Source organism: Erpetoichthys calabaricus, chromosome 11 (genome assembly GCF_900747795.2).
Source record: "Erpetoichthys calabaricus chromosome 11, fErpCal1.3, whole genome shotgun sequence".
In the NCBI taxonomy this organism is placed as follows: domain Eukaryota; kingdom Metazoa; phylum Chordata; class Cladistia; order Polypteriformes; family Polypteridae; genus Erpetoichthys; species Erpetoichthys calabaricus.
The window spans coordinates 124,497,781-124,619,676 of NC_041404.2; the positions used below are offsets into that span (position 1 = coordinate 124,497,781).

General features: G+C 40.1%; 2 protein-coding genes across 3 annotated transcripts; both read left to right on the plus strand.

The window, feature by feature from the left end:
* The first annotated feature begins 67,519 nt into the window (after window positions 1–67,519).
* On the plus strand, window positions 67,520–107,546 carry LOC114660870 (uncharacterized). Of its 2 annotated transcripts, XM_028813841.2 has the most exons (11): window positions 67,520–67,677; window positions 68,030–68,120; window positions 73,194–73,292; window positions 83,237–83,292; window positions 89,568–90,090; window positions 93,239–93,292; window positions 93,492–93,570; window positions 96,932–97,040; window positions 100,700–100,848; window positions 106,478–106,633; window positions 107,223–107,546. In XM_028813841.2, exons 1-10 carry the CDS (start codon window positions 67,614–67,616, stop codon window positions 106,622–106,624), a joined length of 1,371 nt encoding a protein of 456 aa, XP_028669674.1. In that variant the 5' UTR covers window positions 67,520–67,613; the 3' UTR covers window positions 106,625–106,633; window positions 107,223–107,546. The 2 variants fall into 2 exon arrangements, with proteins under 2 accessions (XP_028669674.1, XP_051789988.1); XM_051934028.1 differs by having other exon boundaries at window positions 67,521–67,677; window positions 106,478–107,546.
* An 11,295-nt stretch (window positions 107,547–118,841) lies between these two features.
* On the plus strand, window positions 118,842–119,189 carry LOC114661379 (transmembrane protein 100). Its single transcript, XM_028814587.1, has one exon. The coding sequence runs from the start codon at window positions 118,842–118,844 to the stop codon at window positions 119,187–119,189; it is 348 nt and encodes a 115-aa protein (XP_028670420.1).
* The last annotated feature ends 2,707 nt before the right edge of the window (window positions 119,190–121,896 follow it).

Here is a 121,896-nt window from a genome sequence, read left to right on the forward strand (position 1 = left end):
CTCTTGTACAGTTCAACAGTTTAGTATGAGAATGAATTTTAAGTTTCTGGGTATGTATGACATTGGATATTTAAATGAAGTGAGAATTTCACATGTAGGAATTATGGGTAGCCAATGGAATTTTTTTACTGAAATGTTTATTTTCTTTATTTAGGTCTATACTGAATTAAGGATGTCAGCTTACACTTCATCAGCTGCAAGTTTACTGGCTCTTTTAAATGAAATACAGTTCAGGGCATTTGCAATATTTCTGTGAGCTTCAAGCACAACACTATGTTAATAGTTGAAATATCAAATTCCCCCTTGTGCTTTAAAAGGAATGTGATAATAAAATTATTATTAAAAGGAATAGGAGAGATCTTAACACCTGGGCCTTTTTAAAATGAGACGGAAATTATTCAACAGCTAGCATTTTAAATCATGGTTGGGAATGCCAGTGTGGAAGAAAAAAAATTAATCTCTTGGGAAAAGAGTGATATACAGCATAGCAGATTTAGGAAATAATAAATATTCATTGACACTTAACAAGATCTCAGTATGGATACCTTGGTGTGTCATTAAAGCCGATATTGATTTGGACATGACATGATTTAAAAAGAAAAGATTGGTATATCAAGCGTATTTAGTTGACAGTAATGTAGAGCTGCATTATAAGGACTTCACACAGATCTATACACACAGAGCAACAGATCCACATAACAACTGAATGGCTTCAGCTTTTTAACTTTAAAGGATGGGAAAAGCATTTGCAGTCATCTTTAGCATGTTAGCTTTTGTATCAGAAAATGACATAATGTTTGAGAAGATTGCAAACTAAACTGACTCCTTTGGCCTTGGAGTCTGGGAAATCATCTAATAGAGAAAATTTGATTTTAGAAATACAATGAAAGCTGAGTCACAGAGACCGAAAAAACCAGACATAACTGCTCTGACACAGTTCTGGGTTCAGATGACCTTTTTACTTTTAAAAAACACCACATACAGGCTTCTACCTCTTCCACTATCCAGAATACACAGTGCAATTCTTTTCTTTTCCTTCCCTTTTTTCTCTTCTCTTCCTCCACTCCTCCTAGGCAAGTTTTGTCCACCTCCTCTCCCGACCCCGACTCACTTGGATGAGTACTGCCAACACATCAGCACTGTAGTGAGGAAGCACTTCTGGATCAGCTGGTACCTCCATCCAACAAGGGAGCCTCCTTCCAAAATCACCCTCTAGAAGCCCCCAAGGACCCCACCAGGGCTGCCCTCCAGAACTACATCTCCCATGTAACCCTGCAGGTGTCCAAATGGGAGTCATTCCAGAGGGATGCTGTCTTGCAGTGTACCAGGGGCAGTCACCTCTGTCCATCCATTATATTCTCCTGACTGGAAAAAGGAACACCAACCATCATAACTGGGAGTCAAACTTATGAGGGCCTTCTGGCTGGCCTATCTATCTATCCTCCATTCCAGCCAGGATGCGAGTCAGTCCTTGCCTCCCATCCCTATATATTTCTATATACTAGCTACTTGTGGTCTTCAGGACAAAAAACAACCCGAGACATTTTGCTATATTTGTGATCTTGGAGAGGTGGGAGCTAACTCTTTAGAATTACCCGGTGCAGATGTGCTTGCTGGCCCACTGGCTTTCGTAATAAGACACTGGTTATACCATATCTTAGCCGTATCGCTGACATATGAGTCCTATTAATCTTTGTCTCAAGAAAATACCTCCAGATAGACAATGTTGTTAGTGAAAACTTCAAGCCTTGACCTCCGTTGCTGAGGTGTTTCACTTACATGTGGCTGAGCCGTAGCATTTGCTTCATTTCGATGTTGTGTCTCTTTGAGTCATTTGCGCAATGTTGTTGTTGGACGGCAGTGTTTGCTGCACACAGCTCTTTCGTAGTGAGAAGAAAGGTGCATGCAAGGGCCGAAAAAATGTAAAAGTGAATGCATGCGCCATTTAGTGGCTGTGGTTGAGTGTGAGCAGAGCAGACTGCTACATACACACACAGCTCTTTCTGTGTATATGGTCAGGTCTGAAATGAGATGTCACCTTCTGGGATCATCTCCCTTTTATACCAAGCGGACCAGAAGAAGCAGGGCTTCATTGGCTTTGTTGCCCTCAAGAGGCAGTTTCTCAAGGCTATGAGGGAAAAAGGACACAAGATGTTTAGTGACAGCGCCCTCTCTTGCCTCAGAATGGTACCACATACCTTAGGTGAGCCTGGAACTATATATATATATATATATATATATATAAAATATATATACATACACAGGTATATGTGTGTGTGAACTTGAACCTAAACACAGACAGACACAGACCCCAAATGACCCAAAACACACACATTTTATTCTACTTTTCTGCACAACACAATGAACAAGTGCACCACCAATAAAGCTGTTAGTTCCTCTTCTTCCTCTCTTCTGTCTCTTTTCTTCTGCCACCACCACCACTCCTCACTCGCAAGCTCTGTCTTCTTCCACCCATCTCTGGCTCCCTGAGTGAAGTGAGGCGGCCTCCTTTATACTGCATCCGGAAGTGCTCCCAATTAACATCCAGCAGTACTAATGGGTGTGGTCGAAGTGCTGCAGGCTAAGGTTCCGGAGCTGTCCAGGTGCCCCCTGGTGGTGGCCACGGACCCCCGCTGGGTTGAGCTTCTAAGCTCCAGTTCCATGGCTGCAAAGTAAACCAGGGGGGCTGCCCTCTTGTGTCCCGGGGCAAGTACTGCTCATGATATGGCCACTCCCCCGGTCTTCTCCTCAAAAGGGCATCCCAACTGGGAAAGATCCCCGGGCATACATCACTATATATATCTCCATCCATCCATTATCCAACCCGCTATATCCTAACTACAGGGTCATGGGGGTCTGCTGGAGCCAATCCCAGCCAACACAGGGCGCAAGGCAGGAAACAAACCCAGGGCAGGGCGCCAGCCCACCACAGGGCACACACACCCACACAACATGCAAACTCCACACAGGGAGGACCCGGGACGCAAACCCAGGTCTCCTTACTGCGAGGCAGCAGTGCTACCGCTGCCCCACCGTTTAGGGCGAAACACGTGTTGCGTACTCTTTGCATTATTTGACAGTAAAAACTATTTCAACCATTCTATGATCTGCTTCTCGCAACTGAAAGAGAGCACCATGACGGATGTTAGCCGACTTGCTGACCAACCACAAGCGTTACCTGGTAGGTAACCACCCATACAATCAGATTGTGATTCAGACTACGAATGCCGTGAATATACATTATATATATGTATATATATATATTCATATATATATATATATATATATATATATATATATATATACACACACACACACACTATGTATGCACTATGTATTTATTGTATATATGCAATATATTATTGAAATTTACATGGATCTGAAAGAGAACACAAAGGAATACAAGACAATCAAATGGTAGATAAACTGGCATGAAAGGAATTATGTACAGATCAGTACTTCCAATTATTACTGGGAATGAAGTTAGTAGTACTAGAGTGTTGTACCATGTTAGCCATTATGGATGTAATGAGAAGTCAAGCAAAATGACACCTTTTATTGGCTAACTAAAGAGATTACAATATGTAAGCTTTTGAGGCAACTCAGGCCCCTTTTTCAGGCCGGAGTTGCCTTAAAAGCTTGCAAAAAAAAGTGTCACTTTGTTGGGAATGAAGTTAAAATTGTTATTAAAGGATTAATTATGAGTGAGTGCTAATTAGTATAGAAATATAGCATCAGAGAAAGGCATTTATAACAACTGAACCCAACGCTTATGAATATGTTTAATGTCAATATAAGAAAATAAAGAAAAAGCAACAATGAATTTACTCAATAAAGAATTTCCCATTGGGATTAATAAAGTATCTATCTATCTATCTATCTATCTATCTATCTATCTATCTATCTATCTATCTATCTATCTATCTATCTATCTATAATGAAGAGATTTCAATGACGTCATTGCTGACCAAATCAATATTTGTATTTCACTGGCAAGTATAACAATGGGAATTGTCAGCACTTCAGAAAAAAAACTTTATAATATTTTATCTTTTATTGTGAAAAGATAAAGAAGCAACAACAATAATTTGATGAATGTAGTTAATAATTCGTTTTAGAAGTCCTAGTAGAATTATTAAGAAGATTGAAACATTTTATTGTGCTTCATGAAGTATTTAGGCGATTAAAGGACGTGTGACCAGCAGGTGGCAGCAGTACATCACTTGAAGTGACATCAGCCTGTGTCTCTGCAAGTTAATATTGCGCGCCCCATCCCTAACAAGACGGCCCGGACTTTATTTCTCTAGACCAGAGTTTGCCGTGTAAAGAGACTACAAGATCAAGGTTAACTGCCAATGTGCAAGATTTTAAAGCCGTGTTTATTAATAAAAATGTGATTCAGCTAGGAGTAGTGATGAAGAACAATGTGGATTGACACGACAGGTGCACCTACCGGAGACCCCGAGCTCAACTACAACAAACGTAGGTTAATAAAGGATATTTGACGAGTGGGGTCTTTGCCCTTTGACTTTGCACCACATCATTTTTTATGGACTGTTGGACAAGAGAACCGAAGCTTATCGTAGCGCATCGTTTGTTTCTCACAAACTCTTTAGGATGGACTGCGTGGTGAATGATGTCGCCTTTTTTTCCACTGTTAATGTTTTTCATTGTTACCTTTTATTACGATGTATTTGTTCAGTTCAATGTTCATTTGTCTTTGCAGTCATTTTGCCGAGGCAGATTCACGTTGTGGATAATATTGCAGGAAATACTTCAATTGCTGACACTGTCGTTTTGAACTGGCTTTAATATTCCTGCCTAACAGCTGGGTCACATTGTTGCCATTCTTAATCAAACAGAACAAGAAGTAATGACTTAATGGTAGTGTTGGATAAGGTGTCGCTCTGAAAACAATACGATACATGGTGCAGTGGAGCTTTTAGGGACTTTTAATGGTAAACTTCCACCCATCCATTTTCCAACCCGCTGAATCCGAACACAGGGTCACGGGGGTCTGCTGGAGCCAATCCCAGCCAACACAGGGCACAAGGCAGGGAACCAATCCTGGGCAGGGTGCCAACCCACCGCAGGAAACACACAAACACACCCACACACCAAGCACACACTAGGGCCAATTTAGAATCGCCAAATGGTAAACTTTATCACCATTATTTTAGTCGACAGGGAGAATTTAATAAACATAAATCCTTTATTTTTATTTGTTAAAATACAGATTCCATAAATAAAAGAGCACAATAAAAACATTTGTATAGAAAATGGAAAAGCCCTAACAATATAATAAAATCAATTTAAAAATTCGAAATAAGTAAAAAGTAAATAAAATGTAAGGTGCACATTGTAATGAAAATAACTACAAACTGCACATGGTAATATTAAAAAAATTAACTGCACAAAATAGAAAATAAAAAAGTTAACTACTGTAAAGGTATTACTGTAAGTTTCAAAATCGCTGTCTGTGGGCCTAAAACCTAAAGTGTAAATGATTTAGAGGTCAGAAACCTCAACATATAAAAGGCAGGCAGAGAGCGAGTTGAACTACATTTATTGCCGAGTTTATTCTTATCGAAGTGTTTTCAGCTGTGTCTCTGTCTTCAGTGTTTTCCTGGTTTACTGTGAGACCGTAGGCACAGCCAATCACTTCATTGCATATGAAATTTTCCGTTAAATTTTATAATTGATTGGTAGTACTAGGGTATTGCACCGTGTTAGCCATTATGAATGTAGAGAAAAGCCAAGCAAAATGACACCTTTTATTGGCTAACTAAAAAGATTACAATATGCAAGCTTTCGAGGCAACTCAGGCCCCTTCTTCAGGCAAGATGTAAGCCAATAAAAGGTGTCATTTTGCTTGGCTTTTCTCATAATTGATTGGATATTTGTTACTTTATTTTTCCTTCGGCTTCGAAGCGGTATGTCAAATCCCATTGGTTTACTGAATTTTAAATAAATAAATGGGGCGGTATTACCGTGTATGTGTAACCTGACTGATAGTAGCCATTAGACAGTTAACAGAACTTTAAGTTGCTTAATTGAATATTTTCGACGAACATACTCAATTAAGCATACTTAACTCATATTTGTGACATGGCAAAACAAACGAAACTACTAAGGATATTCAAAAGGCCTCGTTTAACTATATGGAATACATACAGTGCATCCGGAAAGTATTCACAGCGCATCACTTTTTCTACATTTTGTTATGTTACAGCCTTATTCCAAAATGGATTAAATTCATTTTTTTCCTCAGAATTCTACACACAACACCCCATAATGACAACATGAAAAAAGTTTACTTGAAATTTTTGCAAATTTATTAAAAATAAAAAAATTGAGAAAGCACATGTACATAAGTATTCACAGCCTTTGCCATGAAGCTCAAAACCAAGCATGAAGTCAAAGGAATTGTCTGTAGACCTCCGAGACAGGATTGTCTCGAGGCACAAATCTGGGGAAGGTTACAGAAAAATTTCTGCTGCTTTGAAGGTCCCAATGAGCACAGTGGCCTCCATCACCCGTAAGTGGACTACTAGGACTCTTCCTAGAGCTGGCCGGCCATCTAAACTGAGCGATCGGGGGAGAAGGGCCTTAGTCAGGGAGGTGACCAAGAACCCGTTGGTCACTCTGTTAGAGCTCCAGAGGTCCTCTGTGGAGAGAGGAGAACCTTCCAGAAGGACAACCATCTCTGCAGCAATCCACCAATCAGGCCTGTATGGTAGAGTGGCCAGACGGAAGCCACTCCTTAGTAAAAGGCACATGGCAGCCCACCTGGAGTTTGCCAAAAGTCACCTGAAGGACTCTCAGACCATGAGAAAGAAAATTCTCTGGTCTGATGAGACAAAGATTGAACTCTTTGGTGTGAATGCCAGGCGTCATGTTTGGAGGAAACCAGGCACCGCTCATCACCATGCCAATACCATCCCCACAGTGAAGCATGGTAGTGGCAGCATCATGCTGTGGGGATGTTTTTCAGCGGCAGGAACTGGGAGACTAGTCAGGATAAAGGGATAGATGACTGCAGCAATGTACAGAGACATCCTGGATGAAAACCTGCTCTAGAGCGCTCTTGACCTCAGACTGGGGTGACGGTTCTTCTTTCAGCAGGACAACGACCCTAAGCACACAGCCAAGATATCAAAGGAGTGGATTCAGGACAACTCTGTGAATGTCCTGAGTGGCCCAGCCAGAGCCCAGACTGGAATTCGATTGAACATCTCTGGAGAGATCTTAAAATGGCTGTGCACCGACGCTTCCCATCCAACCTGATGGAGCTTGAGAGGTGCTGCAAAGAGGAATGTGCGTAACTGGCCAAGGATAGAAGTGCCAAGCTTGTGGCATCATATTCAAAAAGACTTGTGGCTGTAATTGCTTCCAAAGGTGCATCGACAAAGTATTGAGCTTTGAATACTGAATAGCTTTGAATACATGAATACTTATGTACATGTGATTTCTCAGTTTTTTTATTTTTAATAAATTTGCAAAAACCTCAAGCAAACTTTTTTCACGTTGTCATTATTGGGTGTTGTGTGTAGAATTCTGAGGAAAAAAATGAATTTAATCAATTTTGGAATAAGGCTGTAACATAACAAAATGTAGAAAAAGTGATGCGCTGTGAATACTTTCCAGATGCACTGTATCTTGGATGCAGAACACACAGTGTTTGTCCAACAAATTGCAAGAAACTGGAAACGACAGCAAAAATTGTGATCTCTTTTGGAGGTGCTTGACAACTGCCCTGCAAACATTACCTGTAATGGTCCCACTTCCAATGACAACTTGTCGTGATGACAAGAGTTTTTTTTAATCAGTAAATCGGGTCAAGACGCGTTTGAGATCATCAATGTCATCAGTTTGTCTTAGCAACTTGACTATCTTATTCTTTGAACAGGATCTTGCTGAAAATCTAGATTGTGACGAAATCAGTTCGATTTGAGGCCCCGACGCCTACCTCTGCCATAAAACTTTAGAAGACAGGTATGGAATGCTTTGTGTCTGTGTCCATCGTGGCACAACAACGTTTGATTGCCTTGATAATTTCTGATCAACTTTTGCATGGCCCTAATTATTCAGTTATGTGAATGTAACACTGTATGTATAGATGTATTTTTTGGAAACGTGCCCTTATATATCACCGTAAAATCTATTCCTTGCTTCTCCCCTGCGTAAGACACTCACGTTCAAACTCTCATCACTGGCTAGATGATCGATTTCAGGCCATTGGTTTCTTCTCCTAGTCGGATGACATCTTTTATTCTATCTGTAATTTTTGTTCTATTGACAGATTCGATTAATTTTTCGCTCCGGATAAATTATTAGCTATCCTCCTTTGCTGCTGTAAAACACTCCGTCAGTTCGTTCTGAATGTGTGAGCCGCCGCTCCTCCCGATTCCTCAGTTCAGTTGTAACCCACTCTAATTAAGTAACCCAGGTTAATATGGCTGTAACTGAGCACTACAGATCGTCTACTACTTACCATTGTCCGCTTTTTACTACTAGACCTGTAAATTCTCTTCCTGATTTATGAAAACAGCGTTGATTAAATTTAACGTTACTAAAAAACGTAGCATTCATTACAGTCACTCTAGAGACTGGGGCCATCAGTTGCTGTTGTATTGTGTCGATGCTATGCTTCAAGTTTGGGTTGCCAAACATTTGTTAGTGCAGTGAGTACCAAGAGCGGCGTTTGGGGGTGTCAAGTGGGGCGACCGCTTTTGGGGTCCGCGTGTCCCGTTCGAGCGGATTTGTCAAGCTATATTCTCCAGTTATATTTTGATAAAGTCCGCGTGTTATCTTGCACAAAAATTAGCTTAATACTGTAATGAGAAAATCCGGTGTATGTTAGCATTACTTTTATTAAATTTGCGCGCAAGTTTATACGTCCGTTTGACGTAACTGGCCCCGCGTGAGGTTGGTCAGCCCTAGGCCCCGCACACCCCTTAAGGCCGCCTCTGGTGAGTACCTATGTAAATAGACACCGTCGGTGTGGTTCTCAGTTGGGGCTATATAGGCAATTGCCTGCCTTACCTGTCCTGCCGAAACACCTCTGACTCGAGAACCGGTGGTGGTTTTTACAAGACTACTTATTTATAGCCTGTAGATCTGAGTACCGAGTGGCGCCCGCTGACGACAAGCTCGCCAAGTTATTCCCGCTGTAACGTCCTTTAACCATGACTTCTTGTACCCACTTTACCCCAAGTATGCCCGGTTTTGGGGGTCGGGGTAACCGCCCACGCTTTTGAAGCTCCAATCGTCCTACTCTCTGTCTGCTTCTCCTTGCCATCCTTAGGAATGGTTCTTTTATGTTAATCTTCCGTCTTGGCTCCACCCCCTTCACTGAGGTGTGCCCAATCAGGTCTGTGAGATTGAGCTTCATCAATAAGCCGAAACTGAAGTAATTAACTTGTTCACACAGTTTATGCAGAGCTTCTCACCATCACAGAATCCACAATGAATTCTGCATTGAACTATAGGGTGCTTGAGGATAATGTGAGACCATCTGTCAGAAGATTAAAACACAACCAAAAGTGGACCTTGCAACATGACAATGAACCTAAATATACAAGTACATCTACCAATGAATGGCTTAAAAGAAAAAAATGGAGGGTTCTGCAATGGCAAAGTCAAAGCCTGGATCTGAATCCCACTGAGACGTGGTAAGGGAATTTAAAAAAGACTGTGCATGCAATACACTTGTAAAACATCATACAGCTGAAAGAATTCTACATGGAGGACTGCTAAAAACCTTCTTCCCAAAGGGGACAAAGCCAGGTGTTAGAGCCAAGAGTGTACTTATTTTTTCCACAGATGGAAATAATATACAGCATGTGTTCATTTTTCCAAAAATAAATAAAATCATTGTTTTTTTTCATTTACATTACCTTTATCTTATGATACTGTTTAAATACCAGCAAAACTTTTGTGATTTACAACAGTAAAAACCTTTATTTACCAAAGAACTAACGATTCTTCCTCAGGCAAAAGAAACAACCCATAAAACTGGTGATAATGAAGCCCACAAACAGGCCAAGAATCGGCTGAACAATGCAATAAGATATGCTAAATGTAAACACAAAAGTGAAGTGGAGCTTCGGCTTTCAACAAACAATAGCTCCTCTGTTACTAATTATAAAAAGGTATCTCCCAATGCTTACTCAGTTTCAGCGTCTGACAGAAGGTCGCTCACTCTGACTGCTGCATCGGTTCTGTTTCCACTTGTTCATGATTGTTTCATTTACGTAATGCCTTGTTACGGAGGTTCATTCAGAGCTACTAATCAATCTTTTGGATGTAGGAGTTCCAAGCAAGTGTTCAAAATTTATCACAGTTTGGTTTATTGACACAGTTTAATTTACATTGGATTTAAAATAGTAGAGTGCTTTTGAAAAAGTTTCCTCTTTGAGTGGCCCCCTTATTAGTCATATAAATCTATAAACACAGAGAGAGGGAGAGATGCCATTTCAGATTACAAAGTTTATTAAATTGTGCGTCTGAGATCATATAGGTTTTCTTATGTAATGTATAGTACCTTTATGTTGTCCAAATAATGTTTTTGTGGACCACTGACTTATTTATATGGTAATGGTATTCTGTTTAAGCCTCATTATTATAAAAAGAAATATTCAGTCCAAGCATACGTGGGCATCATTTGCAATTCATCATAAGGTGAAATTATAGGTGGGCGGAGGTGTGAATACACTGTAAAAGCATGACCTCGTACTGCAGAGCAAATTATGTTGCATTATCACATGGATTTAAAAACAGCAGGGGAAATGTACTGGCAACCTGAAACAAACTGAAATGAACCGGCATGCCTGCCTGCTTGCCTTTTTTTTTGTAGGTATGGGGCTTATGGCAGCACTGATTAGTGCTCTCCTGCTTAAAAGTCATCTAACCAGCCTGATGCCATTAAGTAATTATTGGAAACAGAGCAATTTACTAATAACAATATGGAAGTTAGAGAGAGTTTTTAGCATGATGAGTAACTAGATTTGGCACATTTTGCAACCCAGATGCTAACTGACTCGAAGGTTCTTTGCACATTCTAATTGCTTCTGTTCAGACTCATAGCTGAATAGCTATATTTCAAAGGACTGCCAGAAATATAGACGGTGTTTACAGCATGGTGGGTGCACTCATATCTGAAAAGGGATTATTTAAGCAGTGTGGCATAGCGGTTAAGGCTTTCGACTTCAAACCCTGAGGATGTGAGATTAAACCCTGCTGCGGACACTTTGTGACCATGAGCACGTCATTTCACCCACTGGTGATACAGATGTAAGGGGAAAAAAAGAAATGTAACCAGTTGTATCTCTCAGATGTTGAATGTGACCACAGATAAAGGCATCAGCCAATTAATAATTAATAATAATAAGTGAGGCTGTCCCAAATCTAAACTCTCCTACAGATTCTAGAAAATGCAAAAAGTGATGAGGGGCTGCCCCATTTAAACAAAGTCCAGTAGGTAAGTGGTCTGTCGACCTCTTGAACTGCCGCTCTAATTATTTAAATGGACATGCTAAAGCCACTCTGATACTTGTAGTTTGAGTAACAAATCTAAACTGCCCTTATGCTAGTGTGACTTTTTAAAGTACTGTGTCTCTGGAAAAAAATTCTGCAACATTGAGCAGGGAAAACTGGAATAGAGAAAGTACGAATAGACAGATGGTTGTCGAAATTCAAAAATGAAATCGTTATTTTGTATCCACTCATTGATTTCCCATACCTGTTTTAAAAATTTGGATTTGTGGGTAGCCGGAGTATTTGTCAATCATTCATTTAATTTTATACCCTATAGTTTGATGGCAGATCTTCCACTTGTGAATTTAATATTTTTCATTTTTTTTAACTTTCTTCATAACACCAAAAAGTAATTACAATTTAGTCATCTCTAATGAATACATGTACCCAGTCTGTGCACTGAAAAAGGGAAATGGCAAGTTGTTACATTTACAGAAGTGTATTAACTTTATATTACATGTGTTGTTTGTGTTCCACTTTTGAACATAACTCGATCATGTTTAATTTATTGAATCTTGTGAGATGTACAATATACTAATTTCAGTCATTTTAGGTAGAAGTCAAAATAGTTCTATTTAGTCCTCACCGGAAATTAATACGCACCAAGGGGATTCATCGGCAGCAGAAGTTGGATAACTTGGCGGTAAAGTCATGTGACTTTCAAAGAAGCAACAGGTTGTGGGTTTGAGTTACTGTCGTCGATTAAGAGCAAAAGGTTAGTGAAATAAAAGTTAAAAAAACACACACGCACACTTACACACGAGAAATATTCAGATATTCATTTAAAACACTTAACCACTCACACTAACATTACTCCATTTTGCATTTTTCCTTGTATTCTCTTTTAATGTTTTAACAAATGCTCACTAACTGCTGTCATAAGTCAGTAAATGTACTATTAAGTTGTCTAAATTTACTCGCTTAGTACAGGTACGTTTACATACTTGGAAAAAAAAAGTTCTGACTTTCGTTACGGGTCAACTACTTTCAGCATTGCTGTTCATTAGGTTTATCATAATATTGCTCAACCAGATAATTACTATTAATACAGATAAATAAATAATACATCTGAATACAATACAATGCAGATGCTGAATTTGCTCATTTGAAAATTAAAAGAAAAAAAAAAATTTGTGAAAGAAGTTGCCAAACAGCAATTTTTACACTTTGTATTTTACTAATATTTAACATTTATTCTATAATATATACAGTTACATAAATATAAATAAATGAATGTTATAATATAACACTCTATCCAAGGTGCATTTTGTGTTCATATTTAGGTATACATTGGTCATGGCATTCTGGCACAGCCAAAGAAGCAGTGTTCTTGTACAACTGTTGTACATTTCTGCTTTTGAATAATAATCTTTTGTATTTTTGTTTATTTGTATTGTTTTTACCATATAAAACTAGTTTTGGTATAAGCAAACCTGTTTATTTCTTATTAATAACTTTGAGCGCAAACTGTAAAATGATACTGGAACAAGTATAATTGACAACCTATAAAGGTTATAGCTAAGTAAGTCGGTGAGGTGCATTTTTTAAAAAGTTTATAAAACAATTGTTAAAATATTATGCTTTATTGACATGTTCATTTAACAAAATATAAGTAATTTAACAGAGAATGAAAAAGTTTCATTCATTTTATATACAAATATCACGTTGTTTCAGTCAGTCAGTCATTTTCCAACCTGCTGTATCCCAACACAGGGTCACGGGGGTCTGCTGGAGCAAATCCCTGCCAGCACAGGGCGCAAGGCAGGAACAAATCCCCAGGCAGGGCGCCAGCCCACCACAGGGCACACACACACACTAGGGACAATTTAGGATTGCCAGTGCACCTAACCTGCATGTCTTTGGACTGTGGGAGGAAACCGGAACACCCGGAGGAAACCCACGCAGACATGTAAAACCCATAGAACATCTTTGGAGACACGTAAAGGTGAAAGTTTACAGACCCATCTCATCCAATTTAACAGATCATGAGAGGATCTGCCAGGAAAAATGAGATAAACTACTCAAATCCAGGCATGCAAAGCTTGAAGAGACTTACCCAAGAAAACCTGAAACTATAATTGCTGCCAAACTGTTGATAAACTGAACATAAACTGTTGGTAAAGTTCAAGAGGGAAGACAAACCAAAATTGATCAAGCCTTATTATTTCCAGTGGGTGAAAGCCTCTTTATTTCCATCATTTATGTGATTACTCCATCACCTGCATTATCTCTATTTTAATGTTAATTTTGTAATTCATACCTCAATCCTATGAGCTTGTGGAATGTATTTCATAGGAACGTAAACATGGCCCCACTTCTGTCTAATTTGAGAGTCCAATCATTTATTGATCAATCCACTGGCTGTATGTGTGTGTTCCCTACACTGCATCCATGTTTTGGTTCCTCCTTTGCACTCTTTTAGGATCATTCCATTCTGCATTTTATACATATTAGAGTTGAGGGTTACACTAGCATAGCTTTAGGTGTGCTCTGCTGAGAAGGGAAAAGCTACAGCCAACCTCAGCAGCAGTTGCTTTCAGGCAGGAAACAACCCAGGAACAGCCATCAGGCCAGTTCAGGGCACAATCATGTACCCCTCATACTTGGTTACACCTAATTGGTACAATGGGACCATTTAGAGTTGCAAATTATTGAACTATATATTGCCTATAAAAAGTATTCACCCTTCTTGGAAGTTTTCACATTTTATCATTATACAGCTTTGAACCACAATGGCTTTAATTTGACCTATTTTACACTAATCAACTGAAAAAGACTCTTTAAGGTCAAAATAAAAACACACCACTGCAAAATGGTCTAAATTAATTACAAATATGAAACACAAAATAATTGATTACATAAGTATTCACTCAGTTTAGTATGACATTCCTAAATCATCACTGGTGCTGTCAAATGGTTTAGAAGTCACCTAATTAGTTTAATGGAAATTGCCTGTCTGTTGTCAAGTGGTGAAGGTCCAGCTTGTTGTCGGTTACTATGGTGGCTAACCTACATAATAGGCTAAAAGAGTCTTATTTCTGTTTATTAATGTGAAAAAAGCCAAATTAAATCCTCTGTGGTTCAATGATGTCTTCTTATATAATACGCTACCGTGGCTGTTCGTTTGTCTGTCCAGGATTTTAAATCACCTGTAGCTCGCAAACCATTTGACATATTGACCTGAAATTTGGTACACACATACTACGTGATGTATACTATCCGCTTTCGGGGTGATGATTGACCTCCAAGGTTATTCCTTTTTTTATTTTTATTTTATTTTGTTGTAGAATCAACTCTCGGCAGCAGCCAGCAGAGTGGCCGTGCAGCGCGTGCGTACAGGCGCTGTTCTCATCTCTACCACCTTCGTCATCACTTCCCCTGCCTCTTCATATCTTAAATCATTCTTGAGACAGATTGAAGACTTAAGTGAAAAATTAGGGAAAATGTACTAAGTAATTTCAACACAAATAGTGACTTAATCAGTTTTAACGCAAAAAAATGCTGATAAAAGAAGAGAAAAAGTGTGCTGCTAGGGTGGAGAAAAGAAGAGCTGCTCAGGAAGCAGCAAGCGCATCAACCTCTGAGCAAACGAATGCTAAATGTACAGAGAAAAAGGATGAAAAATATGAATGCTCAAGTCAAGTGTATACTTCACATTATCGTGCAGTGCGCTATTACTGGTATAATAATAAAGTGTGAAGACTTTCAAGGTGGATTAATTCTTTTTATAGACACTACTAGCTATATGCGCCCAACTACGTTGCGCGTGTTAAAGTTGTCTGTGAAGGGCTCCCTGTTTAAACGCGGCTGCCAGTCGTGAACTGGGCCCTTCGCCGCACAGCATTATGATTTTTTATAAGGGAAACAAAATTACAAAGCAAAACCCTTGGACATTGATTCGATAGGAACGGCCTACTCGGAATCACTGTCTGAATAGTAATTATGTGGTGGTGGAGGAGCATTTCTGCTTCTCTCCGTTCACTGTCCGTCTCGTTTTCACGACGCTGTCGTTTCCTCTCACGATCTCTTCTCAACCTTTCTCCAATCTCGCAGGTTGTTTTGTGGCAATCCAAAGAGTAAGGCAATATACACGGAGCAATGGTTATAAAAGGGGGACACATAGGTATCCAGCCTCTTTAAAGCATAAATAGGGATCACTTCACTGACATGTGAGCAAGCCAGGGTACAACTGTGAGACGCGCAGCACTCGCCGGCTACAACGTAACAATAATAATTTCCGGAACATGCTGTTACGTTGTCATTTATTTTACCCACTGTCTTTCTTTCATTCATATGTTATGTAGGCACGTACCTTTTATCTTCGGCAATCTCATTCTCTAACCAGGCCTCAGGAGCTAACCAGCGTAACACTGTCCACCACCCCTTTAGTTATTCCGGCACATTGTTGACATCCGTGAGTAACAATAACGTACTAAACTGGAAGGTGGTCTACGCATGTGTGGAATTCGCGGACAAACAAAGATCAAGATCCAAATGAAGATTATATATAAAGATTAGTTAATTTAAAGCACAACGATTTGTTTAGTTTGAATGTCTGTGTTTTGAGGTGTGACTGGAGTACTACAGTCTTCAGTAGTATAAGCCTGGAGGAGATTCTTAATGCAATGCCTATGTTTTAGCTGTCTCTCTACTGCCATCTAGTGCTGCTTCTTCTAATTCATTTGCGGACAAACAAATATCAAGATCCAAATGAAGATTATATATAGAGATACATACGATCGGATTTACTATGAAACTAATGAAGCTTAAACTTCAAGGCCCCTAATCCCTGAGGTGCACCAGAAGTGACTTTAGACTGCATTGCTTAAAAATATTGGATGTATACTGTATGAGAAAGGTTTTTTAAAAAATAATATTATTCATAATATAGTGCAATTCAATACAAAGTAATAGTTAAAATAAAAATTAAAAGGATATTAAAGTATCATGTAGATTAGCTGTAAACGAAAAAAAGTTCAAATTAAGAATGTTTCATTCTAAAGATATTTAATATTAAATAATTATAAAAATTTAAAACACTGTTAACATTTATAATAAAAATTCAATTTTTTATTAAAATAATTTATCCTAGGCTAGCCATAATCAAAAAATCAAAGCATATTTTGTTGGTTGCTAGTTATTCTAAAGAACATTTTGGTAACTTTTATTTACATGAATAATCTTATAAAACTTAATTTTCATCTTTACATAACTATAAGGCATAGTCATTTTTAATTCACACCAGTGATCTTGACATGAAAGATAATCCAGTACAGCAATTTTAAATAAAATCTAAGATTTTAAAAATCTGTGGTGATCTGTCATGGAACAACCCCATTGAAGAAGATAACAGTGGTTACCCTGACCTCGTTGCTGGTTACAAAGGGGGCCTCCCATAACAGTTCAAGCTTCAGATCCCTACAAAATGTAGATCCACCACTGCATACATTTGTTTCAAATTTGGAAGGACAAAACAAAACAATTCCCAGAGAAAACCCACAGAGACATTTGAAGCATATGCAGACTCCATACAGATTGTAACTGGGGCCAAGATCTAAACCCAGAATGGTAGAGCACTAAGGCTACAACACTAACCACCGTGCCTATATGCTGCTCTCTCTTTGCAGATGTTAAGAGAAAATAAAACATTCAGGCATGTGTTACCAGCAGGGAATCACTCAGGGTGACACTACCACTTTCTTTCTCTCTAGCTGTCTGAAATGGCAGGGGTGACACGTGAATCCAGGATGTTGGGCTTAAAATTTCTACTGTTAAGTTAAAGCAGAGTTCAGCCAGCTGCCTATCTGACTCTCAGCCTGCAACATGGATGTCTTGGGCAACATCTCCCTTTCTCTATCTCAGCTGTGTGTGCCACTGGATAAAGTGCAGGAAGTTTAAGTTTCCGTTCACTTCTTTCGTATTTAAACAACAAAGATGAGTTACCGGAAGAGGGATGGAGAATAAAAGTACAGAATGCCTGTTTAAATTCACCACTGATGGATGATGGAGTACAAGCTGCGGTGTGTGTTCTATTTCTAACAAAGTGACTAATGAAAGAGCTGAAGTGCAAACCACTGGAAGTTAAGGCCTCATACAGAGAGCTGCAAGAGATTTCCTGTCGCTGTTGTTAAAACTTATTTGTCTACAGTGTTCTTTGCCTATAATACCCCACTTCTCAGTGCTGCTCATTACCATTACATCGTGGATTGTATCTTACAGTTGTGTTATCTGCCTTTATAATAGGATGAGGTTTCTTTCCATATAGCATGTTCTTCTATCGCTTTCATTCCAGAATTAATGGATGAATATAAAAACAGAGGAAATCTCCAGAAACATTATGACACCTATGTGGAGAAGTTTTGAAATCTGCTTTTTTAGGTACAGAAGCTGGAGGATTGCCACTGGCTGGAAGAGCAGAGATTTACAATAAAGGTCCAAGTTGCTGTTTTCTCAAATATTGGTGCCTGTTGTTGAAGCCAGAGCTAAATTTGTCTATTTTTTTGATTTTATTGATTTTAATAAAATCAAATAAAATTCCATACAAATAAGTCAAGTTTTACAAAACTAGGGTCGAAACAAATCAACCCCCACCCATAAAAAGGAGAGCTAGGCCAGCAGAGTAAAACTTTAAGCTAGTAAAAATAAGTAAATACATAAATTAATAAATTAATAAATAGAGTTAAAAAAAGAGGGTGGAGAATCTACTTCCTCAATTAAAATGCTTATTCTAAAATGTTATTGATTAGATCCTTCCAGGTTTTGAAAAAGTTTTCCACAGATCTTCTAAATGAGAATTTGATTTTTTCCAATTACAAAGAGTATATAACTTCAGTTACCCACTGACTTAGAATAGGAGAGTTAGGATTTTTCCAGTTTAGCAAAATAAGTCTGCGTGCCAATAGTGTAGTAAAGGCAATCACAGTTTGTTTGTCCTTCTCCACTTTAAGCCCATCTGGGAGTCCACCAAACACAACTGTTAGTGGATTAGGAGGGATTGTGACTCCGAGGCTGTCTGAAAGGCATTTAAAGATTTTGGTCCAGAATGATGTTAATTTGGTGCAGGCCCAAAACATGTGACCCAGTGAGGCTAGGCCTTGATTGCAACATTCACAGGTTGGATCTTGTCCTGGAAACATATTGGACAATTTTAAACGAGACAGATGTGCTTGATATATAATTTGAAGTTGAATAATTGTTTGCTTTGCGCATATTGAGCTCGTGTGAATTCTGTGCATTGCAACTTTCCACTCCTTTTCTGAGATGTTGAGTGAGAGATCCTTTTCCCACTGTACTCATGGATCTTTGAAACGGAGGGACTGTGAAATGGTTTTATTTATTAGGGAGATGCTGTCTGAGTCCTCAAGATTGATCAATATTTTTTCCGGCATAGAGGGAGGTGGAAGGTGAGATAAATTGGGAAAGTTTTATTTAACAAAGTTTCTAATTTGAAGGTAGTGAAAGTAATGTGTTGCTGGAAAGTTAAATTTGGAGTGTAATTGTTCGTAGGATGCAAAGACATTGTCTATGTACAGATCTCTAAGTGATTTAATCCTGAATGTTTTCCAGACATTAAAAACTGCGTATGTTTAAGAGGGTGGAAAAAGGTGGTTCTCATGCAGAGGTGCCACAGATAAAAGCTTCTCTATCTTAAAATACTTCCTACATTGGTTTCATATTCTGAGTGAGTGAAGCACAATTGGGTTGTTAGTATATTGGCGAGGAGTTGTACTTATCTATAATAATAAAAGGCAAAGCCCTCACTGACTGACTGACTCACTCACTCACTCACTGACTGACTGACTCACTCATCACTAATTCTCCAACTTCCCGTGTAGGTGGAAGGCTGAAATTTGGCAGGCTCATTCCTTACAGCTTACTTACAAAAGTTAGGCAGGTTTCATTTCGAAATTCAAAGCGTAATGGTCATAACTGGAACATATTTTTTGTCCATACACTGTAATGGAGGAGGCGGAGTCACGTATCGCTTCATCACGCCTCCTACGTAATCACGTGAACTAAAAACAAGGAAGACATTTACAGCACGAGTCACACGCGGGAACGAAGGTAAATGACGTTAATTTTTGACTGTCTTTTAATACTGTGTAAGCATACATATTAACACATGTGCAATTAAACGTGTGCATTTACGGGGTGATTTCTCAGGCTTAAAAGCTCACCTTTTATCAAACGCGGGAACAAAGGTAACTGACGTTGTTCACTGTCTTTTAATACTGTGTAACCATACATATTAACACATGTCCAATTAAACGTGTGCATTTACGGGGTGATTTCTCAGGCTTAAAAGCTCGCCTTTTACTAAAAAGGTAAATGCAAAACTATTTTCAATCAGTTTATTGAAACGCTCCCGTTAAGGATTGCAATAACATATTCGCGAGATAAAAGAACGAAGTAGGGGGAAATGGAGGAAGAGCCGCAAACAGCGAAGAGCAAAAAATTAATTAAACAATTGAGAACGGAGCGAGTTAAGCATACAAGCATGTTCATAAGGGAAACAAAGCACGGTGTAAAACGTAACTTTAAATTAAGTTTATAGAAACGCTCCCGCTGCGGATTGCAATAACATATTCGCGAGATAAAAGTTTAATGAGAAGACACGAGGTATAAACGAACCACACGCCGTGGCGCAACGTTAGGGGGCAACAGTTTCAACCATTCTATGATCTGCTTCTCGCAACTGAAAGACGGCACATGGCGGATGTTAGCCGACTTGCTGACCGCAACGTTAGGGGCTTCAACTATGGCGCTGACGCCACATCTCAGTGCCAACACTTTGCAGACTCTACTTAAAAGACATGCCCTCCTCACTGGACAGTTAAAAACACCAATCAAAGTAACGATGACATCAAGTATTACCCAATCAAAAGTAGGAAAGGAGGCATCTTCATAAAATGCGTGTGGGATGATTTGCATGAGACGCTGCTTTAAAAAAAAAATGATAAAAAAAATACGGGATAAATCCCGTCCAGTATTGATTCAAAACGGGACGCGCAATTTCATTCTCAAACGCGGCACGATTCCGTATTTTAAAGGACGGGTGGCAACCCTACAGTGCCAGGTAACCACCCATACAATCAGATTGTGATTCAGACTAGGAATGCAATGAATGTAATTACCCCGATCTACATACAAGGCGAAAGTCTTGCAACATTCAAAGATGATGGTTTGGGATAAGTACACCATACAACATAAAAGAGCTTATGAAGCCTTGAACCGAAAAAAGCAAGATCTCAGAGATCGTAAAAAAAAAAAATAGGAGGTAATGTCGTTTTACTCGCTGTAGATTTTAGTCAAACATTACCAGTTATTCCACGAGGGAGACCAGCAGATGAACTCAACGCGTGTTTAAAATCCATGCTTCTCCCACGCTCGGTTATATGTCGCGTGTTCTCGGGTAGGTGCACCAAAAAATGTATACATTTAAGCATGTAATGGGCAAACAAAAAATGAGGTATACCCGAAGGCACTGCAGTAGTACTTAATGTAACTTTACTTCTTAAATGTTAATGTTTTACTGTTTAATAATTTATACGCTTCTTATATGTTGTTCAAATTCTTTTATCAAAATACCACTGACAGCGCAATGCACGATAACATGGAGTGAATACACCATACGCATCCGCCCACGGCTGCCCTGCTGTGCGCAGATAGGAGTTGATTCTACAATAAAATAAAATAAAGATAAAAAGAGTAAAACAATCATCACCCATAAAGCGTGTGTGTGTGTATATATGTGTATATATATATGTTGATATGTGGATGTGTATATGTATATATATATATATATATATATGTAGATATGTATATATATGTGTATATGTATATGTATATATATGTTTATATGTGTGTGTGTGTATTTTATATATATAAAACACAGCAACACTCATAACAATGACAACACAATTACATTGACAATCATGTTACGTTATTTTTAAAATGTTTCCTTTTTTTTTCATAACCTCTTTAACACACTACTTCTCCGCTGCGAAGCGCGGGTATTTTGCTAGTTGGGAATACAAAGCAAGGAATGTAAAGAAGTACTGCGGGATTTTATTTCTATTGCAGACCAAGCCTGTGTATGTTCATCTATTTGTGTCCATGTCCAGGTTTTTTAGCTTGTATATTTGCTGCCAAGTAATAAAATTGAAAGTTAGGAAGTGCCATGCCACCTTCTGCCTTAGGTCTTTGTAGGGTTGCCCTTTGGATGCATGGATGTTTTGAATTCCAAATAAATTAGGTTATGGTTGAATGTAATTTCTTAAAAAATGATTTATTAATGTATATGGTGTGGAAGCTAGGGGTCACTGTTGCCCCGTTGAACCCACCAAACAGATGTCCAGGACACACGTTAAAAGCACCAAGAAGATTCTTTAATAATGTTCTTCAATTAAGTGTACAAAGCACCACACACTCCACAATTCTCAAATAATAAAGCAATAATACAATAACCAATAACACAAATCATTCCTCCACTCCCAGCAGCTCCGTCACACTCCTTCCCAACTCCGGCTCCGTCTGCTGGTATTCCCAGAGTCCTTTTATAGTCCATGACCCGGAAGTATTTCTTCTCTGGCTCAAACGCCACATCCTCCTTCATCAAGTATCCCGGAAGTACTGCAGGCTTCCGTCCTCGTGACTCCGAAGTACTTCCGGGTTAGTGTAACAGGAATAGTCCCCAGGTTCTTGGTGAGCTCCCCCTGGCGGCACCCATGACATCCAACAGGGCTGAAGAAACGGACTCCATGTCCCATGTTGCCCTGAGGGAATCCGGGGAACCATTTCCGTCCAGGGGAGCTGCCATCTAGTGTCCCAGGGGATGTAGGGCCCTGAAAAGGCTGCTTTTCTTCTCTTTCTCTGTTGAGGGACGTCCTGGCCAGGCTGAAACGCTTGCCGTCCATCACAGTGGAAATGTTTTGAAATAATAAAAGAAGCTTAGGAAGGATGTTCATTTTGACAATATTAATTCTTCCAGCTAAAGTGAGATGAAGGGTAGACCATCTATGCAAGTCTTGCTTAATTTTTTTCCATATAGGCGGCAACATTTTGTTGATAAAGAGCTTTATGTTTATTTGTGATGTTTACACCTAAATGAGTCTACTTAACAGAGCAACTGAGTTAAGTTTTTTGTTTTTAAATTAAGCTAGGCACAAATGTTTTCATCCAGTTCCTTTAGACCAATACATGAAATGTTCCAGATTCCCAGCAAAACAAACTAGCAAGGCGTAGATGACTGAGTTGTCTTTCTTTTTCCAGTTCAAGAATAAAAGAATATAAGGGAAAATCAAAATGTAATTAACACCTTATATCAGGACCCACACCCAATGGATCCTACCTATTACACTGTCTGTATGTGGCACTTAGCCAGCATCTACTATGTGTTGCACAGTGTTCAAAAGGTTTAACAAGTTTTAGAAGTGGCAAAAAAAAAGCAATGGTTCTGCAGTACAGTCATTTGTACTCTCTGTGGACTGTGGCCATTGGAGGAGTTCCGGCTGAACACAAGAACAAGATGTTGATCATCCATATTACTAACTGAAGGTTGTAAACCGGATGGGCGCAGGGCTCATCGGATGTACTGAATCCCCAAAGGTCCATGCTGTGACAACGCGCGCGCCTACAACGCGCTTGCGAAAGGAGTCACGGCTCAAACCAACTGTGACAACGTGCGCGCCTACAACGCGCTTGCGAAAGGAGTCACAGCTCAAACCAAAGAAAACACAGAAACGAGACTACGACCTGTGAACTACACCTGAGGTAAAGCATGCACGCCAGGTTGTACAGCCGCCCGGACGCGACCGCCCACACCACCGCATATACCCTCCATGATATGTCTTCACACAGCGGCTTCCCACTGAGGCGCATATTGCGCTGTGGCGCTCGCCCCACAGTCAGACGCAGCGGCTTCCCAGAGTCAGTAGGTGGCCCCCAAACAACACAACCTGTTCAAGCAGTCGGTGTCAGCAAAGGCAACAGACTCATGTCTCCACAAAACGAAACCGCTTTAGTACAGATATGCGTATTGGATTAAATGACATTTCCCCAGACGCACCCACCCTCCATGATATGTCATCCATCCACATATTGAACGGAACAGAAACTGATTGCCATTCTAGGATTTCCGATTCGCTAGCGAATCGCAGGCTTACTTGTACAACAGAGAATACAGAGATTACCAGTACTATGAAAAAATGCATTATATAGTTATTTTTATAGGATATCAAATTCACAGTGGTTGTAATGTGTATGACAAGCCAAATTAACATTTAAAGATATCTCTAAATGAATTTCAGATATCTTAAAATCCAGTTTACTGTTTTAGATATCTGAAGCTCATTTTCAGATATCTCAAAATATGTTCCATCACATTTTAAGATATCCCATATCCCAAATATCTCAATTGGTCATGCATGTATTTTAAGATACCTAAAATGCGTTTTAAGATATCTTCAATTTACTTCTTGTAAAAGTTTCTATTGTCTCAATGGGGCTTCCTGTCTATTTTAAGATATCTTTAAATGTATAAGATTTTACTTAGTATCATGAGATCATACTAGCATTTCAGTTTTTATCGAGTCAAGTCAAGTCAAGTTGGGGAGCATGCACTGGTACAGTGCGTTGCCGCAACCACTACACGACGAAACAGCTTGGGATCCTGGTTGGCAACCCCCCAGGCAGACACATGGTCCAGTCCCACCCTCCGGAAATGACTCTCTATCTGTCGCAGCCAGATGTTACGTGGGTGACCCCTTTGCCTGGTCCAGCCACTCTGGTCCCCAACAATGAGGACCTTACAAGCTGGATCACCCTCGGGAAAACGTGCCACATGGCCGTAGTGCCGTAACTGATGCTCCCTCACAATGCAGGTAATGTGCCTCATTCAGGACTCCATGAGCAACTGCTCATTCGACACAAAGTCAAACCAACAGTACCCAAGGATTTTCCGGAGAGACACAGTACCAAAGGAGTCCATTCTTTGTCTCAGGTCACTGGATAGCGTCCATGTCTCGCAACCATATTGCAAGACAGGAAGCACCAGGACTCTAAAGAGTTGGACCTTCATCCTTTTGCATAGATATCGGGAGCGCCACACACCTCTTCCCAGCGACCTCATGACCTCCCATGCCCTCCCAATCTGTCTACTGACATCATAGGAAGAGTCACCAGAGACATGAATGTCACTGCCAATGCAAGTAAACCTCTCGACGAGGTCGACATTCTCTCCGCAAACAGACACACTGCTGATGGCTGTGCCCAAAAGGTCATTAAAGGCCTGGATCTTAGTTTTTATCTAGGACACTTGGAAGCCCAGACACTCAGACTTCTTGCTTAGTCTCTCGAGCGCCCCAATCAGAGCCTCCATTGATTCAGCGAAGATCACAGCATCGTCAGCAAAGTCAATATCTGTGAATCTTTCTTCACCAACAGATGCCCCACAGCCGCTGAACCCCATGACCTTGCTCAACACCCAGTCCATACAAGCATTGATCAGAGTAGGAGCATCAACACACCCCTGACAAACCCCAGGATCAACTGGGAAAACACAGAGGTTCTGCCTCCACTCTGCACAGCACTTACAGTACCAGTGTACAGGCCGGCCATGATATCCAGCAACCTCGAGGGGATCCCGGTGAACCTTCAGGATGTCCCACAGGGCAGCTTGATCAACTGAGTCGAACGCTTTGCAAAAATCGACAAAGGCTGCAAAGAAACTCTGCCATTATTCACAATTCGCAATATTAGAAATTTTTGTTTCTAATATAGTGTAGCCACAAGGAGGCAACACTGAGCCTCAAACCACGGACTCAATGTCACCCATCATGACTCTGGGCTCAAATAAAGGGTTTTTAATTGTTACCAACACTTTTCTAAATAGTCACCAGCCAAAACTGACAAAAGAATGTAACAATCAGTTCTCCATCATTCCTCCAAGTGAGTGTCACCTGCTGCCTCTCAACTCTGACTCCCTAAGGTGAAGCAGAGCGGTTCCTTTTATATCATACCCAGAAGTACTTCTGGTTTTAGGATATGGCCCATTGGAAGCACTTCCAGGACAGATGGAAGTTCCACAAAACCAAAACTGTAAACCCCTATGGCACCACCTGGCGGCACCCACAGAACCCAACAGGGCTGTACTCCGGTACTCCAGTTCTCAGCATGCCCTGTGGGTATCCAAATGGGTACTGAAGAACAGGGATGCTGCCATCAAGCATATTAGGGGAGAAAATATCCACCAGTTATCATCTCCCCTGGTCCTTCCAATGTACTCCGGCCAGGGTTGAACAGGGACCCTTACTCATACCAGCCCATGTGTGCCATCCATTACATTAGGCAATAATGAACAGAATCAGTTTTGATTTTATTTAAAGAAAATCAATACACACTGGGTTCTCCCTGTGTTGGAGTCTGCATGTTCTCCCCTAGTCTGTGTGGGTTTCCTCTGGGTGCTATGGTTTCCTCCCACAGTCCAAAGTCATGCAGATAAGGTGAACTGGCAATGCTAAACTGGACCTACTGTGTGTTTGCGGATTTTATGTGTTCAAACATGCGATGGACTGGCACCCTGTCCTGGGTTTGCTTCAGTCTTGTCAGCTGGTGTAACCAGAAGTAAAAAATAACAACTTGATAATTGTGATTTGTGTTTTTAACTAAAGAAAGCAGAAAAGAATCTTTCTAGGCAGCAGTAACAAATATAGCAGGGGCTGTAAATGGAGGTGGGGCTCGATGGCGAGCGCCTGGTGGCCGGGCTTGCACCCATGGGGCTCGGCCGGGCACAGCCCGAAGAGGCAACGTGGGTCCCCCTTCCCATGGGCTCACCACCTATGGGAGGGGCCAAGGAGGTCGGGTGCAGTGTGAGTGGGGTGGTGGCCGAGGGCGGGGACCTGGGCGGGTCCGATCCTCGGCTACAGAAGCTGGCTCTTGGGACGTGGAATGTCACCTCCCTGAAGGGGAAGGAGCCTGAGCTTGTGCGTGAGGTTGAGAGGTTCCAGCTAGATATAGTCGGGCTCACCTTGACGCACAGCTTGGACTCTGGAACCAATCTCCTTGAGAGGGGCTGGACTCTCTACCACTCTGGAGTTGCCCCCGGTGACAGGCGCAGAGCGGGTGTGGGTATACTTATTGCCCCCCGACTTGGAGCCTGTTCATTGGGGTTTACCCTGGTAGATGAGAGGGTAGCCTCCCTCCGCCTTCGGGTGGGGGGACGGGTCCTAACTGTTGTTTGTGCGTATGCGCCGAACAGCAGTTCGGAGTACCCACCCTTTTTGGAGTCCCTGGAGGGTGTGCTAGAGGGCATACCATCTGGGGACTCCCTCGTACTGCTGGGAGACTTCAATGCTCACGTGGGCAATGACAGTGAGACCTGGAAGGGCGTGATTGGGAGGAATGGCCCCCCCGATCTGAACCCGAGCGGTGTTTTGTTATTGGACTTCTGTGCTCGTCACGGATTGTCCATAACGAACACCATGTTCAAGCATAGGGGTGTTCATATGTGCACTTGGCACCAGGACACCCTAGGCCTCAGTTCGATGATCGACTTTGTGGTCGTGTTGTCGGACTTGCGGCCACATGTCTTGGACACTCGGGTGAAGAGAGGGGCGGAGCTGTCAACTGATCACCACCTGGTGGTGAGTTGGCTTCGATGGTGGGGGGAGGTTGCCGGTCAGGCCTGGTAGGCCCAAACGTGTTGTGAGGGTCTGCTGGGAACGTCTGGCAGAGCCCCCCTGTCAGAAGTAGCTTCAACTCCCACCTCCGGCAAAACTTTGACCATGTCTGAGGGAGGTGGGGGACATTGAGTCCGAATGGGCCATGTTCCGTGCCTCTATTGTTGAGGCGGCTGACCGGAGCTGTGGCCGTAAGGTGGTCGGTGCCTGTCGTGGCGGCAATCCCCGAACCCGTTGGTGGACACCGGCGGTGAGGGATGCCATCAAGCTGAAGAAGGAGTCCTACCGGTCCCTTTTGTCCTGTGGGACTCTAAAGGCAGCTAATAGGTACCGGCAGGCCAAGCGGAATGCAGCTTCGGTGGTTGCTGAGGCAAAAACTCGGTCATGGGAGGAGTTTGGGGAGGCCATGGAGAACGACTTTCAGACGGCTTTGAGGAGATTCTGGTCCACCGTCCGGCGTCTCAGGAGGGGGAAGCAGTGCAGTGTCAACACTGTATATGGTGGGGATGGTGCGCTGCTGACCTCGACTCGGGACGTTGTGGGTCGGTGGGGGGAGTACTTCGAAGACCTCCTCAATCCCAATAACATGCCTTCCAATGAGGAAGCAGAGCCTGGGGACTCGGAGGTGGGCTCCCCATCTCTGGGACTGAGGTCACCGAGGTGGTCAAAAAAACTCCTTGGTGGCAGGGCCCCGGGGGTGGATGAGATACGCCCGGAGTTCCTCAAGGCTCTGGATGTTGTAGGACTGTCTTGGTTGACACGCCTCTGCAACATCGCATGGTCATCAGGGACAGTGCCTCTGGATTGGCAGACCGGGGTGGTGGGTCCCCCTCTTTAAGAAGGGGGACCGGAGGCTGTGTTCCAACTACAGAGGGATCACACTCCTCAGCCTCCCTGGAAAAGTCTATTCGGGGGGTTCTGGAGAGGAGGGTCCGTCAGATAGTCGAACCGCGGATTCAGGAGGAACAGTGTGGTTTTCGTCCTGGTCGCAGAACAGTGGACCAGCTCTACACCCTTAGCAGAGTCCTGGAGGGTGCATGGGAGTTCGCCCAACCAGTCTACATGTGTTTTGTGGACTTGGAAAAGGCGTTCAACCGTGTTCCTCGGGGAATCCTGTGGGGGGGTGCTCCGGGAGTATGGAGTACCGGACCCCCTGATAAGGGCGGTTCGGTCCCTGTACAACCGGTGTCAGAGCTTGGTCCGCATTGCCGGGCAGTAAGTCGAACCTGTTTCCAGTGAGAGTTGGACTCCGCCAGGGCTGCCTTTTGTCATCGATTCTGTTCATAACTTTTATGGACAGAATTTCTAGGCGCAGCCAGGGTGTTGAGGGGGTCCGGTTTGGTGGACTCAGGATTGGGTCACTGCTTTTTTGCAGATGATGTTGTCCTGTTTGCTTCATCAGGCCGTGATCTTCAGCTCTCTCTGGATCGGTTCGCAGCTGAGTGTGAAGCGGCTGGAATGGGAATCAGCACCTCCAAATCCGAGACCATGGTCCTCAGCCGGAAAAGGGTTGGAGTGCCCTCTCAGGTTGGGGAGCGAGATCCTGCCTCAAGTGAAGGAGTTCAAGTATCTTGGGGTCTTGTTCATGAGTGAGGGAAGAATGGAGTGTGAGATCGACAGGCGGATCGGTGCGGCATCCGCAGTGATGCGGGCTCTGCATCGGTCTGTCGTGGTGAAAAAGGAGCTGAGCCGTAAGGCAAAGCTCTTCAATTTACCAGTGTTGATCTATGTTCCTACCCTCACCTATGGTCATGAGCTATGGGTAGTGACCGAAAGAACGAGATCGCGAATACAAGCGGCTGAAATGAGTTTCCTCCGCATGGTGTCTGGGCTCTCCCTTAAAGATAGGGTAGAGAAGCTCAGTCATCTGGGAGGGCTCAGAGTAGAGCCGCTGCTCCTCCGCATCGAGAGGAGTCAGATGAGGTGACTCGGGCATCTGATTAGGATGCCTCCTGGACGCCTCCTGGTGAGGTGTTCCGGGCACGCCCAACCGGGAGGAGGCCCCGGGGAAGACCCAGGACACGCTGGAGGGACTATGTCTCCCGACTGACCTGGGAACGCCTCGGGCTTCTCCCGGAAGAGCTAGAAGAAGTGGCCGGGGAGAGGGAAGTCCTGGGCATCTCTGCTCAAGCTGCTACCCCCGCGACCCCGACCTCAGATAAGCGGAAGAGAATGGATGGATGGATAGATGTAAATCGAGGTTAACGATTAAACCTCCCTCAATGAGTGGAGATAGGGAAAGAAGGTGCTATACTGGATTTTTGAGAGCCTAATCCATATGGAAATAGCTCACTTGGTAGTTCTCCATGCCTGGTATATTGATCACAAGTAGCTCACTGAATATGCTAAACTTGTGGGTATTTAAGGTTTGTCAGGAAGCCTCTAGCCAGAAGCCCACAGCACAGATGTGACGTCAACTGTTTGCCAAGAACAGTGTCTCCTGTGCTCTACTGAATGGAACTAAAATCGTCAAAGACCCCCACAGAAAGAACTGAACGACGATTGCACTGTTCCAATGGCTTTTCTTTGGCTGTTTTTGTGTGTATAAAAATTATACTGCAATGTGTATTCAGAACGAAATCTGCATTTCAGAGCAAGTTTAAATTTATCCTCTCTTTTGTACCAGATTTCTCTTTTCTTAATATTTCCACCATGCTTACTGAAGGGGTATACAGTATATACAGGTTCAAGCTATGAGCTGCAGTTCTATAAATGACACGTTCCCAGGAAGCATGCACCCCCTGCTAGGTGCAGGTGGGATAGAGCTCCAGCCCCCCCAACCGAATCCTCCCCCCCTTTTCTGCAACTCTAGTTTAGATTAAGCGGGTTAGAAAATGACATGATATACACTGGTTTATGAGCATTATCGGATTCCAGTCAGCACTGCATACCAGAGGTACAGTCATATTTTTAGGGACATTGTCAGTATGTGATCCATCTTAATTTTTTAGGTATTTTAAAAAAGGAGCATATTGTCAAGATTTGTTTACATCCCATTTTTTATATTAATGTGGTGAACTCTGTTTTATAAATATAAAAAAGAAAAACTGCTGGCCTATATAATTTGGTATTTATTAGGAAAAATTGCCAAGAGATTGCTTTCTATTATATGTCAAATGTATGCCGCCTGCCTCATCCCTCTTGCCTTTTCGTGCCTGTGATATTTTTAGCAAAGATATAAATAGGACTATGCAGTTAGCAATTTGCGCTTGTATTCTAGTGATATCCAGTTTGTTTATTCTGCTTTCGTGAAAGAGCATGATTTGAGATTACTTAAGAAAGTAACACAACATGCATGACATTTTATAAAAGGCAAAGGCAACGCCTTCATTTGTTTTTTTCAGCACCTCTGACTAATCCTCCTCAGCCTGCTGTTGTCTTTCTCTTACTGGGTTTAACAATGCCTCTAGCTCCCTGATCATTTCATTCGGAATTCTGTTCTCCCAAAATAATATGGCTGCTGATTTTTATTTTCTACATAGTTTTCCCAATTCCAGAAGCAATTTTTGGTTTTTATTTATGTTTAATTTGAGTCAAGCATTTGTTAGCATATTTTGTTATCCTAATTTCTTATTTTTCCTTAATAGGATTATTAATATTTTTTGCTTTGTGGCATGTCTTGTGATTGCATTTATTGATATGAATAATATGAATTGATTTTTGTCAATTACAAGATATACAGAAAAGGGAATTTACTAAAACCTTTTTGTACTGGCACAGCTTTGCAGTACAGTAGTTAATCTTGCTGTGCCCATGGTGCCAGTCTTCGGGGTATGGTTTCAATGCCAGGTTGCTGTCTTTATGGAATCTCCATGTTCTTGCTTTGTCTTTGGGTTTTCCTCTCACATCTCAAACATGTGTGTGTTGGGTGAACTTGTGATTCTAAATTGGTTATGTGTGAGTGGGCACTGGGATGAGCTGGTGTGTCATCCAGAATCAGTTGCTCTCCTAAACCTGATGCTGCCAATATAGGCTCTGGGCTCTTGCATTCTAGAGTGACCCTATTCTCCCCTTTATACTCCTTATCATGTAGACCTGACAAAAACATCCCCAAAAAAAGGGGAGCAAGGCCCTTAACCTTCATTGCTCCAGGGGCGCTGTACAATGGCTGACCCTGCGCTCTGACCCCAAGGTGTATGCGAAAACTAACAAATTCTAATACAAGAAATTGTATAAGGTGAAATAAAGAACAAAAAAAAAATGCTGCTATAGCCCTCAAAAAAGATTTTTTTTTTGTTCTTTATTTCACCTTATACAATTTCTTGTATTAGGAATTTCGTTAGTTTTCACATACACCTTGGGGTCAGAGCGCAGGGTCAGCCATTGTACAGCGCCCCTGGAGCAATTACAGGGTTAAGGGTCTTGCTCAAGGGCCCCAGCAGAGTAGGATCTCTTTTGGCAGTGACAAGGATTTGAACCTGCAACCTTCTGGATGCTAGCACAGATCCTTAGCCTCAGAGCCACCACTAGAATATCAGAATAGGCAGGAGAAAAGGCTACAGATTTATTCATCATGCATTATAGATAATATGCCCAAAATATAAGCAGAGTACAAATGTGTGGGTTAAAATAATACAACCTGATAATATGGAAAAATAAGCTAAGCATATATTTGACTTTTTGACCAGTAGGGAGGGCATTGCAGCACCCCAAAGACCAAACACAACCACACAATACAAGTCCAGGTTCAGATAAAACATGCTTATTACCTAAAATACCTTACGACAAGGTTCTTAAAAGTTGGTTCCTCACAAATTTTCTCTTCTCCTCTTTCTTTCTCTCTCTCTTATTTCATCCACTCCTCCCTGGCACGTGTTTTCCCAGCTCCTCTCCCGACTCGAACTTGCCTGGATGAGGTTGAGTGGCTTCCTTTATCTTAGACCTGGGAGTACTTCTGGTAGTAGGGCATAGCCTGATGGAAGCACTTCTGGTTTGAGTGGGAAGTCCCCGAAAGTAGTAATCACAAACCCTCACAGCACCTTTCTGGCGGCACCTCCAGAAACCAACAAGGCTGCCCCATGGGACTAAATTTCCCAGCATACTATGGGGATTTCCATACAGGTAGCGCACCCAAGGATGCTGTACCTAAAGTATCATTGGAACATGTAGCCTGACCAGTTGTCTCCCATTTTTTCTTCTGTCACACTGGTCTCCCTGCTGGCTATTGTTCTTCGATCTGACCCCTGCAGGAAAGCCAGCACGCCCAGTTCCAAACCGGCATCTTCCTGCCATCTTTCCTTTTGAGCTTCCAATGGGCTGACCTCCCAACCAGGTAAGGAACCTTGCCCCATCCTGAAGTAGGTACTTTTAAGATGAGCACTGGTTAATAATGATAATGATATGCACTGGAGATAATGGTTTAAGACTGAAAATTACACCAGAGGTATGTGAAACTTTAAATAAATTATTATATATACTTATATGCATTTTTTTATACTTATTACATATATTTTCATACTTATATGATATAACTAGACAAAGAGCCCGTTTCGACAACGTAAGATGAACGGGCCACGAGTGCAATAGTAGTAAGTGTAAGCACCACAAACCTGATATGGGTGTATTGAATGAATGCATAATTAGGCCAGGAGCTGTAGTCGAAATTGCCTTTCAGGCCTCTAGAGCTTTAAATCGAAGTCACCTTTCTCTTTGAATTTTTGCGGCCGTAAATCCGCCGCCTGCCGCGATGTCGGTCTCGTAAGGTTTTTCAGGCAGCTGCGCAGAAGGCGACTGCGCATTCGGCTTCTGACAGACGTGAGTGAGTGACTGACTGAGTAGACTGGCGAATTAATATATAAGATTTTATATGATTCTTTTGATGTACCTTTTGAGCACTTGTTATATTAAGCACTTATTAATTTTTTACCATAGAGTTAACATCCTAAAAATATAGGTAAATGATTAGCAATAAGGGGGCATGGTTGAAAAAAAGGACAGGAGACAAAGGAGGAAAATACCAAAAGGTTGTTGTCCATTAGCATAATAAATAATGGGCATGGATGGGCATAACCTAATCTAAAAGTGGACTTAACAGGAGGTTGCCAGACAAAAGCCATTAGCATAAACAGGAGTGTCCTAATTAGCTTATCTATGTTAAGTTTTGTATGAAGATGTCTCCATGCCCAGGAATCACAGCTTTCTCTGCAGACCAAGCATAGCTTTATCATTTAATGAAGTGTGACTGGGACTAGAAGGCTCTGGATTCTGCGTGATTTCCTGATTTGGGATTATATTCTGCGACAATAACAGCCTACCAAGGTGGCTGTTTGTCTTATTCATCCCTGGTCCACCTTTTTTCATTTTTTTCCTGATGTGGCCTGGCATTGCCCTTGGATGGAATGGAAAGCAGAACAGCCTATCTGAATAAGGCCACCATGAGAGATGGTCTCCTCAGGATGGAAAATGGCAGAGGACAATTTCTTTGTTACACTGGTTTAACATATAGCTTTCTTGATGTACCTAAGATGTCAATGGTGTATTACAGTGCAAGGGTACCCGTCCTGCTTTGTTCCAGTCATTTCTAGGCATGACTGAGCTCAGGTAGATTCAACCCCCATTCCAGCCCAGGCTTATATTTCTAAAAACCTTAACCCACCACAGGGTCATGAACACATCTCATCCCTTAACTCCAGGCTAACCTTGTTTCCAGCCTGTTAATGGCCTTACATCTTAGCCCACCTGTATTCCCCAGCTAGCTTCTGCTTTTTTAACCAGTCTTTTCCTAAGATTTTATCTATACAAGTTTATGACCTGTAGCAAGTACAACAGTCTTGATTCTTAAATCTTATAAATAAATAAATACTTTTTTGTCATAATATTAATTATCACCACCCTAATAAAAACAAATGCTAAGAATTACAAGGGGAAAAATATGTCTGTCCATCCATTATTCAAACCATTTTAACATCCAAGGACACAGGAGTTAGAGCCTATCTTGAAAGAAATGATCCCGTGATGCAGTGCCAAAACATCTCAAACATACACTCACTCATATGGGGAAACATTTCCAATTGTCAGTTGACCTTGCCACAAATGCCTTTATCGATGTGCGTTCGGTGAAAAACCAACATAAAATGGTGTGGTGGTGGTGTGGGGGGGGGGGGGGGGGTGTTTGGGGGGGTGGGCACAGACATGGGGTGAACACATGCAGATTCTACCTAGACAGTTATACTGGTATATGCAGCTCACAATAAATGTTTACACACCTTTATTAAAATATCATTTTTAACATAAAGTCTGTAAATGAACACAAATCACGTTGAATGTTTTTTACCTTAATAGGATCTTCTAGTCAGTAAAATGTAATTGAGAAACAATATTTAGGAAACAAAAAACAAAACTCTTCACAATAGCTGACAGCAGAACCTCATTGCATCAAAATCATACCATCTGTATTGCTAATCCTGTATTCTGTCAGATCTACACCAGACAACCAATCCATCTATTTACAAACCTGCCTATTTAGATTTATGGTCAGGCGAGACAACTGAATCTTAGCATTATCAGGCGTAAAGTAGGAACCAAATTAGATGGGGTATCACGCTGAGCAAATTTAGACATACTTGTTGATGACGCGGGCGTGAGCACCAATTCTTATTCTACTTCATTTTTTGCTCTTAATTAATGTTGTTTTGTTTCTGTGTCCATTCAGCATTTGAAAAAACTCTGCAGTATGTGATCTATTTTTGGAAGAAACCACTCAGATTTTGTCTTTTATGCCATATATCCGAACATTTTCTGTTACATACTTGTTGAATTTTCTCCTTTAATTGTATCAGATTGTGACACAGGGAGGAAGATGACTAATGAGAGGGGAGCAGCTTTCTTGACACCATTCCTCTCTTGTGTGTTTAGTTAGGTATGCTATGACTCAGATAATGAAACATTCAAACGAAATCGAAGCAAGCTAAATAAAACATCCATTTTAGGTGTGTATAACTCATGACTACTATAAAAATTTGTGTACAAAATGAGGAAATCTTGTCAGGGAGTTCTGGACCTGAGTGAAAGGCAGACACTTGGGAAATAACAGTAACCAGATGCCACAGCACATAAATGACAGAAAAGGTGAGCTGGCCTTAAAAGAACAAAATCCAGACAAGGAATCGACTTGGTCTGAGCCTAAGAAACAAGCTCACCCCCAGGTAGCCAAGCTCAGACGGGGCTCATGTTTTTAAAGTACAAAAACCACAGAAAAACAAAACAATCATCTTCAGGAGAGAGGATGACCGTAAACCACTGGGCTGTTAGACAAACATGAAGCAGTGTTCCTAAATTTCACTCATTTTGTTATATTTCAGCCTGAGTTACTCCCCTGGCTGGGGTTCAGATCTTTGTTTTATGTCATTTTTGTTCATTTTGAGTCATTTATTTATGTTAACTATTTGCTTTATTTTTGAAGTATATGTTATGTTCCTTGCGTTTTGTTGGAGGTTATACTGTATAAAGGTGGGGGCAACTCACAGTCCCTTGCAGTTTGGGAGTTGGTGAGTGTTGTGATTGCTTCTGTTCTCGTGTTTTGTGATTTAATGGCTTTTTGACCTTTTTTGCTCTGTTTTTGACCTCTCTTTGGATTTTACATTTGGACTTTATTTACCTTGGATTGCCTTTGCTGGCTACTCATTTTTGCCTTTTTGTGCTCCACAGAGCATATGTTATTACAGAGCATTTGTTAAAGAACAAATCTTTTATTTTCTGAAGATCCTATGTTTGCCATCATTACTAGCTGGGGTAGCCCTCTAGTGGGCATTTTTGGAAGGTTTTGGAACTTTGTGCTTGAGAATTCTCCAGTATTATGACAGACGTATCAAATAAAGAAACAGAAGAACAAAAAATTGGCAAGGAAGGGTAAAAGAAAGCACAAAGGAATAAAAAAGGATTTGCCTGAATAACTGACCCAAGACAAACAAGTCCAGTTCAAAAGGCAGAATAAAGGTTCAAGGTTTTCATTTAGTCATATTTACACAAGAAAATGTGAAATTTGCCTTCTCAGTTGTATCCTGTAGCATAAAAAAATAAAACACAAGACAAGTTAAAAATTTACACAGAAGTTCAAGATACAAGGAGAGTTCCAAGAGTCCATTCCTTTATTAGGAAAGAGATAACCCCAGCATTTGTTTTCCTCTGAAACCCTAGTGAAAAGTCAAGCAAAATGACACCTTTTATTGGCTAACTTTAATAGCCAATAAAAGGTGTCATTTTGCTTGACTTTTCACTACATTCATAATGGCTAACACGGTACAGCACCCTAGTACTCAGAAACCCTATTAATTTCCTACTTCTCCAAATAAGTGCCTCTGATCTCAAAGCACTTTTGCAATCTGTGCATCCATTTTTCAAAACAACCCAAAAATTGTCTTTTTTCAACTTTGCCAGCTTTTCATTCGAGCCTTGATCATGTCTTCTCAATTCTCATAGTACTTTCCTTACAGGTTGGCTTTGATTTTCAGGATGTGCCAGAACTCACAAGGGGTCACGTCAGGTAAGCAGGGTGGGGCATCCAAAAGTGTTGATCCCAGAGGTACCAATGAAGTGGATGGTCTTGGGGGTTTGATGCGCAGGAACATTGTTGTGGTGAAGGAACCAGTCACTCAGCTTGTACTTGGGATGACCTCTCTTGAGATTATAGAACACTTTTGCCAAACTTTTCTTTGTGTAGATGTCTAAAAATGGGCAAACTACTTCTGGGCAGGTCTTTGAGTTGGTGGTTGGTTGCCAGGATGAACTTCCAGCTTTTTTGAAGCTTTCTGCCACCAATAAACCACAATGAAAATGCAGTAGAACATTGTCTCCATGATGACCTACACACCTGAAAATTTCAGAAACTTTTTGTGGATATCTGAATAGGATTTCCTAAAGAAATCATGTGAACAAACTTTTGATACTCTCCCCTAGTATTTACATCATTTGAAAACAAATTATTTGTTAACTACTTGCAGCAGTGTGATAGTACATGTTTGCTTAAAATAGTTACACAGTGCCTATGAAAAACTCTACACTTCCGGAAGATTTTACTATCTCCGATGTTCCTTATTAAAAATACATATGGCACTGGAAGAAGAATAATTTCTGGAGTGATTTGTGTGGGACTTTAAAGCAACCAGTTTCCCTGATTCACTGCAGTTAAGTTCTGCTTGCAATGGGTGTCTGTCATTAGTTGGGATGACTTCCAGTTTTTTCAACATTACCCACTAACACACTTACCAAATCAGCTATGTGAGCCCTAATAACTATTGCTGCATGTTTGTTAATCTGCTGGAGCTTTCTCAATTTTGATTTGTGAGAACACTAAACCAGGCAATGAAGCTGAAAGTGATGACAGACATGATCACACTGCAATAAAAGGATAACATAGATGAGGTCCTTGTCTACTTAAAGCGTGGATTGCATTTACAGCAATGTTTCCGAAATTCTTAAGTGTCACGACCCATTTTGTCACAGACAATCAGCAGAGCGGGGAGAGGTGGTCCCACTTGGTGAATTGAGCAAGTCATAATGTGGAAGTAGAAATATATTGCACAGTAATGCTGATCGCTTAGGCAATCGGCCACAACCCACTTCGACTCACTACCATTACTAAGAAGAGCTGCTCACAACCCATGGACAGGAGCCCACAACCCATTTTAGGACCCAGTGGTTGAGAAACACTGATTTAGAGTAGGTGTTCTGTATTAAAATTCCAATTAAGATTATCATCTAAGATCGTCCCTAGGTATTTATATTTAGCCTCTAATTCATCCTCCTCTCCCAGAACAGTGATGGATGAAAATTAAGTCAAAAATAATCAGAAAGTAGAAATCTAAACAATACTTACAATAAAGAGTCTACTAATTGAGGTTTAATGACTCTTTCCCGAAACTCTGCCCTCAGCCAGAATAAATAGGATGAGGACAGTCCTCCATCAGTAACATAATGGTGGACCCACCTCTTGTCATACCACCTGCAATACACAAGAGCAATAACCAAGAAACATATACTGTATATATTGTGAAAAAGCGACCAGAGAGACAGATCAAGGGTTGGGGAACCATCCCCATATACTGCTGATGAACCAAATTGCTTGTTCTTTTTATACAGCACAGTTAGAGTGGGCATATACATTCGATCATGATGCTGGAAAGGCAGATGGATTTATGGCAGATGGACAGGAAATTGGTGCAAGGAGGAGATGACGTGAATGGGATGTGACAAAGATAATGTCATCAGAAGGCGACCGAGTTGAAGTCATCACGTGGGGATGGGTGGAATGCAGAAGTTCTTCCTAGGACGGGATCATGTTTTAGCAGAGACTTCATGTGTCGGGATTCATCTGGTCATTGGTCTTTCTGATAAAAAAAGGAGAGAAGCATTAGTACGCTGTCTTATATCCCCGTCCAGTAAGTTCTCGCGCTCTGTTGGTTCTTCTGGCTGTCCCCTAACCACGCATGTGTGACAATATATATATATATATATATTATATATATATATATATATATATATATATATATATATGATACATAAAAATTAAATCATATTTAGACAAAACAATATTAAATACAAAAGTTACAAAATCAACAAAAACAAATGTAAAATAATAATATGAAAACAACAGAAATCCATTAATTCAGAAACAATAGAAGAGAAGAATAAGAAGCACTTATCTAGAGACAGGGGGAGTCACTTTAGCCACCACCAATGTACAGCATCCACCTGTGATGATGTGATGGCAAACAAAAGAAAACAATACTTAAGCCAGGAATCAAACCCTGGCTGAAACGTAACACATGGAGGATGTGCCAGTTCATCGCAGGACATACTTACACACCAAACTTCACACTCATGCGTACAGAGACAGTCTAGACTCAAACTTTAACGTACCACCCGTGGACCAGGGAAAAACACACTTGTGAGAACTGCAGACCTCACACTGATAGCAACCAGTTCCGAGATTAATATTCTGTCTCCTAAAACACTAACACTTTGTTACTATGCTGTCCAAAAACCAGGAAAAGCTTATTTGAAGAAGTCCATTAAAAGAGTAAATTAAGTAGAGTGAAAATATGCAACCTTCGATGTCCAAGTTTGAGAACTTTTGCTCCAGGCCAGAAAATATAAGAAAAGCTGGGGGTTATAGTTAACTAATGTATAGTCAGCTGGGTTAATCCTTACTGCTCAGTGTTGCTTTGAGCAGGTCTCTTAACCCGCCATTTACTTATGTTATAGAACTAGGGAAATAACCAATGATTTGTCAGTCACTTTGGAGAAAAGCAATTGCCAAAAAAAGAAATAAAATTCAGTTTGACTCATGTGTATATCCAACAGTTATCAGTTTGAACTTGGCAATTAAACTAAGACCAGGATGTGGTGTTTTAAATCATTACCCTGGTGAATCTACAGTAAGACAATTACATTACACCCATAAAGTAAAGAAAATCTTGCTCTCAGATCTCTGCTTGCTTGTAAAGAAAGAGAAATAACAATGATGCTTGATCAGAGCCACAAGCTTATTATCTTAGCATGATGCCTATTCAGGATTTCAGTCATCTCTAAGTCATTACTTGGTGATTTTATAAAACCAGCTAAGTGTTAATTAGGCAGCTTTGTGAAGCAGCTGTGTTAAGTTGGCCTGCAGTTGGGTCACATTGTAGCAGCCGTGCCAACGCAGAGAGATGTGCGTGCTTGCAATGCTAATGCAGGAGGAAGCCGAGGTCTGGCCAATCGGTGACCTTTTCAGGTGGATTTCTGCAACGTCCTTGGATTCCTGTTCAAATTGTTCTCCTGAAACAGAATGCTATTTTAAAAGCAGAGCGGCTCATAAGACAAAAAGATGTCAGTCTCTGTCATTATCCTGCACTTCTCCCTGCTCAGGGCTGAAGTGTTTGTGTGGCAACTGATGAAAAAAAAAACCCCTAGGGAGTCCATTTCTACAGCGATGGATGAGGCGCATTCTCTTTACTGTCACCTGGATGGCTCTCATCCTCATAGATACCATTTAACACAATACTTGCTGCCAGAGTTGTATTTGGCATTTTATGTTTCACTGCTGGGGCTTATTTTAGACCAGTTAGTCCTAATGACCCAACTCTGCTTATAGCCAGTGCTGATTTTTTATATTAACAGATATCTATTAAATAGTAACAGTTTGGTAAATGTAGTGACAAATTAAACTGGTGATAAGGAACACTACAGTACTCATTTATTCTTTAGTTTCCACCCACTCACTCCCAAAATTTTTTGGATTGCAGTTTTTATCCACAAAATCATGCTAGTATGAGATCACACAACCCACATAATACTGAAAAGTCATTTACATCAGTGCTCTAAGATTCACAGAATGCTATTTATCTGAAGGCAACACTGGTAGTGGAGGGCTGCAGGCCTTTCATTCCTTTTCTTTCTGTTCGTGAGAAGTGCCTTTTAAGATGAAGGCTCATTTCATGCTTTTATTCTGCCAGGCTTCACATATATAAATATTCCTTGCAGTATATTTTACTTTTTTGTTGAATTCAATTAAAAAGCTGCAAACCCAGAGTGGATTATAATCCCAGCTGCAAGCTTATCTCTTTATAAATATTTTATTAACATAACCACTTTGTGCACATAGCTGCAAATGGTACAAAATTAGCTGCTTACTCACTGTTTGCCTTCATTTTTGAATTTCATTGTTAGGTAGTCAGTGATTAAGAGCAAAAGAATTAAGTACAAACTAAGACGAGTGTGCAGAAAAGCTTGAATTCCAGTCTGCTCACAATTTCTCTGTGTGTGTGCATTCTTTCTTTCATATTTTCCCCATGTTTGCATGGATTTTCCTCCTAAATTCTTAAAGACTCATGTGAGTTAGACTAGTAAGTGTGACTATTGGTGTAGTTTAGTGTTTCCCATCCTTTTCTTCTGTACTTTTGGTAACCAATATCATCCCAAGGCACACCACTATCTTACTAACCACAAACAAATTATATTTCACACTAGCCAACCCGCGGCGTACCATACGCCGCATAATCAGGCCGCTTTTTTAATGATTTTTAAGCACAGGGAGAAAATTAACATTTGAAAAATCGGTAATGTAATAAATCACCAAGAAAAGTAACATTTCATGTGCCCACCCCCAACTCGTCACCTGAGTCAGTTTCCTCTTTGCACAGTCCACATGCATGTGTGAGTCACGTAGACTTTTCATTGTTGTTTGCGGTTTTGGCTGCTTTTCTACATTTAATCCACCAAGTCACCCGACCAAGGTAGTACCAACAGGGGGATTGGGGCTTGGGGTGTGTGTACAATCACGCCGCTTTTTTAATGTTTTTTAAGCAGAGGGAAAAAAATTGCAAAATCCGTAACACTGCTTTCAGTAAGTACAATGCACACGCGTTTAATTTGTCAGCCACTTTTTGCCAGCCATCTTTTCTGGTTTGGGCTGCTTTTACAGTGTTACCGCTTGTGCATATTAAATCTTGAAATCCTTCGAGTAACTAATTAACTAACTAACACCTACCCACCCAGCTTGTGTAAAAAAATGCGCCCGTTCTTTCAATCATTTTGTTGCAGCCTATCAAAGACTTGCTGATCATGTTTTTTAGACTCAATATACATTGGCTTTTCACTCAGCGCGAGGGCACGCATTAATTTCGGATTATTACATCCAGCTAGTCTGCTAGACTAATCTGCTACACGGCTGCTTTTGAAAAACCGACTTATCCCGGATGAGTTTCACCGGCATTAATGATTAGGAATCTGGTTGGAACAAAACCCTGCATCCACAGGGTTCACCAGGACCGAGTTTGTGGAACACTGCTGAACACAGACGAAACCGCCTTAGGTGAGAAGTTGGGGTGGGCAAAGTGGTTGCAGCTATTGATTATTCAGTGTTGTTTGCCTGGGTGTCTGATCTGCTCGACTGGATCATAAATAAAAGGAAAACAATGTGAAGGCAATGTCACAGGTGATCCTGTGGTATAGCAGGTCCACAGCTCCCTTTCAAAAGGCCATTTGTAAATAAATAATCATCGCACTCACAGCGTAGCACGGGGCGTGGAAGTGTGGCTGAAACGATTTCCGGGTGCAGTCGTGCTGCGGGCATTTCTCCCCTGTGCAGTGTGCGAGCGAGTGAGGAGAGAGAAAGCCGGTACGTTAGAGTGAGCGAGAGCAGGCTTGAAGGCAATGTGTTCCTGTGGTATAGCAGGTCCATAGCTCCCCTTCAAAAGGCCATTTTTAATCAGGCGACTAACAGTAGTGGAGTCAGACACAGAGAAGGTCAGCTGTTGAGAGAGCGTCTCGACTTTGCAGGGCCTGCATTGGTGAAGCAGGTGAGACGCTAATGAAAAAGAGGCACAGGGCTTATTGGTTTTTAAAGACTGCTTCCTTCATTGTGTTTTAACCTCAGTTTTAAAGGATTGCGTGGCTCTCTCTCTCGTGCTGCCTGTTGTGTGCCTCTGTCTCTCTTGGCGCTGCCTGTGTGTGTGCGCGGCTCTCTCTCTCGCGCTGCCTGTGTGTGTGCCTCTGTCTCTCTCTGGCGCTGCCTGTGTGCGTGGCTCTCTCTCGCCGCGCGCTGCCTGTGTGTGTGCCTCTGTCTCTCTCTGGCGCTGCCTGTGTGTGAACCAAGGTTCCACTGAGGTTGACTAATGAAAAGTCATGTAGCTCAGAGCTGCAAGTGGACTGTGGCACAGACAAACAGAAGAATGACGACATATTTCTTGAGGCGTTGCGTCCGAGTTGGTGGGGCCGTGGGCTCTGCGAGCTTTTGTCGTATCCAATGGTCTAAGACTTGGTGGGCGTGGCTCCTTCCTGCTTGCGCCATTGGCGTCTTACTTGTTGGCAGTTTAGTGAATCCACGCCCCTTCCTTGGCGTTCTTTTCCATGGGTGGCTACTTGTCGGCGGCTTAGTGTGAATTATACATATAGATATGTGCTCACTTGCCCGAAGAGCAGGGTCAACTAGAGAAGTTGGTAAAAAAGGAGCTCTGAGAACAGGCACTCGCAGACATGATGACACTTAGTGAGCACTTTGGTGACGTCTCCAAGCTGCTTCATCCTTTGCCTGCCCCTCTCTGCCTCAGAGGCAACTGTATGCCCGCTATCCACAAGTGCTGTAAGGCTCGCTGTGACCACACACACAGGGCAATGAGCTCTAGCAGCCTGGATATTGTCAGAAGGTGCTCTAAGTGCTATGTCTGCAACATAGCAAACATGGAGCTGCTTTTATGCCAGCTTCTCCAGGTAGGACCTGTCCTCCTCAGACAGGTCACGACCCACCCAAGGAGGTTGCCCCTTTCAGATTCAGACCCAGGGTGCACTAAACTATTATTTCCATTGCATACCTGGGTAGCTCTCATAGTGCACCACTTCACCAAGGCACACTGGTTGAAAAACAGTGGTGTACGTGAATGTACTGTACTGTATTATACAGTGCAGCCAAAAATGTTTAGTCCCCGTGGACAATGATGTTTGCTGATGACATTGTGATCTGTTAGCGATAATAGGGGAGCAGGTTGAGGAGACCCTGGAGAGGTGGAGATATGCTCTAGAGAGGAGAGGAATGAAGGTCAGTAGGAACAAGACAGAATACATGGTGTGTAAATGAGAGGGAGGGTCAGTGGAATGGTGAAGATGCAAGGAGTAGAGTTGGCGAAGGTGGATGAGTTTAAAAACTTGGTATCAACAGTACAGAGGTAAAAGGGATTGTGGAAGAGAGGTGAAAAAGAGAGTGCAGGCAGGGTGGAGTGGATGGAGAGAGTGTCAGGAGTAATTTGTGACAGACGGGTATCAGCAAGAGTAAAAGGAAGGTCTACAGGACTGTAGTGAGACCAGCTATGTTATATGGGTTGGAGACGGTGGCACTGACCAGAAAGCAGGAGACAGAACTGGAGGTGGCAGAGGTTAAAGATGCTAAGATTTGCACTGGGTGTTACGAGGATGGACAGGATTAGAAATGAGTTCATTAGAGGGTCAAGCTCAGGTTGAATGGTTGGAGAGACAAAGTCAGAAAGGCGAGATTGCGTTGGTTTGGACATGTGCAGAGGAGAAATGCTGGGTATATTGGGAAAAGGATGTTAAGGATAGAGCTGGCAGGTAAGAGGAAAAAGAGGAAGGCCTCAGAGAAGGTTTATGGATGTGGTGAGAGAGGACATGCATGTGATAGGTGTAACAGAACAAGATGCAGAGGACAGAAAGATATGGAAGAAGATGATCCACTGTGGCAACCCATAACAGGAGCAGCCGAAAGAAGAAGAAGAAAAAATGGTCAAGAATGGAAGTGAAATTGAGGCTATTCAAGAACAAACTTTAAAAACTGTCTGAAAAGTTACAATTACTTGTGTGTTATGTAAAGAAACAAGAAGAACTTTTATGCAAAACATATTCTGGTAGTGCTTTCAAATTATGTATTTTATTGCCTTCATACAATTATTTTCAATCATACAATCATTGGAGTTTTCCAAAAGTCTCCGCTCAGTATTTGGTAGGCCCCTCTTTTGACAGCAATAACAGCATGCAGCCTCCTGGGCATGCTTTCAACAAGGGTGTTGCAAATGGCTAGGTCAAGGCTCTCCCATGTGTGCTGGAGCATGTCTTTCAAATTCTGTTTGTTGCTTGGTGCATCTGCTGGGCATTTCCTTTTCATCTCAGCCTTGAGCTGCTCAATATGATTGAGATCTAAACTTTGTGGGGACCACTCAAGCACGTTCACCTTTTTTTTTTTTGGTGAGGAAGGCTTTCACACACTTTGCAGTGTGCTTGGGTTGTTATCTTGCTGGAAAATGTAAGCGATGCCTAATTAGTTTGGCAGGCAGATGGGAATTCATGATGCCTTCAATAAAATGCAAATTGCTGACACTGGAAGCTGCTATGGAACCCCAAACCAACACATCCTACCACCATTGCTTGACAGCTGGATTTAGGCACTGGGAACTTTACTCCTTCGAGTTGTGCCACACTCTCTGTTGACCATCTGATCCAAACATGTTGAATTTGGATTCATCAGACCATAAAATTGATTTTCGGAAGCAGAAATGCTTGTCACCATGGTTCTTTGACAAAACTGAAATTGTTTGTTTGTTTTTACTTATAAATAGCTTCTTACGAGTAACACTTCCATGCAGCCCACCTTCATTCAGCCTAATTTTTATTGTTTTGTGTGCAAACCCTGAATCCAGTAGCCTGCTTGACTTGCTATCAAATTTGTGGAGCAGCCAACTTTTGATTTTTCATAGCAAGCTCTTTGATGTACCTGTCTGTCCTTGAATTGGTTTTTTCTCTTTATCCCTGTTTCCTCCAGATTAATGATTTCTCTTCTTGAATGATTTCAGATCTTCTTGAATTTCTGAATGATGTACTACCGGCTCTGCGGTTGGTTGGCACCCTGCCTGGGATTGGTTCCTGCCTTGTGCCCTGTGTTGGCTGGGATGATTGGGGCTCCAGGCAGACCCCCATGACCCTGTGTTCGGATTCAGCGGGTTGGAAAATGGATGAAAATGGATGGATGGATGTACTACCCGGTAGTGTGCCTCATATCAAGTCTGCTGGCAAATTTTTTCAAAGAGAAGACTTTGTCAATTTTTATGACTCTTCCCCTCATGCATTGGGTATTTCAGCAGTTTGGAAAACCCAACTAACCCTACAAATGCTTGTGTGAAGAATGACCACCAAGGGCTACTGGTAGATAGTAATGGTACCACAATTAACCTGCCTATTTGAACACCTGCTGTCATGTGTTGTGTTAAGTGATCATAGTTGTCACTGGAGCTCATCCCATTGTGGCTGATTCATCCAACTCTATGAAGGGCCAGGTGTACAATAATTGGCAATTATAAATAATAAATAAATAATAAATAAAGGCAATAAATTACATAATTTGAAAACACTTCCAGAATATGTTTTAAATAAAAGTTTTTCTTATTTCTTTACATAACACACAAATATTTGTAAACTTTTAGAAAGTTTTAAAAGTGTGCTCTTCAATAAATCTCAATTTTAATTCTATTTTTTGACCATTTTTTTTACGTTGTACAAATACTTTTTGGGCTACACTGTATATTATGTTGTTTAATTGTAGTTACATTGTTATGCATGTGATGAAAGTTTAATTTCTAGCAACTCTGTTTTTTGGTAATAAAGTTGAAGCTTTTATTTTAAACTAAAAAACAAAACAAATTTTTCAGTCAGTGTAAAATATATATTACAGTACATACTTCACAGTAGGTGAGTCTACAATGCTGCATTAACATCTGCATACAAGAGCAGCAGAAAGGCTATAAGTGAAGCAAGAGAAATAAAATCAAAACATATGTTATAATCTAAATATGTTTAAGGTCAGGTGGCAAGAGCTAAAGAGTACAAAAGCCCCAGTATGATGTGAAATTTGGGAAAAAGTGAACCAGAGGATTGGCAGAGTTAATCTGGTAAGGCTGAGCTTCCTGACCACCCAGGCCCTCTTAGTTAACCTATAATGTACCGGCACAATTACTTACTATGTGGTGGTAAATTGCTTTGTTCCAAGTTATACTCAGTGCCAACTCACAGCTGGATATTTCAAATATTAGAGCTCTTTTTCTAGAGATAGTGCAGCCCAAAGGTACTATATTTTATCCTAAGAATTAATAAGAAACCATCTGTCTTGGTGTGCCTTTTTGTGTATGGATTAGGAGAGTAAAATGGAAGGGAAACATGAAAGCTTTATAAGTCATGAAATGGATTTTAAAGTCACTTCTAAATCCAGCACCTAGACAGTGAATAGATTTAAGAACTGGAGTGATGTGATTAGCACTAACTGTTCTTTATGAAGTACCCCCTGCTGCTTTATTTTGTCGAGTCACTGTAAGGTGGAAAGAGACTTCAGTGTAAGTTGCTGGAAACTTAAGCTTTCCAATATTTATATTTTTCATAGTACAAGGGAGTGAATTAATTATGAAGATACCGTAATTTACTTCTCTGTCATTGCATTAATTTATTTGTTATGATCTAGTGCACCGTGAAGGACTGAAAGAAAGATTACTGGGAAGTAGGGTGGTGGTGTTGTGGCATGTCCTCAGTCCTATGCTCTGCTGGCCATAGCTGTACTTCTCCTGTGGCAGGCCTGAGTGAAACAGAAGAGTTTTACAAATGCCATGAACTAAGGAGAGGTAAATTCAGTTTTGAGTGGGCTAGTGAAGGACCTGGCGCTATATTTGCCCTGGCTCCTCAGTGTAACACCTTGACTTCTCAGCAGTCCTAACAAGAAATCCATAACCTGATTGGTAACTGGTCTGTCTACACACAGTGCTGTTGAAGATGGATGTCGTCATGAGGTCCTTAAATATAAGAAAATGGGTGGAGGCCTCCTAAAAGGAAACCATAAAAGGCAGAGTCATAACCTAATGAGCCTGCCCAAGAAGACTCACCCCAAATCCAACCAACCTCCAAACTGCTAGACTGTTGCCTACCAAACTAGTAGACCCCTAAACATCCCCGTGGCTGTTTTTTTTTTTTTTGCTGGCATCCTATTGCCAAAACTAAATCCTTGGATAAGTTACAAAAGAGTCAGGATTGAGCACAGAAGCAAGGGAAAGCAAGACAAAAAGTCAATCCTGAATAATAATAAAGGCCAGTAAAATGAAGATCTTAAGGGCCCTTGAGTTAAAACATTACAAAAGCCCATAATTTAAATGTGTAACTGACGCCATCAGATATGCATACTTTAGTTGAAACTGTCATAAAAATATACTGAGTGAATACATCTGAGATAAAGGAAAATGCGTCTACTGCTGAATAAAATAGGGAAGCATTCAGAGGGGTTACAGGAAGCAAACAAAGCATGGCGTTAATGATGGATTCTGCGTAGCAGATCACACTATCATTCATTTAAGAGCACCAACAAGTCAACTGCATTCATCTATACTAATAAAAGGCAAAGCCCTCACTGACTGACTGACTCACTGACTGACTGACTGACTGACTGACTGACTGACTGACTGACTCACTCACTCATCACTAATTCTCCAACTTCCCATGTAGGTAGAAGGCTGAAATTTGCAAGCTCATTCCTTACAGCTTACTTACAAAAGTAGGCAGGTTTCATTTCGAAATTGTACACGTAATGGTCATAACTGGAACCTGTTTAACTGACTCACTCATCACTAATTCTCCAACTTCCCGTGTAGGTAGAAGGCTGAAATTTGGCAAGGCTCATTCCTTACAGCTTACTTACAAAAGTTAGAGGCAGGTTTCATTTCGAAATTTCTACGCGTAATGGTCATAACTGAACCTGTTTTTTGTCCATATACTCAAATGGAGGAGGCGGAGTCACGTATTGCGTCATCACGTATTACGCCTCCTACGTAATCACGTGAACTGAAAAACGAGGAAGAAGATTTACAGCACAAGTCAAACCGCGGGAATGAAGGTAAATGAAGTTAAATTGTTGAGTGTCTTTTAATACTGTGTAATTGTTGAGTGTCTTTTAGTACTGTGTAAGCATACATATTAACACATGTGCAAATTAAACGTGTGCATTTACGGGGTTGATTTCTCAGGCTTAAAAAGCTCACCTTTTATTAAAAAGGTAAATGCAAACTCTTTTCATTCTGAAGGGCACAAACCACGTTAGATTTTAGCCGTTAAACGCGCAAAAATGTCAGAACACCAGATAAATAAGCGCAATATATTATCAGTTGTATTGTATGCTTACAATACATATAGAAATGTGTTAATCGTTAACTAATATTATGGGGATGGTGTTTTTCGACTCGCGCCTTGATTTAAACGATTGCATGTCTTGGTGGGTTGTGTAGCTTATTTGTCAATATCTTTACACCTCTTTTTAAGACTTAATTTAAAAGGTTTTCTTTTCTTCTAATTAAAATTTAAAAGCAATACTTCACCGCTGCGAAGCCCCTCTAGCGCTGACATCCAAGGTTCGATTGCCGTAAGCGAGTGCAGTGAGTGTGTACGCCTGATGAGCCAAGAATAAGGGGGAAAGACGTGTCGCGTACTCTTTGCATTATTTGACAGTAAACTATTTTCATCCATTGTATGATCTGCTTCTCACAACTGAAGGCACCGTGGTTGATGTTACCTGACTTGCTGGCCAACCATAAGCGTTACCTGGTAGGTAACTACCCACTCACTTCACTCCCTTACGGGAATCGAACCTCGGACGTCAGCGCTAGAGGCGAAGCCCCTAAAATTGCGCCATGGAGTGTGGTTCGTTTATTTTGACAGCATGTAGATCGGGGTAATTACATTCACGGCATTCGTAGTCTGATTCACAATCTGATTGTATGGGGTGGTTACCTACCAGGTAACGCTTATGGTTAGGCCAGCAAGTCAGCTCGAAGTGATCACTCGAGTGAAGGAAGCTTCACAAAAAAACAGATCCTTAACAAACTGTTATTGGTATATTTTCCCTCAATTTTAAAAGGTTTCTTTTCTTCTTAATAAAAATTTAAAAAGCAGTACTTCGCCGGTGCGAAGCGCGGGGATTTGAGCGACTGACGCATACAGACATATTCATGAGTGCAAGTACTTCAGAAAGAAAGCACCGTGTAAACCTAAACTTTAAATTAAGTTCATAGACCTACAAAAGGTTGCCATTGATTTGAGGCAAGATTGCTTTTCTCATGTACAACTATACGTTGCATTCTTAACAGTAAGCTTGCACAGCTTGGTCATATTACAACCTAAGTGCTGAACTGACAACGTCGTATACAAACAGAACTATAACAATTGTAATAAACAAACAAAAAAAAAAAGAGAAGAACCCTTGGATTTAATAAAAAGGCTCCTTCCTTGGCGAAGCAAGGAAAAAGGAAGACCTTATATGGTGTTCGTTTATAAAACAGCGGAAAAGCTGTGTTAAGGCTGCTTCACAAAAAACAGATCCTTAACAAATTGCTATTGGGATATTTTCCCTCAATTTAAAAAGCTTTTCTTCTTAATAAAAATTTAAAAGCAGTACTTCGCGGGGATTTAGATATAGATATATATATATATATATATATATATATATATATATATATATATATATATATATATATATATATATATATATATATATTTATGTATATATAGATATATATATATATATATATATATATAGATGTATATAGAGATATAGATATATATAGATATACATATATAGATATAGATATATATAGATATAGATATATATATATGTATGTATGTCTATATATATATATATATATAATATATATATGTAAGCTTATAAGTACTGCCTTACTTCTCTTTAAGAAAGGAAGATGTAATGATACTTGATTTAAACGATTCCATGTCTTGGTGGGTTTGCGTAGCTTATTGTCAATATCTTTACACCTGTTTTTAAGACTTATTGACTGAAAACGGGCTTTCACAAAAAAAAGTTAGGGCTTTGCTACAGGATACACCCTCCACAAGTTAAGCAAGTAAAAATAAAAGTGTATATTTCTGTTTTATTTAAACCTTTTAAGTTTGTATGCATAGCCCCATTTGGCTGTTTTAGTTTTTTTTTCTTTCTTCAGTAATATTAAATCTCCTTAAAGAAAAAGAACATATGCATTTTTACTTTTTTTGTATCTCTTTAGTAATATTTTAGTGTAAAAGGATAACCAGTATTTAAACCTTTTATGTTACTTTATAAAGTTATTTTACTCAATGTTGAAAAATTAATAAGAAAGCTACATATTTTGGCAGCTGTTGCTTTAATTTTCAATGAAATGATAAAAGCTCTCCAAGAGAAAACCTCAATGAAGAAGAAACAGTTTGCACTATCTAAAAAGGAGAAACCCTCATTTATAAAGGTTTGCTGCAGATGACTTGACTGAAAATAAATTAATACTTCCCATGTGTACAATACATATTTATCTATTTTACTTATGCCTTTATTCCAGCAACTTGCAACATCTGAGGTACAATTTGTTACATTACTTTTGTTTTTTGCAGCACAGGCAGGTGAAGTGACTTCCTCAGGGTCACACAGTGGTGTCAGTACCAGGATTTGAACTGACAAGCTCCGGGTTTGCTGAAATATTACTGAAGAAAGAAAAAAAGCGAAAACGGGCAAATAGGGCTATGCATACAAATGTCCATCCATCCATTATCCAACCTGCTATATCCTAAATACAGGAGCCAATAAGTAGATGTGTGTATATATATATATATATATATATATATATATATATATATATATATATATATATATATATATATATATATATATATATATATATATATATATATATATATATATATATATATATATATATATATATATATATATATATATATATAGGGCGGCACGGTGGCGCAGTGGGTAGCGCTGCTGCCCTCGCAGTTGGGAGATCTGGGGACCCGGGTTCGCTTCCCGGGTCCTCCCTGCGTGGAGTTTGCATGTTTCTCCCCGTGTCTGCGTGGGTTTCCTCCGGGCGCTCCGGTTTCCTCCCACAGTCCAAAGACATACAGGTTAGGTGGATTGGCGATTCTAAATTGGCCCTAGTGTGTGCTTGGTGTGTGGGTGTGTTTGTGTGTGTCCTGTGGTGGGGTTGGCACCCTGCCCAGGATTGGTTCCTGCCTTGTGCCCTGTGTTGGCTTGGGATTGGCTCCAGCAGACCCCCGTGACCCTGTGTTCGGATTCAGCGGGGTTGGAAAATGGATGGATGGATATATATATATATATATATATATATATATATATATATATATATATATATATATGTGAATGTATGTATGTATGTATATATGTATGTCTGTATTTATATGTATATATATATGTAGATATGTAAATTTGTATATGTATATATATATATGTATATGTGTATGTGTATATGTATATACAGTAATCCCTCCTCCATCGCGGGGGTTGCGTTCCAGAGCCACCCGCGAAATAAGAAAATCCGCGAAGTAGAAACCATATGTTTATATGGTTATTTTTATATTGTCATGCCTTGGGTCACAGATTTGCGCAGAAAACACAGGAGGTTGTAGAGAGACAGGAACGTTATTCAAACACTGCAAACAAACATTTGTCTCTTTTTCAAAAGTTTAAACTGTGCTCCTTGACAAGACAGAGATGATAGTTCCGTCTCACAATTAAAAGAATGCAAACATATCTTCCTCTTCAAAGGAGTGCGCGTCAGGAGCAAAGCCTGTCAGAAAGAGATAGGAAAGCAAACAAATTAATAGGGCTGTTTAGCTTTTAAGTATGCGAAGCACCGCGGCACAAAGTTGTTGAAGGCAGCAGCTCACACCCCCTCCATCAGGAGCAGAGAAAGAGAAGAGAGAGAGAGAGAGAGAGACAGAGTTTGTTTTTCAATCAAAAATCAATACGTGCCCCTTCGAGCTTTTAAGTATGCGAAGCACCGTGCAGCATGTCGCTTCAGGAAGCAGCTGCACAGAAGGTAGCAACGTGAAGATAATCTTTCAGCATTTTTAGATGAGCATCCGTATAGTCTAGGTGTGTGAACAGCCCCCTGCTCAATCCCCTACGTCAGGATCAGAGAAAGTCAGCGCAAGAGATAGAGAGAGAAAAGTAAGTTGGGTAGCTTCTCAGCCATCTGCCAATAGCGTCCCTTGTATGAAATCAACTGGGCAAACCAACTGAGGAAGCATGTACCAGAAATTAAAAAGACCCATTGTCCGCAGAAATCCGCGAACCAGCAAAAAATCCACGATATATATTTAAAATATGCTTACATATAAATACCGCGATGGAGTGAAGCCGCGAAAGGCGAAGTGCGATATAGCGAGGGATTACTGTATATGTATATGTAGATATGTGTATATGTAGATATGTATATATATATGTATATATGTTTATGTATATATATATATGTTTACATAACCTCTTTAACACACTTCTATCTATCTATCTATCTACTTCTCCGCTGCGAAGCGCGGGTATTTTGCTAGTTCACCAATAAAAGGTAAGAGGTTATTTTTCAGAAATGTCTAGGTTGAATCTTCTATCAATGATATTGGGGCTGGAGAGTTTAGAGATTGGGCTTATAAAAAGGATTGTTCAGTTACACCTGTGGAAGAAATAAATGGGAAATATATTAAAGAAAGAAATTTTGTCCTCAACTAGGACCTCTTTGAGTCAGAAACCAGGCAGGGGGAAGCATTTGACCGAAACCAGGCAGGGGGAAGCATTTGACCGTGTCATTAATTTCTCTTCATGAAGAGGGAGCACCCCATCACAACTGTCTGCACTTGACCAGAGGCTGCCACAGAATGGACACAGAGCAAAGACAGAGAGTCATATTTACAGACAACTGAGTTTGTATAGCACAGCTGAATTAATGCTTACACAACATCTCATTGGTTCATTAGCTTAAACAGCCAAATACATACCCAAAATAAAAGTCTCATTTCATACCATTCTTGTCCTTTCCAATACTTATTGAGTTCAACTCTTATTCTTTTATGGCGTTTCTGTGGATGTGACAACTGCCAAGTCTTACTGGGCACATGACAGTCAGACACTTTTTATAGTATCACCTAGAACTTTCTTGTTCCTTGATGTTCACTTGACCTTTATGTTGTTTCCTGATATACTTGCACAAGCTTAGACTATTTTTATTAACCCTTTATGATACTTCTAAAATAGATGCCATATCTTTAATGTAGAAAGCATTACCACCCTATAACCCTTAATGTGACCTCTTAATCTCATTTTTCTTCCACAAACCAGAAACCTAAAAAAATTAAATCTTCATGCTGTATCCTACTTGAATATGGTCACATTCACTGAGTCCCACCCTTCCATGTTCTTATGAGAATCACGGCTTTAAGACCTTTAAATTCAATTCTAAGTTAGTCCATCTCTGCCCATTAGCTTCTCCTTCTACACAATAGTCAATGTATACTCCTCGAAGGCCACACTTGCCTGTTTCTTACAATGGAAGCTTTGGATGACTGAGAAATACTATCTTCATGGAGGAAGAGAATAATGACAGCTTTATTACTTTCACTTTTAAGTAAAGCAGAAACTGCAAAATACTAAAACAGTCCTTTAATGTGCATTTGATTCATCCTTCTTCCTTTCATATTTAAACAAAGAGCCAAGGCTGAGCATGTGAAGATTATCTTTTATCATATTTTTTGATTAACTACAACATTGAGGGGCGTTCCTCACATAGTGGGAGCCATGAAATGAAGGACCACAGAAGATGAGGTGAAACACTGATGGTTCTTTTTACCTCTGAGTCTATGAAGCTCATGTACAAAGTAGGCATCGTTCAAAAATAGTGCATGGTAAATTTAAAAATATCCTATGTGCCATCTACTATTTCTGGAGCTCTTCTTTAGTTGGTTTATATTTATAGGTAGATAAGAACATTCATTTCTATAGCATATATTTGCACAGAGGATGTATTAAAGTGCTTTACAAGATGCCAAAACATAGGTTCAAGCAAAGAATATACATATACATATTAGATTTAGACCAGAATAATAAGGAATACATAATATACAAAAATAAAATATAGAGTCATTGCTGTCACTTATAGGGAATATGGTAGAGCTAAACATTGAAAAAATAATGCAGTTTATTGGTGTATCTGGAATATACCGTACACTTGCACAGCTGGTATTATTCCTGCCTCAAAGCCATTTGTGTGTATGTGTTCCATTTGTTCTCATTAATTTCCTCCAATAGTAAAAACATACATTCTAAGGTGGATTTACATCTTTATATAATTACATGATTGTACCCATTGTTAAATCATAATTATCCAGGACAAACCTATGGGCCAGAAAATGGAAACAAAGATTTCAGAAAATAGATGGCTGCTTCAGGGCATATGCAGTGTTTATTTTTTTAGAGGACAACATTGCTTATTTCATATGCACATGAGAATATGACAAAAATATTTTTGAAGCAACTGTGATTTCTGCATTATTTCAAAAGCAATAGCAAACACATTTTTTGCTATCTGGGTCAATTGTACTTTTCTAACTGCATTAAATTTGTTGATATCTTGGTAGAGATTTCCAATTATTTTTAAATAATTTTTTCCCCATGGGAAAAAAGGTTGATCTTTAATGACTCATGAGACTTAAGAGATTCTCATTTATGTTTCATTTAAGAATCAGTGTTGTCACAGATGTTTCTTCTAATTCCTTAGCACAAATAGCTTAAGACAAAAAGGAGACATGAGATACATCTGAGGAAAAAGGAGTCAAAATTGAGAATTTGGTTGGAAAACTTGTTAGATTTTGTGAGATCTCTTTCTAGTCTTGTTTTAATCTCATCAAGTCTTCAAAATGTTACTTATAATTGGATTAATGCCTTTATCCAAGGTGACTTACGACATCTGAGCTGTGACTGGTTGCATTTCTTTTGTTTTTCCAGTTGGAGTACAGGTAGTTGAAGTGCCTTGCTTGTCGGGGTCAGTAGCTGAATCTGAACCAGCAACCTCAGGGTTTCAAGTCCAAAATTTTCACCTCCATACCACACTGCCTACCTTTTCTTCTAGAATGAGTATGATCTAATTGCTGCACAGCAATATAAATTAAAGCAACTAATATTGTTCAGAAGCAAGGGCTACAGTTTTCTAATCATAGCCAAGTATTTTATTACAAAAAAACAATGTATATTTCACCATATACTACAGAGAACACAATGTGAATACTTTTAAATTGCAAAAAAAATAATAATAAATATAAGACACTGCTTGGAAAATCTAAATCCATTGTATGACTTTGCTGAGATCTCTACTGCAACTTGAGAGAATATCGGGGTATTTTTTTCTCAGGAGAAAAATCTGAGAAGCAAGAGGTAAAAGAAAATGTCTCCATTTAATTTCTTTCTGATTTCATTGTTGTCTATGAGAGACCAAAACGATATTAAGGAGATCTCTTTTTAAAATTTTCATTCCTATGGGTTCTTTTTTCCCCCTGCTGGTTTACAGTTGAAATTGACAATAGCCAACTCTGCCCAAGGCAGTTCTCTGTGTGGTTTCAAGCGAGTTTGCTTCTAGATTGCTTTCCTCCCTTCCACTTCCTGTTACTTCAGGGGGGAAATTGTGTGTGTGCGTGTATTGGGGGTGGTTGGGCTGCTGCTTCTCCTCTTGTTTGAGATATTTTTAGTTGTATATTCCATTTCTGACTCCCTTTTGCATTGTACTATTCTTAAAATGCACAAGTGTATGTACTATCTTCATGACAATGAAACTAGTCAGGCTCTAATCTCTTTCTCAAAACCTTTTGGAACTAATAGATCCTGACATCCCCATGCTATTTATTGAATCCCATAATTTGATTTTGGTAGAGTGAACTACCTAGGCCTACATGTTTAAAGTATTGTGTAACTTTGTTGTGTGTTTATTGGATACAAATCAAAAAACTTTTAGTTCTTTTCTGATTTTACAATTAGGCATGGAGTAAAATATTGAAAAAGATTCAGGTGATGAAAGCAAATCCGTATTCTGCTGTTTTGTAGAATTTGTTTTATCAATGAAAGAGAATCTTTTTGTATATGTTTGAATTACTCTATGTGTACATCTCTTTTAATCCGTATTCTGCTGTTTTGTAGAATTTGTTTTATCAATGAAAGAGAATCTTTTTGTATATGTTTGAATTACTCTATGTGTACATCTCTTTTAATCGCTCCTGCTTTAAATATAAAAATTGATGATTTTGCAAATAGAACTCCAGCTACCTTTACGCATCTATCATTCCCAATTTAGTGACAGATGTGGAAAAGGGAGAGTTTACTGAATAATGAAGAAGGCATAAAAAATAATAAACAATGTAATCTATGAAACATGATCTATTATAGATTACCAGTAATGGCGCACTGCACGATAACGGGCAGTGAATACACTTGAGTTGAGCATTCATAGTTTTCATCCTCTTTCTCTGTATGTTTAGCATTCATTTGCTCAGAGGTTGATGCGCTTGCTGCTTCCTGAGCAGCTCTTCTTTTCTCCACCCTAGCAGCCCGCTTCTTCTCTTCTTTCATCTGCATCTTTTCACGTTAAAACTAATTAAGTCAGTGTTTGTGTTGCAATTACTCAGTACGTTTTCTTTAAATTTTCACTTAAACTGGCACTTAAGTCTTCAATCTGCCCCAAGAATGATTTAAGATATGAAGAGGGAAGTGACAGCGATGGTGATAGGCATGAGAGATGGTCCCTGCCGAGACCTGAATCTACAATAAAATAAAATAAAAATAAAAAGAGAAATAACCTTGGAGGTCACCCCGAATGCGGATAGTAGACGTCACGTAGTATATGTGTACAAAATTTCAGGTCAATAGGTCAAACGGTTTGCGAGCTACAGGTGATTTAAAATCCTGGACAGACAAATGAACAGCCACGGTAGCGTATTATATATAAAGATACATCCATCCATCCAGTTTCCAACCTGCTGAATCCGAACACAGGGTCACGGGGGTCTACTGGAGCCAATCCCAGCCAGCACAGGGCGCAAGGCAGGAACCAATCCCGGGCAGGGCGCCAACCCACCACAGTATAAAGATACAAAGATGTTTAATTTTTATTGATCCCACTAACTATTGAATACTCTGAAAGGCACATGCATTCTGCTTAATCTGATTTCCACGTAAAGAATATGTATGCAAATTAAGACCTAACAATTTGAAACAAATATTGTGAAACAGAATGAGTTAAAAGTGGAAATCCAGTGCATTAAAGCTGTATGCAGTGATATTACTGTTTCAACATTTATTCCAGAAATTTTTCACTGAAATCAAGTTAAATCAAGTTAAATTAAAATCTTAATTTTTTGTAAAATCTCTCAGTATTGATGTACATATAGAACACCCCACCATTAGTCAGCTGAAGGTGAGCTTTAAAAATACTCAATATGAAGCTAGAAGTTGAAAATGCTGCATAAAACTGGTATATCGATCTGTTAATTGTTCTCTTTGCATTGTTTTACTTGTGGTGATGCCATCCTCTGTAGTTTATGAAATTATTTTTTAACAATTTTCTCACAGATTTCTAATATGTTATGAGAGTCCAAAGACATGTCAGTCAGATGAATATCTGTATCTCAGTTTGAGTGACTGTGGCTGTGTGCACGTGTGCATGCTTTAGTGGATTAGCATCCAGTCCAGTGATGGTTATGCAGATCAGCTACGTAAGGCTCTGCCATCCATTAATACTGTAATGGAAGGTGTGAAGAAGAGCCCATAACATGTCTTTGAAACACTATAATAACAGACATGTCTTACTTTTATTAATAGTAGGATGATTCAGATGAAAGTGACATGGATGTTGATGAAGACAACAAAGATGATAAAAATGCATGATTAAGAAGATGATAATGAATCTGTGAATGACCAGCTATCTAAATTGTCTTGCCCTGCCCAAGAGTCCCGCAGATCTGAATTGACAATGACTTCTAATTGTCTACTTTGCTTTCCAAAAATGAGATAAAGGATTTAAACATGATTTGTGCATGAAAATACATGTGAGATTCATTTTTTGCAATTTTATCATTCTGCTTGTAACTGATATTATGAGTGAAGGTTTTATGAAAAGACCATTTTTACTGATTGCATTATTTGATTTTCTTTTTCTAATGTAAGCATGTGTCTTTGTGACCTTCTAAATATTATGGGTAGGTATGAATGATAATATCTTTTTTCTGATGGACTGACATACTTCCTAAGACAAACTCCATGCCTTAGCTCAATGCTGCCAGGATAGGCTCAATCAAACCTCCTCCAATTGTCTGATGCTCTGCTGAACCTTTACCTAATCTCAGCATCTGGAATAGGCTGACGTATTTAGCAAACAAAAGTCTGCGGTGTTATCACCACATAGACTTTATGATTCTCATTTTCCTCTCATTCTCCTCTTGGAACACCTCTCCCATATTTTTCAGTCCATTGCAGACAATATTTTAATTGATGTTAAATTGGAAAAAATGTGGATTTAATCCCTATTACTAACCGAGAATGGTAAACCGGATGGCATGGACGCAGGTACACGGCGATGGGACCATGAGACGTACTGCGCAGACATAAACCACAAGCAAAGTCGTATCCACCACGCACGAAGGAGTCACAGCCCAAAAATGAAAGAGCTCAACTGACGTGAATGAGAAATGAAGCAACAACGCGCCCATAGCTAATGACTACCGACACAGCCACACAAAAAAGAGGATTCTGAGCTGCAGCCCAGATTCAAACGGAAGAGGCTACGGCGGCTCCACAGGTCCACAAAGATGGTATGGAGTGAAGGCGCAGGCGTCACTGCCATATTGTGAGTGGCACTACTACGGAAGGCGCAGGTGTCACCGCCATATTGTGAGTGGCACTAATGCGGAGTGCAGTTAGGAATAATGTGCTGCTTGGGATTGTACAAACCGCTGAACGCTTTACACCGAATTCAAACACAATACAGCTCAACGATACAAACACGAGCCCACCTGGATAAGATCAATGAACGCAGGCGTCTACAACGCGCATCTGAAACTGCGGAAGCAAAGCAGGCACGGGTTCAAAACGAACGAGCTCGACTGACGGATATACAAACACGAGCCCGTCTGGATAAAATCAATGAATGCAGGCGCCTACAACGCGCGTCTGAAATGCTGCAAGCAAAGCAGGCATGGCTCCAAGACGAACGAGCTTGACTAATGTATTTCAGGATACCCAACGCCGGGGGTAGGCGAGCGAAGCGAGCAGGGGGCGGAGCCCCCCTTTTTCCTTAATAATATACCTGGTCTATCACATCTCTGGTAATGGTCACCGAGCCAAACTAAGATAACTGGATTGGAAGACTCTGACAGCATTGCCACAGGTTCAACAATTTATTGGCTTTGTTAATCCATATTACTAAACGAGAATGGTAAACCGGATATGGACGCAGGGACCTGCCCGTGGACGCAAAAGACATAGTGCGCAAGTGCCACACAAAGCCCCCCCACCACCACCAGAATGAAACAGGAGAGACTACGCACGTGCGCAGGCGCCACACTAAACGAGAATGGTAAACCGGATATGGACGCAGGGACCTGCCCGGGGACGCAAAAGAGATAGTGCACAAGTGCCACACAAAGCCCCCCCCCCCCCAGAGTGAAACAGGAGAGACTACGCACGTGCGCAGGCGCCACACAATGCGCCCCCCCCCCCCGCACCAGAGCAAAACGGGAGAGACTACGAACCGTCAGAGTAGGAAACAAAGTAAAACGTCATAAAGAGGTTAAAGAACAGGGACAAACACATGCAGAGCAGGTTACAGAACAAAGCCCCCCTGCCCAGAGTAAAACGAAAAAGACTACGAACCGTCTGACATGCCGCAAGCAGGATAAAGCGAGGTCAGAAATAAAACACAGAGTAGGAAACAAAGTAAAACTTTATAAAGGGATTAAAGAACGGGAACGAACACATGGAGAGCGGGTTACAGATGATGAAAACTGGAATGCAACAGCTTCAAAAAAACCTAGGCACGAAACACATGCACACCGAGATACAGAATATAAAGGCAGAAACAACGACAGTTAAACATCCACACCACACAGCGGAGGCGGACCCGGAAGGTGCAGGCGCATACATCGTGCGTCGGAAGGCGCGGTAAAGTACAAAAGGCAAAGGCGCCTACACAGCATGGTAAAAAACCAACATAATACGGAAGGCGCAGGCGTCGCCGCCATATTGTGAGTGGCACTAATGCGTGGTGAAAGCGCAGGAGGAGACATAGTAAAACAAGAGGAGTCAACGCCCCGCCCCAGAGTGAAACGGGACACACTACGGAGTCCACAAAGGTTCATACATCAAACCCGAGATGGTACGGACACGCGTCTGAAACCGCGGAAGCAAAACTGTCTCGGCTCCAAAACCAAACAGCTCAAGAACTAACACAGCTTCGACACTGAGCCCGCGTGGACAGATCTAATGAACGTGGGCGCCTACAACGTGCGTCTGAAATGCCGCAGACCAGGCAGGCACTGCTCCAAAAAGAAAGAGCTCGACTAAACGAGATTCGAAGTGAAACGGGAAACACTACAGAGTCCGCAGTGCTCCACAATGCACCGCATAATAGTTTGGAAAGAGCTTCGTAGTAACAGTGGGGAGACCCAGAGTGACACGGGCGAACGCTCCGTATTAAACATACGTCATCCTCACACGTCCAAACTATACAGCATACGTGAATCACATTACAGTGATGCATTATTAACAGTACGATAAACATCACAGTATCGCAAACAAATGAAAATTATTAGTCGAAAAAGGGAAAATATATTCACCACGAACCAAGTGTCATTGAAACAAAAGCAGTATAAAGCGAGATCAGAAATGAAAGACAGAGTAGAAAGCAAAGTAAAACGTCATAAACAGGTTAAACGAGGGGGCCAAACACATGGACAGCAGGTTACAGATAATGAAGACCGGAATTCAAAAGCTTCAAAAACAAAAGCTCGACTAACCGAGATACAAACTGAAACGGGAAACACTACAGGGTCCGCAGTAGTCCACAATGCACCGCATGATAGTACGGACGGAGCTCCGTATTAACAGTGGGGGGCCCCAGAGTGACACGGGCGAACGCTCCATATTAAACATGTGTCATCCTCACACGTGGCTGCCCAGCGGGAGCGGGTTCAAGACGCCGGGGGTAGGCGAGCGAAGCGAGCAGGGGGCGGAGCCCCCTTGTTATTACTAAAGGGTTTATTAAGTATCTTAGTAATAGCAGATGTTTTCTTGGACTCCAGAAGCTCAAGATGCATTTGGGAATTTTACAAGACTGTTTGTTACTGACCCAGTTTAAAGACATGGTCATTGCACAAATCCATTTGAGCTGTGTGTAATTAAATCTAAATCAGAGTAGAGGCCAATCTATCTCAAAGATCTGTAGATACAGCAAACTGTGCCCCATTTATTTTTATCTTAATGTGATGCTGGCAATAGGGAATACAGCTGGAAGAAAATGGGTCTTGAAGGCAAAGTACCTTTTTGTAATTTATGCAGAACATAAAAATGTTACTTAAAACCAGCCAGACATATGAAGGCCCAATTTGCCAGATGGGCTGTCTTATTTAGTTACTTCAATTTTATAATTTTTTTCTGTGCTGGGATCAAGAAATGAAAACTGATGCTGGTTCTTGCCAGTACGAAGATACAGACATACCCTCAGAACAAGAATATATTTTTTCTGGGTAACAGTTTCTTGTTCCACAGATGTTTACTTTGCCCATTTTCTATAGAGGATCAAACAGCAAGAGAATGAAGCATCATGCATACTTCAGTCCCAGATGGGCTCAAAATATTGTTCCAGGGTGTTCTTCTACATTTACTACTATACTACATTGCTTGATTTTCTTTTTTATTATTCTTACTTTTTGTTTTCACTATTATGCTGTATCAGTCTATGACAAAAGCATTTTGTGGGATCTGCCTGGGAAAAACCTGAGAAAGTTCTTAGAGATTTCTAGTGTCACAAATTCGAGACAGAGTCATATAAAGGTTTGGGGCAGCCACCCGTATAATTTTGTTTCCTAGCTGCAAAGTTGCTTTCAAAATAATACAGCACTGATGTGCACAAAACCGAGTCCAAAGAGAACTGAGCGAATAGGGAAAAGGTGGAGGCTTTTAAAGGGGAAGACAGGAAGTGAAGTCAAAGGGGTCGGGCTCATGCAGGTCTTTTGCCATTGGTGCGAGCCCGGAAGTGATGTCAAGAGGACCAGGTGGAATCACCCGTGAATGGTCTGCAGACAAGGGAGAAAAAGAGTCAGTGCACTCTGCCACATCCCGGTATGTCTCGGAACTGTCCCTACTCAAGCCCTTTAGCTGCCTCCCATGTGCACGTGTGTGACACTAGTAAAAGAGGATGAAGCTTCCGGTGAAACACTGATAGGTTAATTGTATCAAACCAATATTATTGTAAAGTCATAAAAAGTGTTAAGATACTTTGGCATTTGAATTGTGGCCCACAGTAACATTCTCCCTCCAAACTTCTGCAATCTCCAACAGTACCTAGAGAATATGACAACCAGAGCATCAAGAGTGCCATGCGGGAGCTGGCACCCCTTTCTGGACACACAGTTTTTCCCTGATCTATGCTCAAAGCTGTGTATTTTACAACTGATATGTAGTAATTCTATTATGATGTTGAACTTGTTGCAATACAAATACATCATACAAGCACCATGCCCCGGCTATTACTGCCACTGCCTTAGCTCTAGAAGACATTGTCACTTTGTGTATGTGGGGTTTTCATGGTCTGCATGGATTTTTCTTCTAAATACTTGGTTTATTGCCTTATTCCAAAGACTTGCCAATTAAGTGGATTGCTGATTCTAAATTGTGACTGAGCTAACAGTGAGTGATTATGGGTGCAAATATGATAAACCGCTTGGTTTCTAATGGTTTTCTACCACTTCTGTCTACTCCTACACTCAAAGTTATATCCTGTGCCACTTTAAATCGATTGTGCATTAAAACATTGTGACCTGTAAGGGGTGCCAGTGAGCTCCCAACCCTCCAACACCAACACATGTGTAAGTTCAAACAGTAATTATTTTCACAAATACCTCACAGATGATACACAAATATTGCACAAGCACAATTCTCTGTCTCTTCTCCCTGTCCTTTTACTTCACCAGGCAAGCTTTGTCAACATCTACTTGACTCTGGCTTGCTTGGATGAGGTTGGGAGGCTTCTTTCATGCCGAAACCAGGAGTACATCCGGTGTGATACTACCACAAACAGAAGGTTACTTCCGTGTCAGGTGGAGGTTGCTTTATAGGGGAACAATTTGTCCCTGCAGCTCCCCCTGGGAGCACCAATGTAACACTACATGGCTGTGTTACTGGACTACACTTACCAGCCTAACCCACAGGAATCCATGCAGGCACCATAGTCCAGGAGGACTGCCACCTATTGTGTCAGGGGAGGAAACAGTCTGTACAATTGGTCTCCAACTGTCCTTCCATTAAACTGGCCTCCAGGCTGGATAGGGAACCTTGCACCATCCCTGCCGGAACACCAGCCCATGCCTGGTGACCATCACAACATTTAAACATCCATAACAGCAAGTACATAGTAGTCAATTTAATTTTTTATCAACAATATATATTACTGCAAAAGTCTTGTTTTTCACTGTCATTTTAATGACTTTAACATCCTTGTTTTACAGTTAATTTTCAATGTTTGTGATTTTCATTTCTAGCTGCTTCAGCCAACGAGCAGTTCTCAGAATAGTTCCCCTTAAGAGAGAGATGAGATGTCTGTATCTATTTCGCTCTTGAGATAATGTTGAGGAAATGAATGAGCTCCACACAGTTAATCAACTTCCAGATACAAGATCTCAAAAGGATATTCAACATGTTATTTAACTAATAAATATTTTTTTATTTGCACCAGAAAACTTCACAAAGACAAGATAATTTTAGCTATTTTAAGCAGAAGCAATTTTATTTATTATTTATTTATTTATAATGGAATGAAAATGCACATTTAAAATTATAATTTAATTTTATAATTAAATTCTAAACACTAGTACAGAGCTGCTTCCGACTTCTCAAAGTGTTCCTGAGCCCTCAGTTGCTCAGATCTACCAGTCTCTCAACTAGGATGAAGATGCCCACCTGTGAGTTGTATGCTGCCATCTGCTCATCTGGAAGTTTTCCAGTCTGCTGCCAGAGTCTCAATCTCTCTCTCTCATTTCAAGTGAGGTAATTAGATCCCTCTTATGTAAAGAACCCATATGTTACTTGACAGAAGCCTGGAGGCCTCCTGGCCTCTGATCAGTCATTTCCACAGTTTCTCGTTCTCTCTGGTTAGAGAGTCACCCTCTCAGCATAAGTTAGGGTGGCTGCCCTCTAGCATCTTGGAAGATGATTTGTCTGTTTCTTATCATCTGCTTCTATCTGCTCTGCCAAATCTTTTATTGCAGAAAATCACACATGGCAGGGTCTACTAAACCCCTAGTGGACCTCGTTCTCCAGACTGACATGCTCTGGTACCCTGTCACTGCCATAATCTGCTGTTCTTTTTTGTTTCAATATAGCTGCATATGGTATTTTCTACTGCCATTCTGGAGGTGCTCTTATACTGTATTGTATATGGCAGACTCTTGCCAATCAGGCATCCTGTCACACAGCATTAACATAATTTTTATAATCTGCATATTGTTTTTTTATTGCTTGTAATAGTCATTTTTATGAATTATGTAAAAACAAAGTACTGTATGTCACTGCAGTGCACTTACTAATGCCTGGAACTTCAGCTTATCTATTTGTGCTTCTTGAATCCACAGACTCAACCAACTGTGCACTGTATTTTCTCTATACCTTCAGTAATAGTGGAGAGACTAACACTGTCACTAGTATTTTATCAAACATAAAATATGGTTGTAGCGTATCTGAATAATTTGGTTTTAAACATGACTCTTGCCACTCTGTTGATAGTGTGCTAAAATATGATTTGACATTTATTAAGAATTGAAACCTAATTTATAAAATCCTATTCATCTGCCTGTCTGTTTTCCAATGTTCATATCAATTTAATGTGGTGCTAAGGTGTCACCCACTGCACAACTGCGAGTGCAGTAATTTGGGATCCTGAGGTGGATCCTCATATGGTGGGTGCAGCAACACATTGTATCAGTGCATGCTCCCAACCTCTCTCTCTTATCAATTTCAGACACATGAGGGCCGATGCCTATCTAATTTACAAAACTGAAACAAATAAACAACCCATAGGCATCGATCAATTATTTTTCTTCAGGTAAAAAGAAGTGAAATGTAAAATTCTGTGCGAAGTAGCCTTTAGCATGTTGAACACAAAATATGCCCTCATGTGCTATGGGAAAGAATGAAAATATGTGTTTTCCAGAGGGAAATTCCATGTGAACACCCTTTATAATTTTTTTTTTTAAATTATAAGTTTATCCATTAGAGCAATACATTACAGGTGTAATTAATAAAATGTGATCTATTGTAGAAACAGATTACAAGTAATAAACAGAAAATAACATTCAAATAATTGCATAATGTCAGGGGTATATTAAACTACTGTACAAAGCACAGAGACAAACTATCAGTACAAATAAACAAGTTTATATTTCAATAACAGTGTTTTGGTTGTCTTACTATTTTTTATAGGCTATGCAAATGAGTTGAAGTCATCAGTAAATAAACTGTAATTTGGAATTATGTTGCTAAATTTCATTTTGTGGATAAAGAATATTACAAGTAAAATGGAGAGATGTATTACATAGTTAACACTCTGTTACTTACTATATAACAAAATAGGCTATCAGCATTCTGTATACAGTATTTATTTTGATGTTCATTTTTTTCTCAAATATCCTTCATTAAAGGAAGAAAAATCTTTGGAATACAAGGTTACAAAAATATGTTCAATACATCAATTATTTTCACCACAAAAGCTGCATACATTAAATATATCTGGGATGAATTCAGAGATTAATCTGTTACATGAATAACACTTACGAATTATTTTTTATGACACTTCTTTCACTTTGTCAGAAAATATCTATAAGAAAGTGATAATTTTTCCAATGAACCCTGTATTTTGATGCCCACTAAAATTACACAGCAGGAGGGTTTTTGTAATAAGCAGATCTTTAATAAACTTGTTAAAATTTCTTTCTGCTGTGTCGATCCGATTGACGGCAATTGTTCCAATGTCTTTATGTATTAAATGACTGTTTTTGAAACATGTCTCTTTCATAAGGATGAAAATGCCATCACGTAATACACCCATGATTGTGGTATATTCCATTAAAGAAATTGTGAAGTTCTTTTGAAGAATTTGGAATATGTTAAAAACACCACTTTCATTTGCAAATTGACTTACCAATAAAATGTTATCCCTATACCAATTTTTGAACAATAAGCGTTTCCTTCTGAATATTATGTTTTTATTATTCCAAATTACTCAGCGGTTTGAGGAGACCCCATTTGAAGTGGTAGCTAACAGAGGGACAATTTGGAGAAACCATCGGACAGATGATCCGCTGTGGCAACCCCTAACGGGAGCAGCCGAAAGAAGAAGAAGAGAAGAAGAAGAGACACGCAAATTAGGCGTGTTGTGACTGAATGATGACCATTTACCTTAATCAAAAATATATAATAATATAAATAAATAAAATTCACTCAGAAATCACATTTGTATAGCCACATTTGGGGCGATAATTTCAAAACGCCGGCCAACATTTTATGTGTAACACAGCACGTAGTAACCTGAGACGTCAAAAGGGGTAACTCAGAGAATACCCAGACCACGTGCGCGTCTGCCTCCCAGCTGAACAAGTGGAGAAGAGGCTTCACAACTGGGCGTGGTTGGCGAATGCAACTGACAGTTTATGCCACCCATGAACACATTAGTCTTCTGGGCGGAATGCACGCTTTCGCCACAACTAAACCCTTCTCGCTTTCGCCGAAATGTGGGAGGGGAATATGTCAATTGTTTTCGAAAAACCCAATCAGCTGAGAGGGGCGTCTGTGTAAACTAACCCATTATGAAACTTGTCAGCTTTAGGGAAACAGTAGGTGGACAGTCGTTAGTTTGTGCCTCAATTTTAGGTTTGTATTTTTGCAGATATAGGCTCTTTTTGTAACAGTTTTGTTGAAAAATACACAGTTTCGAGAATCGTTATTCTATTACTGTTCCAGAATTAATAGTCTTTTTTACTTGCTGCTTGTTTTGATGGAGAGCGCTGGAAGGTCGAAGGTCTTTATTTGTAGCAACAGTATCTAGGGCCAAAGGTCCTGGCAGCTGTGAGAAAATAATTGCTGTTACTTTGTACGGTAGAATTGCATTTTACACTTTGTAACTACGACGTAACTAGTTTAAAGAATAATACTTGTATTTGTGGTTATTAATTCACTTTTCGATAACAATGTTTGTTGTACTGCTATCCTTTGTGGTGTACAGGACCTGGTGTGCGCCTTCTCTGTAAATTTGCGGCGGGAGATCAACGAGAAGCGCTTTCATTCTGTTCTTCCGCAATGCACCCCACTGATCGGTAAGTTGGACTGAATTTCCCAATAGCTTGATTGAGATCAATGTAACTAAAGTGCTGCTGTTAAAATGTCACTCGAAAGATCGTGTCGATTTCAGTGTCAGAATAGCGCGGTGTTTTTTTTTAGCTGCTTTCTAAATTTAATAGAATAAAATGCGGTTGGTAGGTGTAGTGTGTGTTTTTATGGGAAACCAAGCGGTGTTTTAATTTGACTAAGAGCGTCGTATGCTGTATGATCTTATGTTCACGCAGTTATACTCAAGTACATTCTTCTACGTTTCTGCTTTTTACACAAATACCCAATGACAATATATTTTATTTTCTGACGGATAACATTTTGAAGTTGCATAGCTGATCTTTGAAAAACACGTCACCAAATTTCGATTTTGGTATGGAATTTTGCAATTACAACGATGGCATATGCTTTCTCAACTCTGTTTTGTGCTGCAGTTACTTTGAAGAGACATCTTTATAACTGACTACATGCAAGCGGAGAAGCTAACGTAATTACAGATCAATAGCGCTTTGACGTTTGCTGTATAACAGTGACATGCACAGACATTTTTTAAAGGGAAGATAGAGCACTGAACGTAACTGATTTGTTACATGTTAACCTCGGACAAATTATAATGCCCACTTTTGTGTCTTTGTTTTTAATTTCATGGGTCGTTTGGGTTTAACTTCAGAGGGCATTGGAATATTCGCAGAATTGCAAAAACAATATTTATCAACAATCGCTTCTCAAAACTAGGAAACAAAAGGTAACTTTTTTTTGTCAGACAAATTGATATGGGTGAATCATACAGTATTTTTCATCCTGAAGACAAGTATGTAATTAGACTTTCCCTATCACACAAGGATTGTACATTTTCTGCTGTACTTGGCCTCAGGTCTGTAAGTGAAATAATCGCTTATCCATTTCAGAAATGTCCTGATGAAATCAGTTGCCATGCTTTTTGCTTTAGCATTCTGTCATTTCCAGGGAAGAAGTTTAGAAGACGTTTTTATTGCTGTCTGGTAACATTTTAAAAGTGAATTTAACTTTAAGAAATGCATACACCATAATAAGGGTTTATATACTAAATCTACAACCTTAAAAAAAAAAAAGTCACAACTCAAAAACTATGGGTGATGGAAATTCTGTGTACATTTCTTAAATTGGTATGAAAACGTACTTTTAACACTAGAATTCCTGAAGCTGACGAAAAACGTAATTCCGGGCCACCTTAAATTCCCTCGCACCTCTCCATCGTCTTTGTTTTGCAAATGTGTCGATCAGTACCGGCACCAGGCAGGTTGCTATCCCTTCCACCACCGACGCAGCTTCCATAGACACGGAACATACATGAAATGTATGTGTTCCAAATAGAGATAAATTATTTAACCTATGCAATTCAAGGCACCTCACACCCTGATAAACAGACTTGAGCTGGGAGAACTTTTGTGTACTACTGAAGGTACGTCGGTGGTAGTTGGGATAGCAACCTGCCTGCTGCTGATTTTGATCGACACATTTGCAGAACAAAAGATGCTGATGAGGAGGTGCGAGGGAATTTAAGGTGGCCCGTGATTCCGAGTTTCTTTGTAGGCTTCAGGGATTCTAGTGTTAAAACACCTTTAAGTTGTTCTTTGACAAAGTTTTATGTTCATTTATCAGAAAGGACATTACATCCACCATAATGCACATATAATTTTTGATATAACACATCTAAACACAAAAGAGTATTTAAAAAAAAAAAAAGCAGCAAGACTTGTCATCCTAGCTCATCAGTGTTTTTTTTTTTTTTTTAAACAACAATGTTCCTGTTGTGGGTGTGATATGCAGGAAGCCACTGGAACTGACCACCTGGTATTCTAAAACAATGAAGTACAATGTACAATTATTTTTTTATGGACTGTAGCTCTGTACTATGCTTACCAGTGTTGACCCAGTTGATTGTTGCTCACTTCATTGTTTTTTGGAAGCTTGCTATTCTTAAGTCACACTACAATGTTGATGATGTGGCCATCATACAGTATTTGAAAATAAAGAAAGATGAAGGTCACGGGAATGTTGATCTGCTCAGGTCCACAAAACATTTTAACAGTGCTCTTAGAAAACAGAAAATCAACAATTTTGTTAATGTGTGCTATTGCACAATAAGAGCAGCAACAAGCCATGGAATTAAAGGGGGGAGGGGGTGTTACTTAACAGCAAATATCAGTGCCTAATTAAGCAACTGCTTGGAGTGAAATTTGTTGGATTTTGAGGCCCTGACTTAGTTGGTCTTTTGTTGGCTCACTCACTTCTCACTTCATTTCTGTTTGGATGCCGTTTTAAGGAAACAAATGAGGCAATTCAGGAAAACGAATCTTAATAAAGCAAGTCATTTAAAATTAATTCAAAACAAGTTAATCAGCAACAAAAACAGGTCACTCATTAGGAATAAGGTTAGAATGAAAACCTGCAGCCACTACAGCCCTCCAGGAGCAGAGTTTGAGAACCGTGGAGTAATGGAATAACACTTTGAGCTACATCATTTTTATGAAAATGTGCTATATAAATAAATGTTGTTGTAGCAGCTCATACTGCTGCTGACTCATTGCTGAGGTTGTCCCTAACTGGTGGAATAGTTGGTGCCGTTATAATGTTAAGTGTTAAGATCTCTCGGTAACAAATAATAATAATATCCTTTTGCTTTCTAAGTGTTTGTTAGCATTTGTGTTTATTGCATGGAAAAAAACTTGTTTCAGCCGTTGCTGTTAATAGAAGTAATGTGGCAATTTGAAACAATGTTGTAAACAGTAAATTGACATCAAGCTCTTTGAATATTTTGAGCATTGCTTTGGTGGTATTCTTTGGGCAGGTGTATGCGGAATGAAATACTATCGGCTGTGACAGAAGATCTGACCTTATGAGCTTGAATGGTGTGGCCAGAACTGGTCCCTTTCTGTTCCTCTCCAAGCAAGCAGACATCTCTGGTTTTAAAATGCTTTCCTTGGTTGCTCTGTGCTGGCAGTAAATGATGTGTGATGTGAAAAACATTGTTTATAAATCTCAGCACTTTTTGAAAGTGAAGAGTAGCTAATAGCTGTAACAAGTCAGCAAGAAAAGGAAAGTGAATATCTGTAGCTTGTACAAACTAACCCCAACCAAATATTTAGTATAGTTTTTTTTTGTGGAATTAATATGAATAATTATTGTAGACCAAACTTTATTGCCCAATGTGATAGTATAGAGTAGACTACCAAGCTTTAACATGGCAGGTCACTCATCACTCATTTTTCTCTGGTTATTTCAACACTTGTGCTTGGATGTGATTGACTATGTCCTGTGGGGGCATGTGAGAGGAAAGCAGCAGGCTCAGGGGCTTGAATTACTAAAGCCACCTAATTGAGCATGTCACCGTCAAATAAACTGTCCCTCCTCTATCATTTTTAAATGAATGATCTGCAAATGGGCAGTAAATAGTTTTTACTTAAAGTTCATTTTTGTCCAGTTTAAAGTTGTCTCTTACAGAGTACAGCATTGTTTTATGTTAAATCTTAAAGCACTAACAAAATGTTGTTTAGTAACGTGTGATTGTTACTTGGCCCAGTCAGTTATATAATTATTGTGCTTCTTGACTATTGTTGCAAAAAAAGTTATTTTGAGCTTGAATTAGCTCTTACAAAAAATGCCAGATATGTGTCCCATTTCGTACCATTCCCTCTTTCTGCTTTGTTAAATACTGTTAAGCATTTATTTAGTTGATTGTTTTTTTTTCCCCTTTTTAAGTTTATTGTACTTTTTAAATATTGACCTTTATTTTGTCGGTGCATAAAATGAACTTTGTGGCATTGAGAAGGTGATTTTTTTTTAAAGAGGTAATCTTTAAGTGAAGAATTCTTCAAAAATATGTTGGTATAGTACACAAAGTGCAACAGTCGGTCTCCCAGTAGACTAGATCATTCTGAAAATTTCAAACCTGTCAAAACCTATCAAAGAAATCCATGTCTCTTTGACCAATTAAAAGAACGTTGTGGTTGTTATTGAGAAGGTAAAACCTGTTGCACTGTGCAAGAAACCTCCTTCTGAACACAGTTTCACAATAATAATACATGGCTTGTAAGTTGTAGATTGGGAAAAATTTTCAGTGTTTCCATCTGGCTCAACTCTTGATGACCTTTAGGTTCGAATCAGCATAGTCTTAGTCAATGTACGCACATCAAGGAGCAGTGCTGGTTTGAAAGAAAAATAATTTTTACTTGCTATTTTTTTTTTTTTCTTTCTTACTGAATTTTTTTTTTTTTGAATTTACAGTACCAGGATATTTCCAGCAGTTAAAGACTAAAATTTAAAGCACATAGTATCAGAATGCATCTGAGGGTGTACTCACACTGGCAATTTGTTTTGAGCACGGTTTTCCTGCATGTAATCCCGCAAAGTTTAGTATGTTTGACTAGTTTGATCGCTCCATGCCAGGCGAACTGTACCTTGCCTTGGCCTGCTTGGAAGAGGTGGACCTGAGCATGGTTCAGTAGCATTCTGGAAGTGTCATCTCCACCCGTGCCAGACCACAGAAAACAGACATGACGTCAATGATGTGAGAAGCCAGGTGGTGCAATTCTCATTTCATTCAGTACTATTTGAGGTTTTTATTCTCACTTTACACATGAAAGTGAATTGTAATTGGCAAGAAAAGCTGCAAATTCCTCCCTTAACATTTGTCACAGTAAAAATCTTCTCAGATATGCAGTACAATTAACAGCAAAACGCTGAGTTGCACATTCAATAAATCTGTAAGAGGGTAGAGTGTTATCCCTCTCTACACGACTCCAAAACAACCACAAAATAAGTAAAATCATTTTGACGTGTATGCTGTCACCCAGTGTTCAGATCTTGCTTTGGCTTTACACAAAGTTGCGTGATAATGACAAAAGCGTGTCCGGGCCCAGAATGTTAAAACGCAGTGTGAGTGCAGGCCAGTGGGGGTGTGAAGATGGGGGACAATCATGCTTGGGAACATTACAGAATAAATGCGCCAAGTGTGAACACACCCTAAGGATCACTATAGAGTACTTTACATTAAGGATTTTGTGTGCTGCTTTTGGCAGATCAGTGCGAGTACTTCAGTATGCCATTGAACAGTGTAAAAGAGAAGAACTGCGGTTACAAGAAGGTATTCGCCAGTGCAGGAAGTTGTTGCAGCCACGGTAAGTTTTAAAAAGGATTTTATTGTCATAATGGTTTTGCTTTCAGTAATTTTAGGCTTGCAATTGAATAGTAAACTGATTCTTTAAGATATGTGCTATTAAAATAAAGATGTATTGATAGTATTTAAAGTCACTTCAGTATCTCTAAAGTTTATATATTAGATTTTTAACATCATTTTTTTTTAGCATGAAGCTGAGCTAGAATTTGACAGGAAAGCTATTAAATTGGATATGATCTGGACTTAGTGGGTTCAGAAAAATGGCTGGATGGCTGAATTGGAGAGTGGTCAGTGGTACTAGCAGTACCTTCCAGATTCAGCATTATGCTTTTGACACTCTTGTTGGGAATGCTTTCCTCATGTTTGCAAGGGTTTCTTCCAACACATCTAATCATTTCTGTGTTAGTGCCAATTTAGAATTGGCAGTTAACCTGTGTGTGTGTGCGCGTGTGCGCGTGTGTGTGCGCGTGTGCGTGTGCGTGTGCGTGTGTGTGTGCGTGTGTGTGTGTGTGTGTGCGTGCGTGTGTGCGTGCGCGTGTGTGCGTGCGCGTGTGTGTGTGCGCGTGTGCGTGTGTGTGTGCGTGTGTGTGTGCGTGTGTGCGTGTGTGCGTGTGCGTGAGAGAGAGAGAGAGAGAGAGAGAGAGAGAGAGAGAGAGAGAGAGAGAGAGATCTAAAATGGACTGGTGCCCCATCTAGATCTGGTTCTTTCCAATGTATTAAATGAACTTGAGAATATATAAAACTATAATGTGTAAGAAACTTTGAACACAGAAACAGTAGCCAGAAAAACATGTCTAAATACCATGAATCTCACAAGATGAAAATTTGTAGTACAGAAAATAATGAATGTTTTCTTGATTTATTTACTTTTTTTTTAATTTATGCCTGACAATGCTCTTTGCAACAGTTTTAATGAAACATTTGTGTTAACTGAACACACAGTTCTAGAAATATGCATTTTCACAGAATACACTTAATGTGTTATGTCTGACAAGGGGGCTCCGCCCCCCTGCTCGCTTCGCTCGCCTACCCCCGGTGTTGGGTAACCCGAAATACATTGATGAATGTATGAGATATATTGGAGTGTAAAGGTGTAGATGACGAACAAAGGAAGTCTATTCATTAATCCTAATGAATGTTCACTAATAGTGGACTCATTACAGAATGCGTTGTCAGCTAATTGGCAGAATTGTTTAGCGGCCGTCTGTCGTTCCTTTCTTTGCCGTTTATCTATTGACTCTGCTGTTTGAGAGGCGCGTTGTAGGCGCCCACGTTCATTAATTGTATTCAGGCGGGCTCGCTTCTGTATGTCCGTTAGTTGAGATGTTTCATTTTGGAGCCGTGACTCCTTTTTGGTTGCGTTGTTTGAGAAGCGCTTTGTAGGCGCCTGCATTCATTTGTTTTATCCAGGCGGGTTCGTTTTTGTAGCCCCGTTAGTTGAGCTCTTTCTTTTTGGAGCCGTGCCTGCTTTGCTTGTGGCATTTCAGACGCGCGCTGCGTTTTGAACCCGTGCCTGCTTTGCTTCCACAGTTTTTGACGCGCATTGTAGGCGTTTTGTTTATCCATGTGGGCTCGTTTTTGTAGCCCCGTGAGTTAAGCTGGATCGTTTTGGAGCCGTGACCGTGACTCCATCAGTTATCCGTAGTCTACCGTTAGTAGTATGGATAATAGCACTTACTGTTAATATGGAGCATTGTCTGTGGTTGTACTGTTAATAATGCATCACTGTAATGTGATTCACATATGCTATATGGTTTGGACGTGTGAGGATGCCGTACGTTTAATACGGAGAGTTCGTTTATTCTTATTACGTGGACCACACTGTGTAGTGTGGACGTTTAGTTCAGAAGCGCGTTGTAGGCGCATGCGCCTTTCGTAGTTTCTTGCGCCTTCCGTACTATCTTTGTGGACCTTTGTGGACCCCGTAGTGTCTTACGTTTGACTCTGGGGTGCAGTGCAGAATCCTCTTTTCTGTGTGGCTGTGTCGTTAGTCGTTAGCTATGGGCGTGTTGTTGCTTCATGTCCTATTTATGTTAGTTGAGCTCTTTCGTTTTTGAGCCGTAACTCCTTCATTCGCGATGGATCACACGTCGCTTGCGGTTTATGAGACGCAGGCTGTAGGTGCCTGCGCACTATGTCTCCTGGGTCCGTCGCCGTGTACCTGCGTCCATGCCTTCCGGTTTACCGAGACCTGCGTCTGTGCCTTCCGGTTTACCATTCTCGGTTAGTAATATGGATGGCTTACTTTTATTTCAGGGATTGGACTCAAATCTTGGCTCAATCACTGACTGTGTGTATTTTGCATGTTCTCCTTGTGCCTTTATGAGGTTCTTCTCCATATATTCTGGTTTTCTTATTCTTTTTATTGTTTTATATTAACCCCCCCTACCCCCCCTTTACTACAACAACAACAACAACAACAACATTTATTTATATAGCACATTTTCATACAAAAAGTAGCTCAAAGCGCTTTACATAATGAAGAGAAGAAAAATAAAAGACAAAATAAGAAATTAAAATAAGACAACATTAGTTAACATAGAAAGGAGTAAGGCCCGATGGCCTGGGTGGACAGAAAAAACAAAAAAAAACTCCAGAAGGCTGGAGAAAAAAATAAAATCTGTAGGGGTTCCAGGCCACGCGACCGCCCAGTCCCCTCTGGGCATTCTACCTAACATAAATGAAATACTGTAGTCCTCTTTGTAGTTCGGGTTTTTCACGGAGTCACTTGATGCCGATGGTCATACAGACTTCTGGCTTTTAATCCATCCATCATTGTTGGAACATCATGGTGCTTTGGGTAGATGGTGGTGGCGCACGCCACCACCAACAGGACACCGGAAAAGGAAACAGAAGAGAGAGTAGGGGTTAGTACAAATTTTGAATGAATAGTTATTATAATGAATTGGATATACAGAGTATCAGGAATAAATTACAGTGAAGTTATGAGAAGGCCATGTTAAAATAATGTGTTTTCAGTAGTTTTTTAAAGTGCTCCACTGTATTAGCCTGGCGAATTCCTACTGGCAGGCTATTCCAGATTTTAGGTGCATAACAGCAGAAGGCCGCCTCACCACTTCTTTTAAGTTTTGCTCTTGGAATTCTAAGGAGACACTCAGTTGAGGATCTGAGGTTACGATTTGGAATATAAGGTGTCAGACATTCCGATATATAAGCCGGGGCGTGATTATTTAAAGCTTTATAAACCATAAGCAGAATTTTAAAGTCAATTCTGAATGACACAGGTAACCAGTAGTGACATCAAAACTGGAGAAATGTGTTCGGATTTTCTTTTCCTGGTAAGGATTCTAGCAGCTGCATTCTGCACTAGTTGCAAACGATTGATGTCTTTTTTGGGTAGACCTGAGAGGAGTGCGTTACAGTAATCTAGCCGACTGAAAACAAACGCATGAACTAATTTCTCTGCATCTTTCGATGATATAAGAGGTCTAACTTTTGCTATGTTTCTTAGGTGAAAAAATGCTGTCCTAGTGATCTGATTAATATGCGATTTAAAATTCAGATTACAATCAACGGTTACCCCAAAGCTTTTTACCTCCGATTTGACTTTTAATCCTAATGCATCCAGTTTATTTCTAATAGCCTCATTGTATCCATTATTGCCAATCACTAAGATTTCGGTTTTTTCTTTATTTAATTTGAGAAAGTTACTATTCATCCATTCTTTATAAAGGCTTTCTGCTGTATGATGTATTGGCAGCCTTCTAGGGTTTGTTCAGAAATAGCTACCTGAACAATAAACAGTACTTTCCTGTTTCAATAATTCAAACAATGTATGTGGCACCATCGTTTGTTTTAATTGGTCATTAATCAGAGAACAGGGTTTGAGAGAATTGTGAGGTTGGAAAATGTCTTATTAGAAGTATAGTAAATACTACCATATAAAATGTTATCTGTATTTCCCATAAAGCAAGCAAATAGAGTAGCAATCAGGAAGCATATTAAGTGTGGACTCAGTTGTCTGGTTATGGAGTAATGGCTCATTTGCTTCTTCTAGGTGAATGACAGTTACTACCTTTTCTAAGCTTTAGATTTATCTAATTACTTGTTTTTAGTAATAAAAACATTTTTCTGTAGAGGTACCTTTTTATTTGTTTATCCATTTTTCTAACCCATTTATCCACTGTAAGTCACTGGGAACTAGTGCATATTCTGGCTACTTTAGGTTCAAGGCAGGAGACAACATTAAGTAGGGCATTAGACTGCGCTTAGTTCCACTAACTTCTACTGGGCCAATTTAGACCATCCAATTAATCTTGCATACACATCTTTGGAATGGGAGGAAAACTGGTATACCAGAAGAAAAGCTTGGGAAGACTGCAAATTTGACACACTATACTGGGATGTGAACCTGGGCTACCCTAGAGAACCCAAGTAACCTTCATTATAGTAAAAAAATGTTATAGTATAGATCGGGTTCACCCTTAGTGCTTATTGGCATTCTTCTTCTTTCTGCTGTTCCCGTTAGGAGTTGCCAAAGCGGATCATCTTCTTCTACATTTTTCTGTCCTCTGCATCTTTTTCTGTTACACCCATCACCTGCATGTCCTCTCTCGCCACATCCGTAAACCTTCTCTGAGGCCTTCCTCTTTTCCTCTTACCTGGCAGCTCTATCCTTAACATCCTTCTCCCAATATACTCGGCATCTCTCCTCTGTACATGACCAAACCAATGAAATCTCACCTCTCTGACTTTGTCTCCCAACCATCCAACTTGACCTGACCCTCTAATGTACTCATTTCTAATCCTACCATCCTCATCACACCCAGTGCAAATCTTAGCATCTTTACTTCTGCTACCTCCAACTCTGTCTCCTGCTTTCTGGTCAGTGCCACCGGCTCCAACCCATATAACATAGCTGGTCTCACTACCGTCCTGGAGACCTTCCCTTTCACTCTTGCTGATATCCGTCTGTCACAAATTACTCCTAACACACTTCTCCATCCACTCCACCCTGCCTGCACTCTCTTTTTCACCTCTCTTCCACACTCCCAGGGTCTCCTCAACCTGCTCCCTACTATCGCTACAGATCACAATCTCATCAGCAAAAATTAACTTATTGGCATTCTAATGGGGTCTAATTTTGGCCCTATCATTTAGTAATCCATGGAGGAGTGAATACATATGTAACTTAACCTGTTTAAATGGGGGGGTTGTTTAGCTGAACTAGTTTCCATTGTTGTTATCTGCAGATGCAGTTCTATTACTGCCTTTTAACATACAGTAGTTTGATGTGTAGACTTTTTAAAATATCATACTGTGGGAATGTATTTGAACCTCCGATTCAGCAGCACTTCATGAGATCAATGTTATGTGGAAAGGGGACGCTTAAGGGAAGAAACCATATAGGAGCTAGATTGAAAAAGTAGTCATGTGTAGACCAGACTCTTATAAATCCTATAACGAAAATAGGACTATCAGCATAATAATAATGAATGCTTTGGTATATCCTTTAGTGAGCGCTGATGCTTTTATGCCTTCTCAATAGTTCATATAAAACTGATCATTTTGCAAGTAGGAAGTCTTTAAAACTCATATGAATCCTGCTAGTTGGATTCCTTTTTCCAGGTAAACCAAAAAGACCAAAATAAAGTGAATAGTTGCACTGTGAGATCCCACTACCTCTAAGACCTTGTACCTGTCTGCTAGTGTACTAACCCACCCTAAATTTAGTCAGCAATGGAGTGCGGGTACTGAATACAAGAGTCACTGTATCTTTATGATATAGTCCATTTTCTGCATCACACTTGCACATTACAATTTCATATAGCATTGTGGCCTTGGTGTTGGGCATATTTTAAAGCTGTTAGCAGCTCTGAGTACCTTTTTGTTGTGAGGTAAAAATATGACAAGCAGCATCTGTATGCTACATGGGTCATCTAAAAAGAGATAAAACCTTGGAGCTATGTATGCTTTGTGCAAAATGTTAATTCAATTCTGTTTAAAGTTCTAAGCAGGGTAGCTGTCTAGGGTTTTGGAAGAAGTCTTTTGTCAAAAGGCAATTTATAGGTTTAGATTTCATTTCTACATCTAACAGCTTCCCTGTCCTCCCTTTGTGTGGAATATATGTGTCACTTTCCAGTCTGGTTCATTTCCTCATTCTGACTTTCACTAGGGGGCTCCGCCCCCTGCTCGCTTCGCTCGCCAACCCCTGGTGTTGGGAATGACAAAGAGCGTGATGTATGAATGAGATATAGAATAGTGTGACGGTGTAGATGATGCAAATAGAAAGCAAACAATAAAGTGTGTGGCACAGTGTAAAGGTTTATTTGAAAATTTCTTTGTACACGCCGTTTAAGTGTAAAAGGTAATTCCAGGTCAGAACTTGTAAGGTCAATGAAGATGGTTATTGTTGTGATCAGAGTCAAGTTTGTCAGAGCTTAGAAAGAGTTGTGTCTCTCCAGGAAGTAATGGAATGACTTGGGTATTTATGTTTTCCACATTAATATTTTTTGGACATAATATAGTGCGTTGTGTTAAAAGGGGCATTTGGTCTAATGAGATTGCTGTTCCAAATCTCTCTGTAACTAAGTCGTCGCCGATAAAGGCTTGAGGAATTGTAATAATATGTGGCTGAAGTCCATCTGTATTGGTGAGTGTACCATCTCTCAGTTGTAATAAGCAATTGTTATGATCTGGTTCCGGACATCGTATCTTTTTTACTAACTGTATCTTTTGAAAGCAATGCCAATTGTCTGCGTATTTTAAGGTGCACTGAACAATAGCTGAGCGCATGGCATCTGGAAGAATAGCTAATCACTGTCTAAAATCTCCTCCTCATAAAAGTACCTTTCCTCCAAAGCGAATATTATTATTCATAAACGTTTGTAGAAGTTTATGAATGGTGTTGAGTAAGTGACTTCATGCCATTGTACATTCATCAATAATTAACATTTTTTCAAGACGGATGTCACGTGCAGTGCCACCGTTAATGTTCATAGTGGATACCGATTTGTAGGATCTAATGTAGTTGATAAAGATTTCACTTTCAGGTACATCGTTAGTTAGAAGCTCCTGTAGATATTCAGTATATGAATGTAAAGAAGGCAGTATAATTTGACCCTTTTGACAACAACGTGTAAATGTATTACTTGTATTGCCAGTTGTTTCTTCAGGGAAGTGAACTGAATGACAGTGATTGCAAATGACATTCATTAATCCGAATGAATTTTCCCGGTGTATGTTTTGCTTGTGCTGTTTGAGAGGCGCGTTGTTGCATGTGTAGTATTTGGGACGTGTTGTTTTGGAGCTGTAATCGATTTGCCTGTGCTGTGTGAGAAGCCCGTTGTAGCCTTCCTTGCCGTTAACGTATGTCTGAGACGGGAGGTGTTTCGTTTTGAATCCGTGCCTGTTGCGATGCAGCACTTTGATTGCTAGATTGCGTCATGTGGATCTAGGATGTAGATTTGTGCATATTTGCGTTGTTGATTTGTTTCAGGGTGCACTGTTCCAATGCGATGCAGTATTTGTGCACATATGCGAAAGCAGTATGGGCCATTGCCTTTTGGTGGCCTGATATTTACTCCGGTAGATGCAAAAGCAAATGAACTATTGTAGGATCTAATGCAGTTCATAAAGTTTTTACTTTTAGGTACATCGTTAGTTAGAAGCTTTAGTTGAGCTTTGCGTTTTTGGAGTCGAGACATTTTTTCTTTTAGAAATATGGATAAGTAATAAGGAGTATTGCACTTACTGTTAATATGGAGCCTTTTCTGCGGTTGAACGGTTAATAGTGCCTTATTGTAATGAGATCCACCTATGCTGCATAGCCGTCTATTTTGTTGTTTCTTTCGTGTTTGTGTGTTTGTTCCTGTTATCCTTTCCTTTTCGTTTTGTACCCGTGACCGTGTATTCATGACTTGTTTCTTTCTCAGCATGCGAAATATGGATAAGTAATAAGGAGGATTGCACTCACTGTTAATATGTTTCCTTTTCTGCAGTTGAACGGTTAATAGTGCTTTATTGTAAGGAGATCCACCTATGCTGACACCTATGCTGTCTAGTGTGAAGGTGTTGACGTTCACTTTAGAATATGTGGCTTAGGGTGTCACTTCTTATGGATGTGTGTGTGTGGGGGGGGGGGGGGGTGAGGATTGTTGTTGCGCGAGCATCTTCTTTCTTTTTGTGTTCCTGTGTCTTGTTGAATCCCCCTCTTTGTGTGTGTCCCGTCCCTTGCTTGTAGGGTCTGTGGGGTGGTTTTGTGTTCTTTTTTTTTTTTGTGTTCCATGGGCTTGTTGAATCCCCCTCTTGGTGTGTGCCCCGTCCGATGCCTGTGGGGGGTGGGGGGGATGGGGTGCCTTGCTGTTGTGCGCGAGCCTCTTTTTTTTTTTTTTTTTTTTTTGGGTCTAGTTTCGTGTGCAATGTGTTTCGTGCTTTGCCTGCGTTTGACTACTTTTTTATGTGCCTTTTCCTTTTTTCGGTGCTCGTTGCGCTTCATTACTTTGACTCCTTTTTTCTCTTTTTTCTGTGCTCACTCCTTTTTTCTGTGGTCTTGTCCGCCTCTCGCGGCCCCTCATCCACCTCTCGCGGCCTCTTTTGTCCCCCTCTCGCGGCTCCTCATCCGCCTCTCGCGGACTCTTTTTGCGCCTGCGCAGTACGTCTTTTTGCGGCTACGACCCATGGCCGGATGTCCCTGCATCCATCCGGTTTAGCATTCTCGGTTAGTAATATGGATTGGCTAATAAAGTTTCAGTCTTGCTGGTGTAGTTAACAGGTTTGTGCTTGAATTTAATATTTTCTTAATCTATACAGTAACATCTCATGGCATTACCCACAGGTAAATGACATAGGGGAAATAGTGCAAGTTTAAGATTAGCTAGGAGGGAACTGAAATTTAAGAATTGATTGAATTAGTTGATACATTTTGAAAGTAAATGTTTCAGCCCTCTTGGTGGTGAGGGTGCAAAATTTCTGTTAATTGTCTGGATTGTGCTAGACAGAGCCTAATTCTTTCCCATCTCTGGAAATGATGTGGAGGTTCAGCCTCAGCTTATTTTTGAGCTTAAACCTGAAAGCATGAGGAATGTTGTAAAAGCCTGAATTGATACTGAAGTAGTCTAGCAACTTTTTTTTTCCCCTCCGGTAATTTGGTATTCCAATAATTATGCCCTTCTTATTTTTCAATAAGGGTGGCACGGTGGCGCAGTGGTAGCGCAGCTGCCTTGCAGTTAGGAGACCTGGGTTCGCTTCCCGGGTCCTGCCTGCGTGGAATTTGCATGTTCTCCCTGTGTCTGCGTGGGTTTCCTCCGGGCGCTCCGGTTTCCTCCCACAGTCCAAAGACATGCAGGTTAGGTGGATTGGCGATTCTAAATTGGCCCTAGTGTGTGCTTGGTGTGTGGGTGTGTTTGTGTGTGTGTGTCCTGCGGTGGGTTGGCACACTGCCCGGGATTGTTTCCTGCCTTGTGCCCTGTGTTGGCTGGGATTGGCTCCAGCAGACCCCCATGACCCTGTGTTCGGATTCAGCGGGTTGGAAAATGGATGGATGGATGGATGGATGGAGTGTACAAAGAGTTTCCTTTAATTTTTTTTTTTTTTTTCAAAATAAATTGTAAAAATATGCTGTGTATCAGAAATTTAGTGTAGGGTGTCTTGAAAGTCTCTATGCCCCTGTACTGCATTCATCAGATTTGATAATATTTGCATGGATTTATCAAAAGCCGCTCATAAACTTGTTTTCTGACTCGCTTGTGATTTAGAGTAAGTTGCTTAACTTTTGTTCCGCTGTTTCACAAAAGTGTTATGTTGTAAGATGAACTGTACTGAACTGGAGGAGTATATCATTACTTCTTAATAGGTTATTAAGAACCTATTGGGATCCTGGTGATGTGGCAGTGCACACAAAGGGCTGTCTGAAATAGCTTGCTCTTCAGTGTTTACTAACTACAAGATTATCCGTAATATTGTATGTTTTTATTCATGATATAGGCCTGCAGATTTCCAAAGTTCCCAGAAGGAGGAGCCTCATCTTGTCATTCAAAAAGGTAATGGGAATGCTGTTGATGTTAAAAAATTAGTAAATAAATCAGCTATAACTAGATATCAAATACATTTTTCTGATACTTTTAATTGATCATATGATTGATTAGTTTGGAGTGATGGCATTCCACTGCTACCTAATGTTTTAGGAGGTCTGAAATCAATTCCTAGATTAGTCATTGTCTGTGTTGAGTTTGCATGTTTTCTAAGTGCCTGTCTACAGTAGGTTTTCTTGGGGACACCGCTATCTTCCTGTGAGATGTGCTGGTTAGGTTGATGATTTACCCAAGTAACCCCACAGTGTAGGAAAGCTGTTTTAGGCAACTTCATTAATATATTTATTTTTATATATTAATATATTTCTAGTTTTCTTAATTTACACTGGCTATGCAATTGCTTTGTAACTGACAAAAATATTTTACTATCATTTACAAGCTTGCAGGTAACTATTTAAAGTAAACTTAAAATTCACACAAGTTTTTTTGATGTGTTTTTAAATTTTGTATAAATGAGTTTAATAGGAAGTGATCCCTGTGGCAGCCGCCTTTACCCAGAAAATACATTAAGGAAAATAATTTAACTAAAAATCACTTTTATTAAATAAAAATATTCTAGAAAGGGGTACTAAAGGAGTACACAAAATACAAATAAACGGGACAAAAACCAAGCAGTAGTGCATCTTGAGGCTTGCCAAAGCAGTTCTGAAAGCTTCTGTCTGACTAACCCACTTCTCTACCATCATGGCACACATAAGAACTACTTTTCTTTCTTTCATTCCCATAATACTCTGCTTTTGAATTGAAGATGATCCTCTTCCCCTCACTCACTGCTGAAGAGCACAATAAGATCTGCCTCTTCCTCACACTCATTGGTCAAGAGCACAATAGTCATCAATTCAAAAGCACAGTATTACAGGAATGTGTTTCATGTTCATGATGTACGCTGATTTTCTCAGAAGACAATTGACATGTGGATTGTGTAACACAAGAATTTTTCTCTCCCATGAACATCGGTCACTTGGGTTCTGTTATCACTTTTTTTTTTTTTTCTTTCTCTCATTCTGCATGAAAACATGAGGTTAAATTTTTTTTGCAAAGAGCAAGTGTGGAAAAGGGTTAATTGCATTGAAAATAGTAATCAATAATCATGCCTGTTTAATCCAAATCGGCCTTTCAGGGATCACAGACTTTCCAAGAGAGGCTGATAGTCCATCATGGTATGTTTCCTAGTATACACTCCATCCATCCATCCATCCATTGTCTCCCGCTTATCCAAGGTCGGGTCGCAGGGGCAGCAGCTTGAGCAGAGATGCCCAGACTTCCCTCTCCCCGGCCACTTCTTCTAGCTCTTCCGGGAGAATCCCAAGGCGTTCCCAGGCCAGTCGAGAGACATAGTCCCTCCAGCGTGTCCTGGGTCTTCCCCGGGGCCTCCTCCCGGTTAGACGTGCCCAGAACACCTCACCAGGGAGGCGTCCAGGAGGCATCCTGATCAGATGCCCGAGCCACCTCATCTGACTCCTCTCGATGCGGAGGAGCAGCGGCTCTACTCTGAGCCCCTCCCGGATGACTGAGCTTTTCACCCTATCTTTAAGGGAAAGCCCAGACACCCTGCGGAGGAAACTCATTTCAGCCACTTGTATTCGCGATCTCGTTCTTTCGGTCACTACCCATAGCTCATGACCATAGGTGAGGGTAGGAACATAGATCGACTGGTAAATTGAGAGCTTTGCCTTGCGGCTCAGCTCCTTTTTCACCACGACAGACCGATGCAGCGCCCGCATTACTGCGGATGCCGCACCGATCCGCCTGTCGATCTCACGCTCCATTCTTCCCTCACTCGTGAACAAGACCCCGAGATACTTGAACTCCTCCACTTGGGGCAGGATCTTGCTACCAACCCTGAGAGGGCACTCCACCCTTTTCTGGCTGAGGACCATGGTCTTGGATTTGGAGGTGCTGATTCTCATCCCAGCCGCTTCACACTCGGCTGCGAACCGATCCAGAGAGAGCTGAAGATCACGACCTGATGAAGCAAACAGGACAACATCATTTGCAAAAAGCAGTGACCCAATCCTGAGCCCACCAAACCGGACCCCCTCAACGCCCTGGCTGCGCCTAGAAATTCTGTCCATAAAAGTTATGAACAGAATCGGTGACAAAGGGCAGCCCTGGCGGAGTCCAACTCTCACTGGAAACGGGTTCGACTTACTGCCGGCAATGCGGACCAAGCTCTGGCACCGATCGTACAGGGACTGAACAGCCCTTATCAGGGGGGCCGGTACCCCATACTCTCGGAGTACCCCCCACAGGATTCCCCGAAGGGACACGGTCGAATGCCTTTTCCAAGTCCACAAAACACATGTAGACTGGTTGGGCAAACTCCCATGCACCCTCCAGGACCCTGCTAAGGGTATAGAGCTGGTCCATTGTTCCGCGACCAGGATGAAAACCACACTGTTCCTCCTGAATCCGAGGCTCGACTATCCGACGGACCCTCCTCTCCAGGACCCCTGAATAGACTTTTCCAGGGAGGCTGAGGAGTATGATCCCTCTGTAGTTGGAACACACCCTCCGATCCCCCTTCTTAAAGAGGGGGACCACCACCCTGGTCTGCCAATCCAGAGGCACTGTCCCTGATGTCCATGCGATGTTGCAGAGGCGTGTCAGCCAAGACAGTCCTACAACATCCAGAGCCTTGAGGAACTCCGGGCGTATCTCATCCACCCCTGGGGCCCTGCCACCAAGGAGTTTTTTGACCACCTCGGTGACCTCAGTCCCAGAGATGGGGGAGCCCACCTCTGAGTCCCCAGGCTCTGCTTCCTCATTGGAAGTCATGTTAATGGGATTGAGGAGGTCTTCAAAGTATTCCCCCCACCGACCCACAACGTCCCGAGTCGAGGTCAGCAGCGCACCATCCCCACCATATACAGTGTTGACACTGCACTGCTTCCCCTTCCTGAGACGCCGGATGGTGGACCAGAATCTCCTCGAAGCCGTCCGAAAGTCGTTCTCCATGGCCTCCCCAAACTCCTCCCACACCCGAGTTTTTGCCTCAGCAACCACCAAAGCCGCATTCCGCTTGGCCTGCCGGTACCTATCAGCTGCCTCCGGGGTCCCACAGGACAAAAGGGTCCTGTAGGACTCCTTCTTCAGCTTGACGGCATCCTTCACCGCCGGTGTCCACCAATGGGTTCGGGGATTGCCGCCACGACAGGCACCGACCACCTTACGGCCACAGCTCCAGTCAGCTGCATCAACAATAGAGGCATGGAACATGGCCCATTCGGACTCAATGTCCCCCACCTCCCTCGGGATGTGGTCGAAGTTCTGCCGGAGGTGGGAGTTGAAGCTACTTCTGACAGGGGGCTCTGCCAGACGTTCCCAGCAGACCCTCACAACACGTTTGGGCCTACCACGCCTGACCGGCATTCTCCCCCACCATCGAAGCCAACTCACCACCAGGTGGTGATCAGTTGACAGCTCCGCCCCTCTCTTCACCTGAGTGTCCAAGACATGTGGCCGCAAGTCCGACGACACGACCACAAAGTCGATCATCGAACTGAGGCCTAGGTTGTCCTGGTGCCAAGTGCACATATGAACACCCCTATGCTTGAACATGGTGTTCGTTATGGACAATCTGTGACGAGCCCAGAAGTCCAATAACAAAACACCGCTCGGGTTCAGATCAGGGGGGGCCATTCCTCCCAATCATGCCCTTCCAGGTCTCACTGTCATTGCCCACGTGAGCATTGAAGTCTCCCAGCAGAACGAGGGAGTCCCCAGAAGGTATGCCCTCTAGCACCCCCTCCAGGGACTCCAAAAAGGGTGGGTACTCTGAACTGCTGTTCGGTGCATACGCACAAACAACAGTTAGGACCCGTCCCCCCACCCGAAGGTGAAAGGAGGCTACCCTCTCGTCCACTGGGGTAAACCCCAATGTACAGGCTCCAAGTTGGGGGGCAATAAGTATACCCACACCTGCTCGGCGCCTCTCACCGGGGGCAACTCCAGAGTGGTACAGAGTCCAGCCCCTCTCAAGGAGATTGGTTCCGGAGTCCAAGCTGTGCGTCGAGGTGAGTCCGACTATATCTAGCCGGAACCTCTCAACTTCGCGCACTAGCTCAGGCTCCTTCCCCTTCAGAGAGGTGACATTCCACGTCCCAAGAGCCAGTTTCTGTAGCCGAGGATCGGACCGCCAAGGTCCCCGCCTTCGGCCACCACCCAACTCACACTGCACCCGACCTCCTTGGCCCCTCCCATAGGTGGTGAGCCCATGGGAAGGGGGACCCACGTTGCCTCTTCGGGCTGTGCCCGGCCGAGCCCCATGGGTGCAGGCCCGGCCACCAGGCGCTCGCCATCGAGCCCCACCTCCAGGCCTGGCTCCAGAGTGGGGCCCCGGTGACCCGCGTCCGGGCAAGGGAAAACGCCGTCCAAAATTGTTTTTCTTCATAGGAGGTTTGTTTAACCGCTCTTTGTCTCATCCTTCACCTAGGACCAGTTTGCCTTGGGTAGCCCTACCAGGGGCATAAAGCCCCGGACAACAGAGCTCCTAGGATCATTGGGACACGCAAACCCCTCCACCACGATAAGGTGACGGTTAAAGGAGGGGTAGTATACACTCATAGTCTTTCATGTGCTCTCTGTGTTTGTGTTCTTCCCTGCATACTATGCTCTTTCTCAATGATCCCAAAGACGTACATGCTAGAATGTTAACTCTAAATTAGTCTGGTTTGAAAGACTAGTATACACTCATAGTCTTTCAAACCAGACTAATTTAGAGTTAACATTCTAGCATGTACGTCTTTGGGATCATTGAGAAAGAGCATAGTATGCAGGGAAGAACACAAACACAGAGAGCACATGTATACTCCACATGGGTCATAAATGTCAAGGAACCCAGCACCAGGGCAGCAGTCCTAACTGTTTTGCCACTCCTCCAGTGATGTAAATTAATATCAACAAAAAGAACGATATTTTACTTTCAGTGTCTTTCAGGTGCTTTCTTTGGCTTTATATATGTAGATTGTCTACACCCTTTTCAGTCAGGGTGTTAAAGGAATTTAAATCAGTGTTTGACATGCCAGAGTGGAAAACAGTAATTTCATGGAAATTCTGAAACATAAGTACGTGGGGAAAAGGCAAATTACAGAGAGTTCAGTACTATTCAGAGCTTTAATGGTAGATAGTAAGTAAAGTATGAAGGTTTAATGGCTTTGTTAGCAATGGCTTATCAGATGGAATACAAAATGAGCAAGCTTGTTGCAAGCCAGGGAACAACTGACTGAGGCATCTTAATTGATATGGAAGTTCAGTCGGGCATTGTGATGAACTCTGTGGAAGGAGAGCCATATTATAAATTCTTCATCTCTTGCCAGATGCAACTCCTCCCCCTGTAGTCATTTGTAAGGAGCTGTAAGGAGCTGATGCACATTAATGTTGTACATTTGATAAGCCACAAAACTCAAAGGCACATCTTGTTTGGGCAGTGTTTAAACTCTGGAAAAACTGGGGCAGCTACAGACAGAATGTGCTTAACTCTAAAGAATGGAGAGTGCATGTTAAAAGAAATCAAGGCAGATTTAATAAAAGGATTAACTTTGTGAATGTAAGGCATAGCACCTGTTAATAACCATTACCCTTTTTTTGTAAGAATAATATGTTTTCTGAAACAGATTAAGTTAATTGAAGAGAGATAACAGATAATGATTTTTCATTAGCCTGTAAATGTGAACTAGAAGATCTCAAACAAACTACCAACTGGAGTGTAATCTCTTGGTTTGAGAATAATTGACTGGGATTCTGAACTAGTGAAGCTAATTGAAGGAGTGCAGTGTGACTGCATTTTTGGTTCATTCCTTTGATTATACGTTGAGGCTCCTTTATGGTCAAAATACAACTTTCAGTTAAACTGGGATATGGGTGGAAAATTGAACATTTTCTAAAAAAAAACGTGATTTTTTTTTTCAATATAATTGCTTGACTATTTCAGAATATGTGAAAGTTCTAGTTAGTATTATGGAGTTGAAATCACCAAATAAACAAGCTCAGAAGGATAGATAGATAAGTCATGCCCATTAATAGTAACAGGATTTTATTTATTTATTTATTTATTTTGGAAAGGTTATTGAATCTTGTCTCGATATTATTGATGCTGACCATTGGAACTTATGTTGATATCCATGACTGAAGGTGAAAGAAGTATGTAAAGGCAGAGCAGTTTATTCTCTTTTGCACCTTTTTGTGTTTTTCAAAGTACAGTGTACTGTTTGTTTTATCTATAGAATCCACTCTGCTCTCTGAAGAACAAAAAGATCTGGAGGTACTAGAGAAAATATTGGAAAAAGCCAACCGGATTCGAAGCGCAGTAGCCCATTTGGAGCCATCAGTATATGCAAAGTTTAATTCAGAGGAGGGCAACTGTGACAAGGGAAGTAACCAACAAGTTTCTTCAAATCCAAAAAGTCGTACAGATATTACTTTGGGTGGCAAGAAGATATCGTCCTCAACAGTTGCACAGAAATGCCTTGCACGGGACTCTAAGAGTGTGAGACCTGCTTCAAGCAGACATCTTTCAAGCTGTAAGGATAAAAAACTCCTGAGGGATCCCCCATCTGCATTGCAGAAGGGTGTAAAGCCTGCTCCAAGTCATAAGACTCCAAGGCTTACTACTAAATTATCTATTGAGGCAAATGTCATAAACAAACAACAGCAGAATTTCCGTAAGAATGAGTGCCATCCAGAGGACAGAAAGACCGGCATACAGAGTGGACAAGAAAGGCAGGTCATCCCTCTGCATGATGACTGGTAAGACTGTGCTACATTGTTTAAAATTATTATTGGATTGCCAGGGGCCTGTACATTTTTGTAAGTCTCTAGATAGGCTTTGAAGGTAATTTAAGTATTCTATCAACTCTGAAAACAATGCAGTTATTATATTCAAATATCTGGCTGATGCATTCATCCAAAATTCCTCACAAAGCACAAATTAACGTATCACTTGTTTGCATTGCCCCAATATAGATTCTGTGTAAAAATGATTTTATAATTAAAGGTACTGGACACATTTAAAATTTGGCTGCTCTTATTAAAATATAAGAGGTGTTGAAAATGTGAGTCTTCTCTAAGTAGTTGGTAGACATGTCATAGAATTTCAAGTAAACTAATCAGATTATAAAGGCTACTAATTTCCTTAATCCGTTTTCTGATGGCTAGGAGCAGGTTTTTGCCCTAGAAGCATACAATGGGAAATATTTCTCTCACTATTACATTAAAGAGCTTTCATTGGGCTAATTTAAAGAAACCATTCAACCTGATGCATTTGTTCCCACAATCTAAAAACTAAACTCCTGACAAATAAATGAATGAGAGAGTCTTCAATTCAAAAGCACAACCCCATGGGAAGGTGCTTCCTGTTTTTGGACTGGTTTCATTTTCCAGAGGCATTTATTTAATAATATTTTAGCAAAAAAATACTTGCTTTTTGGACATCGTCAACAGACCACTGTATATCTTGACATATGTACAGTATTATGAAATGGGGAATAATGTGTGAGATTTCAGCCTGTCCCCCCCAAACCCCCCCCCCCCCCCAATCCCTGTGCTACATTGACATTTTTGTACTGTTTGCTATTGTTAAGTGTTGGTCACTATTGATTCCTATTCTATCACAAGCATTGAAATATCTGTTCTCTAAGAAAACATTAGATTAAATTTAGTTTCTCCACCTTCAGTACAATCTATGTGGAGTAGGTAACATATAAAAAATATCATTTTTTGGTTATGTATTCCTTTATTGCAGGGAGAACTTGCAAATCTGTACACAGGCTGGGAAGTAAACCAAAGGTCCTGTGATTTTTGTAAATGATGCCTGCTGTGCACCATGCATCTGGTACTCTTTCTGTTTATGAAGTGAATGCAATAACTGGTTGAGTATCACCCTGTGTGCACTGGACAATTCTGAAAAGACAAAGGCACAAATCTTTTGGGCAGTTCTTATACTGTAGAAGTTGAGAGTTCCTATGAAACGAGTCCCTAAGGACAGTAGGTGTTTGTTTAAAAAGATATATATAAAAAAATTATCAGTTTGATAAGCCAAGAAATTGTTTCATTTTTATAAGATACAGTCATTTTCACCTTTGTCTAATGATAAAGGCTTTTTTCCTGAAAGAATGTTATTGATTTAAGGTCTGTGCAAATTTTTTTTTTCTTTCTTCAAAAGATAAGATTTAGACTCGATCATATATAAGCAGTCTGCTGAAGGTCAGGCCTTTGGTTTGTGATTGACAGAATGGGTTCATGAATCGTGATCCAGTGAAGTTAACTAGGGAAGCATTTCATGAGACTTCTTTTTTTTTTTTCCACATTATTTTTTTGCCCAAATATTTCATTGTTATTTCTGTTCAGGTTACAACTAATTGCTGAATTAGCTTTGGAAGAAAATGTCAACTTTTGATCAAAATGTACTAAAATTAACTATATTAACTATCATATTTAATGAATGTCTACAGTGGAAACTGCTCCAGAAGCTACTGTGACTTTAGCAGTGTGTTTAGTAAATGTAAAATGGCCACACAACAAGCTTCTAAATGACCACTTAATTTACTATTGGGTGTATGCAATCCATTTTTCAGAATATCATTTTTATATTTTTGACATAAACTGAAAATTACATTCTGGAAAATGTATAAGATGAATTTGCAAAACCTTTTTAACGTTGCCATTTGGGGCAGGTGGCTTGCCTTATATTTTTTAAAATTAAACGTTTTTTCCTTAAGCCATCAGCCGGTTTCAGCATTTCTTTTAAACCTTACTAAACAGCTATTTTATATAGTATTGCAAGAAATTACCCATTTGTGTAAGGGACACTATAAAGTTTTACTTTTAGAGAACTTCTCAATTTTGTACTTGAAGGTGATGTCAGTAATCTTTACAGCTACTGTATGTAACTGTCACAAAAAAGCATCAAGAATATTTTAAATACCTTTATGAAATAGCTAATACTCCTGATATGTGTCAAACTTCCATAAATAATACCTTGTATCATTAAATTGTTTGTGGTTTTTTTTTTTTTTTTTTTGCATAGTTTAAATTAAAATGTTGTGGCTTCTTTTTGACAATAAAGGGAGCATATATGTATTGCAAAATATTGCTTTTCCAGTGAGAGCAAACTTCTTGCTAATGGCTGGTTACATGTTTCCTCGGTGATCTTACTAAGGTACAGTATCTTGTAATTGATATTGACTACTATATGGAGGCTTTCGTAGGTCTGAGACAGTAAATCTTCTTGTGTAAAATAAGTTGTGGTTTATTGGCTTTGGTGATTATTACAAAATATTTATTAAGATATGTACACAAGCATTTTAACTTAATAGTCCTAATGAAATCAATCAGATCCACCATTGTAATGGTCTTTTGAGACTGAAAATGTTTTACATGAATTGGTTCTCCACTCTGCGGTGGGTTGGCACCCTGCCCAGGATTGTTTCCTGCCTTGTGCCCTGTGTTGGGTGGGATTGGCTCCAGCAGACCCCCGTGACCCTGTGTTCGGATTCAGCGGGTTGGACAATGGATGGATGGATGGTTCTCCACTGTCTATGTAAAGCATTTTGAGTAGTTTAGAAAAGCACTCTGTAAATGTAATTATTTCTCAAGAAGATATTTCTGTTAACTCGTCTGGTAAATCATCCATTGTGGATCACAGTAGACGGGTAGTATTTCAGCATCCTTGTAATTTTACCTGCATAAAAAATTACGAAGTGAGGAAATATGGAATAGTTTTTTTTATAGATTATTTACAGCACATATATAAATTGTGTTGGAAAGTTTCTCTCTAATTCACAGTTGCTACATTTAGAACCTGCCCTAGTAGCTTACATGATAAGAAGAGGAAGCTGATTTATTAGTAAAGTCTAAGTGAGTGACTAATGCCAGCTTGTCTTTTCTCTTGTTTCAGGAAATCCCTACGACTTCCACTGGCCTGGACCAAACGTCATCAGAAACATTCAAGGTGCAGTAACAAGCCCAGGACTGGCTTGCTTATAGTTAACACTGCTCCTGAGGCTAAAAATCAATGTATCCTGTATGAAAGAATATCTTCTGGTACATGAATAAACAGAGAATTTGATTACAAATTAATGTGCATTATATCTGTGTATGCTAGAGTCTCTGCTATGTTTAATTGCTTAGGACTATACCTTTTACTTCAGGCTTTCGGAAAAGGTGTCCTCTTTTCTGAGTAGACCAGTTCCAGAGAGAACCCAGTTTATTCTGAAAATGCAAGAAATGGTAAGCCTCTGTTCTTTGTTTTTTACATTTTCTGCTATCTTCTTTTTAAAGTCATAGGTGTGTACTTAGAATATAGTGCTTTTCTTTAGTCAGTCAAAGTGTGGATTTTTAAAATCAAATAGATTTTTAGAGTCTGTGTGACTGTATTCAATGAAATATAGTTGACCTATCAATACATTGTAACTTACAGTAGGTCAGTTTAATTTTAACTATGCAGATAGTAGAGAATTACTTTTAGTATATTTAGTGTTCTTCTAAGGCCATATGTAGAATATAAATACAGTTTATTAGTAAAATACCTGTCAAGAATTGAGAACCCAAAACAAAATGCAATAAAGAGTAAAGACAAAGGTGCTCACAGCAATCCTCAGGTACAGTACATCAGTAACACTTGTTTGATTTAAAAAAAAAAAAAAAAAATCCTTCAGTAACAAACACCTCCTATAAGCAACATATTTTCAAATGTTAAATTATTGGTAACACATAGATGCAACAAATTATTTCCATAGCTTGCGTTCCACTCCATGTAGCAGACCATTCTCCCTGCCTGGGCCAGCCATCCTGATTTTTCAAAACATCCTGCCAACATAAGTGTCATGAGTGCAAGCTGCCTGTTGCTTTAGGGCACTATTTACCATTGTGTTTTGCAATCCTTTCTTATAGGAGCTAATAAGTAGCTTGCTTAAGCTACTGGATTTCTACAAGTGTCTGTTGTTCTCAAATACTGAACGTGAACACCAGACTGGTTGGCAGTCACTGATTTCCTTCTATATGTCATTAGATGCTTTAAGATACAAACATTTTGGTAATATGTTCTATATGGTTTGCTATTATCAGGTTCACTTTCAGTCTAATTTAGTGTACATTCATTTTGTTACAACCCATACCACACTTTCCTTATACTAACTACTTATGCCCAAAAACTAGACAGTGCAGTTGGCCCAGGAACAATATAGAACCATATCTGAGGTATTCCTGCCTGAATGGGTTAGATATTGCTTGGCATTTTTAGATGAAAATACACTTAGCCTGTTTGTAGGGCAGTCCAGATAATGACCCAGGTTCAAGGAGCTTTATCACTTTGAAACAATTGTGTGTTTTTTTTTTTTTTTTTTCTTTTTGTCTAACTTCCTTCCACACAGATCAGTATTAAGCCCCACAGCCATGCTTTATTCAATGTGTTTTATAAAGCACAAAAGATTGTCCAGTGCCAACATTCTTCAGTGTTGACGCCCACAAACAAACATCGATCAAGCCTGACTATATGGATTATTCAGTAGTATTTATAGCTTTTAAAATGTTTTGTTCAAAGAAACATTGGCTGCCTACTTCATATTTTTGAAAGTGTACATCTCTTGGTTTCAGTTTTTATGATATAAAGGCAGATTTTTGGGACTCCTTAAGTAAGGCTGATATGATGTTTAATGTGTTGAAGACTGACTCTTTAGTAAGAGAAATTTAAGTAAGTTTATATTTTGATTATCAAAATTGATACTCTGTGGTAAATCAAACATTTAGGGAAAAATTTAAGAAGAATGACAATTTCCAAGGGATGATGTATTTTAGTTTGTTGTCAAGAGCAGAGTAGTAACTGACAATTTCTCAAAAGGAAGCACCCCAGTAGAAAAAAAATTACTAGTCTAATTTTTATCCCAATCCCAGCAAAGCTATGATAGCAAAGTTCACTATTCCTACACAGCTTAGAACCCTCGGTACCCAGCAGCACTAGTATAAAAAATTTAACTATGATTAAGATAAATTGACAGACAAACCTTTTCGTAGAACTTTTTTTTTCTACTTTTTTCTACATCACCATTAAAACAAAAGAGCCATTGCAGTAGGTATGTTAGTAAAGTTGTGTATGTTTCATACCTGAATTTCATCACAATCTCTCTGCTTCCACTTGGCACTTCTATGCCTAATTGGGTAAAGGGGACACCCTTGAGCTTTTCAGAACAAAACTAACATGACTGTGAATGCATGCAAGCTACTTTCTTAAAATACATGGGAACTTTTACAGGAAAGCAGGTGTAAATTCATTTTAATGTTCTCTCATTTTTTACCCTCCTCTTTGCTGTCTCATACTGTTAAGGCAACAAATGACACTTCCCAAAGCATGCTGATTCTAGAGTCATCGATCACAGAGGTGTCTGCTGTTAACTCAGGACATGATATATGGACCAAAAATTAGTGGAGTTTATTTTGTAAAAACTACTGTATACTGCTTCTTCCCGAATTTATTGTTCTGGTGTGATTACTACTGAATACTGAACTGACTGACTGTTGCAAGCAACACTCATTGCTGGCAGCAGCCAAGTTGATTTGAAGCAAATTTTTTTTATCTGTGCTGATGTTCAACTCGGTCTAAGGCTGCACTTGCTTAATGCATTTGCTCACAAAGTGCTTGTTCTACATATATACATGCATTGAGGCATGACGCAAGCTGCAATGTGAATAATCCACACCAGGCAATAGTAGGCTAGAATGTAGAGTGTTTGTAATACCAGACATACTTACTTACCAACCCAGTAAAACTTGTGCTTAAAGAAATTTAATTTTCTTTTTAGTTATTTTTGCCTCATGGGCAACATTTCAATTTGGCTCAGTAGCAATTCTAGAGACTAGAGCATGTATATGCAGTTATCTGACTGATAATGATGTGCCGGACATACTTGCCTGCCTGCCTACCTACCTACCTACCTACCTACCTACCTACCTACCTACCTACCTACCTACCTACCTACCTACCTACCCAGATAAAGAAATAGATTCAATATCAAACTGTTCTCATTTCCCTGTTTATTTTTTCTAATAGTTTACTTTTTTCGCTTGAACTCCATAACCAAAACAGCCTGCTGTAGTAACCAAGAAAAATAAAAAAAACGAAACTCTTTATTGATTTGTTTCCAATTTAAATTATTAATGTTGAACTCTTAAGCCCATTAGTTTTGTAGTCTTTTTTTTGAAAGCAGTCTTTTTTTCTTTTTCGGATATGTCTAACTCTTCTGTTAACACTTTGTAAATAAAGTTATTGCTTTTTGTATTTGTTTAATTTCTCATAAATGAAAAAACTCTGGTATAGTGTATGGCAGTATCCCCACCTATGTAGATGGTGACTGAGCTTAGATTTAAACACCAGATTCTGAAGCTGTGAGGTAGCAGTGCTAACCAGTGTGTCACTGTACTGACTAAGGTTTAACAGAAATTAACACATCATTGATCGTCTCTAAAGTTATCTTTTTAGTAAAATGTAAAAGGAGTCCTTTAGCTGCACGTTTAGAATTTTAACTTAAGCTTTAGGAGCCACAGCAGCATACTGAATTGCTGCTTGTTCCAATGTGACTTTTTTTCCATTTTACAGTTCCCCACTAATTTGCCATCATACTGTCCTATGCCCTTGAAGAGAGATTCTGTTGTGTCCACAGATCAAATGCATTGTCCAGAATCTAGGCTGAAACCCGAGTGCAGAGGTATGTTTAAAAGGATTTTTGGCTGTTTTGATAGGTGTATGAACTGCAGTAACATTAACATGCACCTCGAACTTTAAAGGCTAGCATGACAATGAATGAATGATTGAATGAGGAGAACATTGGGCCCAAGTAGTCTTCTCTCATATAGGATAAACATGAGGTGGGCAGTCATTAAAGACTGACATAAAGTGGAGAATAGGGTAATCTGAGGGTAGCAAATGTGAACTTAGTCCTATTTAGATCTTATCAAATTCAGTACCGATACAAGATCTATTGTATAACAATATCCATTTCTTGTTTCGTATAGTGCCATTTACCACATGCATTATTACAATGCATTTCACTGACAAATATGAATAAAATATAGTACAGTGAGCAGATTGAATAATCAAAACAGATGTGAAGTGTTTGCACACCATAGGAAATCTAGGAAAGGAATTTTTATGTTGAGAATGTGACCTTTTTTAAATGGAAGAATTATGTTGTGTCAGATTGAGCTATACATATTGCAATTTAAAAGATGGTAGAGGTTGTTTTTCAGAGTGTATTCCCTGATGAGAAAATAACTATAGAAAATAGGAATGGAAATTTTTAGCGTTTGTGTTTTATAATTCATAAGAGTCTCAACAGCACACTATAATAAAGTCCTTAAGTATGAGCCACAAACATAAAAAAAAAAATGGTGGATAGTGATAAGGCTGATGACAAAGATCAATTTTGACTTTAACACTGTAAAGAAAAATGATTCCAAAAAGGTATAAATGGGCCATTTTATGTAGCCTTACAATAGTGAATAGAATAGTTTTACATGTGAAATATAATCTGTATTTCTCCAGCTGTATCACTAAACTTGTGAGTTTATGGTTTGCAGTTTCTCATAAAGTACCAAGGATCCACTCTTCCTACACAATTTAGAATATAATGACCCACCATTTCCTTATATTTTATCATTACTTGATCATTGGCACTGTCTGCATACAGCCACACTCGCTCAAATCTTAACTGTTAATCACAGTTAAGTGCTAGTTTTTACCCCCTGGAGAAAGCCCAAAAGGATTTCGTAATCCTACATAGACTTTGCCAGACTAGGAGTTAAAAGGTGGTCTCTGGAGTTGTAAGGTTGTAGTGTTTAAATACTCCACCTCTGTGCGGCAACATATGAAAGATAAGGTTTAGCATCTTTCAGTCTAATGCCCATTTGACTGTAGCTGAGTATTACATGGTCTAGAGCCTGTCCTATTCAGGTAGCATTTAGCACAAGGCATAAATCACAGGACCACCTTTCAAACTACACATTGGCTGTACCTGAGCAGGGATTCAAGCCAAGCACCCAGCATTGTTGCCTAACGTATTTCAACCTGAGTGTCACCATACTGCCCTGGTTTATTAAAGGAGTTTTGAATGAAGATAGAAGCCAGACTCCTATTGCAATCTCATATGAAGAGGATCTTGGAGCAGTGTTGGTTTAGTCTTGCCTTTCATCTTGGTATTTTGTGCAGGCCTTAATACAATGAAGATTAGTGGGGTTTGTAACTCTGAAAAGATAAAGGTAGTTAGTTTGCTCAGACATCTTGTTGTGGCATCAGGACACCATAGGAAGGCCATTCAAGAATGTAAACGTGTTCAAAAACAAATACCATGCCTGATTTAAATCTTTTGTAAAAAATAATCTGCCAACAGGGTAGAAGTACTTAAGTCCCATAACTATATTAAAAAAAAAAAAAAAAAAGAGCCAAACTGAGTTTTCTCTTGAAAACCAAAGGGATTCAAAATGATCAAAAGGATGATGTTAAGGGAAGTGCTGGGCTCTGAACCTTTTAGAATTTAAAGCCAGGGTCCAAAGCTACCACAGGATAGAATTCCCCCTTTAACCTTCTTAACATTGTATTTTATTAGAAGAAAATGTAAAAAGCATTGCATTTTTATTTATTTATTTATTTTGCATGAAAATCTACATTTTTATTAAATCTCAAAAGTATAATAATGATACAAATAGTAATGATGAATAAAAATAATAATATGAAATGAACAATAATAACAGTAATAATACTACTAATGATGCCAAACCAGTACATAATCTCAAAATTAGTCCTTTGTGTGGTAAATCTTAAAGCACAGTGAAAGACACTATCCAACATCACAGTCGAGACAATAACAGTGTGTTTCTTTTCAGATTTTCTTTCCAGATTTATCAGTTCTTGAACTGTACAGGCACGAGTTGGATTCTGTTTTTTTCTGTTGGAGGTATATAATCAATAAAATGTCTACCAATGAGACGATCTGGAATGATCCGAGATGTGCTGGGTTGACCACGATGGATGTGGGGCATTGATTTGTTCTACAGGCTAGAATGTAAAGTTTGCATAACATTGTTTTGCCAGCTTTCTGTTTGGAATGCATTCGTCTTATACAAATACCCTGTTCCACCAGATGAAGAAATATGTTTTTGTAGTTTTTCTTTTGTTGCCTCCTCATAACAGGACAGAAAGTCAATTCTTGATCTGTACGATCTATGCCGCCCATCATGCTATTGTAGTCAGCCACAGAACAAGACTTCATAACCTGCTTGTTTCTTTTTGCCTGTACAGTGACTGTAGCTGAATTATGTCCAGTGCTAAGAAGACAAACATCTTTCTTGTCTTTCCATTTCTTTGCAAGCTCTTTACTCTTTCGCCAAGCTACTCGCACACCTTGCTGTCATTTAGCTCTGCCAAAGTCTTCAAGCATGGCACGACGGTTGGGATGCACTGTTCCATGTGTGTTTCTTTTTTTGCAGCAGGATGTCAAATAGCTCTTGCAAAGTTAAAAATTATCCATGGTAACACAGTAACCTTGATTCGGAAGAGCATTTCTCAAAGTCGGCACCGATGTTGTAGCTACGCCGTACTGATTGTATTTCGAATCAAACATCGTCCCTTTCTCTGTGTACAGAACCAAATTCCAAATGTATTCCATTTTAGATTCACAAAGCTTGTAAAACTTAATGCCAGATGTTGCTCTTTTTGACGCGATGGGCTGTATCCATGACAGTCTGCCCTTATAAGCCATAAGACTTAATCGATGCTGACATCATGGTCTGGAATGTAAACACTCAGAAATGTTGCTACAATGGCCTGGCATATCTCATATTAGTGAAAACCTACACGCAAATTTAATTTCTCCAAAGAATGGTTGCACTGACAGCATTTTTACAACCCGAGTGATTCTCGATTCTTACGCTTACGCATCTATACAATTGCCCGAATGTCACTCGGGACTAACGCTTTAAGCACAGTTTTTGCAGCCTGAGTAATGCTTGGGTCTAATGCTAAGGAGGTTAAGGAAAGTCTTGCATTAAAGTTCTGTTCCTGCATAATGAAGGGAAGGTCTACTGATCATGCATACATGTTCAGACTCTGGGGTAAGGAAAAAGGCAATATACTTTTTCTTCTATATCATGCAGTTTTGATGGTTAAGTATCATATGTATTGTTTCTCTTTCTTAACTCAACAATCCAAATCCATTTTATTACTATTGAATGTCATTCGTTCATTAGTTGCTAAATGCAATTTACTTACAGACTTCATGTAAGATTTTCTGTTGCATTATGCTTTCAGTTTTTTATTTGTTACTTCTCAGGCATAACTATTTTTATATCTGCCTTTTTTTTTTAAATCCAGTGACAGAAATGCACGATTTTAATGGTGCTGCAAGACTCCCTGGGAAGATGGCAGCTGTCTTGCATTACTCAAGCTTAAAAGAACTTAAGGAAATGGAGACACTGAAACTTCGAGTGGCTATGCTTCAGCAACAGATCAATATTCAGATGGTAGCTATTAATTTCATTATTCTAATCCAGGGATGGGCAATTATTGTTTATTTGGTGATCACAATGACTGCAGGCTTCTGGTCCAAGCAATTTTTTAAAATTCGAAACAGTTCTTTTGTTTATGAAATATGGCATTCTGATTTTTACACTGATTTTTTCTTCCAATTCATTTTATTTTTATGGGAAAAATCAAAAATTTCCTTTTTTACATTCTTTTCTTTTTTTTGTGAATGACTGTGGTCTCTCTTACTGTCTGTAATTTATGGTTAATTGCCTTCTTTATTGGTTTCCCTTTTATTAAATTAGAACTTAATTTTCTTGCTTGTTACTTCACTTTCATTCATATACTTGTCAACAACTTTAAGATACCCCTGTGCTCTAAAAGTAATACCTGTAGGTATATTTGTGAATTTCCAAAAGAGAATCATTATTGTTCACTTTTGAGACGGCAAACTTGAAGATGGATCGAACTGTCTGATTTGAAGCAGTAGTTCAGTTAGCAAAAAGATTAACATGAAAAAAAGGAATTGATTGGAACAAAAGTATACAGAGACTGTGGCCCTCCAAGACCAAGCCTGTAATCCCTTTTCTAATCAGTAATGTCATCTGGAAAAGAGCTAGTAAGGCTACCTTGATTGTTGAGTAAGGAAAATGATTATTAGAGATTCTTTGCGTACCTTCAGCTGTATCTGTGTGTTTTTTGTCATTTCTTTCCATGATTCTTATAAAAATATTATCTTGTGGCATAATTAGAAGAGTAACCAAATACATTGGGGCTAAATATCCTTAACCACTTAGTCTTTTTTTTTTTTATTTTTGCATTTTTTCCTGCATTAAATGATAATAATCTCATCCATGATCCTTTTGAACTTTGTATAAAAATTTATGGACATGCTACATGATACCCAGATTGTGTAATCCAGTTTAAGAAAGCATGCATTTTTCAAAAATAATGAAAAAGACAGTAGTCCTATGCCTGCCTGTCTGTTTGTTGCTATTCTTGTTTAACTGCACAACTGTTTGGAGGCTAAATAAAAGTCCAGCAAATTAAGCAGGGTGTTTTTTTTTTTCTTTCTTTGCTTTCAAATTAATTTTAATTTCAGACCTTAGAATTAAGAAATATCATTAGTAAAAGTGCTAATTAGGAAGTAAATTTGTATGACACTTAAAAATTGGACATGTTAGAAGATGTGTTATTACAGTATTTTTGAAAGCATTAAATTACAGAGTTGGGAGAATAAAGCTGAAATGATTTAAGTCAGGTCACATTTAATGCACTTAGAATGTTTTGGATCAGTGTTCTCAATTTAATCTAACATAAAGGTGATCTGCTTGCCTCACAGGAAATTGGTTTTAAGGGCATCTGCTAATAAATAGCATACTAGGTCCAACACCTGTCAACGATGGGTAATAGAATAAATGTAAAAATATTTGATACTTGTCATATATTGCCTTATGTGTACTGTCAGCGTTCGCCCTACGTCTTTCTTTATTTTAGTGTGTCTCAAACTGTTGGCCAGTGCTTCCTATCTTGATCGTGTTGCCATAAAGCCTGCTTCCAGATTCTGTCATTTCGAGGCATGTTGTTCATCTCCTGCTTTTTGACTTCCACCGTTAGTAGATGGTACCCGAAGACCTGCTGTTTAAACTTCATTCATGTTCTTATAAATACTTCATGTGTTGGAAGGCGACTCTGTGTTCCTCCTACATTTTTACTCCCTATCCTTGTGTGTGTCATCCTGCTTTGCCTGGTGCTTACAGTCCCAAATTTGACTAAGCAACAAAAGCAGAAATCACCAATCAGATCAAAGCTAAACTGACCAAGCAGATTGCTCAGAGGGAATGAACAAACACACACCCCCACATAGAATGTAATGGTGATTTATTCTATAGTAGACATTAGTAATTTTGGTTATTCTAATTGATTTTCTGTGCAAGCTCTCCTTGTGACTGAATTTTCATCTGGATTTTCCTCTTACATCTCAAAAATGTAATTTAGCTTAATTAGCATAAGCACATTTAGAAATGAAGAGCTGGATTGTGTTTATTAGGGCTGAGTGATGAGACTATACAGATAATTGTCTGATAGTTCTATGTTTATAGATAGGAGTTATAAAATAACTTTATTCCAGTGGACAGCACCAAAGCTATGGCTTGCACAATGAAGTATTAAGATGGGTATCCTAGGGATCCCATGACAATAAATGCACGTCTTTGCTAAGTAAATTTGATCAACAACAGTTTAAAACAATTTTTAATTTCCTGACAATTTAAATTCCACACTTTGACTTGTTGCTATATTTTAGGTCAGTTGACTTACTACATGTGTGTTTCTTGTTAATATCTGCTTAGTTTGTCCTTTTACATTGGTGCATGAGTGAGCTGCCTGATTTGTGGCTAATTATATGGTAAAACATTTAAAACAGAAATTGTATCAAATAATCGGCATTCAATGTCCTCCCTTTATCAAGGACAAAAATTGCATGTGACTGATTTTCTTTTTGTTTAGTTTGATGAAAAGTTTGATTTTTACAGCCTTTGTAAAGTTTGTGACCCTTTACTAGCTGCTTCAAACAATACACAACAGGTTCTGAAATTTAGCTCAGTTTAATTTTCATTAGCTGCTATGATGGCACACATAACCCAGTAACAAGAGCAATTTGGAGGGACTTTAAAAGTTTTTTAAAAATTTTATAGTCCTGCATCTTATTCCTCAGCTAATATCAACCTCCCATAGCACTTAAATTGTGTCCTACGCTGTAAAGAATGCAGTCTGATTTTTGCAAGAATGCAGGACTCTGCTTCAGTTCCTTTGTGCATTACAGCCATCAAACCGACAGAATTTCAACACATTTGGGTCTCAACTGCTTTTGAAAACCTCTCGGTAAGGCTCGGTAAGTGACTTCATTTGCTCTTCCTAGAAGTACCTCATCAGAACACTGTTTTTTGCCTTCTGTCCCTGGTCTGGACTCTCCCTCACCTACTGAGCATTCATTTTAACTTTCACAGAGTATAAAGCTGGGAAAGTTCCTGAGCAGGAGTGGCTCTTAAACACAATCCTGTGGTCACTTTAGACCTGTCCCAGAATTTCTTCCAGGTTTGATTGCAAAAGACTTGCCAAGCTAAACCTCTGCCTTGCAGACCCAGTTTCTTCTATTTGCCTTAAATAGCAAGGTCTCCAAGCCAACTTCACAACTACCTCCCTTATTTGATTAGTAGCATTTTTACATGCTACCGCTCTGTGTGTTACCCTTCAGCACATATATAGTGTAAGCTAGTCCCTGACAGTGCCCATCTTTTTGCACTCACATTGAAGATTTGCTCTATTACCCTTGTGTGTTCCTCACTTTCTATTTGAGCTTTCTAAGACTTTAGCCATGTCCCGTGCCACCTACTAAAGCCTGCATTTCCCCATTCTGACCAGGTCTACTGTTACAGATATTTCCAAAAAAATCTCTAGTTAAACCAAGGGTCATATGCACTCTTTGTCCACTTTGAATATTGTGATATGAAATTCCCTGTGTTTTCTTGCTTCTTGTTGAGATTCACATGGTGAGAGCATGCTTTGAAACCCAACCAGCATCTGTCATGTTTTTGCTGAAGAATTGACCCATTTTTATTGTTTAGTTAGATGTGTTGATTAAACTGGGTAAGACTTGCCATCTCCTCCTGTTTAGATAACCAGCATGTATTTTAAATCTCGCCATCATCAGTTCTTAGTTTTGTGGTTTATACCTCTTTGGTGAAATTACTAGACCTGTAAATTTTTCCACCTCCTTTCACTCGACCTGCAGTATGGTTTTGTACTGGTCTCATGCATAAACTTTTTAAAATTTTTTTTAAATTAAAATATACATTAAATCATTTAAGTAGAATTAAATAATAATTTATTTTAAAGCCAATATCCTAATCTACCTTCTTTCAGCCTGTCACATCCAGACAAGTTGCACCATTCTTCTTGTTAATGCTGTTGCCTGTATTAATTTACATCATTATTGCCTGTGGTAGAGCAGCTCTGTGCTTCACTGAGCACTTTTCATTTTACACCTAAGCTTCTGTGTTATTTGCTTGCTGTTGCTGCATTTTCATTTTCTGCTTGCTTTTCTTGAAGCCTTGCAGTATGTTTATTGTGGGTTTACACTAATGAGTTTCTAGTTTTGGGAATTGATCTTCTGTTCTGTTATTGTTTTTAGCATTAAGCATTGCTGTATCATTGCATTTATACCCAAGGTTGATTCAAGTTGAACTACTTTCTACGTAGAAATGGTGTCCCTATGTATATGGGGATTTTTAACATAGTCAAAGGGCCTTTTTTTAGGGTGCTTGGCCACTATAGATTACCTTTCATGTGGTTTGTTTTTTGCCCTAATCTGGTTCCTGTTTTGGAGCCACTCCTGCTAATGTAGGTTTTGGCTGCCTGTGATCTGACTAGGAGTAAAAATTCATAGCTGCTTCAATGTTTTTTTATATGGATTGGTCAACAAATAGCATCACCTTTTTTGATGCAAATTATGATTCTGTATTTATCCATCCATCCATTTTCCAACCCGCTGAGAATTGTGTGAGTTTTGAATAAACCGAAGAGAAATGTATTGAACATTAGCACCAACTTTGGATCACATGTTAGTGGAGAAGCAGAAACTGATTACAACTGCATTCGTATATTAGTGTATACTTTAGTTAATTCTTAATCTCAATTTTTATTATGTATCATTTTCCCTGAAAACAGCTTTTATAATATAATTGGTAGTCTTTTTATAAGGAGTTTTTTGCTTTGACAAGGCAAAGTGTTGCATAGAACAATTGGACCCATTTATAGTAAAGGTGGAAGGCCTTTCTTTCTGTTTGAAGCAGTAGTCGGTCTTCCATAAAGCCGCAATAAAACAGCAGGAAAAAAAACCAAACACTCTTCTTAAAAGAAAATAACAGCTTCTCTTTCACAGCAAACCAACTTTATATCTTTGAAGAGGAACTGGCAGCTATGACAGAAATGCATCTTTATTTCCTTCTGCTGTTTCATTAAGAAATTTTTTAAAATCTGCAATGCTTCAAGAGCAGGTGCTTTAATAGCAAGTACAACCTTTGGAGATTCAGGAAAATGTGTTCTTTTGATCAGTGTGACTAGTTTCTTTTTATCTGTCTGAAAATCTAACTGCAAAACAACATTCTGGAGTTTCAGCTACATGTACCTTATAGTATACATGGTGGCCATCTAAAAGTGTAAAATACTACCATGCTGGTATTTTCCAAATTTAGTAAATTCCTCTCATTAGAAATAATAAATTCCAGTTACAGAAAGAATTGAAGCACAACCAACATCCCAACAACAGATGAGAAAATGAGCAGAGAATGGGAATGTTTCTAACAATAAGGACTGATAGGCATTTTAAATTGACCTTTATCTTTGTAACGATTCAGGCTTAAAAGATAGAAACTGCAGATGCAATACTTTGCTACTGCTTTTGTAAATAGGTTTTGTCTGCTAAGTTTCACCTTTTTATGAACCTACTTGATATGCCTGATTGGCCAAAATACAAAATGTTAAGAAGTGTTGCTTTTTGCTTGTAACATGTCCTCGTTTTTCTTCTGTTTATCTCAGATGTGTCCCTTTCTCACCTGTCTATTACAGATAATGGCTGAAGACATCCTTTCCAATCAGCTATCTGTGATCTCTCCAGGAAAGCCTCTGCCAGTTGTTACTCGTGGATTGTATTCCCTCCTCGCTGAAGGTGGGCTACACTTTCCTTCCTTGATTCTGGATGTTGTCTCTGACTGAAAAATCTCAGTATCCGTTTTACTCCATAAGTGTCTTTACAAGTCTTTACAGATCATTATTGTTTGTATTGTTCAGACGTGAAATAAAACAATAGTGTTATCTGCAAGGCTCGGGACAATCGGCCCTATTCTTAATTTTTGTACCTTACCAACAGAGCCACTCTGCAGATATTTAACTGTCCATCATTGTGCATTCCTCAAGTGGTGTTTCCTACTTAGCATTTCTAAGCCACAATTGTAGCATTGGCTAAGGCAGCGATGCATAAGTCAGCCTGCTGGGAGAAGAGGCACTGTGCTGTGCAGGTGAGTGAGTGAGAGGGCATTCTATGAGAATTCCTGCTGTGAAGAATGAGGTGCCACTTACTCACCAAAGCCTTTTTGTGTTAGGAGCAGGAATCATAATGTAGGTTCAGAGGCTTGCCGAATGTGTGCTAAACTCTGCTGAAGTAAGAACTTATTTGGGTCTATGCACACTGATGTTTTATAAGAGACAAAAAAACACTGCACAATTACAGGGATGGAAGCATTTTTGTTTGCAAAATGTACTAATTACTGCTCCGTATGGGATTACCTGACTTTCTCCTTGACTGACCTGCTAGACGCTACTGAGGCATGCAAATTGCTGGGCTGCTCTTCCTAGTGAGAAGCTCATCAGCTGTCTTGTGCTGGTGTGTGATGAATTCTGCTTGGGCCTCCATCCAGGATTTTGCGACAGTTCGCTGATGTTCCCATAGAAACTGATCAAAAGCTCTCCACCCCCCCACCCCTCCCCGCCCATCAAGCTGAGATTCTAACCCATAATGGAATAGAAACTGTTTTTGTCTTTGTTTGCTTACATGTTGCACTTTTAATATTTTAAAGAATGAAGTAAACTGTGGAGTGTTTGAACTACTATTATATTAAAAGGAATTGCTTGAAAAGAATGACTTCTCTTCAATTGTGTTAGTGTCTTTTTCAGTAGCCCGTTGACTGAGCTATTAATGGATCTTTCTCTTCCTGTGCTTGAAAGACAAAGCGTAGAGGCTGCCTGCGATGCACCTAATGGCCAGAGCAGAAATTTCAAATGAAGCTAACCCCTTTTATTTCTGTTCTGCTGTAAGACTTGGAGGTAGATGGGTTATCAAACCAAAAAAAATATGTAACACCCTTCAAAGAGCACATCATCTCCATCATAACCTACCCATGAAATCAATTCAAATAAACAAGATAAAATGAAGAACAAAACAATACAATTTCAGGTAATGAAGGTGGCATCAGGGCTGATTCTGCCTCCTGGGGTTGAATCTCAGACATGGTCATTATTCATGTGGACTTTGTACATTCTCCCATCTCTGTGGGTTTTCCTGTGTCAGCTCCAAAATCTTGGAGTGTGTGTGTCAGTGGAACCTACAAGATGCATAAAGTGGTACACATAGATATAAGGATGATAAGTTATCATAAATACAAATTGATGACCTAAAGGAAGGAATCTTTGAAAGAAGAGGTTTAGTGGTTTAAAAACGCACTGTATTCTCATGGTCTACTCAATATACAGATACAATTAAAAAGTAATATACAATATTAGGCTGTTTTGAGTAAACTGTTGCATATTATAGGTCAAGAGACATTTTCGGCTACATACAGAGTTTTATGTGCAGTTCTGCTCACTACATTATCAAACAAAATGCAGTCTAGTGGCTGTGTAAAGAAAAGGTGCAAAGGTACAAGTAATATTATCGAACAAATCAAGGGTAAAAAAAAAAAAAAAAATAGAAGATGAAAAAACCTTTATTTGGAGAGAGAAAATGTGTTGTCAGGAGACAGGCAGACATCAGAATACCAAGAAGTCCGAATAAACTAGTATCAAATGTGAGCAATTGCTGGTCAAATAGTTTAAAAAATATTTTTTGGAGAACATGCACAGGTACTTTTAGGCTGATTGAACTAAAAACAAACATGGTTGTTAGCTTTATGTATTTGTTTTTAATAGTACTGTCTACAGTATTGATTTACTAATAAATACTGCCTCTGAATTGTTGAAATGGTGCCAATACTGATTTGCTTTATACATACTGTATTCATTTGTGCTGTCCTTCTCCCTCATTCTTTTGACAGCTAATTCAGACTCACGGGTTATTTGAGAGCTGCACACTGCTTCGCACATGGAGAACCAGCCTCTGTCTCTCTCTCTCTCTCTCTCGTTTAACCAGAAGTGCCCTGTTAATTTTGTGGCCCTTTTAATTTAGCAGAGGCTGTTAAGGTGTTTTTGTTTATTATCTCTTTGTGTACCTTTGACCATTTTCAGAAAGTGTTACATTTTAACTTTAAACCATGTACATACTGGGTTCCAATAGGAAAAAAAAAACTAATTCTGTAATGCGATCTTTTCAACACAAAATTTTTGAGGTTAAATGATGTAACACAGCAATAATAATAACAATTTTTCTGTTGACACCCTAGAACTCTTAAAGGCATTTTAAAGACACACCATGTAAAATGCACACATGCTGTTTTTTCCTGTGGTTCCTTGCTCTCAAACATCCATCCATCCATCCATCCATATTCCAACCCGCTGAATCCGAACACAGGGTCACAGGGGTCTGCTGGAGCCAATCCCAGCCAACACAGGGCACAAGGCAGGAACCAATCCCGGGCAGGGTGCCAATCCACTGCAGGCTCTCAAACATTTACTCGGGTATTTTCCCTACCTTTTTATGTTGGGGAATCAAGGAGAATTTTTAAGTCCTTGGTAGGGTTGCCTTGGCAGACATTTGGAAAGGTGCTGTGTTCTAAAGATTAAGCTACTTGCATTTTACTGATTTGTCAATGAGTGACAATTTCAGAGGCTTTTGAACAAGTGCGCTACCTGAAGAACAATATTGCTTTCATTACTGTAACATTTTTAAATTGTTCATAATTACAGAAGACTGCTAATGTATTTATTGGCATTTTATTGAATTTTACATCTCAGAGGCTTTTGAAGAAGCATACTTAAGATTAATCTAGTTTTCAATTTTATTTTTGTAAATAACAAATATGATCTTCAGTTCTGCTGGTGTCTCTTCAGTTCCCACAATCCCCCACCCTATGCCACCAATATCATTTGTAGTATTGAAAATGTATTCAATATTGAAAGTGTGGAAAAAAAAAAAATTCCTAATATAAAAGACGTAATTGTTCTGGATTTCATATTAACTAGATTCTTTAAAGTTTAATCAAAGCAAATATTTTTATTGGCACAAGACCACCAGCCACATTAGATTTCTACATAATAATGCTGCCAGATAGGCAAGATTCCCCAATATCAGGTACCTTTTTTTGTGGAAAAAAGGAACAATTTGTTAGCTACCTGTTTGGATAAAAATGCCTTACTAGCATAAAAATAGCCAATTTGTATTAACTGACATACTTTTTTTTGTGAAAATATTGTTAAAGGGTTTTGAGGATCTCCATTTAATATCTGGACAGTGTTAGGAACATTAAAGTGTCATTAACCATAACAGTACTTGTAAGGGTCAAGGGTTTCTGTGGCTATGAAAGTAGCTTTGGTTAGTTTATCTTTAATAATATGGCAAATCTTTTGCATTCCCTCCATCACAAAAGCATGCTTTTTTGCCTTTCTGATAACTAACTTTTGATTTTTTTTTTATTTATATATATTTTTGGATATACTTTATTAATCCCGGTGAACAATTGTCTTAATCAGTCACTTGGTAATTTTATTTATAGTGCAGTGTTTGGGTGGAAAGGTCTACCCATTTAATTAAAATGTGGAAATAACATTTCTAAAAACAACATTCCTATCAATTATTTTAAACCAAAATAGAAAATGTATTGTGTAAAATAAGAATATACATTCTACTTATTTGAATTGTGCTCAGTTAGCAGCAATTTAGTTTAACTGCAGGGGGAATTCTAGAGCAGGCCTCAAATCCTAAATAATACACGGATGTCAATAAAGTGCAAACAAATGTGGATATGTTGAGGTTGGGCAGAATACCTTCTTTCCTCTAACAAAAAGTACAAGGTGGAGGGAAGCACAAAACATAACAAAACTAGCCTCACTCAGGCTTATCCTGCCTTACACAGTATTCTTTTGGTCCCAACTCGACTCTTGAATCCTGTCTTGTCCTGGGCTTTGTCTCCTTTCAGATCAGATAGGCCCTTGTCACTGCTCTTGACCCTTTTCTGCCTCTGGGCAGGAAGACTTAAGGCTTTGCCTCTTCTTTCTTGATCACCTTTACTACCTTGCCTGGAACAGGACTTCCTCCAAGTCCTAGATGGCTGCTTGGCAGTTAGTGCCGAATGCAACAGCCAGAATCTTAACCTGAAAAAGAAAATCTGAGCACATTTTACCAGTCTTAATGTCATTACATTGGTTACCCATGACCCTTAGAATTGACTTTAACATACTACTAATGGTTTACAAAGCCTTAAATAATCTCATCCTGTCCTATATCATGGAATGTTTTTCCCCTTATTCTCCCAGGTTGTAACCTTGGATCTTGAAGTGAAGGTCTCTGCATATAATCCAAGAGCCACCCTGGAAAGAAGTGGAGAGATTGGCTTTTTGCTGTTATGCACCTAAAATTTGGAATACTTTACCAATAGAAATTCATTCGGTTAATACTGTAGAACTATTTACAAAAAAACTTAAAAACCATTATTTTAAAATGGCTTTTTCGTAGCTACATATTAGTTGTACCCCGGTTAGTCTATACAGGCATTGAATTACCATTTTCCTCTGCATTCTGAGTTTCCATACTATCCATATTACTAAACGAGAATGGTAAACCGGATGGACGCAGGGACATGGGCCGTGGATGCAAAAGACGTAGTGCGCAGGCGCCACACACAGCCCCCCCACCCCCCCATAGTGAAACAGGAGAGACTACGCACGTGCGCCACACAAAGCCCACCCCGCACCAGAGCAAAACTGGAGAAACTACGAACCGTCAGAGTAGGAAACAAAATAAAACGAAGAGCAGGAGGTTAAAGAACAGGGACAAACACATAGAGAGCAGGTTACAAAACAAAGCCCTCAGAAATAAAACACAGAGTAGGAAACGAAGTAAAACTTCATAAAGGGATTAAACAACGGGGACGAACACATGAAGAGCGGGTTACAGATGATGAAAACTGGAATGCAACAGCTACAAACAAACCTGGGCACTAAACACATGCAGACCGAGATACAGAATATAAAAGCAGAAACAACGACAGTTAAACGTCCACAACACACAGCGGAGGCGGATCCTGAAGGTTCAGGCGCCTACATCAGCCGTCGGAATGTGCAGTTAAGTACAAAAGGCAGAGGCGCCTGCACAGCATGGTAAGAACCGACATAATACGGAAGGCGCAGGCGTCGCCACCATATTGTGAGTGGCGCTAATGCGTAGATCTAATGAACGTGGACTCCTACAACGCGCGTCTCAAACTGCATAAGCAAAGCAGGCACGGGTTCAACACGACACAGCTCGAGTGACCGAGATACAAACACGCGACTGCCTGCATATAATTAATGAACGCAAATGAAAGACAGAGTGGAAAGCAAAGTAAAATGTCATAAATGGTACGGACGGGACTCCGTATTACCAGTGGAGAGCCCCAGAGTGACACGGGCGAGCGCTCCGTATTGAACGTGCGTCATCCTCACACCTGGCTGCCCAGCGGACACGGGTTCAAAACGCCGGGGGTAGGCGAGCGAAGCGAGCAGGGGGCGAAGCCCCCTTGTTCTGTACTATACTGTCTTTTCTGGTTCTTCTGTGGTGGCGATCTACACCACCACCACTGATCAAGGTACTGTGCTGCCCACTGTGTTTATGGATTGAATGGTGGGTGTCCTAGATGTCCTCATGACCACCATCATCTTCGGTTCCTTACATGTGAGGCCTGAAAACCATAAGGACTGAGTTTAGAACATCTCTGTTAGGTGGAATGCCCAGTGGGGGCTTCCCTGTCTTTTGGCCTTGGAACTCCTGCAGATTTTGCTTTTTTTAATTCTCCTAACTGGAATTTTTTTTTTGTCCTCCTGGCCATTTGACCTTACCTTTTGTTTTGTTACATACTGTATAACATTATCGCCAAATCTTGTTTATGTTTTATATTAGCTTACTTTTATTTCATTTTGTAAAGCCTGTTACGCTACATTGTGTGCATGACAACATATATAAATAAATGATGTTGTTGTTGGCCTTCCTTCTGGGCAATGGTCCAGGCCAACCCCTGGATCGTAAATAGCCCTTGCAGTACAACTCCAATCCTTGCTGTCCTCGATGCCCTGTAATGATTATCACTTAAACGAAGTTTAAGTAACATGAATAAGTTCTATGTACTGTACTTCACTTATGTGGAATTTTTACACATAACTAGATTAGGTCTTGTGAAAAGTGAATTTCCCCTTGGGGATTATATAAATGTAATGAATTGTTATTATTAACAAAGTATGGTAAATCAAAAAATTAACTTCCTTCAACGAATAATTTTTATTTTTGCAGTGCCCCTTGACATTCAGGCTTTTATACCTGGGCCTTGCACACACTAAGTGTATGTTTTACACTGTTTCTGGCTTGACTTGAATAACAGTAATACATATCTACACTGCCTACAACAGTGGTACTCAACTCTGGTCCTGGGGGTCCGCAGTGAACTTTCTTTCAAACCAGTTACGTAATTAGTGGCCAGGCCTAACAGATAATGAAACTTGAATTTTAAACTATCTACACTGCAGTGTGCTGGGCTGGTAACTTCACTTCAAGAGAGGCCCACCGAATCAGGCAGCCAAGTCAGAAATTTTCTTTCTTTTGAATTTTCTTGCTTTATAGTCATCCAGTGTGTGTTCAGACCAACGTGTGTGTGTGTGTGTGTATATATATTTACTTATCTATTTCTATATGTATTTATTTAAAGAGCTTCCGTAAAAATATCTATCTTAGATATATTTGTAAGGCACTATATATATCTGTCTTATATATAATGCTTTACAAATCTATCTGGCTTGTTAGTACTTTCATACTTCCAAGACAAACATTTATCTTGTAAGTTTTTTGTTTTTCTGAGAACATTTCGGGAACAGATTTGTACCTCTTGGTCCTTGCTGTCTCTCTCATGTATTTCAAAACATTTTATTAATGCAGATCGCTTATGATGCATGCACACAGGTTTAAATGGAAGTACTGTATATTAGCTGCAGAACTGGTGATGATTCCTTTGCCATTTGCACCTCATTATTAACTGGTGGCCCCAAAAACATATTACTTTAGTAGTTAATAAATGGGTTCTAATTAAAAATCTGGTTAAAGCAAAACACCACTGCTGACCCCCCTGAACCGGTGTTGGGTATCCCTGGTCTACAACCTATTATGGAGCTAATTTCAGGAAAAGGAGTGACCCAGGGAGTCACAACATGAGGATTTAGATAGAAAGAAGTTGGGACCAAAAAATGAAGTTGGGTTTTATAATTTCAATTAAATATATTTTTGTTCAGTGCTCTTTACTGATTACAGCCTGAGAGAGTTATGTAACAGTATTCCTGCTAAAATACAAATTACAATTTGTGTGCACCATACACACAAATACAGATTAGGATAAACATACAGTGAAACAGCAATTTTAAATTGATTAACATACATAGGTCCTTGACAATTTACACCCATTCATATTGTTAGTTGTGATATGGCAAGCTGACAAAAGAGCAGAGGAAAACAAAAAAATCAGAATCAGATTTCACTTTATTGGCCAGGTACACTAACGTGGTCTAGGAATTTGTCTTGGTAGCATTGATGCAACGTACAAGGACAATGCAAAATATAAAAGGTAAAATTGAATAAAATACAAAAGAGACAATAAAAAGAAAACAAAGTTCAAGATGTGCAGGTACACATAGATACTGAGTGGAAACTCAAACCTAGTTAGCCAGAATAACTGCACATGGAAGAAAGCTGTTTAGGTGACGTGTTGTTTTTAACTTTTACTGCTCGAATGTGCTTGCCAGAGGGACCTGGCTGAGTTGGATGAGCAATGAACGTTGTGACCTGCTTCCTTACCCTGGATTGATCTATGATTTGAATGGATGATTATTCTCAGCCTCTGATCTTTTCACAGGCTCTGATGATGTGCTGCAGGTTGACCTTGCCCTGAGCAGAGGCAGCACCAACCAGACACACACAGATAAGGTTAGAATGGATTCAATGGTGGCTGTGTAGAACTCAACCAGTATTGCTTGGAGGAGATTGAATTGCCTCAGCTGGTGCAAAAAGAACATTCTCTGCTAGGTTTTCTTGATAGTGCATGTGATGTTTTTAACTTAGGGTTCTATTGATAGCACAGTTCTCAGAAACTTGAATTACTCTGCTGTCCCAATGGCTGAGCCATTTGGAGCAAGTGATAGGTAAGCAGGTGTCTGTTTCCTGAAATCTTTTATCATCTGTGGAGTTTTTTGAATGTTAAGGTCTAAATTATTAAGGTTACACAAAACTGCCAGATGTTCTGTCTCTCCTCTGTATATGGACTCGTCGTATTAGTGTTATGTCATTAACAAATTTAAGCAGTATGACAGATGAACGGCCAGATGTACAATCATTTGTATATAGTGAGAAGGATACTGGGGAAAGGACACAGCCGTAAGGTGGACCAGTACTAAGGGATAGTGGGTCAGGCATACAGCATGTTTGCGCAACCACACATTTTGTTTCCTATCTGTAGGAAAGTCAGATATAACCTGGCAAGTTTGTTATCTAGGAGCTCTGGGGTGATAACATTGAAAGCAAAGCTAAAGTTCTCAAACACGATCCTCACATAATATGCCCCTGGTGTATCAAGGTGTTTTATTTGCAAATACAAACATATAAGCATGGTAATAACTATGAATTGTTAATGACCCTATACTGTTTCTCTCATTCCACGGCTTGTCCACCAAACTGTTACTTATGCCCATGGGAAGGCACTAGACATTCTGGAAGCCTTGGATCCTAAGGATGAAAAGAATCAGTCTTCTTATGAGATTGTTGAGCACAAACATAAATACTGTACTGTGGAATGGATGTCCTGCTGGTCCAGATCCCCAGAACTTTAAATGTGTCTGTTGCACTTTGTTCTTTGGTTTTCTGTTTTAATTTACTGTTGACCCCATGAGTTTTATTTCTGTTTCAGTTTGCATTTACTGCCAACCTGACTATGGATGATGTAGTAAATTTGGGTTTAAAACAAACAGATATGCAATATGCACAGCCTGAATTGAACAGCTGAAACCAAAGGGACAGCTTTTATACAAGCAGGCATATTATTCCCCAGTTTGAGGGCTCTGTAGCTAAAAGCTCAACCTGTTTTTTTATGAATAAAGGAATCTTCAGTAGGCCAGTATTTTGAAATTATGTGTTTTCCAATTTTGAATTAGTAGGGTCTAGGCCATTTAACATTTTATATGTAAGACAAATAATATTGAAATTAGCCCTAAACCTAACTGGATGCTATAACAACAGTTTTTCAACCAAATGTTTCAGTGAAGCATCTGTTTTAGGGTGGGTTGGTGAAACGGTGGCCAGCACTTCTTTAACTCCTTTACAAAGTAAGTATCATGCACGCTCTGGATATTTTTCCATCTTTTGCATGGGCAGGTTCAATGTACCAAAAATGAGAAGTCAACTGGTGGCTTCATGGTTTCAATTACTCCTTATCTTCAAAGGATCTGCACTTCCTACACTGTTTACAATTAAAATCCATCCCTCCTTCTGTATTCTGAGACTGAGTTTTCAATATGAAGTCTTAGAGCGTTGGCACCTATGCTGGCAGCTTTGGTCACAAAAAGGGAAAGAACTTGGAACATGGCCTTAATCTGCAGGACAGACATCCGAACTCACACACATTCAGGTTCAGTTTAGAAAGACCATTTAACCTAACCATAAACAGTATGTCATTAAAATGTGAGAGGAAACTGGAAAAGCAATGTAAACAAAGACAAGGGGAGATTATATGCTGCTTTAAATTATTTTTCATGTTTAATCGGCACCGCTAATTTTAGTTCTTGCCACTTAGATTGATTACTGCCCAATGTGTAAGGAGATAACTATGCTCAAATTGCATAGTGACTTCGAGACGGCCATCACTGCTCACTTGCATGCTGCTCTTCTATCACTGGTTGGGCTCTTTGTTATGCAAAGAAGGGAGTGCAGAGCCAAGTGCACATTATTATTGGACAAGTGATGGCTGCACTGCTGCTGTTCTTACAGGCAGTTGATGAACAGTGACACCAAGTGTCCTGCCTATTCTTGTAGCAATGGCCAGGCTGTGAGCTTATGACTTAATTCTTTCCAAACAGAGTTGGCAGCAAACTTAGGATCATAGATTCCCCAACTTCCACTTACCTTCTGTATACCTGCCTTCCATAAGCAATTGAAAGGAACTATATAAAGCACAAGTGAATTAAATAACCACTAGGTTTTGCTAAGTTTATACAAATGGAGAATTAAATGTTCACCTTCTTTTATGAATTTATGCCATCTCCTAGCCCCTCCATACAATCCCAAAGACATTCCTGCCCCAAGTTTATTGAAAGTAAGGTAAAAAAAAAGGAAAAAAATTTTGGCTTTTGTTACATGAGCATCATGTACTGTTCATATTACCACACTGTGGGTCATTGTAGAGGAGGCACTTGAATGGAATTCTACTCTCTATGAACTATGATTGACAGTGTGGATAGGGAAATTCCTATGACAGTATAGAATACCAGAAAAACTAATTTTACACATACAGAGCACCTATGCAGGCCAACTATCAGACTCTTTTACACATACAGAGCACCTATGCAGGCCAACTATCAGACTCCTCTGAAGTCAAGACTGCAGTGTGACAGGCATGCTGTCTGTCAATTTTATGTTCCACCAAATAATTGATTGGATTGTAAAATCAACCAAAGCAGGGAAGAATATGGGATACAGTGGACCCTGTGGAGAGAGCTAAATGACCGGAACTTTGCAGATGTCTTTCATAGCCCTTCTCTCACACAATTATAGCTAAATGTAGAATTAAACAAAATCAAACTGAATGTCAGAAAGAAAGTGACCAAGTTCATGAGAACTAACACCAAAAATGACAACATATAGAGAGTAGAAAGTGACACCCTTGAAGAAGCAGACTCCTTTACATACCTGGAAAGCACAATTGATAAACAGGAAGGTACAGACAGATGTCCTCCAGAGAAATACAAACCACAGCTAAACTGAGAATCTTCAGTTCTAAAATCAAAGCAATTATGGTGCAGAAATATGTAGAATGACTAAAAGGATGCAGCAGAGGATCCAGATGTTTATCAACATTTGTCTTCAACCCGGGGGTTATTTAATTAGTGCCATTAAAGTGAAACAATGTGTCTGAATTTGTGCAGTGTCCCGTCCCGAGTTGGTTGCCGTCTTGTGCCTATTACAGCCACCGGCACCTCGAAACTTTGCACAGCCTTAAAGGTGATGTGAACATTTTTAAATGAACAGGAAGTGCCCCAGTCTGATCTGTCAGTCGAAATGTCCCTGGGAATTTTAATTAAATGGCAGGATATAGTTTTCCATTTTGTTTTAACCTGACACATCACATGAAACAAATCTCTGGTTAAATTACACATTATTTGTTATCATTATTACTACTATTATTAATAATATATTTTTTCAAATCTTTGAAGGTGAACAACCACACGTACTCTCTCTGCTACTGATGCCGGTGTTCTGTTCCATTAGGCAACTCCCCCAGCCGGCAATCCGCAGACTCTTTTGGCTGTGACATTTTAAAGTTCTGGTCATACAAACCACGGGCATGGTGCGAACAACATGTGGCCAGGATCTTTCCACCAGCTTTCCAACACTCTTGTTTCCTCAAGTCCGGTGTCCATGTGCCTTTTCTACCCCTGTTCTGCGACATTTTAACAACCATCGGAATACCGCGTTCCGCCCACACCGACGCGACACAGTACTGGGCGTTGCGAGGCTATGGTATAATGGATAATAATCAAGGCTGTGCTTACGTCAAAACAGCCGTTAGCCAATAGCGTACGAGGAGTGTCGCTCCCGGCCCAACCCCCGCCGGTGTCCTCAGAATATGAGTAAGAGCGCTTAGACGCAGCTGCTCTCTCTCGCTCTCTCTCTTTGTCGCGCGCTCCCCCTCTCTCTTTCGCTGCCTCTCCACTTGCCTTCTCCCTCCTTCTGTCCCTCCCTCTTTCCCTCTTCTCAGACAATGACCGGAGGCGAAGCGCAGTGATGGGCTGCCGCCACGGACAAGCCATCAACACTTCGCTCCATCAGGATGGAAGCCCAAAACCACCAGAGACACTTTCGACCTTAGAAAGGCTGGCACTGGCCACAGGAGGGACAGAGAAGTCATGGAACCGGTGCATCTTCCCATTTGGCATCATCTCGTTGGTCATCGGGATTGCTGGTACCGGAGTGACTTTCTACTTCAACAATATGCAGCTGTCCAAAGTAATATCCGTAGTTCTCCTGGCAGTGGGGTTGGCATTGGTGGCATTTGCCTGCTGGCGCCTCTACAAGAAAAAGATGAGAAGAAAGGAAGCGAACTCCTTCAGCTCGGAGCAGTGCGCTCTGTGATCGAGGGGGCACAAGGAAGGAACATCCTCTCACACCGGTATTCCGCATTATGAGACATTCTTCTAAGGAGTTCAGTCGAGCATACCAGCGTGACCAGTTAATCTGGCCAGAAGTGGGATGTTGGGGGCCGCTGTAACCAATCGGATGGTCGCATCAGAGAGCGATCCCGACTAGTCAGAGGTGGATGTTCTAGGCCTTGTGTATAGTGGACGGGTTTGTGTTTCCCAATTTGTATTCAAAGTGGAGATTCGGTAGTTACAAGTGACCTCCAGTAGCCTGCAGCTGGGCTTGAATCATGCTTGACCGTCCCGTTTAGATGACGCACCAAATCTGTTTACTAGGTTCTTTCTTATATGGGACTGGGGCTCGGGCTCGGTCCGCTGTCATTGATTGTGAGGAGAGCAAAGTTTACCAAGAAGGTCGTAACGTTAGCTCGTATAGGTACGTTTCATCACAGACCATTTCGGTTTAGTATCGCAGACTGGCTTGCACAAAACTTGTTGACTGTGAGGAATCCAAAGAAGAGTACGGATATCTGAAGCGGACAGCATCGACCGAGACCTAACTCCAGTTTATCTTTCGGCAGCTATAGAATTTGGCAGGATTTCGCGCATCCCGCATCCCAATCCCTGGATTATAGAGAAGCACGGCGCTGGATGGTACGCATCGGTTGCAGAGATCCCGCAGCTGGCTGAGCTCTAAGAATGCGGGATGGGGGTACTTTTATTCTCACGCGCCAGGGTCGCACCCCGCCTTTCTTTCTTTTTCCTCATTGCCTTATTTTTAAAATGTATATTGTGATGGTACGTGTTGCAACTTTGCTGAATTTCACTCTGGTGTTCTTAAATATTTTGAATTTGTGGCAGGGTATTTTTTTAAATATTTAAACAATTTTATAAAATTTCAGAATGTGTTCCTTACTCTTACAGAGTCTAGAGCACCGGTTTGTTTCTCAACGAAGATGCTCTTTATTTTCTTTATTTCAGCCTAACCCTAATGCAAGTGTCATTCACGGGGCGGCCACTTGGGGGCACTTTGTGGAAAAATACATTTTATGCTCAAGTAAAGCAGCAAAAATATCTTTATTTTTGTTATCCTTCACTCATGTGTTTACCTGAGCTGAGTCTGAGTGGTGTTAGAAATCATAAGTGCAATTAAATTGAAAGTCAGCTTCAAATGAATGATTAGTGTAGTGCCGGCGCGTATAAGTGTAACTTGCGCACTGCATCTTTTTAGCAGACTAACTCAAATCTGTGACTGCAGGGCGCTATATTTACGCGATATGTACTTTAAACCAGGCATTTACGGTAGAGTTCACAGACATCGCGTGCTTGTAGACAGAGCTCAAAGAGGCCTTGACGGCAGCACGTCATCCTGCCTCCCTTGCAGTTTGGCAGCCGACGCGCAGGTGCGAAGTGGAAAGCAAAATAAAAAAAAATTGAACGGTTTGACGTTGTCGAGAAAGACGGGAATTCCTACAGAATCAAACGAAGAACAGAAGAAACCAGAAGTTCTCGGGTATGTATTTGTACAAGATTTTAATATGATTTTGATTCAAGTGTCCCTTGGCATTTTTTTGCTGGAGCCTTTCTAGCAAGCAAAGGGTGCAAAGCAGAAACAAACCCTGCATAGGGCGTTAGTCCATCGCAGGGCGAACACACACCCGGGCCAGTTTAGCGTCGCCAGTTCATATAACCTGCATGTCTATGGACGGTTTGAGGAAACTAAAGCATCTGGTGGGAACCTACACAGACCCCGGGAGAACATGCTAATTCCACACAGGGAGTACCCAGGATACTAACCCTAGTCTCCTTATTGCGAGGCAACAGCGCTACCACTGCACTACCATGACTGCTGTGTAGTTTATTATTCATATATGACTGCACTTAATCAGCCATTCTTACAGTGGCCTAATAATGGTCAACTCTCGTAGCCAATCTAAATGAATCATTTTAAATGATAATTGGTTATTAGAGAAAGCCTTCTAATTAATTGCATTAGCACTGCTGAAACCTGTCATTCTGTTCATCTGGGTTGCAAGGTACTGTCATTCGTAAAGTATATTTCTGGGCCCAAAAAAATGGCCAAAATGAAACATCTTTCTCAAGCAATGTATGAGTCTTTTTTTGCAAAATGAAGGTTATTCCATGCGACAGATTGCCAAGAAACTAAAGATTTCTTACAAAGGAGACTATTACTGTCTTGAGAGAAGAGGGCAAAGTCGATCTAACCAGGACAGAAAAATAAGGGGAAGGCCCAGATGAATAAGAGGATAAGGAAATCAAAGTTTGTAGTATAAGAAGCAATCACCTTACAAGTCCTTAGTTGGCTTCTTTCCTACATACATCCCAAATAACTGTGTCATCTGCAGAACAGAAAAGACGACTCCAGGATTCTAACTATAATAATCCAATATTCCAGCCATCTTCAATCCAATGTCTGTGTTCTTTTGCCCATTTTAGTCTTTTCTTTTTATTTGCCAGTTTCAGATATGTTTTTTTTCTTTGAAATGCTGCCTTTTAGGCCAACATCACAAAGTCATCTCTGTTTAAAGACCTAAATTTTGTGTGTATTTAAAGAAGAGGCCAACTGAGTACCTGTAAGGAATTTGTTTCTCAAACTGCACACTCAGATGGCCTTATCCTCTTACTTATCTGAGGCTTCCCCTTTTCTTTCTGTCTTTTGGGTAGTTTGTGAGTCTCAAGGA

Coding starts and splice junctions, on each gene's coding strand:
- LOC114660870 (XM_028813841.2), top strand. CDS start 67,614: ATGAAACTTGTCAGCTTTAGGGAAACAGTAGGTGGACAGTCGTTAGTT. Junction 67,678..68,029: donor AGTTTGTGCCTCAATTTTAG/GTTTGTATTTTT, acceptor TGTGGTGTACAG/GACCTGGTGTGCGCCTTCTC. Junction 90,091..93,238: donor ATCCCTCTGCATGATGACTG/GTAAGACTGTGC, acceptor CTCTTGTTTCAG/GAAATCCCTACGACTTCCAC.
- LOC114661379 (XM_028814587.1), top strand. CDS start 118,842: ATGGGCTGCCGCCACGGACAAGCCATCAACACTTCGCTCCATCAGGAT.